Source organism: Pyrus communis, chromosome 14 (assembly GCF_041283825.1).
Source record: "Pyrus communis isolate YQ-2024b chromosome 14, ASM4128382v1, whole genome shotgun sequence".
In the NCBI taxonomy this organism is placed as follows: Eukaryota; Viridiplantae; Streptophyta; class Magnoliopsida; order Rosales; family Rosaceae; genus Pyrus; species Pyrus communis.
Window position 1 is genome coordinate 7,013,778 of NC_142578.1, and position 144,179 is coordinate 7,157,956.

Below are 144,179 nucleotides of genomic sequence, written 5' to 3' on the forward strand. Positions count from 1 at the left end.
ATGAAGGACATTGTTTTTACTTAAGCCTGTCTAGACTTATGATCTATTTGGATCAAGTTGAAATTGGATATGGTTCAATAAAGAATGATTTTGTTTGCTTGGATTTGATTGTTTCTTGTTCTTCTACTTCTTTAATAATTGTTATTAAACATGTTAATTCTGAAACATGGCATAGTAGACTAGGGCATATAGGGCAAGAAGAATGACAAGATTAGTTGGAGAATGGCTGTTGGGGTCACTCATTAATGTCAATCTGCTTGCTTGTAAGCCTTGTTTAGCTGGCAAAGCAGTTAGAAAGCCTTTTGGAAAGGTTGTTCGAGCTACTTAACCATTAGAGTTAATCCACTCTAACATCTGTGGACCAATGAGTGTGAAGGCCCATCATGGCGCCTCTTATTTTCTGACTTTGATTGACGATTACATGTGATATGGCTATGTGTACTTGATTGCTCATCGCTACAAAGCTTTAGATTGTTTCAAATGCTTCATAGCTGAGGTTGAGAATCCAAAAGGGAAGACTGTAAAGCTCATTGCATTGATCATGGACGCGAGTATTTGTCTGACCAATTCAAGGTTTTTTGTGAAAGTAAGGGGATACACAAACAATTTTCTGTTCCTTACACGCCACAACAAAATAGGTCTATGATGGCGCAAGCAAATCGCTCCATATCTTTCTGAGGTGGTGCATTATTGATTATGACATGTATACTTAACCATGTACCTTCAAAGACGGTTCCCTCAACCCCATATGAACTTTGGAATGATGTAAAACCTAATATGGGTAATTTACGTCCTTAGGGCTGTGCTGGATTTGTTCATAATCAATCACATAAGTTTGGAAAGTTGGGTCCTAGAGCAAATAAACATATCTTTATAAGATATTGTGAAAACTCGAAAGGTTATGTGATGTAAGGTGAACATTCAGATGGAGGGAGAACCGAGATTGATTGTTGGACGGCCTAGGAGCTTGAAGTGGTTGCGGCAAAGGTTGCTCCACCCTTTCCGTGGCTTTGCCCTTGCTCTCTTCCTCTTGCAGCAACCTTTCATCCTTTTCTTGGCTTGATTTTGGTGGTTGTGAGGTGGTTCTAACTTCCTTGCCACTTCTTAAGGTGATTGCATTGTGTCCACTTCTTAAGGTGAGCGTTGTGTGCTCGGTTGGCAATTAGAGCTTTGGCATCCACTAGAGTTTTGTCCACTAATGCACCAGCCGCCAAAGCATCTAGCATTTGACGTTCCATGGGAAGGAGTCCCTCGTAGAAATATTGAATGAGCAGCTCCTCCTTCATTTGGTGATGTGGACATGAAGCAACAAGTGATTTAAAACGTTCATAATAAGATGGAAACGACTCACCTTGATTTTGTTGGATGCCACTAATTCGTTTCCTCAAGAGAATGATCTTTGCAGTGGGAAAGAATTTCTCTAAGAATGCACGTTTCATACTTTCCCAAGAATTGACAGTTTCAGGGGACAATTCAAACAACCAATCTTTGGCCTTGTCCATAAGTGAGAATGGAAAGGCCTTCATCTTCAAAATACTCCCATCAACGTTGATGGGTGTCATACTTAAGCAAACTACTTCAAATTCCTTAAGATGTTTGTTAGGATCTTCCATGGACAACCCATGGTATTTAGGAATATGATGTAATAAACTAGACTTAAGTTCAAACTCATCGGTCTTCTCAGGGGCTGCATTGGGGTATTGGATGCAAAGAGGGGCTGCATTGGCCAAACCCGAGGCAGAAAGCTCCTTGATGGTCCGATTGTCCACTGCCATGGTTGGTACTTCCTCTTTAAATTCAAGTTCGGGACTAGAAGGAGTAGACGCTTGCGATTTCTTTTTCCTTCTCAAAGTCCTCTCGAAATCACCGTCAAAGTCGGAGATATGCTCACAAACAGGTTGTGAGCTACGGGTCATAAACTAGTATCTACACACAAGAGTAAACAAGATAAGTAACCAACTTAATAGACTCGGCACAAGTAAGAAAACAAGTTGCCACACACGGCACAAAAACAAAACACATACACACGGTGCAAAAATTAAAACAAAACAGAAAGTAAACAATTTAAACAAGACTTAAGACAAGGGATTAGCAACTTTGCCAATCCCCGGCAACTGCGCCAAAATTTGATGCGATAATTAAACGCACACAAATTAAACCCTATTTGTGACAATTGTAGTAATGATGTAAGTAGGGATCGTTCTAACCAGGGATTAACTAGGGGTGCTAATCTAATTTGAATTGACTCAAAAACACAAAAATAAACGTAAAGACTCTTAACAAGACTACTATGACTCAGAACAGCTTTGAAACACTCAAACTGCCTAAAACAATCAAATTGACTCAAACAGAAACTAGAACTTGAATTGGACGAATTTGAAAGTGTTTGTGACTCCAAATACTTAAAAACCAAAATAAGACAGATTATAATGACTAAGACTTAACACAATATGGGGGGATTGTGTTTGGATGAGATTAAATTAAATGGACAGATTATAATTAAAACAGATTATAAAACAAATTGTGATGAATCAATGGATGATGGAATAGCTAAGGGGTTCTTCTCCACACATGTTACACTTGCATACAAGATGATTTTCATTTGGTCTTCCGATAAATTATGAAACTCAACACCCCGGGTTAATTAGGTCCGCTTAAATTAACCGTCAAGTTCTCCTTAAGTTAATGAATTGGATGGGTTTGCGCAACGCAATTCACAACATTCTCCAAAAGTCCTTTACGTGAAAAGCACAATAAAGATACAATCAAAGATCATTAAGCATCATGAAAACTATAAGTGTTGACGAGGCCTTCGTTACTATGATGAGCATGAAACTAGTGCCAAGAATTCATTTAACGCGATTGTTTATAAGCAACCTCCACTACTTGTGAATATAAGTTCATAACTATTAGGTGAAACTCACTTATATTCTAGCGTCATATTCATGCATGAAAATTAAGCGTGCACTCTCAATAAACATACATAAATAAGTTATCAATCAAACGGTTAAACAAATTGAATCCACAACTTATGAAATTCCAACCAAAGGTAATCAATTCATATTGCATGCATAAACATGGTTTCGAATCACCCCCTAGCTAAAGGGGGTTTAGTTCCTCATACGTACAAGACAAAGAGAATTGAAATTAAACATTGAAATCAAAGAAACACCTAAACATTCCAACAACTCAAACTTGAATTGTATGAACGTTTAGGCCCTCTTTTCTTCCTCTTTGTTGTGGCACAAGGTCTAAGGAAATGTTTAGGGCTTTAGGTGTATGTGGAATGGAGTGGGGAGTGGTTGGAGTGGCTGCAATGGAGGAGAAAAGGTGCAGAAAATGGAAGGGGATGCACGGCAAGAATGGGTGTTTTGTGTTGATGTGTTGTGTGATTGTTTTGTGGTGAATGGGAATGGTTTGTATGAATGCATTACATGGTTTTATAGGGAGAGAATGGATGGGAGAGCATGTGAATGGCAGCTAGGAATGATTAAAGAAGGGAATGCATGTGGAATGACAACTAGGTTGGTTGGTGGAAATCTGAAAATGCAAAGGTTATGCACGGCAAAGGGATGTTTTGTTGTGCATGTGGCTGATTTAAAGAATGGGAAAGCATGTGGCTGCAAGCTAGGGTGAATGATGATGAATGCATGTGGATTAAAGAGGGAATATGGAAGAGAATGTGCTGCAATGATGAAGGGTGAATGCTGGAAATGCATGGGAAGGCACGGCAAGGGTTCTTTGGGTGCATGTGGTTGAAATGTGGTGCAATGATGAAGTGGGAAATGCTGGAAATGCATGGGAAGGCCACGGCAAGAATGGGTTTTTGGGAAGAGAATGGGCTAGGCCCTTTGTTTTATGTCCTAAAGTGCATACAAGGCCTTCAATTTCATCCAACACTTTGGCTCCAAGCATAAGCTATCCATCCTTAGCCCAATAGTGCTCCAAAAGGCCCCAAAATGCACTTCTTTGCTCCTTTAGCCCTTAGAACCTGAAAACATACGAAAATAACTTAAAAGACTTAAAGAACTAAGAAATAACAACGTAAATGCACAAGAACAAGCCAACTAAGTTGCCTAAATATGCTCCTATCACAAGGAAGTTCATCTATGCTTAGGTTAAATGGGGGGGTAGGAAAAAAAAAAAAAAGCCCAAAATTTGTGTCCAATTCTTTTCCAAGAGTGTATTTTGGAGGTGGGAATTTTGGGTTTGTGGGTGGGAATTTGCATATGCTCTCCTTCCCTAGGATAGATAAGGTAAAAGGGGAGAGGAGCCCACCTAAAGACCAGCAGCAAAGGCCAACCCATGTGGGCCCAGTTAGCAGCCTAAGGTGGAGAGATTGGTTGCAGATGAGCGCATAAGCAGCAAGGTTTCTATGCCCTAGATTAGTGCGTCGTTGGCATCCAATGGTTGTTGTGCCTCCTAGGTTATGGTCTAGTGTGGTGTGTCTAGCTACATCCTTTTTAAATCCAACAACTCAAATTCAATTTAATCAATTTTAATGGTAATTTGACAAAAAAAAAAAAAAAAAGAATTTTAATCGTAATTAAAAAAAAGGCGCAAATTTAAATCCAACAATGAAAATAATGTTTTTAGTTAATACCAAAAGTCCCCCAAAACTTTATAAAGACACATCCATTTGTTCACTAATCCATAAAAAAAAAAAAAATATATATATATATATATATATATATATAAAACAATTTTCTCAACAATTTTTTTTTGAATTTTTTTACATCAAAATGTTCGAAAAAATAAAAAAAGATAAATTATACAAAAATTAATTACAAAATTATTAGCAACAAAAAATCATCCGAACACAAAAATTTAACAAATTATAAAGTTGGGAGTCAGAATTATAGGTCTCTTACCGTTGGCAGAAAAAACTATCTAACCTCATACGTACAAGTGAATAGTTGAAAATACGAGGCTAAGTTTTGGGATTTTAGCCCCTGAGATTAGAGATAGCCTTACAAACACCCTCAAACACATTTATAACTTGGGAGTGTTCTTTAGGTTCTTGAATTGGGAGAGCTCATTAGGACAAAGCATATTGTGGAGCAAAAAATAATCAAGAATATTATTGAGGTGACATGTGGACTTTTGGGTTAAAAAGATAAAATTACTCTTAAGGCACACTGCGATTCTTACGCGCATGCAGCAGACAATAACAGCTCAATCAAAGAAGAGTCAAAGGTGATCAAAATGGTATTTATTCAAATCCCTTTCGTCACTCCTCATCAAATCCTTATTCAAAATGTAACTCCCAATTTTCCTATGTAATTTAGGATTAATGGCCATGTTAAATGCAATATATTATTTCACATAATATCTTGCAATTATTCACCCGACTACACCATATATGGTCGGCCACTCCCCTATAAATAGCCCTATTATCCCACTAAAAAGCTAAGTCATTTGCTACCCTCAAACTCCAAAACAGTCTTTTCATAATTGTAACTTTGATATCGGAGATTCTTTTGCCAAAGCCCCCCATTCATCGTGGGCACGTGAGGCTTTTGACCATATTTTAGGTGTTATTATTTTGCAGGTACATTTTAGTCAAAAGAGAAAACGGTTGAAATTTGCATCCAAAAATTGGTGCTTTCATTGAGAGTTTAATTCACATGCTCGGAAAAGACTCTCACATTCAAAGTTTCTCATTTCTCGTTCATTTGTAGATTTTTTCGCACGTTCTTATTCCTAAATTTTTTTACAAAGTTCTTCAAATAAACGTAAAAGAGAAGTACAATGTCAGCAGAGTAGGTGGCAAAGGTAGCTACACCTTTGCCACCATAAACGACAAAGAGATCAAATAACAATGGAATGTCTACAATCTAAGGAAGTACAATGCGTGACATCCCGCTACATTAAAGCCTGAAAACTCAAGTAACTCAACGAGCACCAACTCACAAGCTAAAGACTATCCAATTGTTATGTAGCACCTACCTTATAGCTAAGTTTTCGTTCGTTTTACTTATTTTTCAATAAGGAATTCAGAAGTAATTCATAACTTAGCTCGGCTACATGCTTACAACAACTAATTACTCATGCATTTTAAAGGAAGATCGCGCCCTTTTTAGGAACTTACCGCAAAAATTGCACCCTCTAGGGACCAACCATGTTATCCAGTGCAAAAGGGTAAACTAATTCCCTGGCACCTGTAAGGGTATGCTCTTTGATCCGATAAGATAAACTATACATTCTGAATATCTAGACATGGATGAGTTGGGTTGCCTTGGTGTAACTAGATGTATAATGGCTTGCGCCGGGATTCCTAGAAGTAGCCATAATGGTCTTTTTCAAGTCTTAGCTAACTCAAGGATTTTTGGTCTTTGGCCTAATTCTCAAGGAACCGGGCCTCAGAGACAGATGAGGCATATTACGCAGTATGCCTTATGGGTGGCTACGCTGGAACCCTAGAGTTGCTATCGAGTGCACTAAGATAGCCTACGGTTTCCAGAAGACTGCCTACGGCTTGCCCTTCGAGTAGTAAGCTGCACTAAACTTATACAACCGCACATTTTTGTGAAAGGTTAAATAGTTAGCGTGCATATACGAAGCCATGCCCACTGTTGACATATTACGCAATCGATAAGCTTCATATCTTCCAAGCACTAAATGATCATTCAGATTTACACTAATTCCTAAAATGTTGTGATACTTGCTATATAGCCCATATAATTGGTTATATAAAGAGCAAGGAGTTCTCTCGAACCTTTGCCTACAAAATTCCATATAATTGCGTACTTTTGATACGACAGGTTAACGAATTTCATGCCCCATAAATCTTTAGTATGTTGTGATGCAGGCCATACAGCTCGAAGGATTGAAGAAAGCCAAAGTTAATAGCCAAGTTGTCATGCGGACTCGTCTACTTCTGTAAGTAAGGCGTTCGGCTACCAACTATATGGCTAACAACTTTACAAATGTTTTACACCAAAACTTAAGGCTATATAGGCTACGTGGGCATGTCTGCTTCTAGAAAAGCAGCACGTCTGCCGTTGGTCTAAAGGTCAAAGGTTGGGTGTAAACAAAAATAAGTGAAGATGAAGAATAGCGAAGGAAGCAAGTTTATTAATTTTTCTAGCAAAATTGATAAACAAATAACTAAGGTTGATAGAGTTCAAGCAAAACAAAAAAGCAACAAGGAAAACAAAGAAAATCCTAAAGGCTACCTAAAACACTACTCTTCATCAGCTTGGACACCCCATGACTACTCAGTCACCACACCTTCAGCAGCCGCCACAGTCTCAGCAGCGGCATCATCTAGCGCTTCACCCTTGGCTACCCCAACCTGGGCACCAACTTCTTTGACTACTTCACCAATGAAAGCCTCAAAAGTAAAGGCAAGTAAGTCTTTTGGAGAAATAGAGAAGGTTTCAAAGTTCTTCCCAGCAAACTCAAAGTCAGACGACCTACCAAAAAGGTGATCTACATAGCTCAACTTGTAGAAATTGGCCTGACACTGGACAAGCGAAGCCTCAAGCATGCCTTCTCACCTTTTAGCTGCTCGTTTTCCTTGAGCAAACCAACACAGACGTACTGCAACCTATCCACTTCTTTCTTCAGATTTTCATTGGTCTTCAACACACCTTGGAGTTCTAACACTTGGGTTTAAGCCTATTGACAATCTTTTGGAAGTGGATCACTTGATTATAAGTAGCAATGAAGTCTTCATCCTTTGCGTAAGAAGCAGAACGAAGCTCAAAAATGGCACGCTCAAGATCTTGAATCTGAGGTATGTAACGACCAATCTCATTCTCTACACTTTCATACTTAACATGGATCACGTCAAGCCTAGTCTTCAAGTCAACAATCTCCTGGTAAGCAGTCTCAAGTTGCAGATAAGTGGGGGTAGAGATATTAGACCCCTTCGAAGCGACGCGTTTAGACTCTAACTCTTTTATCTTCTCGGCAAAAGAATAAGCCTCATCTACCATAGTCGTTGCCACCTCCTTGGCAGCCTTGGTATCCCTTTGGCACACAGATCTCAACAGACTCTCTAGAAATAGGCTTGGTGGAATTCTCACAACTGCCTACACAAACAATCTCATCTTTCTCAGTAGGTGAACCAGTCTCAACAACATGAGGAGTAGGCATTGGCACCACTTTAGCAGCAGAGTCCACCTTATCACTTTTCATAGTAGCAAGCTTCTCTAAAGGTGAACCGAACTTAACTCCTAACAGATGTCTTGGTATAAATTTCGGCACTAGGGGTAGGATGAAACCTCTATGCTGAGCAATCCTATCAGTGATCGTATTAGCCATTTTTGGCATGGCAAGTGTCACAGGCTCAAATCTAGTAGCCTCATCTTTCTTTTTCTTAGAAGAAGTCAAGTCAATCATAAGTTTTTTGGCAGCAAGCAGACCCTCACGAGTAGTGGAGGAAGCCTTCATCATTTTCTCAACTGATATCTCTTGAGCAAGCAAAGAAGATCTCTTCTTTCCACCTTCATTCATAGCAGGCTCTATAACAACAATCAAACTAGTCAATGCATCTGCCTTAATCCTCTTTATCTCCTCCCTTAAGGGCAGTACACATTTCTCCCGGCAAAGAGTACTAAGCAGCCAATGCCATTCACGGTGCTCAACAGGGATACCTAAAGCAACGTGTACCTTCTTCATATCTGGAGAAGTCTTAGGAGTATAGCCAAATTCTGAATCTACATAAATAGAGAAGGATAATCAATAAATCAAAAAGCAGCTTAGCGAAAGCACAAAGTAGCCTAGAGACTAAGCAGTTTACTTACCAGTGATGAAAGTCATCGGAATACATAACTCAGGGAAAGAATCAGACTCTTAATCTTCACTTATCTCCAAAGTCTTATTGGCCCAATCATGATCTCCCTTGCTCGAATGATCAAAAAGCCTATAGCGGGATCGTAGTTGCCTAACTCCATCAATGCAGCATATGTTAAAGAAGTACCAGAACTTATTAACAGTTAGATCCAAGTCAAAAATTGGCTCAAATTGAGGAATCTCATCATCACAAGGACCGTATTTGGAGAACATTGTGCGGGGGCACACTTCATAGAGCAAAACACTTCTTGAAAGAAACATGATATAGGAAAAGTAAATGTCAGCACGACGTAGTAGGGGTGAAACTTGATAGCTTTCCGAGACCCACTACAATAGCTCATGGTTGTTACCCTTCTTGACACGCTTCACACACATCCCAGACGAAATGGCGTGCCTATATGCTTTCTAAACGAGTCGTAGGAATTAATTTTGAAGTGAGTAGCCTTGAAGCAGCCCACTTTACTCAAAGACCCTCATTGACGATACAACGGCGGTACACCATCGTTACTATGATGGCTTGAAGAAGACGTGTTCGAAGAAATTCTACAAAAACGCAAGGAAGAATTGTTAGACAGCTGCAAAAAAAAAATGTGCATCAGGCCCCACGACCAAAGGATAACATCCAAGGGAGCCCAACCCGCGGTGGCTCCTATTTCCCTTTCTGCTCTCTGCCCAATGGCTCACAGCCCAAAACCAATAGGAGGTGGGGCAGTGGCCCCTGCACCTCATTCCTCTATATTTGCACAGGCCCAAGCCCAACAACCCAGACCTTGTGCCCTAAAGCCCACCAGCCTTAGCCCAAGCCAAGTGGGCCCTGGCACATGCAATCTGAACCTAGCTCACCTCGCTGATAACCCAAGCCGAGCCCCAGCTCACCACCGCGGCCCACGGTGTTGCAACCAACCCTCGGCCCATGCCGAGCCCCCACCACACTAAGCCACCCACGACAGCAACACCGTGGCCTTTGCAGTCACATTTTCACACATCCTCGACCCCTGTCTAGCCAAATTTCAAGCCCTGAGGCACCAAAAAATTAAGAAGACAAGGAATTTTTTTTTAATTTTTTTATTTGGTCTTTGGTGAGTTGTGATGATGAAGAAAACAATGAAAGACGGTCCTTTGCACGGGCAAGTGAAGAAGATTGGTAGGGGAGGGGAACAAATATCCTCTAGCTTTCTCTCTCCTGTATGGTAGAATAAATTGGTCTCTAAAGTTGATTTAATCATTTGCTTAAGGTAGACTTAAATAGACTTTGGAAGTGATTTATTTTCTTTTCCTAGAAGGATCTAATTTCCAATTAAAGTGGGAATCTACATCAAAATAGGAAGCAATCTTATGTTTCCTAAAGCAAAGAAAGATCTCTACACTTGCTGCCTTTCTTGGGAGCAGCCCAACAGATGTGGGGATATTTGTGAAGCCAAAAAATAATCAAGAAAATTATTGAGGTGACACATGGACTTTTGGGTTAAAATGACAAAATTACCCTTCAGGCAAATTGGGATTCCCACGCGCATACAAAGGACAATAACGACTCAATCAAAGAAGAGTCAAAGGTGATCAAAATGGTATTTATTCAAATCATTCTCATCACTTTTCATCAAATCCTTATTCAAAAGATAACTCCCAAATTTTCTATGTAATTTAGGATTAATTGCCATGTTAATTGTAAGATATTATTTCACATAATCTCTTACAATTATTCACCCAATTGCACTATATATGGCCAGCCACTATTCTCCAAATAGGGGTAGCCACTTCCTTATAAATAGTCATATTATCCCACTAAATAGTTAAGTCATTTGCTACCCACAAACTCCAAAACACATTCTTTTCATAATTCTAACTTTATCATTGGAGATTCTTTGGCCAAGCCCCCCATTCATCATGAACGCATGAGGCTTTTGATCATAATCTTAGGTGTTATTATTTTGCAGGTGCATTTTCATCAAATGAGAAGATGGCTAAAATTTGCATCCACACATATTACAAAATAGAGTGGGATCTAAAAACACTTGCTTGGCTTTGTCACACATCACGTGCTTGTGCAGTGACTTGATACTGAAACATTAGGGTGCATTTTTGCTCACCACCTTAAGAGCAAGTCCAACGTATCAAGGCCCCCCTAGGGCAACTTCCTATTGAATAGCCTCTAGTGAGCAGTAACTGCCTTTAATGAACAGTAATTGTCTTTTGCATCAACACCCCTAAACTGAATAGTCATGGCAATAGGTAATAAAATATTAGTATTTTTTATTTTATAAAATAATAAAAATTAATTTTATTTGTAATTTCGGATAGGATTTTTAATTTGTCTCGTTAGATCACGTGTCATTAAATAAGAAATTGCAACCCAAAGTATTTGAGAAAATATAAAATTGTGGTGTAAGTTGGAAGACAATGATAACATATTTATAGAAAAATTAAATCTTTTTATTTTATTTTATTTTTTTGGATTTTTTATTAATTTTTTGGATTTTTAATTAATTAGTTATTAATTTTATATAGTGACTGACATCAGCCGCCCCTCAGGCTCTCGGGCCACAGATTTGAGTCGGGCCTCTGATTCGGGGCCCGCCTCAGCCCAATCGCCCGCATGGGCTGGAGTAAGGAGCTGGGGCTATTGGGTATGAAATGTCGCCGGTCCATCGGGCTAGAGCTCCCTCTAGAGCTGCTCTAAACTATAATGCATGCTCACCATACATCTAAAATTATGTCATGTGATAATTTACTTAATTTTAGTTAATTTTTATTTAAAAATTATATTTTACTTTTAAAAAAGTATCTGAAAAGAAAGTCTGATAGTCACAAAACCTCAGTTCCATAACCACCCATCCCAATGGCCTGAACTTGCTGGCGTCAGCTAGAAATCTTCGGTATAGACGACGGGAACGTGACTAGTAAAGAGCCAAGATAGCTAACGGTGCTAAGGTCGTGGCCGCCACTGAAAAGAAAGGAGTTTGAAGTTTTTGACGATTAATCGTCCCAATACCGCCTCTATTTTGTGAAGAAGATGACTGGAAAAATCATCAGCACTACTACGACTACTTGGGCTAGCGATGGCCATGGTTAGAGAGAAAAGAAAAGTTTAACTCTTCGTCTAGTATGTGCCTTCTTGATTTTATGGCAATTTTTTTTGCTGCATATGGTCAAATGGAGAAGAAGATGAGTTGAATGCAAGGATTTATTAGATGTGTTGAGTTTTACAGATTAGGTAGGGTGGGGGAAAAGAGAGAGATACAGATAGAAAGGTGAGAAGCGTGGAGAAAAGATAAGGAGTATTTTAGTTTTTTTAATCTTTACTAGCATTTGCCTACATACTCTGTGTGTATGAACATAATTTTTTAGAAAATGAGAAAGAGGGAGGGAGAGAACGTATAGAGAGTGAGAGGTTTTTGTTTTTGGTTTATTTTTATTTTTAAATATTAGAAGTATTTTAACATCACATGTAGGTGAGGTTTCAATAAAAAATAGTAAAATTTGGACATGTGAAATTACATTATTGCCCATCATTTTTTATGTGCGATAGAAATTTAATTTGTTTGTCTTTTTACCCTTTTTTTATTGACAAAAAAAGTTTTATTAATTAATAAAGATTATAATTAAAAAAGAATATTTAATATGAATGTTAATCAAAATTAGTTAAAATGACACGTGAAATATGTAAGATGTACGGTAAACATCCGTAATTTATAATGTTGAGCGAAAATTCACCGTGTATAAAAGAGGAAAAAGAATGTGAAACAATTGTTTCATTTAAAATGAAAAAATGGAGGGAGAAAAATCCGAAATGGCTGCGGGAAAACTTTACCGGTCGGAACTACCCCTGACAATCCCGCTACGTGGCGTAGGTTTTAGCAGGGCTTTTTCCCCGTCGCCGCACGCCGCACACGTGTCTTGATTCCCAACGCACGGCACACACGTACCGCCACGATATTCCGCCTTTGCACTCCACCCACGACAACGTCTCTTTTTTTTCCAAATATTTTGCGCTTTGCATTTTGCTGCGTTTCCATTGGCACAATTTATTTTAAAAATAAATTAATTAAAACCAATAAATCCTAAAACCCCACACTCTCACTCTTCGCACTTCGAAATCCCCAAATGTCCCAAATCCGAAATCCCAATCCGAATTCGAAATCCCGGATTGTTGTTTAGGGGTTTTGATTCGGTGGCGGTCGGCGCACGGAAATGAACATTGGGGGCGATGACGACGTCGTCAACAATAAACCCCAACAACGCCAATCCCAGATCGCCCAAAGCTCCGCGTTACCGTCAGAGCCACGTGGGCAACGCCGTCATCGCCGTTGCGGCCCTCTTGATCTCCACCACCGCTTGGCTTTCCCTCGTCTTTTCCGCCACCCCGCACTCCCTCCCCGCCCCACAGTCCTTCACTCGCTCCCGAAACCGCACCATTTCGCGACGGGTTGGACACTCTGAGGAGCTCACTCTAAACGACATCGTTTTCGGAATTGCCGGGTCGGCCCAACTCTGGAAGCAGCGGAAGGAGTACGTCCGGCTCTGGTGGCGCCCGAACGACATGCGCGGCCACGTATGGCTGGAAGAGAAGCTACCGGAAAACGACGTCGATCGGTTGTTGCCGCCGATCATGGTCTCCGAGGACATCTCGCGGTTTCGGTACACGAACCCGACGGGTCACCCGTCGGGGCTTCGAATCTCCCGGATAATCTCCGAGTGCTTCCGCCTTGGCCTCCCCAATGTCCGGTGGTTCGTCCTAGCCGACGACGACACCATCATCAACGTCGATAACCTCGTCGCCGTGCTGGGCAAGTACGACTCGTCGGAGATGGTTTATGTGGGAAGCCCGTCGGAGAGTCACTCTGCCAACACTTATTTTAGCCACTCTATGGCGTTTGGCGGCGGCGGCATTGCAATTAGCCACCCTTTGGCGGAAGCCCTATCCGGAATGCAGGACAAGTGTCTCGAGAGGTACCCGAAGCTCTATGGAAGCGACGATCGTCTCCATGCCTGCATTACTGAGCTTGGGATTCCATTAAGCAGAGAACCTGGCTTCCATCAGGTAATCTCAGATATAAATCCATATATCTTTCTATTTTAAAGAGCAATGCTTACTTGCACATGTGTGTTAGGCTAGTTGGTCTGGGGGCAGTGTGCCCGCCATGTTGCACCTTAGTTCGAATCCCCCTTGCTGTAGATTAGAGTAGTCTAGATTATCCCTTGCTGTAGATTATAGTAGTTTAGATTATCGCATTATCAAAAACAGAATATTGTTAATTGGTGAGATGGGTTTGGTGTGGCAGTGTGATATTAGCTACTAGTTCTACAAACAAACACCTATATGTATGAATGGATGGATCATTTTGTTTCCGTGACCATTGCTTGATTGGTGAAACGTGTTTTGTTCTTGTACTGTTTCACAAGAGTGTTTCGTATATATCTTTCTTTTTATTAGAGCATTGCTTAACTAGTGAAATGGATTTGTGTATGGCAGTGTGACATTAGGGGTAATGCGCATGGTCTTTTATCTTCGCATCCTATAGCACCGTTTGTGTCCATTCACCATGTTGAAGCTGTTGACCCTTTTTATCCCGGCTTCACCTCTCTGCAAAGTTTGAAGCTTTTCACACAGGCAATGAGACTCCAACCTACCAGCTTTTTGCAGCGGTCCATTTGCTATGATCATCGACACCGTCTCACATTTTCTGTCTCACTTGGTTATGTGGTTGAAGTCTTCCCAAACATTGTGCTCCCTCGTGACCTCGAGCGCTCAGAGCAGACTTATTCTGCTTGGAATGGGATAAGTCACAGGAATGAATTTGATTTTGATACCAAAGACCCTTATAGGTCTGTTTGTAAGAAGCCTATTTTATTCTTCTTGAAAGATATTAGGAAACAGGGGGATGCTACATTGGGATCATATATGCGGAGCAAAGCAAAAGATGATTTCAAGAGAAAGGTTTTCTGCTTTTCCCGATTTCGACTTTTGCGCAGTCTGCGAAAAGTTAAAGTTTTGGGCTATCCGCCCACCGAGAAATGGCATTTGGTGAGTTTCTTCACTCAGCTACTTTTGCCATATGCAATGAAACTGATTTCTGACTTGCCTGTTCCAGTTTTTATGATATAATGAACATCTCTTAATTACAGGTACCGCGGCGGTTATGTTGCAAACTGAACCAAACAAGTGAGGAAGTTGTCAGTTTAACAGTGGGACAGTGTGGTAAGGGACCTTTCAGCTCGATTACTGATACTAAATAACTGGTTTCTTGGATGGTGTTAGCGGGGTAGACTCTGAATCGATCTGGATTTCGCAAATGAGCATCACTTGCTGTTATCAGTTCGGCTGACCTCTAGAAAATCGAAAGTATGTGCTTGCAGATTGAGAGTGCTTCATTGTAAAATAACAGTTGAAGACGAGCATGCAAACCTTTGGCTCGGGGAGTACATTCTTTGCCTTCGATTTTGTTCAGAAGGTAATCTAATCATAAATTAAGATTCAACGATCAAGCAGCTGATTAGGTGAGATTTTAGCTGTAGTTAGTCGTTCAAAACTAGTACAAGTTTATTGAATCAGTGTTCTGAAATGATGTAATGAATTTGAGGTGGGTTGGGATCGTTGGGCCCAAATTGGGGTGTGTTAGGGTGATGGGCTCAGGCTGAGCTAATTTTGGATAGTAGGCCCAAAACGGGGCCCAAATTGTTGCTGAATCTTTCACTGAGTCGCGCAGAGAGCCCAGACCTTCACAGCCGCAGCGGAGGAAACAAAAACCAATAAACTTAGGCCCTTAAGTAAAATTTGGAAGGTTAGTGTCGTACCAACCTAACGATGTGTATTGGCCCTCAGCTATGGCACGTAATCGGGTGTTTTACTGTTTTGGGTACCTCCCACGTATCACTTTCGAAGTTTGCCCCTCCCGCTTAGGGCCGCCAACCCTACCTTTAGTCTCCTTTGTGAGCCGGAAACAAAAAAAAGGATGATCGTCTTAAAAGGGAAAAATCTTCGGTTAAGCTGTTTTGTGCGTAAACACACTCGTAAACGGGTGTGACACGCGTTTAAACAAGAAATATGAGTTCAATCGGTCCTTATGTTGAGCAAGAAAAAAATCCCTAGGGATATTAGAGTTTTTTTTGTTTTTTTAGTACTTCGATATTTTTACACAAAGAGGGAAAGTTCGGCTAAGCCATACAATGGGTAGTTTAATTTAGTATTGAATTTGCCATCCACGAGATTCGAATCTAAGACCTCTCATTTTCAAGTGAAAATGAATATTACCAAACCGTAGTACTAAGTGACCCTAGGGATATTAGAGTTTGTTTGGTATCCTATTAAAAAATATTCATTATTTCTCTAAACATTTCTTGAAAATAATTTTCTTTAAAACTCAAAAACTTGTTTGGTATGAAATTTAATATTTTTTGTAAATCTCAAAACTTAAACTAAACAAAAAGATATAAAGAGAGGGAGTTGCAAAAGAGGGAGAACGAGGAAAGAGTAGGAAAAAAAGAAAGAAATGATCAAAGGAGAGAGAAAGAAGAGAGATGATCAAATGAGATAGAGAGGAGGAGAGAGAATGAAGAGGCTGGATTTTTTTTGGGGGGGGGGGGGGGGTGGCCGGGGAGAGAGAGGAAAAAAAAATGAGTGACCTTTGAGTTTAAAAATTCATTTTTGGTGTTTCTGGAGAATAAACTAGTTTTTTTTTAAGTTAGTCTTAAGTTCACTTTTTGAAAATAGTCCTACTAAAAAAGTTTTTAAGGCCTAAAATTTGAAAATGACTTTTGAGTTGAAAAAGTTGGATTAAAATAGAATACCAAACAGACCTATAGTGATTTCCATATCTATTTTCCTTTTCTAAATGCATTTTTTTTTCTTGATTTCCAGCATTTACTAAGGAGTTTCCTTTACTAGAACATGGGCATTTGAATTATTTCAATTTACTCCCTCAAGTTTACTAATCAAAAGAAGTAGGGCTTCCATCTTCAAATTCGTAATTCAATACCTAAAAGAATCATATAGATCATATCAACAAGAAGCGTAGAGTTGATTTCATTCTCGTCCATTCTTCATTCGAAATACGTAAACATAGACAAACACTTGCCACGCATAGTTGCTTTGGTCAATATCATACAGTTTTCTTTATGATCAAAGAATAAAGCAAAACACAAGACACTACTGTTTGTCTGAGGGTAGGTCAGTGTAAAAACAAGAAGAAGATGGGATGCGAGGAGGAGGAGAGCATGTTAGGGTCCAGCTCACAGGTGAGAAGTAAAATCGATCAATATGGAAATAAAAAAAACCTAGAGAGAGAGAGAGAGAGAAAGAGAATGGGGGTTTATTAAAAAAAACAAAGGAAAACCATAAGTGGTTAAAAATAAAAAGTGGGGGAGAAAAAAGAAAGAAGGAAAGAAACAAAGGGAAGGAGGAGGAGAAGCAAGTGGCATGTGCAGTGATCGGCAGTTAGGGGTTTCAGAAATCCGGGAGAAACGCCACGCACGTTCCTCCCCTTCCCCTCACGTAATGGGCCCCTTTCTACAGCTGTGCCAATCTGTTCTGGTCTCCCCCTCCCCTCCCTCTCATAACCTAATTGCTAAATGCCTCTCTCTCTCTCTCTCTCTCTCTCTCTCTCTCTCTCCCCAACCCAAACTCCTTTCCTTTCTCATCATCATGCCTTCACTCACTTGGCCACCCCATTTTCTACTTTTTCCCATTTATAAATTTCACATTTTTTGTATATTTTATTTGGATGATCGGTGATGATGCCAATTGACAGTTTAATAGCGTAACATATTAAACTGAACAGTAAATCAGTAACTTACAATTTCTCTCATTGTCAACTCCAAAACCCTACATGGTTTATCTTTTTCATTCTCCCACATTGTCTTTTTCTGTTAACAGTTCCATCTCATAATTAACATACTAGTATGATGTTGACTTATGACCTCTATAATTGATAGTATGATCACATAACATGTTAGGTTAAATGGTAACTTACGACCTTTTTCATTGTTAGTGTCGGCTTCAAAACCCTAACATAGTCTTTTATCCACATAATTTCTTTCATGGGCCACATTTTATTTTGTCTGTTGACAGTTTGAAAGCATAACATATTAGAATAGATGAGAAGTTACGACCTCTCACTCGTTGTCGGCTCTAAAACCCTAACTCCCTCTTTTATCCACATGGGTTTCTCTCATGCACCCACATTGTGTTTTTCTATTGCACAATTTAATTGGTGATTGTATGGTGTCGAACAAAGAATGCTAATACTACATTTTAATAGTGCGACTTCCCTTTTCTTGCATGGGCATCCTCCATGTTCGAATCCGGCCATCTAACAACATATTCATGTTAGCAACATGATGGTTACCATGTGATAGCAACCGAGTTAATTCCTTACCTATTCATTAGGGAAAAAACACAGAAAAAAAGGGGAAAAAGGTTCCCTTCTAAACTTGTGCAAATTATTTACCAAAAAGAATCGCATACAACGAAGCAAAAACTTGTTGGACAAATAGTATCACAGAATAAGATCCCTTAGGGTTAACAAATTAATGTATTCACATTGGCATTATACATATATAGAGAGAGAGAGAATCGGATCTTCATTTTATTTTATTTTTTTGTAAAAATATGGATTAGTTATGAGCTCACTTTACATTGAACTTCAATGATGCAAATCGTCTATTTTTTTTTTAATTTCATTCTTATATTAATTTTACAAAAAATCAATTCAATTCAAAACCATTTATCTATTTAATTGTCATGATGAAATTCCAATATGTTTTAGAATGTACTGTATGTCAATTTCTGTAAACTCAATTAGATGACTCAAACATTTCCAAAATTTCTTTGGCTGATATTTTGTAAGAATAATCTGTGGAGTGAAACTTGAAAAATAAACAGTTCAGATCGTTGAAGTTTATATGGAATATGCCCCATAACTAGTCTTCATTTGTATTAAAAAGAATTGGGATTTCTTTGGATAAAGAGCCTATATGTATGTGTGTGTGTGTGTGTGTATACATATATATTCTCTTCCTTAATTAAGTGCTATGCATATCTGTGCGTTAGGCAGTCTTAATTATTTCCTGGCTGGCTCCTTAAACCTAGTAGTATCTGCGATTTGTTGTAATTAACATATAATTATAGTAAATACATAATGCATGCATGCATATATATGTACCTGTGTATAATTATATTATGGTGACTTAGAAAAAGCATGATTGCCACAATGATATACATTAGGCTTGAGGAGCATCATGACAGTTTGAGAGCGCGTAACGTGCCCCCCACAATGTGTTAATGCGATCAAAAGTTGGATATTCAAACGCAATGGTTACTAGTCCAATAAGAAATTATTGCATCATACTGTGGTATAACAAATTTACATGTTATAATTTATATATACTTATTAATATTTATTTCCTAAACTATATAGATGTTCATTTACTCATATCATAATACATACAGACATGTTTGATAGATGATTAATTTGGGTAAGACTATTCACTATATTGATGGCGTTTTAAAGGAAGAAATGGATGATAAATTCGTCATTTTGTCTAAGTTGAAGGTTACAAATGAAGAAAAGATATCCATACTAATCCCCACAACAAAGGTAGGATTAAAAGCGCCAACTATTCTTCATGAGTAACCTTTAACTTGGACAAGTAAGGAATTTGTCATTCGTTTCTTCCTTTAAAATACCTTAATATAGTGAATAGTTCTATCCAAATCAATCATCTCTATCAAACGAAGCCCAACTGATTAACAATAACTTACAACTCAAGTGATTAATAGCTTTTACAGAAGCACTTAGAATCCTAAGTTTGATTTCCGTCCTTCCACCATCGCTTGCATAGAAAGAAAAAGCAAGCATACTGATTATATCACGCGACGCTGTTTCAGTATTATCCCACTATAATTTTTCTTGAGGTGAGGGCATTGTTTGTGTGAATGGGAAAAGTATAAAGAAGGAAAGAATAAGCTTACAACAGGAGTTGTTTGCTGTCAATTAGTGTTAGTTTTAAGCAAATCATCAATGGCCGCTGGCATTGTTGGTGTAAAATAGATCTCTCTCTCTCTCTCTCTATCTCTTTCTAGCTTTAATATCTATATATATATATATATATATATATATATATAAAATAAATATGCAGGTTTATATGATAAATTCCATGAGCCTCCATAGGGCTCCAATCACATGGGACTTACAAGCATGTCAGATGGGAGATGGGACCGACAACAACTTTGTTTAAACTAAAGGAATTGGAAACTAAAGTCATCATCTGACAGCATCACAGGTCGTCCTCCCTCCAGGTTAATTCAAAGTTTCGATGTGGGATTAAAATATCCAATTTTTCCCTCTTTATATCATTAATCACCAAATAGTCCCTTTAATTAATTAATAATTGGATAATTAATTATCTATATAATATTGGTTTTGAGCAAGAAGAGGAGGAGCGTGGAGTATCATTTAAATTGCTAGCTACAAATAAATGTTAAAAAAGCCACAGATCGATCTCAGAGTACGTATAATTAGGTTGAGTTTAAAGTTTAAACCATGGTTAAGTGTGATGACTGATGAGTGAGTGCAGATCATATTCTGATTCCCGTCCTAATTGGTGTGCTTCAACAATTTTAGTTTGTTCCAGCTCAAAATTAGGGTGTCAATTTTGGATGTGAAGAAACAAATACGAAAAAAAAAAAGGGTTATATCTATCTTAGATAGACGGTTGAATTATAGAATGCTATCTTTAGAGGGACCCGGGTGGTCTGGGGATCATCCGAAAACCGGTAGAAGATCCTTTGAAGTACCTCTCGATTCTCTGAAGGTGGTGGTGGAGACGTGACCAGGACCTCTTCGGTCCCATAGATGTGCGGAGGCTGATCTGCAAAGAAGCTACGACGATGGTGGTGATGCCTTGCAACCATGGTTTGTTTGTTGTAGATTTGCTTAAGTAAAGAAGCTGGGAAGAAGATGAGACAAGCTGCTCTAATTTTTCTAACAAAAATATGACTGTTTTTTGCTTTAGTAAAACGTTGCGTTTTATTCAACAGACTCATTAAAATGTAAAAAGAAATAAAGGGAGAACCCATATACTACAATATTTCAAGAAAGGAGCCCACTCCTTTGGTTTTCGATTCTCTTTCCACCACAAACTCTCCCTCTCCCTTTCACATACACACAGCTAAGTTTCAGACGGAAAGTAAAATTTGGCTGCCCACCTATTCGGTTTTGGTTCTATTTCGTCTTAAATAATCTTGAATTGACGTACTAAGACCACCCAAAGTTAAAATTCTGGATCCATCATAGGCTACCGTCAATTGTCCCTGCGCGAGGTTTAGCTATTGGTTTCTTATGAGTTTCGTGGGTGTGTGGACGTGAAACTGTATGGATTAGAGAGAGTGAGAGCACAACTTGAGGGGAAGGAGAGCAAAGTTTCTGGTGCTCCCAAGCTACATAGTAAAGTAAAAGCAAAGTCCAATTTTGCAAGGGCATTGCCCACAGAGAGGGATTGTTGGGTCAATTCAGTAGGAAATTATTGTGATGGCAAAGCAAAGATGGCCTTGATTTTTATTCCTAAAGATGGATGTGAGAGTTGCCTAGCTTATGCTCCATTGCTCTTTGGTCCATTCACTTTGAATTTTCTTTCCTTTCTTCTCTTTTATTCAATCTGTATTATAAATTTATAATAGAAAATTGTTATTTGCATTTCAAAATAATTATTATATGCTATTAGTTTGATGGAAAAAGTTTAGGGAGAAATTAGTTACTCTCTCTCACCACCAACGTTAGGGTTTATCCACAAATTCGAGCCGGAAGACTTACGTGTAGCACCTTAATAATTATAAAATAATACAACATAATTCTTATATTTTTATATTTGGAATCAAAATATTGATGCCTTTTTTTCTTCTTCTTCCACAATACACATACCCAAATATTACACTTAAATCTGAGTTTTAACATTTGATTACGTGCATCATACAGTAAAATAGTGAAATAAGAACTCATATTTGAATTTTAACATTTAATTTTGTGCATTGGAGATGGTTGGTGTCAAAACTTTACTAGTTGAAATACTATTTTTTCTTATTACCGTGAGGTCCGTCTTAGACTCAAATCTTATAACTAAACCTAATTATAAATTTTAATACAAATCAAAATTCATATATGAATTTTAACTTTCTAGTGCAGTAGAAAAAAAGTTATATTTGGACTCAAATACAACATTTGAGTCTAAATTTCTAGAGCATTGGAGAAATTATATATGCTAAGGTGCACCTCAATTAGGGAATGTATCAACAAAATCATTTTAGTGTATAGAATAAATTTATGGTGTAAATTGTCTTTAAATGGCTTATATTCATTTGTTAAATTCTCTCAATTCTTTAACGGACTTTCAACTGTTAAACTCAATAAAACATATCTTACATTGATGGGCTATAATTTTTAGCGTCACGAATGTTGTCTATGTTGTGTGTCTTAAATATATTCTTTACACAACAATATTAGAGAGAGATTTAAACAAAGTCATACAATCAATCAACTATAATTATATTTCAAACTCGTTATTATTTATGAAAATCAAATTTGATATTTCAACTTACATGTAAAAATAATAACGATCAACCATAATTTGTATTGAACTATCCATCCATTAAAGTTAAACTTACTTGAAACTTACAAATACAGAAGAATACCGTTAGACTTTAATGGTAGTGTGATAATTCATTCTTAAAGTTTAAGAAAATGGAGAGTAAAATATAGTGGTAAATGGTTTTGACAATTATTAGCAGCAAAGTGAGAGCCGCTGACAACACAGCATCTCTTATAATTTTCTCTCTCCTCTCTCACGCACTCTCTATCTCTCTCTTAATCATCATCAGCACCCTCATAATCGCCATCTCTCCATTCATTCACTTCTCTCTCTCGGTCTTCTGTTTCTCTTTCTTCGCTTATCTATCGCCCCCCACAACCCATCCAGTCTTTCTGTCTTTTCTTTTCTCTGTCTGTTATCTCTTGCAGGCAGCAGAAGCAGCAGCAGTATTGCAGTTGGGATGGGGATGATGATGATGATGATGATTATACCCTCCTCCTCCTCTTCCTCCTCTTTCTGCTCTTTTTTTCCTTAATTATTATTCCTTTTTTCTTTAATATTCTTTTCTGTTGTTGGGTTTTTAAGTAAACAAGGGAATAAAAATCAAATCTCTAGTGTGTGTGAAGTCCTGCACTAACTCATAGGAAAATTCACTTTCTGCCTTCCATCTTTCTAGTTGTCTAATCTAATCCCCCCACCCTCCTTCCTTTCGCCCCTCCTCCTTAACTCCTCCTCCCCCTCCTCTCTCTCTCTCTCTCTCTCTCTCTCTCTCTCTCTCTCTTTCACACCCAAGAGGAAGATCGGCCTCCCCCGCTGCTTAATGTACCCAATCAATTTCCCTGGGTACAGAATCGGCGGTGAAGAATTGGAAGAAAGACGACATCTTTGAGGTGCGTTGAGGAATTGAGAAGTACCCATTTTCTCAATTCGCGAGATTATGCAGCAACCAGCAGCTGGAGGAGCTGGAGCGTCCCAATCCCATTACGGAGGAGCTGGAGAGATGAGTGCTGCTGAACCTGCGGCGGCGGAGCAAGGCCAGCTGGTGGTGGAAGCGGCGTCCCCAATCAGCAGCAGGCCGCCAGCTTCCGCGGCGGTGAATTTGGACGAGCTCATGACTCTGTCCGGCGCGGCGGCTGCAGCTGAAGATGCTCTCGCGGATCGAGGTGGCGGTGGTGGGTCCAGCGGGAACAGATGGCCGCGTCAGGAGACCCTGGCGCTTCTCAAAATCAGGTCCGATATGGATGTGGCCTTCCGTGACGCCACCCTCAAAGGCCCCTTGTGGGAAGATGTCTCCAGGTAATTAACAAAAACAAAAACAATCAAATCAAATCAAAATTCATGCTAATTTTTATTCTTTTTCACTTTATTGAATTTTAGGTTTCGAAATTCATTCATTTTTCGATTTGCCAAGTCATCTTCTTCACCATTTTGGCATTCCCAATATTGATTATTGATGGATATTTTCACAAATTTTTTTTTTTCCTTGATAAAAAAAAGAAAGAGAGGAAGAAATTAATGAATTAATTATTTTTCTGCATATATATATATATATATATATATAAATACATAGATACAGAGGGAGCCAGGCAGCCAGCCGCACATGGTAGATGGGGCTTCTTTCTCTTTCTATCACGATTCACGAGTCGAGCATCTTTCCTTTCTTTCTCTCTTTCTTTTCTTTTTCTTCTTGTTGGTATTTAGAGCGGCTCAGATCCACTGCATCACTTGTACCCAATCCCTCCCTCCTTCCTTTATTTTTGTCCCTCCCCCTTTAAATTCAATTTTTATCACACCAATTTTTTAAAATCCCAATAAGATTTCCTTTATTTCCCCCCAAAATATAAAAAATTAGCAACATTTTCCTCTTTTTCTCTTCATTTTTTCCTTTTTAATTAATAAAATGCTAATGCTTCTAAATTTCGACTATATACAGCTAATCTTATATAATTAATTAATTGCATAGGAGATAGAGACCACCCTCTCCCCTCCATTTTTTTCCTCCATTAACCCTCCCTCGAGTCCTAGTTTGGAAGATGATGATTTATTCTATTTTATTGGGTTTAATTCAAATTTTTAAATTTAAAAAATTGGTTAATTATTTATAACAAAAATATGGATTTGTTACATTGTGCAGGAAACTAGCGGAATTGGGGTACCAAAGAAATGCCAAGAAATGCAAGGAGAAATTCGAAAACGTTCACAAATATTACAAGCGGACAAAAGAAGGCCGCGCGGGGCGCCAAGACGGCAAAAGCTACAAGTTTTTCAGCGAGCTGGAGGCTCTGCATGGCACCGCCGCCACCGCCGCAGCTACGACAGCTAACGTGTTGGCCTCTCCGGCAGTGCACGTCGCGTCTCCGAATCCGGTTTCTGTCGGGTTCGGATCTGTCAGTAACCCCATGCCCATCTCATCGTTCAGAATGCCACAGCAACAGCAACCACCTCCCGCCACTGCAATTCCAATAATACCCTCGTCCCAGCCTACAGCCACTCCGATGGACTTTAACTTCTCCTCCAACAGCTCGTCGACTTCCCCGGGAACTGACGACGAGGACGACGATGATGACGTGGAAGGAGAGCGCTCGAGTCGGAAGCGAAAAAGGGGGAGTGCTAGTACTAGTACCGGAATTAGTGGCGGCGGTAGTACCCGAAAAATGATGAACTTTTTCGAGGTTCTGATGAAGCAAGTGATGCAAAAGCAAGAGAGCATGCAGCAGAGGTTTCTAGAAGTGATAGAGAAGAGGGAGCAGGACAGGACTATCAGGGAGGAGGCGTGGAAACGTCAGGAGATGGCCCGGTTAACTCGCGAGCAGGAGCTCATGAGTCAAGAGCGGGCCATCTCTGCTTCAAGAGATGCCGCCATTATCTCTTTCCTGCAGAAAATTACTGGTCAGACTATTCAGTTGCCTCCGCCGGTCAATGTCCAAGCCGCTCCCCCACCACCTGTGCCTCCGTCGGTGTCGGTTGTCACGCCTTTACCACAGACAATGCCACAGCCGAGGACACAGACATATCAAACACCGCAACAGCAACAACCTCAGCCACCGCAACAAATGCAACAAGTTCGTCATGTTCAGCAGCCTCAAAATGTTCAACCGGTGATGGCTGTACCGGAACAGCAGGTGCCTCCGACAGCGCAGGAGAATATTGCTAGCGGTGGAGGAGGAGGGAGCTCCGAGCCTGCATCATCTTCGAGATGGCCCAAGGCAGAAGTACTGGCGCTGATAAAGTTGAGGAGTGGGCTTGAGTCGAGGTACCAAGATGCAGGGCCGAAAGGCCCACTTTGGGAGGAAATCTCCGCCGGCATGGGGCGGATGGGGTACAATAGGAGTTCCAAGAGGTGCAAGGAGAAATGGGAGAACATCAACAAGTACTTCAAGAAGGTGAAGGAGAGCAACAAGAAGCGGCCCGAGGATGCGAAAACGTGTCCGTATTTTCACGAACTAGATGCCCTTTACCGGAAAAGGGTGCTTGGCGGTGGGTCTACGGGCGGCAGCAGCAGCTCGATGGGAAATATGCTAGAACAACAACCTCAACAGGAGCAAGTAGTGGCCGGATCAGAAAACAAGAATGCAGATGATAGCACGAATGTGGAAACAAATTTGAGAGCTAACCTCTTTGGAGAGGGAACAGCAGAGGCTGCCAAGAAGGTAAAGTTTTTCCATATATTTCTAGTCAATAATATTTGCTAATGCTAGGGTCTTGAGATACTAGAGTCATCAAATTTGTTGACAAAATTCGTTACGCGTCTGTCAGTATCTTACTTGTTCAAAACAAATATCATCCAAAATTTTATCTCCGCATTATTTGGCGTACAAATTTTTGGGGAATAAATTGGTAATGAATGCATAGATACATACTGATTATTGGTTTTGCATTTGAAGCCAGAAGACATTGTGAAGGAGTTGATGGAGGTGCATGATCACCAACAAGTCCTCCAACAAGGGCACCCACAACATTTTGGAGTAGATGACTGCAATAGGATGGAGGAAGCGGATAGCGATAATCTTATGGATCAAGAGGAGGAGGACATGGAAGACGAGGACATGGACGAGGAAGACGATGAAGAAACGGAGCAAGAGCGGAAGATGGCTTACAAGATAGAGTTTCAGAAGCAGAATACAGGCCCTTCGTCCAACGGCGGAGGCAATGGTGCACCTTCTTTCCTCGCCATGGTTCAGTGAGAAATGTGCATGGCCAAATCTCTGTACAATATGTACGTATCTCAATCTAGCTCAAGTAAGATTATACCTCACATGAGCAAAAGTTGAAACCCTCAAAAAATTAGTTCTTCCATTTTCCTTTCTTTTTTCTTTTTTTTTTCCTTTTCTTTTTTTTCCTAGATTAATTTCTTTCATTCTCCTTTGTTCATCACCACCCCATTTCATCATCTTCTGATTTTTGTTGTCCTCTTGATCTTCTTCTTCTTCTACTGCTTCTCGGGTAGTCGTCGCCGTCGTCATCATCAGTTTTTTTCCAATTTATTGATTTATTGGTGAATAAAAAAACCGTTTGAAAAACGGGGAGGGGGATTGGATTAAGACACAAGAAATAAGCTTGCTCTAAATTTACGTAGCAGCAGTCATATATCGTTACAGAGAAAAACAAAACTGAGCCCTGGAAATATAGAGAGGGAGAGAAAAAGTGGACAGTTGCACAAGGCAGATCAGCAGAGATGATTCACCATTATTCTTTTTTTTTTTTTTTCACTTTTATTTTATTTATATTGTTCTTGTTAATTGATTAATTAAACTTTTGTGTTTCTTTTGTAAACTTTGCTTGGTTTGAATGAATGAACAAGCTGGGCTCTCTCTAAAATTCATATTCCCTATTCAAATTGTGCAATAAATCCTTTTCCTTTTCTTTTTCCCTTTTGTTTAAGGAGCAACTTGCATGTTCCAGAGTCACCACGCCGTTTTGTGTTATGAATATAGTATTATGTGGACTTAAATTGCATATATTATTGTATGATTGACATAAAACGTTGGATAAAATTGTCAATATTTATGTGGATGGTATTGATAGCTTGACAGACAAGTGCATACGAAGATCAACTAATGATAGTAACTTTACTATGAAGTCTCTGTTTATGTGTTAGACCTAAACGCTAATATGAATACCAAATAGCGATGAAAGTTTATTTGGGAGTTGCGTCTTCCTCCTCAGGTGCTCTCTTTTCTTTGACTTGTGTTGCTGGACAAATTACTGACCAATGCTCAACGAGTTAGACGGGGGTTGGCTATACGGCAGATATGATGGTGATTTTGACTCAATTATTCACGTCTTTAGAGACTGCTCCTTTGCTGCTAAGGTTCGGAGAAGTTTCCCTGTTCTTGATCAATTTTTTACTGGTTCATGAACTACTAATTGGTTCCAAAATAATATCTCTCCCAAAATATTAGTTTTGATGATTTGCAATGGAGACATTTTTTTGCATCGCTCGCTGGTTCTTGTGACACTGGCGAAGCAAAAGTATTTTGAGCATGATTTTGCTCTCCTTAATGATTCCAAATTTGTTATTATTTACTTGGAAATTGGCTTCGGGTGAAGATGGTTTCCCCTGCTACTTGCATGAAATAATAAAATTAAGAAGATTATGGTAGAATCGGATTCTGCACTTGCCTTTCGGACTTATGCTCGGTTGTTAACCCAAAAAATAAAAAAATAATCCTCCTCCTTATTTATGTTTTTCATTTCAATTTTGGTCAACTTTGTGATTTTCCATAAATGTATAACTGGATCCAAAAATGAAAAAGTTATGGATAAACACCAGCACAGTGATGAAGGCAAGTGGATAATTCATTTATCGTAGTAATCTGCAGCTACAACTCTGCGCGCGTCACTGGTGCCAGCTGGCTTTCACTTTTATTTAGAGACTTTCTCTGAGAAATATAGGGCTTTCAGAGCTTTGCCCTACCGTGTGGTGGTGGTGAGTTAGGCATTTGCCTTGCTTTTCACCACGTCAATATATATATATATATATATATATATATATATATATATATATATATATATAACTGTTATTAGCATTTTTTAAATTTTATTTTACACTTTTTATAAATGTATTTTTATTTTTAATTATAAAAAATTTAGAGCACAAAATTAGATTTTTTAAAAGATAATAACAATTCTTTATGTGTGTGTGTGTGTGTATATATAAGAAGCCTTTAAGGAAAGAGATTCTTTGTTTTTTTATAAAAATAGGAATTAGTTGTAGGTTCCACATCACATCGAACTTTAACAATCCGAACCATCTATTTCTTAAGTTGCACCTCATAGATCATCTTTGCAAAATATTAATCAAATCGAAAATATTTAAGACATCTAATTGTGTTCAAAGAAATGAACGAATACTTTGTTATATAAGAAACAATGAAATTTGATCTTGATAATTAAATAAGCAAATGGTTTCGGATTGAATTGAATTTTTGCAAGGATGATCTATGAATCGAAACTTACAAAATAGACGGTTCGGATCGTTGAAATTCGATGTAGAGTGGGCCTCACACCTAATCCCCATTTTTTCAAAAAATTATGATCCCTTTGCTTAAAGGGGGTGTGTGTGTGTGTGTGTGTGTATATAAAAGATAACAGACAAGGCTTGTTACAATATTTCAAGTTAATTATGCATATAATTATATATTTTAATTTAATTATGTAACAATGTCTGATTAGTTTGATAAATACAATCACATATCGAATATAAACATATAAACATATAACTGTGATAATATTTTAAGTAAATTTACGCACTATCATGTATTTTAATTTTTATCACAAAACAAATGCATGATTGAATATTTGTAGGTAAATACATCCAAGTCTCTTATTATTGCCAGTTATTATTGTGCTGTATGAATATATAATAATGTGTTCCAAAAAGGGTTGACTTGCTTATATAATTATTTTGGGTTGGTTAGAACTTATCAATCTTTGATTTGCTTGTTTCCATCTGTAGTCAATAACATGTTTTCACCAAAAATTATAAGGTAAGGATCCGGAGACATACGTTTTTGACACACGTTTTTTAACTATCTAACCGTTTAATTTTTTTTTTATCTCGCCTCAAAAATCATGTCTACCAAAATCACTCAAATCCAAAACCAAATGATCATTAGATTGAAGTTAGTGTTTCTTTGTAGATCGTATTCATTAATTTTATTCACTACAAATGGATGTCTTAAGGGTTTTGGATTTGCCTAATTTTTTGCAAAGATAATCTATAAATGATGTACTAAAATATAGATGGTATTGTTGAAATACATTACACAGTGGTCCACACAAAATAAATATCAAAATGTATGTCAAAAGTGTGTCTTGGAATCTGACCCAAAATTTTAAACTTATTAGACCATTTTCTTTTTGGTGCCAAATATATGTCAAAAAATCCAAAACTACACAAATTTGTCTTAAGCCCCTAGATATGTTTTCAAACAAAAATTTACCTTCAGTAGTGACAACCCAACATCCAGGTTAATTCGATAACAAGCAAACTTGCAGTTTCTATCTGAATATTAATTTACCTTCTCTCCTCTAATGCAAAGCAGTTCTTAATTGTATCTCGTGATTAGGTTTTTCAATTTTAATGTAGTTTATAAAGATCATAACAAGTTTATACATTGTTGAATTTAATGGTTAAATGTGCGTTGAAGAATTCCAAGAAGTTTTTCAGGTTTGAGTCACTCAATAGACAATGTACACTTCTCAAATTAATCTCACGATTAATGATTAGCGCTTTTTTTTTTTTCTTTTTTTTTTTTTCTGTTTCAAATCTTGCCCAATATTCTTCTGCATGTTACTGTATTTATTTCGTATCTCAAAATGCCACATAGTTTTGCTTACAAGCCTTCGAATCTTTTCACCCACTTTAGGTGTTTGTATGAGTTGGAAAAAAAAAACTTATATATATAACACAGGTCTCTAATAGTTAATTACAAATAATTAGGTTTTTAAAATACAGCACATGGAACAAAGAGGAATGTACTTGATTGGTGTTAGTGGAAAGATTAATTAAACATCTAATTTAACCACGAGCTGGTGGCCCAGTGGTAAATGATGGATTGCGATGCTTCCTTCAAACTAAAAACTAGAGGTCTCGAGTTCGAAACCCGTTGCTGGTGTGGAAGCCAGACTTGTGGCCAAGGATAGGTTGAAATGCATCTGTGAGTCTTTTCGGCCCCTGAAAATTGTGGATAACCATGGCTTTATTGGAAAAAGTAAATATTTAGGAGAAAATGAATGTAAATATTTTTGTAATTACTAGAGTCATTGTTTAGGGAAGGTATTATGTCCTTTATTTGTTTCCTTTTATAACAAGGATTGTATGTACCTTTTATTTAGAATTATGGAATATAGAAAAGTTATCCCATAAAATTCTATTTGGCACTAGAGCCAACTGTAACCCTAATCCCACCACCGTGCTGCTTGTGTCGTGAGAAGGAAAGCTGCTTGGTTATTTTTGCTGCATCTTTGCCGTAGAAAAACTAACTGAAATGCAGTGGGCCGTGTACTGCTACGGCTTGTGTGTGTGTTCTTTGTGGTGTACCGTGACGTGATCAATGATGGGGGACAAAGGTGAGTTAAGGCTGAAGTTGGAGGGCGGAGCATATGGCTCTATCCATGGCTCAGTTGTGAATCTGGTTGTTATTCAGAGTGATGCTTTGGTCATACCAAGTACAGTAAAGCTGAATGGGTCAAACTATCCTTTGTGGTCCAAGGCATTGGAGATGTATATCGCTGGACGTGGCAAGAAAGGGTTCGTGACAGGGAGCGTCAAGGAGACCAAGGAGAATAGTGCTGAGTATGAAGCTTGGGAGACAGGGAACGCGATTGTGAAAGGGTGGTTGATTAATTCCATGGATCCTACCATCATGGGATTTTTCATTCATCTTCGTACAACTAAGAAGTATGGGAAGAGGTTGCTCGAACGTATTATGATGGGTCTGATATTTCTCAGATTTATGATTTGAAGGTGAAGTCATTTCGACTTTGCTAGGAAGGAAGACCTATCGGTGTATACTATGCCAATCTCAAAGCGGTTTGGCAAGAATTGGATCAAAGAAGACCAATCAAGATAGAGTGTGTTGTTGGCTTGAAGACATTCCGAGAAGAAATTCAATTGGATCGTGTGTATGCCTTCCTAGCAGGGCTTGATGATATTTTTGACAAAGTGCGTAGTGATATTTTGAGAACTCAACCATTACCATCTGTGGAGGAGGTGTTCTCCGTTGTTAGGCGAGAAGCACAACGCCATGCAACTACGATGGGAAGTAGTGGCGTGGGGAACCAAGGAGGAGCTCCTCCAGTAGTTATGATATCACGGCCACCTTCTGGTACCCGGTTTTTAAACCCATCTCCAACGGCCAATTCTCAGCCATTCACTTGGGAAAACAAAGATGATCTGAAGTGCACTTTTTTGTGGTCAAACCCGTCATACAGAGGACACATGTTTTCAGAAACATGGAGTACCCGAATGGTTCCCTGAATTGAAGAATAAATTACGTACCAAGGAACGAGCCGCTAATGGAGCAAGTGGAAGCCGAGCATCCGTTGCCACTACCACCAAGGATGTCGTGCCCTCCTCAAGTGATTCAAGTCAAAGCTTGTTGACCAGGACCACCCCTAGTGAAACCCCGGCCACTCCAGGTAGTATGGGGTGTGTTCTTTTAGCGTCTGATATAAAACATCATACAGGATAGATTCTAGACTCGGGTGCAACTGATCATATGACTTTTGATAAGCATTTATTTTCTAGTATGACAACAAGTCCACAGAAGTGTATAGCAACTGCTAACGGAACAACAACACCAGTTTTGGGGGCCGGCACAGTGCACCTCACGTCGGCCCTTCCCCTTCATCACTGCTTGCTTGTTCCCTCGTTATCTCATAATTTGTTATCTATTCCTCAAGTTACTAAGCAATTAGATTGTGTTGTACTTATGCATCCACTGTTTTGTTTGCTTCAGGATATTCAGGCTAAGGAGATAATTGGGCATGGCACTAAGAGAAAGGGGTTATATTAAGTGGATGACGTCGTTCCTGGCAGAGCCAATACGGTTCGAGCATCCCGTACTAATAATTTACAAGAAGTGTGGTTATTGCATCATCGCTTAGGACATGCTTCCTTTGGTTATTTAAGGCGTATGTTGCCTAGTTTATTTCATGAAATAAAAGAATCAGACTTACATTGTGAAGTATGTATTTTCGCGAAGAGTCATCGCACTTCGTTTCCTCCTAGTATGAATAAAAGATTGTTTCCTTTTGATCTTGTGTCATTCAGATGTTTGGGGTCCCTCTCCTGTTAGTACTACGTCTGGGGTTAAATGGTTTATTACTTTTGTTGATGATTGCACTCGTATGATGTGGATTTATGTGATGAAAAATAAAAGTGATGTGAGTATGGTGTTTCGATCTTTTTCTCAAATGGTAGTAACACAATATTCCTCTGTTATTAAAGTTCTCCGCTCTGATAATGAAGGAGAGTATATTGGTTCCGAGTTGTCCTATTTCCTTCAGGATCAAGGAACTCTACATAAGACTACTTGTCCTCATACCCCACAACAAAATAGGGTTGCTGAGAGAAATAACCGTCATATCCTGGAGACTGTCTGTGCTTTGCTCATTGGTGCATCCATACCTAAACGGTTCTGGCCTGATGTCGTCACCTATGATGTGTATGTTATTAATCGTCTGCCTTCCCGGGTTGTGGACTTTAGAACACCTCTTCAAGTATTAACCAATTTTGTACCCATCGTATCAAGTAATCATCTTACTCCTCGTGTATTCAAGTGTGTAGCTTATATCCATATCCACAAGGTTCATCAAGTAAGTTAGATCCGTGTGCTCACCGGTGCGTTTTTCTGGGATTTGCTCCTCAACAAAAAGGGTACAAGTGCTACTATCCTGAAACTCGCCATATGTATGTGACCATGGATGTTACTTTTTCCAAATCCGAGTTCTTTTATGCTTCGTTTTCAACACTTTTTGATCACCACGGGGAGACTACTAGTGATCTTGGGTGGTTGGAAATATGTAGCTTAGGGAGAGCATTTGGTGATAAAAATATTAATGGAGACTCTCAGCAAGGAAGTGCCGAGAATGTGGATAATGGGTCTCAGCAAGAAGCCAAGTGTGATGCAGGAAAGGGTGCTACCGAGTATGATGAAAGGGTTCCCCAGGAAATTGCCGAGTGTGATGCAGGGGCTCAACAGGAAAGTAATGAACCAGGTATGCCACTACAACAGCAAGTAGTGGCCAAATCCACAACCCCCTCTCTCTCGAACCACATAGTGCCACCCAATGTGTCTTCTCTAAATATTCCTGAGGTAAGTACTACTAATGCTCATGTAACTAATCAAGATAATATTATGAGTACATATCAGTTGCCGCCAAGGAAAAATCGTGGTGTTCCTCCTGACAGGTTTTCTCCTGAAGGGAAAATGAAGTACCCAATAGCTAACTATGTGTCATGCTCAAGCCTTGCGCCGTAACGTCAAGCCTGGTTTAACAATGTGGAAGCAATCCAAGTACCAACCCGAGTTGAGGAGGCATTGAGGGATTCTAAATGGGCTGTTGCAATGGATGAGGAAATGATGGCATTACATAAAAATGATACATGGGAGATAATGGAGCTACCCAAAGGAAAGAAGCCAGTTGGGTGTAGATGGGTCTTTACAGTTAAATACAAGGCGGATGGATCGGTAGATAGATATAAAACAAGGTTAGTAGCAAAGGGTTATACTCAAACTTATGGTATTGATTATCAGGAGACATTTTCTCCAATAGCAAAGATGAATACGGTACATGTTCTGATTTCTTTAGCTGCAAACTTAAATTGGCCACTAAAACAGTTTGATGTGAAAAATGTCTTTCTTCATGGGTACTTGGAAGAAGAGGTATATATGGATCTTCCTCCGGGGTACAATGCCAGAGGGAAGACCGAAGTGTGTAGATTGTGAAAGTCACTCTATGGACTTAAGCAATCACCTCGTGCATGGTTTGGTAGATTTACTCAGGTTATGAGGAGGATTGGGTATTATCAAAGCCATTCGGATCATACATTATTTGTAAAGCGGGGAAGTGGTAAAGTGACTGCTTTAATCATTTATGTAGATGACATGATAATAACTGGTGATGATTCAGAAGAGATGGTGAAACTTGAACAAAACCTAGCGGCAGAGTTCGAGATGAAGAGTTTGGGAGACTTAAAAATTTTTCTTGGCGTGGAAGTCGCTCGATCATCTAAAGGTATTTTCTTGTCTCAGCGTAAATATGTTCTAGATTTATTAAAGGAAACAGGCATGCTGGGGTGTAAGCCTGTGGACACTCCTATCGTAGAGAAACATTATTTGGGGATTTATCCAGATCAGGAACCGGTTGATAAAGGTAGATATCAAAGACTGGTGGGTAGATTGATTTATTTATCTCACACTTGTCTAGATATTACGTATGCGGTAAGTGTGGTCAGTCAATTCGTGCACTCACCAAGTGTGGATCATATGGCGGCAATAATGAGAATCTTAGCATACTTGAAGTCTGCTCCGGGTAAAGGAATTTTGTATGAATGTCATGGACATATGAGGATCGAGGGGTTTACAGATGCTGATTGGGCAGGTGATGTGACTGATAGAAGATCTACATCTGGGTATTTTACATTTGTTGGAGGTAATTTGGTTACTTGGCGAAGTAAGAAGCAAAATGTGGTATCAAGATCTTCTGCTAAAGCTGAATATCGGGGAATGGCACATGGTGTGTGCGAGATGCTTTGGTTGCGAACGTTACTTTGGAGTCTTGGTTTCAAACAAAAGGAGGCAATAAAGTTGTATTGTGATAATAAGTCCGCTAGAGAGATAGCCGAGAATCCGGTACAGCATGACGGGACTAAGCATGTTGAAGTTGATAGACATTTTATCAAAGAAAAGCTGGAGAAGAAGATTGTGTCAATACCATTTGTGAACTCAGATGAACAACTTGCAGATGTTCTTACCCATGCCGTATGTAGTAGAAGGTTTGGTGATTCACTTGTCAAGTTGGGCATGAATAATATTTATGCTCCAACTTGAGGGGGAGTATTGGAAAAAGTAAATATTTAGGAGAAAAGGAATGTAAATATTTTTGTAATTACTAGTCATTGTTTAGGAAAGGCATTATGTCCTTTATTTGTTTCCTTTTGTAACAAAGATGGTATGTACCTTTTATTCAGAATTATGGAATATATAAAAGTTATCCCGTAAAATTCTATTGGCTTACCACCAATTGTCCCATTTTTTAAGAAAAAAAAAAAATTAAACATCTAATTTGACGAAGGTCCCAGGCTGTACTATTTCTCTTTCTGCAACAAGTATTAAAGGTTCAACAAACCAGGGAAGAATTTGTAACAATTAAAATTGATAAATACATGCATCTTAATTTATTTGTTGCTTTTAGTAAAAAGAAGCAAAAGAAACAAAACATGTGTCAAAATGAACGTCTTAATGGTTTTTTTTCCGTAAAGATGATCTATGAATGATTAATTAAAATATAGACATGTTGCTATACTCATCTCCCCACCTACCAAAAAAAGTTAAAAAAATTAAAATGTTATTTTCTCACTCACTATTATTTCCAAAATAGCCTCTAATATATATCTAAATTCTTTTTGAAGTTTCCACAATAATAAATACTAGAGACCCAAACCTCCACTCAAGCTTCCCTTCTCAATTTTTATTCCGGTTAGAATTCCACACTATATTCATTTCCCAAATCTCCCCGATTGCAACTCTCCTTCCTTCCCTCTCTCCAAATCCCCAACGCAACACCCTTCCCAATTGCTAAACAAATGTACAGAAAAATCACTATAGAATATATATATATATATATATATATATATATATATATATATATATATATATAAAGACAGTTATAAATAGTAGACATGAACTTCCATTGAATTGATTCTTTTTATTCTTTCTTGGTTTTCAAGTTAATTACATGAGTGATGGGGCCCTTTGTTCATAAGACATGTACACATGATTATTAAAATTATCAAAGTATTCATATCCGGATGAAATTTGCATTGTTTGATCAATGTTGTATTATTACCGAGGACCGTAGCTCAAGTTGTTGAAAGTATTCTCTTTTATTTGAGATGTTGCCAGTTGAAAATGATGCGAAAATCTCAGATTTATCTAGGAAAGTTATTTCTGTATACCTTTTTTCACTTCATGCACGCCTCCTGTTTGTGTACATAATTCATTTGCCGTTATTTATACACATTGAGATATATTTAGAAAAGTAATTTCTACACACCTTTTTTTTTTTCTGCACACTTGTGTTTATTTCTAGAAAAGGATCCTCGCCGAATCTTTTTCCTGGGGATCCTAGGGATCTCGCAATCATGACATTTCATCGTACATCATACGATCAGTTTTCGTTACGTACTATTTATATTTAATTTTAAATTTTAAAATTTGAAATGATTTCTGATCGTACGATGTACGATAAAAGATTACAATCATGGAATTCCTAAGATCTCCAGAAAAAAGATCCGGCAAGGATCATTTTCCCTTATTTCCATGTAGGCGTGTACGGAAATCATTCCACATTGTTTACACTTTATTCCTTGTATTTCGTAATCAAAGCATTGGAGTGATGGTGTCTTTTCTAAGTTCCATTTCAAGATGAAAAGGCTGTGTGATGAGACTCCTTCCTTTTGTATCACGTGTACTCCCCAGCGTCTAGTACGTGGCTGAAAACCAAACCCTTTTTTTCATGCACTAGTTCTCACTTTTCTGCTTTCACTGTCTCTCCAATTATATGCCAATGCTAACGCCAACGACAATCGTCTCTCTAATTACATGTTAGCAATCTCTCTCTAATTATATGTCAATGCCAACGACAATTGTTCACGTGCATGCGACCAACAGAAGATGATATTGCACATACATGAAATGAGCACATTCGTGACTTGGCTTTCAACTGTAGATGCATATAAATCTCATATACCGAACATTTTTGTGTACAAAAAATTAACTCAAGACCAGACCAGACTCGTAAAGTAATCAATTCTACATTCATAAAAAGCTCAAAACGAAAGGCAATTTTCGCTACCAGTGTTGAAACAACTTTTAGTAAACAGAAAAAAATTACAAAAATGAGTTCCTATGATGCTCCAGGGAGATTAATCCTACCGATTGGGGTCGGCCCTTCCTTACTACAGATCCTGCTTGCTCTTACTTCTTTTCATCTTTGCCTTAAACCTCGACTTTACCATAAGCGTCTGTACTGTATTTACAAAGTTCCCAACTGCCATTAAAACTAACAGCACGCCGCAAAAACTCACCTGCCAAAAATATTTTTCCCGTCACATATGGTTCCACTTTTGAGTAAACTACACCAAGTTCTCTTGATGTTTCGTGAAGATGTAATGTTAGCCCTTCTGTTTTTGAAAATTACAGGGGGCTCATCAAACTGTCTAATTTCTGAAGACAACATGATGCTCTTTCAATTTTGTTCTTGTTCACATAAATCAGAGAAAGCTTTTGGTAAAATTTACCTGCCATTCCGAAACAACGCCAATAAAAGCAGTTGTGAGCAACTGTATTCCGACATATGCCTCAAAACCCTAAAACAACAAGCACAAACAATTATTCAGTTATTATTGCATTCAAGTCACTGGATAGAATTAAAAAATGGAGCAGACTTGGTCTGCATTGCATTTCATTGAAAGAACGAATCACTACTTACGCAACTTTTCCCACCCACCCATTTGCACATCATACATAACCTATTTCAGTTTATCTGTGGTGTACCAGTCCAATCTCTATCTTGCACGAAGGCAAGCATAAGTGATGCAACCTATCATTTTGTGCTGCAACTTAAAAGAAAACTACTCAATCGAAACTCTACAGACTATGATTTTTCTTCACCAATTCGTTCTGCTGCATATCATGCAAACTCCTAAGACGCATGATTAAGTCCATGCAGTCAGTTAACAAGGTTGTATTTAGCATGGTTAAATAATATATCTACCAACTGCCCATGAGCTTTAGCTCAAGTGGGATTGGGATAAGGTGGGGTAGCGGTAGATCCTTAGTTCAAATTCTGCCATATGTAAAAACTAATCAGGTTGTCCAATCACCTGTAAAACAAATAGTATTGGACATAGAATCCACAATTGACCATCTACGCCTGCTGTTTCTCCCCAGACCACATCCATTCTTTTGGCCTGAAATTGCAAAACAAATATATAAAACACCAGAATCAGGCTTAAATTTTGTAATCAAACAATTTATCTTTTTAATGGAACCTTTCCCAATGCAATTCGAGTATAGAGTCTCTGGCGTTGATATCTATTTTGTAAAAGCATAGCAACTCCTTGCATCATAGCCCATTGTAGGAAAAGTTGCACACCTCTCTGGACAAGATTTAACAAAATCATTAACGGTGCCAGAGCTATTAACACTAACACACAATAAAACAAAAAAGTTACCTGCTTTTGGGAACAATTTGGTTGTCCTTTAATCTCCCATGTGAGACTAACAAGGGCCATAAACACAGCACAATAGTGATGGTATATCCACCTGCACAAGCATATCAGTATAAGAAATTCGTTTGTTCAGTTACAATGCCAATTAACTAACCAAAATAGATGCATGAATGACCATTTTGACAACATATGGGTTTGTTGTGAATTAAGCTCCACCAGGAGAATCAATGCATGGGATGACAAAAGGAATCATATCCGAGTTAACGTGGTACGTTGTGAAAAATTATAGTACCAAGTCATAAGATTGACTATGAATTACAATTGCAAATAACGTTTCCTTGGTTTATGTACCTTCAACCCAAATCACAAAAGTGGGCACAAGAAATTTCTGTGATAAGTTATGAAAAATAATAGTACTAAGTCATCAGATTGACCATGAATAACAATTATAGACAAAGTTTCCTTGGTTTTATCCACCTTCTTCACACCTCAATAAATGATACCTCAAAAAAATGTGACTTTTACGTTACTTAGGAAAAGAGAACAGATATTACAATTACTCTGAAATTATATATGGATCCTAAACATTCCGTACGTGATTACAAGTACTAGTTGAACCAACACAATTTGGAACCAATATATATAAACAAACGCCTGCATGCGCACGCAGAACTTGACTTAATTCAGCTTCATTATTGTAAAGAAACTACAGATGTTATCGACCCAAGTTGAGCATAAGAGGTCACAAACTTGGTTATTTTATCTTGTAAACCAGTGTAGAGGATTAACAGCCAGGGAAAAGGAAAAAATGTCGGAGGAAAGATGCTATGCATTTACCATGGACGAATATCACTTCCATTTACTCTCAGTATGTTTTCTCGCAGGGCCAAACCAGTGTAGAGGAATAACAGCCATGCCTTGATAAGCATAAAATCAAGTCAAATCCATTATGAAATCATCCATATAGACACAAATATCAGCACATTCAAATCATACGATATGAAACACGTGATCTCAATGTACCTGGTAAGCCTGAACTGGAAACGCTGGCAAACATCCATCCCAAATCCAAGATCTTAGTATAAGTAGTGTTGCTGGAAAAATAAGGAATAGCAGGGCAGTTCTATCCTGCTCCAGAGTAATATCATTGTATGTAAGCTGCTCAAACTATTTTTGCTTGACACTCTTTGTAGTCAAGATGAAGAAAGTAGCTATATGAGATAAAGAGTAACGAAGCAGCATGAGGGAAAGCATACTATATGAGTCAATTCTACTCTCAGGGAGCAGATCTCAACGAAAACAAGAAGGCATAATTACAAAAAGGGGCCAAGTAAAACATTTATGACCTTGAGGTTAAGTTGATTAGCATAAATCACTAAGATGAATGATAAGAATTTCCAAGCACACTTATTTATCTCTGATGGAAGAATAAGTAGTCAATTTAACCTCAAGGGCCTTCTAGTTGTATTGAAACGTATACCTATTGCAATTCAAGATAGCTTGTTAGTGAGAGGAAATTAAAAAAAAAAAAAAAAGACAAAAAAGTCATGGAATGAAGGAATAAACCCCGGTTATCCTGAAATCATAGAGATCGTTTATGTCACTTGTGTCATTCAAAGGGTTATTAAAAAAGGGAAACAAAAACCATCCTTTGAAAAATAATTCAAGAAAGAGACAAAGTGGTCTTTTTTTGTACGTGAAACCACTTAAGCATGAATAAGTCTTAGGTTCTTCCTAGGCCCTATTGACTGTAATTAGTTGGCTCAGTTGGTAACCATGAACTAAAGGCATGATCCCAATAACTGATTCTTCACTTAGCATATTGAAAGTAAGGAATACTATTGTTACCTCCAATGCAAGATGAATATATTCCACCAGTTTTCAAAACATTGTGTACATTTAGCTCACGATATATGTTCTATACCAGAATAAAAAGCAAACTGGGAGAAAAGCGTAAAGCAATAAGACGTACTACGTACTCTGTAAGCGTTGTATTCCTCTTTAACCTTGAGTTGGATATCTTTGCTAGAGGAACGCACATTGATAGGACCGAGGAACATTCTTAGAAACCCTCCTCCTGCATAAATTTTAACCCTTTAGCATACATACAACGGCTCAATCCAATCAATTAATATAAAACTAAAGCAAAAACCTCAGATTAAATGATCAATGAGGCAGTTAATGAAAAGGGTACCCTGAGATTTCCCAGGAAGAAACGAAGCGGCCTCGCCATCCACCAACACACATGTGGCCCTCTGCAAATCTTCTTCCAGCTGCCAGTAACATATCCATCCAAAACACCCATAAATTCCAAACATTCCATTTCAATTTCATGAAAAATTACAATCCCAGAAAGCAAAATCACAAAATGGGCGATGAATGGATCCAGGAAATAAGCTAAATCAGCAATTTCAGCAGTTGGATTTACATGCACAGACATGCAGAAGCAGCAGAAGGATACAAAAACCAGAAAAGGGGTCGAAAGAACTTACCTTTTCTGCTAACTTGGGATCCAAGGCCTTGCTGGAAAGCAGTGAATAAAGCTGGGAGCGGAGGCGGCGGATGGAGGAATCGAGAGATTGGGCGCGCTGGCGGAGGGATTGCTCGTCGGTGGCGGCTCTGGATACAAAGGAAGCAGCTTTGTCCTGCAGCTCCTTCACCTCCTCCACCGCCTTGGCCACTTGTGCTCGTATCTCCTCGTCACTGCCGGAAGAAGAAGAAGAAGTGTTCCTCTTGGCATCCCCCATCGCCAAAATCTTCTTCCTTTTCTGCTTCAATCGACTGCGTTCGATGTAATTTGATCCTTTCAATCGAAACAATCAATCTCCTCCTCCAGCTTCCGCGGTCCACCCAAAATGTTTATATAATTTTTATGGAGTTTTTTGGTTTGGGGAACATGACCGTCACAATTACACACGCACGAACCCACACCGGTGGTAGCCAACAAACTAGATACAAACACTGTAGATGCAAACACTGTTTTTTTATTTTTTTTATTATTATTATTATTCTTCTTTTTTGTTCTTTATTTTAACCATTTTGTTTTTATTCTTTTTTTTCACTCTCTTCCTCTCTTATTCCATCCAGTAAAAAAAAAAAAAAAAAAAAAAACTCAACTCCCTTCGTGGATATGCACAAAGGTTTTAAGAATAATTTTAGATTGTTTTTGAACTTTTTGGTTTGAGAGATATTTTTGTCCTAAATTTTTTGGTGACGTCGGTGACCCAAAAAGGCTTCCTGGCTTTATATGTAGAGAGATTTTACGATTTCAATCCGTATGTGTTATTTGACATGATTTATGAGATGAAACATCATTTAGTGCTCTTATCTTAAACATACAACAGGTTATTGATCATAAGTCACATGTATCATATGACTTGTATGCTTTAAACAGTTTTATTACACTACAATGTATGATATATTTGGCAAATTAAATGATAAAATGTCTTTATATACTTTAAAAAAGATAAACTGAACTCATCTCATCTAATGATTAAAAAACAAATGTGTAATATACATTGTTTGGTGCATGAATTTCTAATTTTCAATGTATTTTCACTTTAATAAATGGGGGAAATTTTGGGATTTAAATAAGGCATCGGATTCACATCATTTTGTGATTGGAGCTATTTGTTTGATTTCTTCCTCCTGCATAAGTTGTGTTATTTATTAAATTATTAGATCTATGTTTGCTTGAATCTTGATCCTAGTGACATCTAAGGGCTGGTTTGGTATTGCTGTGCTTTGAAAAAAAGCTGCTTCTGCTGTGCTATGAGAATAAGCAGCTGTGAAATAAAGCAGCAGAGTGTTTGGTAAACTTTTTTGTAAAAGTGCTTTTGAAAAAAAAAAAAACAGTATTAGAGTGTTTGGTAAACTTTTATGTAAAACAAATGTGAAAAAAAGCCGGTTTTTCAAAGCTAGGTTTTGCAGCTTCTTGTTTTTGGCTTTTTTCATCCAAAACTGTGAAAAAAAGCTGAAGCTGAGTGTTTACCAAACACAAAAACAGCTCTCAGCTTTTTTTTATAGCAGCTTTTTTCAGAATCACCTCAGTACCAAACCAGGTCTAAGTCAAGTGTCACTCTCACACCAGGCTAAGCAAAACCCTCTCACCATGTGGGCCTCCACCACTATACGTGATTGTTTGGGTTCATCATCTACTAATAAAGCTTGAAGACTTGACCACGGGAAGTCGAACGGAATCTTGAATAAATGAATAAATATTACTTCAACTACAAGTCTTGTAAGTTACATATTTAAAGGGAGAAATTAGAATCCCTTGCATTTTGCAATACATTTTAGATCAAACATTGATTTCTTTCTACGATTTGATTATGAGGTTTTAACCAATTACCACATCAACAATTTTCTATTTTTTAAACTACATATAATTTGTTTTAAAAGCATTTGTGGAGTAAAAAATAATCAAGAAAAATATGGAGGCAACACATTAATTCTTGGATAAAAAGACAAAATTACCCTCAAGGCACACCGGAACTCCCACGCACAAGAAGTAGACAATAACAGCTCAATCAAGGTCAAAGATGATCAAAATAGGTATTTATTCAAAACATATTTCATCAATCCTCATCAAATCCTCCCCACAAGGTAACCTCTATTTATTCTTTTCAAATTAGGATTAATTACCAAAATTAATTGGTTAATTTTCTAATTAATTTCTTAATTGATTGCAAGATATTATTTAGCAAAAAACACCATAAATGGCCGGACCCTTTTTCTCCAAATAGGGGGCCAGCCACACCCCCTATAAATAGCCCTCATTTCTCCCAAAAACCTAAGTTCAATTCTCTTCTAAAATTCTCCAAAATTTCTCTAAACACATTCTCTCTCAAATTCTAAATTTGGCATCGGAGGTTCTTCGGCCACAGCTCCCTCATTCATCGTGGGTGCGTGAGGCTCTTGGCCTTGACCTAAGTTGTTAATTATTTTGCAGGTGCATTTTTGTCCAAGAAGAAGCAGGCGGAAATTTGCTTCCACAAATTGGTGCTTTTATTGAGAGCTTGAGTCACAAGTTCGTAGAAGACTCTCGCATTCAAGATTTTTTGTTTTCTTATTCATTTGTAGATTTTTCATACGTTCTTACTCTTGGAATTTTTATTTATAAAAATTCTTAGATAAAACGTATGTGTTGCAGCTCATCCTCTTTTTTCTTCAAATTTTCATTAATCTTCAGCGTACTTTGGAGTTCCAACACTTGGGGGCATGACAGAACTTCTCAGTAGCAATCAACTTTTGGTTATAAGCAACAATCAATTCTTCATGCTGTGCATAAGCTTGGGAATGAAGCTCAGAAATAGCACGCTTAAGATCTTGAATCTGAGGTATGTGACATCTAATCTCATTCTTTGCACTTTCATACTTAACTTAGATCATGTCAAGCCTAGTCTTCAAGTTAACAATCTCTTGGCGAGTGGTCTCAAGCTACAGAAAAATGGGGGCAAATACCCCTTCAAAGCGACGAACTCAGATTCCAACCTCTTGATCTTCTCGGTAGAAGAATAAGCTTCAGCTGCCACAGCCTTTACCACCTCTTTGGCAACCTTGGTATCCTCTTGGTTAAGGGACATAGACTCGGCTGCCAGAATAGCCATATTCTCCATCATTGCAAGTAGATCAGTCTTCATATACTCAGCAGTATGCTTCACAAATGAACTTGGGCAAACAATTTTTCTAACGTCATCGACAAACTTGGCACAAGCGTTCATGTCTTCAAGCAGATTTGGTTTAAAAAGTGCAAAGATCTCAGTTGCCTCCCTAGAAGCAGGCTTAGTGGATTTCTCACAGCTACCCACGCGAGCAGTTTCAGCAGCAAGGGGAGTAGGCCTTGGCGCCACTTTAGTAGCAGAGTCCACCTTATCACTCTTCATAGTAGCAAGTCTCTCCAAAAGTGAACCACACTTAGCCCTCGACGGACGTTTTGGCACAAATTTTAGCATTAGGGGCATAACAATACTTCTACGCTAAGCAATCCTGTCAGTAATCGTACTAGCCACCTTTGTCACTACAAGCGCCACTAGCTCAAATATAACAACCTCATCTTTCTTCCCCTTGGAAGAAGTTAAGTCAATCACAAACTTATCAGCAGCAGTTGGACCCTCACGAGCAACGAAGGAAGTCTTTAACCGTCGATTATCATTTACGCTTTATTCTTCTTACTGAATTTCATTTTTTAAATTTCCTTTTTTGAAAACATGATCATCTGGCGGATGTAAGAAGATGAATGGTTCAGATCTTTGATATCACATTTTGATATTCACGATTAATTGAAATATGAGTCGATGTCATATAATTTGTATAAACTTTATAAACATCAAGCAATATTTTCACTAACTGTAAAACTCTGAATATAATATCAACGATCCAAACCGTTCATGTTTTCAAAAAAGAAAATCTGAAAAAATAAAAATTTGATGACAATGAAGCGTAAATGTAAACAACAATCAATAGTTAAATTTTGATCTATGATTTATATGATTATAGTGGCGAATTTCGAAATTAAGCTCTTCGTGAAAGTTGTAAAGCTTGTCATTATGAGCGTTTATATATTTTTTTCTATATTTTTTACACTTCTACATTAGTTAAAAACTATTAAAGACTTTACTTAATTAATTAAGCTATTAATTAATTTATACCCATTTTGTTTCAAAAACAATAGATGCTAGAGATTCAAATTCAGTAAACCTTAGTGATGAGGAATCCTTGGAGATTATAATGGGAACAGAACGAGATCTTGAAAACGAAAGTATAGACAATACAAATACGAGTCTTGCAAAGAAAAAGGTTAGAGCAATCAATTTAGGTAGCGAAAATATACTTAAAAGAAAATTGCGTTTTTATGTTTTAGATGTGACAATATGGTATTTATATACTTATTTAGTATTATGTTTTTCATTTGATTATTTATTGGTTTAAAATATATTTTCCTTAACGGGTAATGGGTCGGGTCATATTACATGTTAATATTACCGGGTCGATTTCGGGTTTGATCATTTTACCCATTTATTTTAATGGGTGTTTCACGACACGACCCGTTAAAATATCGGGTATGACACGAAAATGACATGAACACGGAAAACATAACACGAATGTCAGGTCTATCTCCAATGGAATAGACAAATAAGTAGCCAACCTCGTTTTTATGGTCTGTATAGGCAAAATCAAGCTCCAATTAAGTAGACAAACTTTGACTACTCTCAAAGCAGGCAACATTACCTACAGACGACAATATCGTATGTAAGAAAATTGGAACCCACATCCCTTTTTATAATAAAGTACTTTTACGTGGAGAACGATAACAAAACTCAAAGATAAAAGTAAAGGAAGATTATTCAAATTAATTTTAATACATGAAGCTTCAACAGGATGGATTACCTAACTCCTAAACCAGTATAACTTAATCACTAACCATAACACTTGTTGCTAAATATCTTCACAACTAAAAACTGACTTAGGTGTCAGTTTAGCGACACTTTTTCTCCCAATGTTGAAAGAGATCTCACGTTCAAAACCTCCTCCAAATTGATCAAAGAAGAAACTATCCAATTTCCCACTTGGAAGCAAATTATACTGTTTTTACAAAATCCCACAGCAAAACATTGATGATGCACCAAGAGAAGAGAGGTTACAAAAAAAGTTCAAAAAAAAAAAGAAGAAGAAAAAAGTAGAATTGCAAGCAAAAGGGAAAGAAGAATACACTACTACATCTCTACTAGCTTTCCTTTTTTTCTTCACCAGTCCAGTAAGTTTTCGTTGCAAGAAGAATTTTCTCTGGGTTAAAAGGCTCTCGTGATCCATAATTTGGCTCTTCCACCTCATTCCGTTGGTAATTGCCTTTATTTTCACTAGGATCTCTACTGTATCCCTAAACACAACTGTTCCTTCCAGCCTCAGAATCCTATCCATCTCCAGCAAAATGAGTGTTCTGTCACACCTGCAATGTACAAGCTACATTAGGCCTCAAAGTTGCGAAATTTGAGTACCAAGTGCAAATTATCGCGGAATGAGTTTTTACCTGTCCTGATATATGCTGAAGACTCCACCAGCGTGGATGAGATCGTATGTTCTAGGATACGTTGAGAAAGCCTCACACCAGTCCTGGTATGTTCCAATAAAACCACGTTCGTAAATCATACCAAGAGTGTCCTGGTTTAAGTTGGCAAGGACGGTGTTCATAACCCACACTGGATATTTTGACAATGCTGCAGCAAATCCACTGAGGTAAGCATTCATGTCCATCACATTCCGATATCTTCCTTTGGAAATTGGTACGATCCTCTTGTAATGATACACCATTTCCTTCCACGGTTGATTATCCTCGCGGAGTTTCTCAGCCGTGATTCCTGGTATTGAACCACTGTTGATTCTAGGAGGGACAGCAAATGCACGTTCAGGCCAGTTCTCCAACGCCAGCAACGTCATACGGATCGCTTGTCTCCGGTAGAGGAGTAATGCAACTCTCCATGTCTCCTTCCCTTTTAAGCACAAAACATGCCACATTAAGCAGAGTTAAGTACTGAAGAATTCGCATTCTAAATCAAATAAATGAAATCACGAATGAAGCTCAAGGAGTAGTACCAAGCCATATCTGGATTGTCTGATTTGCATATATATGGTGTTTTATACACCTTCCTGCTCTTAATGTATTCGACGTGATTGATAGGTTTTTGCCAGATTGCAAGATCATTCTTCTCGATCACCTTCTTCCAGCACAGGCGCTTTGGAACAGACTCAATAGAATCTTGCTCTTGTTTCAAATCCTCTTGAGTTCTCTCCCATCCCCTCCAGTATTTTTTCCAGTTAATAGGTGGTCCGGAAAGAATCCAATAACCACCAGGCCTTAGAACTCTGTCCACTTCAATTACATACATACCATCTGCAAAAATAGTCAAAAAATAAAATCCACATGCTTTCAAAACCACATCATATGAAATTAGTGGTGAATTTTACTTCAACATTTTAAGCCTAAGCGTAGAAGATCCTCACTAATTAGTATCTAATCCAATATTTAGATGAAGTTGTTAGGTGAAGAAGTTTGGTACATAAATACATACATATATACACACACACATGCCTATTTTGAAGTATGCAGCTCCAAAAACTTCAAATCAAGTAATGAGAGATAGTTTAATATGTTGAAGCAAACTAGAAAGAAAGACAGAGACACTTTACCATAGTTCATCCAAGGGATCAAGCAGCCGGAACAGTGAGCTATATCGAAAGCCCTTGCAGGGTAGGGAAGCCTCTTCGAAGCCATAACACCAATCATAGCAGGAACTCCGCGCTCCAATGCAAACTGAACCTGCGCTGCATGCGAATCTCTCGGTGCAAAAGACATTGTCATGATGTCATGATGTCCCTCTTCAACAGGTACGCACCCCAACCGGCTACCTAAATACCGAAACAGGAAAGTGCATCAGAATTTACGAGCAATATAGGAGTGTGAATCAATTATACATATATACACATCTACGCACATATATGTGCTACTTACACCACAGCCGGTATCAATTGTGGTTCTGATGTTGCCCTTAGTGAGAGGAATGAGCGCGTTAATGTCATCTATGTACTCATCAGCTCCTCTCGGAAACATGGTATCTCGATGTGCTTTGATCCTTTCAATCGAAACAATCAATCCCCTCCTCCAACTCCCGCGGTCCACCCAAAATGTTTATATAATTTTTACGGAGTTTATTGGTTTTTTGGTTTGGGGAACATGACCCAACTGGGGTGCCATTCCAGTACAATCAGGTCCAGGCTAAGCAAAGCCCTCTCATCATGTGGGCCTCCACCACTATATGTGATTGTTTGGGTCCATCATCTACTAATGAAGCTTGAAGCCTTGAAACAGAATCTTGAATAAATGAATAAATATTACTTCAACCACAAGTCTTGTAAGTTACATATTTAAAGTCTTAATATCTACTTAGGCTAATGGCTCCTAAAGTCAAATCTCGGATATTATAAGTTAACACTATTAACCATTAACCACATGATTCGGACGTGAATTAAGAGTTTGTTGAGAATGAATTTTACATTTATAGGATAATGGACCGTATGTAAACTTATAAAGGGAGTTTGTTTGCCTTCTTTAGGTCATCTCTAACCAAATGAGAGCCAAATCGCTCCTTTTAGCCATGTAGCCCTCCAAGAAATTAATATTTTAATGAACAATATCAGACTATATTTCTCACCATCTCCAACCAAGGGGCCAAAATATAGCCCTGTCACAAAAAACCATCTCCAACCGAGAAGGCTAAGGGGTCATAGGCCAAACATAATTTATTATTTAAATTTAAAGACTACACCAACTAAAATTTGAAAACTATAACTTAAATTTAAAAACTACAACAACTTAAATTTAAAGTCTATAATCATCATTATCATCATCTGCCATTGTAGGATTATAGTCGGATGTAAACAACTCTTGCCGGGCCATAATTTCCCTCTTTTTCTTATCAAAATATGTCTTACTCATTGGAGTGTAATCCAAAGTGTTCCTTTGCATGTTCCTATCATCCATCCCATCTTGAATTTGTTTTGCCCGTTCTTCGTGCCTACGATTCCTTTCTTCCACAACAAAGGAATTTTGGTCCGTCATTAATTACAATGAGGACGCCATTTCCTATTGAAAGGCGTAATCATCCTTTGCCTTGCCATTTTCCTTCAATTTTTAGGCCTTGTTTCATCTCATAACCCTAGGTATAGAACCTTCACCCGAAGACGGATTTTATACCCTTGTTTCTTGAATGGTAGGAGATCCATGTTCATCTCCAACTGCATTTGAGGATGCATTTCCGAACATCGGTATAGGACCAACTCTTTCTTTAGGTGGATCTTCAAATAGCACTCATCCTTTACAAATTTCCCAACAACTGTGATGATTAAAGGGTTTCAAGTTGTCCTCCATATACAATTCCTCCGCTTGGCGTACCTAGAAAATATAATTACAAAAATTAAATGAAAATAATTTATGAAATTAAATGTAATATAATTAAATATTTAAAATAACTTGTGAAAACACTTACTTCATCGTAATAATTGGATCCACTTTTATGTCTGCTTTCGGCCTTTAACACTGCTTGATGTCATTTATTCAAACTTGGATGAAGATTTTTTTTCCGTCTTGAAGTACAACTCTTGTGGTTTCGGGAATTCGGTGGAGTGGTGCCTTCGTAGAACTCATAGTACTTTTTGGACATACTAGTCCAAACACCTTCACTTGTTTGCGAACTCCTCCTCACACTATCTTCCAAGATCCATCTATAATCCCTGCAAAGAGCTTCATCTTCTTTTCGGGTCTAAGCCCTAAATTTCAACGCATATCCGACCATTTGAAAATTATTGAAAAAACTGAAGGAAAGATTATTGGAAGAGGTAAGAGAATAGAATATGAAGAATTGAAATAAATGAAGTAAGATAGTATAGAATGACGAAAATTATGTGAGAAATGGTGTAGGAATGACTTAGATATTTATAGGAAAAAAATAGGAATTTTTTAATATATATATATATATTTTTTAATTTTGTCTGAAAAAAAAAATTTCAAATCCAACGGTCACCTGGCATCATGTTGACGCTAGGTAGCCGTTGGATTCAAAAAATGGGCCGACCCGGGGCAAGCTGGCTGGCTCCTTTAGGCCAGTCAGTGGGCTAGATTTGGTATTTTTTTTGCCCAGTGGGGCCTACAAGCCCTTCGGCCTAATCCCCGATTAAAAACGGTTTTCAACTCATTTTTGGCTTTTTTTTACCTTATTGCCCTATATCTGGCTCAGTTGGAGATGGCCTTTAGCTCTCATTGAATTGGATTGGGTTAAGGATTTAGTGCAATCCATGTTTGTTTGTTTGTGGGACTAACTTTTTGTTTTTTTGAACCGATATTATCTACATTAAGAGCAAGGAAGCGTGCTTAACCTCACAATAGACTATCAATAAAATACTTTTATTATAATAAAGTACTTTTACGTGGAGAAAATTGGATCCCACATCTCTTTTTATAATAAAGTACTTTTACGTGGAGAAAGATAATAAAACTAAAAGATAAAAGTAAAGAGGAAGATTATTCAAATTAATTTTAACATTATGAAGCTTCAACAGACGGATTCCCCAACTCCTAAGCCAGTAAGGCTAATTACTAACCATAACACTTGTTGCTAAATATCTTCACAAGTAAAAACTGACTAGCTCTAAATTTAACAACACTTTTCCTCTCAATATTGAAAGAAATCTCAAGTTCAAATCCTCCACCGATTGATCAAAAGAAGAAACTATCCAATTTCCCACTTGGAAGCAGATTATACTGTTTTTACAAAATCCCAGAGCAAAACATTGATCATGCACCAAGAGAAGAGAGGTTAAGAACAAAAGTTAAAAAAAAATAAAAAGGAAGAAAAAATAGAATTGCAAGCAAAAGGGAAAGAAGAATACACTGCTACATCTCTACTATCTTTCCTTCTTTTCTTCACCAGTCCAGTAAGTTTTCACTGCAAGAAGAATTTTCTCTGGGTTGAAAGGTCCGCTCTCGTGATCCATAATCTGGCTCTTCCACCTCATTCCGTCTGTAATTGCCTTTATCTTCACCAGGATCTCTACTGTATCCCTAAACACAACTGTTCCTTCCGGCCTCAGAATCCTATCCATCTCCAGCAAAATGAGTGTTATGTCACACCTGCAATGTACAAACCACATTAGGCCTCAAAGTCGCGAAATTCGAACACCAAGTGCAAATTATTGCAGAGTGAGTTTTTACCTGTCCTGATATATGCTGAAGATCCCACCAGCGTGGATGAGATCGTATGTTCTAGGGTACGTTGAGAAAGCCTCACACCAGTCCTGGTATGTTCCAATAAAACCACGTTCGTAAATTACACCAAGGGTGTCCTGGTTTGAGTTGGCAGGGACGGTGTTCATAACCCACACTGGATATTTTGACAATGCTGCAGCAAATCCACCGAGGTAAGCATTCATGTCCATCACATTCCGATATCTTCCTTTGGAAATTGGTACAATCCTCTTGTAATGTACCACCCTTTCCTTCCACAGTTGATTATCCTCACGGAGTTTCTCAGCTGTGATTCCTGGTATTGAACCACTGCTGATTCTAGGAGGGACAGCAAATGCACGTTCAGGCCACTTCTCTAACGCCCCACCAGCAACGTCATTAGGATCGCTTGTCTCCGGTAGAGGAGTAATGCAACTCTCCATGTCTCTTTCCCTTTTAAGCACAAAACATGCCACATTAAGCAGAGTTAAGTACAGGAGAATTCGCATTCCAAATCAAATGAACAAAAACACGAATGAAGCACAGGGAGTAGTACCAAGCCATATCTGGATTGTCAGATTTGCATATATGTGGTGTTTTATACACGTTCCTGCTCTTAACGCATTCGACGTGATTGATAGGTTTTTGCCAGATTGCAAGATCATTCTTCTCGATCACCTTCTTCCAGCACAGGCGCTTTGCAACAGACTCAATAGAATCTTGCTCTTGCTTCAAATCCTCTTGAGTTCTCTCCCATCCCCTCCAGTGTTTTTTCCAGTTAATAGGCGGCCCGGAGAGAATCCAATAACCACCAGGCCTTAGAACTCTGTCCACTTCAATGAGATACATACCATCTGCAAAAATAGTCCAAAATAAAATCTACATGCATTCAAAACCACATCATATGAAATTAGTGGTGAATTTTACTTCAACATTTTAAGCCTAAGCGTAGTAGATCCTCACTAATTATTATCTAATCCAATATTTAGATGAAGTTGTTAGGTGAAGAGGTTTGAACAGATACATACATACATATATATACACACATACATGCATATTTTGAAGTATGAAGCTCCAAAAACTTCAACTCAAAGTAATGTGAGATAGTCTAATATGTTGAAGCAAACTAGAAAGAGAGACAGAGACACTTTACCATAGTTCATCCAAGGGATCAAGCAGCGGGAACAGTGAGCCATATCGAAAGCCCTTGCAGGGTAGGGAAGCCTCTTCGAAGCCATGACACCAATCATAGCGGGAACTCCACGCTCCAATGCAAACTGAACCTGCGCTGCATGCGAATCTCTCGGTGCAAAAGACATTGTCACGATGTCCCTCTTCAACAGGTAAGCACCCCAACTGGCTACCTAAATACGCAAAACAAGTGTATCAAAATTTACTAGCAATATAGGAGTGTAAATCAATTATACATATATACACATCTATGCACATATATGTGCTACTTACACCACAGCCGGTATCAATTGCAGTTCTGATGTTGCCCTTAGTTAAAGGAATGAGTGCGTTAATGTCATCTATGTACGCATCAGCGCCCCTCGGAAACATGGTACCTCCCCCGGGGAATCTAAACCTGTCACCCTCGACTTGAATCCAGTTCTGGACAGCTTTCTCAATGCTGAGTTCTCTATGGGGAATGTTGTCATACCAAGCAAAATCACGACTCTGAGGCCACTTGAAAGGAGTCTTATACTTTGGCGGAGCAGGAATAAGGCAAAGAAGTTGTTCTTCTTTGGTAGGGCAGTGCCTCTCTCTGTATTTCAACATTTTCCTGTCAAATTTCCTCCCCCTTCTTGGATCCTGGCATGGAGTGTACTCGCTGTAGGACATGTCACACGGTGAGAACCTTTGAACGGCCTCGGTTTTGTTGACGTCCACTTGATGATGGCTTTCGAAGTCCAAGCGAAGCGGTGATGATGATACGGGTGAGGAGGTTTTGTTCCCGGATTGAGATGACGTTTCATCACAACCAACCCTTTGGTAGAGCTCAGATCGATTGACAGGGGCAGAAGTGGTTTGCCAAGCTCCTAACATGTAACATGCTATGCAGAGCGCAAAAATCCCGAAGATCCAAGGGAGCCTCTTCTTCTTGGATTCTACGTGGTGGTGCTTTGGCGATCCACCACTAAAATCCCTGGCCATTTTATTCTTTCTGCAAAAAGTTTCAATTCGAACGAAAACATCAAGAAATCAGAGTCCACCCAATGAAAATCTCAAGAATTTCACGCCTTTTTCACAAATCACAAGTCCCAACTTAATAACCATTTATAACTCATCAAGAGATTCAATCTTTATTCATAAATTATAAACACCACATAAAAATAAAAATAAAACATACATAAATCAGAAAATTAAGATCACATGCTGTAACTATCAACCAAATAGGTAAGGACTCAATCTTTATTCATAAATCAGAAACCCCACACCGATAAAAACTTATATATCAACTTGGAAACACAAATTAAGCAAAAATTGAAAATTTCCGCAAAGCAAGAACAAGATCCAATTACTTGGAAGGCTAAGAGATCCCATTAAACAAAACATGAACATAAATATTATGGAAATGGAAGGACAAAGAAAAGAAAAGCAATGAGAAACGTACCTATTTCCAGCAACAGAAGTTTGAAGCTACAAATAAAACAAGGTACTCAGTACCCCACAGTTCTCTCAAAATCTTTAAAGAAACTCCACTGAAGTCTGAATCTTTCTTTTTTCCATTTTTTATTTATTCTTTGCTTGTTTCTTTTTCCCAAATTTTGTTAGCCAAAAAAACACCACAAGCCCATCAAATCCACGGGAAGCAGCCAAAGGTTTGTACTCAGAAGCAGTATCTGCAAATGGGTAACTTGTACTTCTCCACAGAAAGAAAAAGCTTCTAAAGTAGAAAGTGCTTTTTTTTTACCAGATGTGATAACAATATCAGCCGGTTATCGCTGTGGACCTTTCTGACCTCCCCCAGTACAAATAATACCTCCAAAAGAACTTCACAACTGCAGAAACCAAAAGGGTAATTTCAAGTGGTATTTGTTTAATCAGAAAGATTAAAAATTGGAAAGAGGAGGCAGAAAAGGTTATATAGTAAAGAGTATGAAACATGGAAGGAAAGAGGGCAACTTTAGAAGGGACCTCCACGAATACAGGAAGAGGGTAAGTGGTGAATGGGGAGTGCAGGCAATAATCTTTGTTTGTTAATCATCTTTTGTTTATTTTTAATGAAATGGGGAAAGTGAAATAACAAGGAATTGCAGTGAGTGCAGAGAGATTTAGAGAGAGAAAGGGAGGATAGAGAGAGAGAGAGAGAGAGAGATGGAGGAGTTGTGATTGGGTGTTTGGTTGTTTGACCTAAAAATAGAGAGGAGGAGTAGAGGAAACTGAGACTAGTGCGGCCTTCTCAGATGAGAGGGAGACTAACCAGCCTCAAATTGCTCCTCACCATCTCACTAAACCTGCATTTTTTTTTCAAATAATTTGTTAAGAAAAACAAAAGTAAAATATTTATATTTTTTTTGCAAGTGGTCATTTACAGGTGGAAAAATGTTAAGCCTTTACATAATAGGGTAGGTCGAAACTGTATCGATACTTAATCTAACATCTAATCTAACAAAATTAATAGTTTGACAAAAAAAAAAAAAACTTTATATTTTCCATTTTTGTTTAATTTAATTACCAACTTTCTAAGTTACTATTTATAATAATCCAAACAACACTTAAAAACCAGTTTTCCAAAAAAGAACCACCACCTAAAAACCACTGACAGACTGACATAGGTGTTGCTTGTTTAAATTAATTCTGTGGTCCTATGAAAGTGCAAACATTTTTTTATGTTATTTTATGATTTCATTTGGTACATGGTTTATGATTTTTTCACATCCTTCCGTGCAATATGAACACAGTTTAATTTAATCTGGGGTTACATCAAATTTCTAAACACTCCAACCATTTCACATCCCAAATTCCCATTTGGGTCCTGAAAGAGAGATTCATTTGGCATCCCAATATGGTATTATATTTTTCATTTTCTTTGACAAGAAAAAAAAATCCAATCTCGAAGCACCTAAACAATTTTTGAATAAGTAAAAACTTATAACCCAAGTGATTAAAAATATATATTTGCATCAGAAGAAGTTTAACTCCCGCATCTCCAATTGTCGTTTAATTCTAGCATCTCCAATTGTCGTTGTAGAGTAGCAGTCACGAGAGTTGCAAGGGTAGATAATGTTAAGAAAACTAAATTTGTAAACAAAAATTTGATAATTAAAGGATATGAAAGTTGATGATTTATTTATTACTTACGCGTTGATAAACGTCTTTTATTTCTATTGGTGATACATCATTTAGTTTGCAAATTTAGTCTCCCTAGCATTACCATTTCTCAATGGTTGGAGATTTGCACTCAAAATCGTCACACAATACAAAAAAACATGGACGTGCAAAAAACATAACACAATAAATAAGTAGGTGCAAATTGCAAAGAAATGATGGATTGATGATGTTGAGAGCATCTCCAAAGAAGATATCAAATATGGTATGTCGAAATTTTATTTGATGGCCGATGTGACAAATTGAATACAAGTGCTAAATTATCTTTTTTTCCAATAGAGGTGTCAAATATTTATTTTATTATTTTATTAGGCCTAGAGTTACATTAACTATTAAAAAAATAATCAAAATTAGTTTTAGTTTTTATTCTATTGGTTGTAAATGGGATTCATGCATTAAAAATTAAATTTAATACATTTGACTCCTTCTTTGTTTGCTGTCAAAAAAGGCGGTTAGAAAACAAGGGAATTGGATCCTCTCCGAGGCAATACCTCGGATCCTCCTGACCGGACAATATGGGTTGTTGGATTTTGATCCAACGACTACAATTATTATAACTTTTAGAGGGATCACTGTTTGTAGCCGTTAGATCAAAATCCAATGGCACATGTTGCCTAGTCAGTAGGATCCAGAGGCATTGCCTTGAAGATGATCCAATTCTGAAAACAAGGAGTCAAATGACTCGCATGCCACATCATATATGGCATATCCATTCAAGAACACTTAAATATCTTTTAATTCTATTTGACATATTTGATATCTCATTTAAAGATGATCTGAGAGCGACAAACAGTGAGCCAAATTTGCAAAAAGAAATCACGTGACACTGAGGTGGGGCAAGTATTTATGTTTGTGCAGTGACCTCACTAAAAGGAAGCCAAACCGTGACATTATTCGTGAAACGACGTGAAAGAGTTCCGACAACACACATTTAAATGTATTTATCATTGGTGTTGTCGAAAGCTTTCGACAATATTCATCAAACATTGTGGTACATATTGAGGAAACGTTAGCAAAATACGTTAAAAAAATGTCATGTACAATATTTACAACGGCTTAAGAACGTTGTAGATGTATATTTTTTTAGAAGTGGTTGACTCTAAAAATTACAAAACCTACGTGGCGTGCAGGCCGAGTAACTAATAAGTTAATTATGTCATTCGGTTGAATGCGGGGCATGCCAACTCGTCGGCCGAGGAGTAAAAGTCGTTGATGTCGCGTTGAGCGCATTGCTGACTTCTTTATCTTACGACTGTGATCGAGGAAGGAACACCCTCGGTCTTTGGGTTCTAGAGCCTGAAGACAAGGCTGCTGGTTTTGCGATGTTCACAAATCGTCGGCGCCCGATTCAGTCATCGTGATTATATTCGGAAGAGTATAAGCACGTCGAATCGACACTAGACTATACGGACACAAATATTCAAAGGTAATGTATGTCTTGATGGTGAACGTGGTTCGACCATCTGAATGTCGAACTCTAAAACTCGTGGATAATCATAAAATCACTCGGCGTCCAGTACGTCGAATGTCGTAACTCGTAACACCTTACTTCGCCGAGAGGGCTGATAAGATGACCCCTGCTAATAAGGATTCGAAAACCCTTCTTGACCGAGACTTGGATAGGTCATCAGTCGCCCTCGACGTAGTGCTGTTTATCCAAACTGAAGGTGCTCCTTGGTCGGCTGATTCTACGGCAACATTACTGTTTATCTAAACTGAAGGTGTTCGCCGGTTGCCTCCACAATGCTGTTTATCCAAACTGAAGGTGTGTCGGCGGAAAAAGAAAAAGAAAAAATCTCAAGGCGTTTGAGAGGTTTTGCGCAGGGCAATTGTATGTTGAATTGAAGGTCCTTAATTGTTGCATGATTTCTTGTATTTATAGCAACAACTCCTTGAGATCGAATTAAACCCCTATCTGGATTGGGAGTCCTTGCCCCGTTCCAGCTTTGCTTCAAACAACCCTACTCCCATTAGGACTTTGAACTCACACCCCCCCCCCCTTCGGGGCTTTATTCATTGCTGGTTGAGAGTCCTAGTTGCACCAAGACTTTCTCGACCCTCTTTGTTTATCTGGACTACTCATTCTTGCGATAGGACTCGATCATCCCTGCTAAATGGTCCGAAATCATCCGGCAGCCCATAGCATTTTGACACAACTTTGGGCTGAGCACAAACCTACACTCGATCCAGCAATATTATTTTGGGCCCAAACAGAAGTTTATCTGAACATTGTCATTTTGGGTTAAGCTTGTAATATTAATTTGAGAGGTGGAGAGCACTACGTAGTACATAATTACCACATATATTCAAGTTGAGGTCCACTTTTTCACTATCCCATGATTTCGATTGCATTAATATTATCGAAAAAGTAGGAATAAAAATATATGCATGCAAGGCGGTGAGCCTACTTACGTATAGGAGAAAAATTAACGTAGGGTAGAAGTTCGTAAATAAGGATGTTGTGATTTAGGATAACTCTTAAATTATATGAGATCAGTATGAAGTCAAATGAAACTTAAATATAAGGGGTTTTGATGATATTAATTTTTTATCTTTGAAAAAGGGAACAATTTGTGACAAATTAAGATTATTCATTCTTTTTGGATCGAAGGAAGCTAGTTAGGAGTTTCACTCTACGTGGGGCCACAATCAAATAGATTCATAACTTACAAAGTATCGAACCTAAAATCTCTTACTTTTTTCATTAGGCTACTTATCGTGGTTGAGTTGCGATTATATTTGAACATTTAGAGAGAGAAGAGGCATACATTTCATTTGTATGATTATAGAGCTGAGAAGTAGTCAAAGTGGAAAAGTATTCCTATTCTCTATCTTAAATTTACGTGCTCCACGAACCAACATGTTGGATACTGGAAATATGTAGAAGATCTTCGCAATTAAGCAAACGAGTGTAATTTGCATGGTTGCATGTCGCACTCGAATGCATGGAACTACAACAAATATTATATTATTATTCCTTGTTAAAATGTTTGGCCACGTACGTCACGTTCCTTCTAATTTCTTCCTTTCTTGTTTTTTTGGTCAAAAAGCAAATTGATACTTTTGGAGTTTGGTTTACTTTTGCAATCAATAATTTCGGGATAAGGTAGTTATCGTGAAAATCTGCCTCATATTTTATTTCAGTCCTTTTGGATTTACTTATCCTCACAACAACGCCATCTAAATCCTTGATTTCTAAGTTATTTATCCTCACACATCACATCCACACAACTATTTCTCCAAGCCAAACAAATTAGGAAAATGCTCTTAAATCACATAACGATGACAAATAGTCTCGTCATGTCAGTATCATCTTTCTGTCATTTTGGTATGTTGTCATATCGTCCTATTACTGATGGAAACGGTTTCCCTCCGATTCCTTCCACCTAATAACTTTAACAGTTAAATTTTAAGAATTCGAATTAATTGGTAGAATAGATCTGATGGAAGAGATCCTGAGAAAATCTTTTTCCATTACTGATGGCTGAAAGTCTCGATAGGCTTGACATGATATTAATTAATAGATAGTATATATGGTGAATTGTGTTTTTGTTTTTGTTTTTTTTTTTTAAAGAGGGATAATTGGTAACAAATCATGATTATCTATCATTTTCAGAGGTCAGAAAGACTCAAAGAGGCATTTCAGCCTCCCCTGCCCACAAGTCTGGCTTCCACACCAACAATGGGTTTCAAATCCGAGACCTCTAATTTTTAGTTTTAAAAAAGTATCGTAATCCATCATTTACCACTGACTTACCATATTGTGGTTATATCGTGAATCTTGAACTTTTGCTACAATAATAGAGAGATTTGAAAAGACGTTGCTATAATAAAGTGGACAGCATTTTGCTCACTTCTATAAACTATGATGTATGCTCATCCTACAATCATCTGTCACATGTCATTTTAGTTAATTTTAGTTTTTTTTTTAAATTAAAAAATAGCATTTAATGTAAAAATTGATTAGAATTAAATAAAAAGATACATGGTAAATAATTAAATGTATGACGAACATACATTATAATTGTCGTAGTGAGTAAAAATACCCCCAATGAAGTATCAATAATACCTATTGTCGATTGGTTAGAGGTTCATAATAAATTATCAACGAAAAGCCCTCAAGATTAGTCCAAATAGCGAAAGGAGGCAAGAAAATGAATTATAATTCAGAAAAGTCATAAGCTCGATTGCAACGCATCTTCCATACGCAGAAAAGAAAAGGAAAAGGAAAAGCATAAATTACATTTTACATCCTTGAGTTTAAATGCAATTGTAACCTCTTGCATCTTTAAAATATTTTAATTTTATACATAAACTTATATTTTGTTGCAATTTCATACATTCGTTAGTACATAAAATAATTTATCATATTTCATTAAACAAATAATAAAATATATATGTTAAAAAATTAATAATTTAAAAAGTAAAATTTTTTTACCATTCCTACGTGTTTTGTACCATTTGGATTTCATCACAACTCAACATTTCTCCATCTTCAACGCAACCAGCCATCCCATTCTTTCTGCATCACCAACCCCCATCCCATACAACCAGCCTTTTTATTTTTTTTTCCTACATCACCATCATCAAAGTTGAAATTTACACAACCAATAATTTGAAAACAAATATGATTCCCAAATCTTGGCACACGGCATGGCGTGGATTGACGCCTTAGACACCGGTGGCTGACCATCCTTGCCACCCAGCCCTGCAGCAACGATTCCAAATCCGAATATCCTTCATTCAACGGCATGCGTTAATGAGGACGATTCCTTGCCCCGGGGTTCGGCTTTCCGGGTTTTCTCCATCTGGATCTTCCGGTCGAGTGTCGCAGCGGAGGCGGCTGCACCTAAGATTAAGGGCATGAGCACAGAGAGCTCTCGATCTCGACCCCTTCTCATGAGCCAGTCGAAAAAATGAAGCTATCTCAGACGCAAACCCACCTTCGGGTCCAGGAAATTTTCTGGGTTTTTTTTTTTTCGGATTGACAGCGAAAACTGAGAAAAAAATTTAGGACATCTGGGGAAAACGAAGAATCAGAAGAAATTTAGAAGATTTGGGAATGGATTTTAGGGATTGGGAGGGGGAGGATTGACATGGAGGTTGTATGGGTTGGGTGGTGGCGGTGGAGAATGAAGGAGATGGAAATGGAGGTCATTTGCTCGGGTGGGAGAAAATGGGTGGACCCATTTTTATTTTCTTTTAATTTAATTATTTGTTTAAATTGTTTTTTGATAATCAATTATTTTTATACGCCACGTCATTAAGTATGCGGATCATACATTTGTTACATTATTATTTAACGATTAAATTAATAATTTAATTAACAGATGCATGAAATTGCAACAATCAGTTTGCGTATGAGTTTAAAATATTTTAAAAATATTATATAAGATTGCAATTGTACCTAAATTCAAAGAGATAAAATATAATTTAACTTACTTCAATAATCTCAAATAACACTTGCTCCAATGCAATCACAAATCACCATCCAAAGGTCACCCAACGCCGTAGATTTGTTGACACTAAAAACTTGTTGACACTAAAAACATTAAAACATGGCTTTACTTTGTATGAACTTTCATAATTTAGGGCCGAAAGTAGCTTTCCATACATACGTGTATATATATAAATATATATATATTTTTTTTTTTTTGCTTGAGGAGCTTTCTATATTTTAATCCAGATAAACCATATAAATAATGTTGTATAGCAAATTTAGATCATTGAAATTTGGAGTGTTATGAGTTCTGCAACTAATCTCCATTTAAAAAAAAAATAGAGATCCATTCCATTAAAATCCTAGCGTGTGTGTGTATATATATATATGCACAGATACAACAATTCTCACCTATTTAGGAATTAGGTCCTAATCTAACCCCTTCCATTCCATGCCAAGAAACAAGCACAACAAAAATCAATCTCATATGATCCTCTTAAGAGTCCTCCGTATGCTGCCAGTGCATCTCCGAGATCCCGTGTCACCGTGAAAATGTTGCCTTCAAATGGCAGCATTTTTCCGGTACATCATGTGGCTGTGCAAGGAACTTGATCACAGGGTTGGTATGTACAGCATGAATATGAAAGTCAACTGAGAACTCACTGGAAGCTATTTGCTAACTTCTCGAATTTCTGCGCAATTGCATGATGCTTCCTGCTATTGTACAATTGGATTAGTGACCCAATTGCGCTGCATATCATCTCTTTCTTCGGATTCCTGATGGATTTATTATCTTCAAGTTCAGCTTGACTACTTGTTGTCTCTCCTAGTGACAAGCAAGGGGCCTTGAACCAGTCTTCAAGGAATGAGGCTTTCTGTATCTGCAGGAAGAAAAATAAGTCCGAGAACGAAAACACATATTACGCCTTAATGTTTCAAATTATCGATGTTCGCAGTTTGCACAAACACAGACACCAGATAAAAACCCCAATTGGAAGCAGGTAGTCCGCAAATTCTTTTAAAGAGTATGGACATCTATTCAGCAAACATGAACTACGAACACATGACCATTTTCTTTATCTCCAAGGTAAAAATTGTTATTACGGTTCACTTGGTCACTTTGTGAAAATGATCTAAGGTAACAAATATGTATGCCATGATAAAACCCTGGATGACATCTGAGAAGGATTCTCCATAATCTACAGCAAATCAATAGGCTTCTCTTTTAGTTTCCAGATTATTTGAAGGAATGGTTAAAAAAATCTCATACAAAACACAACGAGCAATATATTCTTCATTTGAGAGTACAATCAAAAGATGCAGTCAACCAATTGAACTGATAATAGTAAAAAATCGAACTTTGGTGAAGACTGATAGCTGATATAGCATTGTGGAGTTACCAAGGCAACCATGACACAGAAAGAGTAAATCCAACTACATACCAAGTATTGATGCTGGCACGGCCAAAGCAGAAGCAGCTTGAATCCTGATCTTAAAGTTGGAAGAATCGCATAATAGCAGTAGAAGAATACTAAACACAGATGAAGCCCTGTCAGAAAACAATGCATAGTTAGCTGTTTTTTTTTTTTTTTTTTGGGTAATGATTTATAGAGCTTACTTTCATACTTTAGAACCACGCAGAGAAAAACACTAGTAAGTTATTGAGCGGCATTTCAACCTCATAGATAAATAAATTGATTTCAAACAGGGAAAAGAAACATTGTATCCATGCCAACACAAGATTCAAAACTATACCAATCCATATCTTGCAGTCTTAATGTCTCATTCAGAAATAGGTTGCTCAAAGCATGACAAACATTCCATTGGATCTGTTAGGTGCACAGTAAATTTGGGTCGATAAATATGAGGATACAGTCTCATCCATGCCATTCAAATTAGAAAATAAAATTCCAGCAAGTTAGGACTGTAAGCATGATACCTTAACATTACCAGTCGTAACACAAGAAATCAATGCCTGAACCACTTGCTCAAGCCAACGTGAATCTCCCAAAGAAGCTGGATGGCATGATATTAACACATCTCTTTGACTTCCTTCCCTGTAATTGCTTGATGGTATTTTGTCAGGTTTAGTGCTCTTTATTGTCGATCCATTATTGTCTAGTGTCCTGTCATTACTGCTTCTATATTTGAATATTTGATAGATCTTGAAAGATTCCCCAGAGCCCTTACAGCATTTGATTTAACCTGATAGAAAGAAGAAAATATTCAGAGCTGTAAGATATACATATATTATTGATGACTAGAAATGAGCAGACAGTCAGTGAAATAAAGCAAAAATAGTTTCGCACAAAACTAGAAGAACCATAATCATTTCCTATCTATGAATTCTTTACATCCAACCGATATTGATAACTTGGCTTATTAATATACTATTCAATCAACTTATAGAAAGGAAATGACTTGGTTATTAACATATCTACCTTGTCTCCATCCTTGGTCAGACGCAAAGCACACTCGGTTAATAATATGAATAATTTAGAGATTTCGGGATAGCCTATATAGCAGGTGAATAAAAAAGAACAAAAGAAAGAAGATTAGTAGTTTGCAAAGACAATGATACAGTGGAAATACAATTGATATCGCTCTTCTAAATTGTTTCAAGATTGTTTCAAGGAAAAATCAACAATACAATGACGGATAGAATCACAAATGTTCGCCACAGCCCAAGACGAAGTTATTCGCACCTGAAATGAGAACTATATGGACGGTTTTGACTGATTATGAAATAAAATGAAACCAACCTAAAACTAGATAAATAGAAAAATACTGAGACCAGGGGATCGCGTGTGTTAATCTCCACAGCATGAACATACTCATCAAGGATCTCTGCACTAAATAATTTGAGTTCTTAATGAATTTCTGTCCTCGATTCTTGAACAAAGCATAAAATTTACAGAGGATCAAGTCGATGACAGATAATAAGAACTCTTGAGAAATCATTAAATTCCATTCAAAAACATGTCAGGATCACCTTTAAGAAACTTGAGGAAACATTGATATGACTCCAAGGGCTCGACGAGCAGCTGACCTAACTGAAGGCACATCATTTACGGCAGCACGAACCTAAAAAGATTTTATAGATATAGCTGATAAGAAAAAAGCTTTCTAATTTCTATTCCATTTACATATACAAAGAGGTTATGGTATAACACCAGTGATTAGTTACAAGAAAACATACACAAGAAGAAAGAATGAAGTCTTGTTTTTCCTTTGAGAATGAGAAGCATACAGAAGAGGTTATGCCAGCAAAACATGTAACCCATGCTGCTCTCACCTTCAAGGAAAAATAAAAGGTTCAGAACAGTACATAAAAAACACAAAAAGATAAATCTCTACATTTGGTATATGTACCCAACTTGGGAAAAGTCAATTGTTTATATCATTATTAATTAACCACTGCAGAAGTATGGTGCAGAATCAGAGGCATATGCTTCTCAATTGCCTCACACCACTGCCCCGTTCCAGATTGACAGAAGTGGGTTCATCTAGTGTATTTTCTGAGTTCTCTGGTTCATACAATGCCACCGATGAAACTTTCTTCATCCTTATGCAGTCCGAAATAAATGGAGCATCAAGTAATTTATCATCTGAAGGGTCTTCAGTTCCTTTAAATCCTGATATTGCACGTAGACATTCGTCCAAAACCTGATAATTGACATCAACAATCATTATAGATATATATATATATATGTCCGTAAAGGGAAAAAAAATCAATTACATGAATATGGCCTAAAAATACTGCTCTGTAAGAAGGTCTCGCTCATTTCTAATGTAAAACAAACTCAAGGAAGAACAAAGTATTTATTTACTATTTTGGAGAGGAAAAATAGCAGATATTAAAGGATACTTACTTTAATAGTAGCTGTAATGACTTTTTCCCCAATAAATCCGACAAAATTTCCAGTATTTCCCTTCCAAGATCCTGTAGGAACTTCATGAATAGCTGCCCTCAAAACGCCATAAACAATGATGGAAATTTGTTCCCAACAGGAGAACATTATGCTTGGGTAATTGTGGGACACAGCCCTAAGCGCCTACAAGAAATAATATAAGCCTTAGATATAATTACCACATGCTTTTAAGAAAAGAAAAAAGCGCACAGAAGAAAAGGCACTAATAGTAAAACCACAAGCATTTCATAACAGTTGATGGCATGCTACATGCTTGTCCAGAAAAGAATCAGCACTGCTGTAAAACCTGATTATCAGAAATCAATTACCTGAAGAGCCTCAACGCATATCGTTGGGTTGCTAACTTTTTCTGAAAATCGAAATAGCGAGAGAACACCTGACTTCTTTGTAGCCTCAACAAAATCTGGAGAAAGTAACAAAAATAGTACAAGATAAAACAGTGAAGAAAAGCAGGCAATGCAGATATTACTCTTTACCTGCAAATTAAAAGGAGAAAAGGACAACTAACCAGCAGACCAGTGTGATCACTTTTGAATGTAAACCCATTTTTCATCCTTTCTTGTAGAGATGTAAAAACTGTAACAACTCTCCAGGCATTCTTGAATATCTGTAAAATGATCATTGATAGGATCATAGGAAATATAATTATACAAGATTTTCCTTAAAAATGAGTAGGGAGTAACATCATGCATCGTTCTGTTGTGTATACAAAGTGTTAAAAAAAAATGCTATTAAAAAAAGCACGCCACTTTTCCTATCCTCATTGCAATAAATAAAAGAATATTCTTTGGAATCAAGGTTTTACGAATCTCCTACACGAAAGTAAGGGAAGTTGGTAAGGGAAAGATTCAAACTCAAAAAGGCCAATAAAGGCAAATTAAAATGCTAATAAAGCTGTGAGCCAAATTGCCCAATTTCAGAATTGAATTATGAAAAGTACACACTGAATAGTTCTAACTTGAGGTTTTGGAATCTGAATACATCTTAAGAGAAACATACAACGAACAAGTGGTTTAAACACTAAATCACATTTAAACGAAACCAAACAAAAGAAGCAAATCATTAACAATTTCAAAAGTTTGGGGGAGAACACATACGGTGTAGATGATATCAAAAGCATGAGAATCTTGAGCAGGGATGCCATCAATCTACTATGAGTTTCATGTTAAATTAAGTATAAAATACCTACACCATATACATCATAAATATTGTAACATCAGGAGAATAAAAGTTACTTGAACATGTAAAAGTAATAAATAATTGCAGCAAAAGTTTGAATTTGTGCAGCGTAGTGGCTTTCACATAGATGGGAGGTGAGATCCTAGGACGGGGCACATCCTATTCTGTAGCCTGTTATTGACATTGAGACGAAAAGGAGAGAATACTAAAAGACAACAAACAACAATGGCAGCTACTCCGACTTTAATAACTTTGACATTAGGAAAAGGATACGAACCAAAAAATTGCAAAACTTACCTGTATACAAACAATGGCAGCTACTCGGACTTTTGATTTCTGAATGTTGTCAGTGTCTTTAATTGATCCATCACTGTCACTGTAATCTGAATCTGACAATGCAAACTCATTCGCGGAAGATTCATGATCTGATAAACTTTGAGAACCCCAAGCTTCACTCTGCTTCATATTTGAATTGTCCTTTTGGCGCAGGTGTGGAGGCCTATATGGAGTACTATTGGTCTTTTTAGAATCTTCCAAACCCAGCTTAAGGCTTGCTAAACAAGGTTCCTTTTCTTTTTGACCAATTACTGAACAGGTATGCTGGGGTCTACTATTAATGCCATAGGAAAAGAACATTTGTAGAGCAGCCACAAAACTTGATGCCTGAAAAGAATCCAGAAGGTGTGAAATATGATGGTTGAAGATACAACTCTATAAGAAATTCAGAATCAGACTATCAGTTGATTATTTATAATTGCAATATACAAAAGCATCAACTTACATGATCAGAAAGGTAACACTTACGATCTGCGAGAGTCAAATGCAGACAATGCAGAAGAGATAAATTAAACCTGCAAAAGCACAAGTCACGTACCATTGGCAATAATATATAAAGGTGACAAATTCATTTATAATATGCCAAAGCAAGCATAGTAGAGATTGTTGGAATACCTGGACATAAAAGCGTCTTCCATAAGCTGGCTTTTAGCTACCAAGCCATCCATCACCTTCCTAAAAACCTAGTTCATAGCAAAACCTTATCAGCATCACATATATATACACACAGAGAGAGAACTACAAGCTAAAAATAAAGTATCGTGACCTCAATCGTTGATCTCCAGATGTCCAATGGAAAGGATGAGCCAACTCGGGAGATTGCCTCTCCAACCATAGTAAATGCAAGTGTCTGAATTTCCCATAAGCTTCCATATCGAGGCAGTGGCATTCTCTTCCCAACTTCAAGAACCGAGCTTTGGTTGAGAATCAAGTTCGAAAAGCTGCTCAACTCTGCGTGAGATCTCTCAATGATTCGCAGCAGGAACTTCACCAGCAGAACCTCCTCCGCCATCGAGCATTTCCTCTGATACGTGCTCATAACACGCCTAAAGATAACGAATTTTACAAATTACAATCGAATTCGCAAGCAGAACGCGTTTTCCGAAAATCGAACCGAAAACCAGATGAGCTTGAGCTTACCCTAGAGTCTGTAGAGCTTCCATAACCGGCGTGAACGACGAAGAGCCGATGAAATAGCGCAGCATTTTGTTGAAGAAGTCAATGAGGAGAGTCCACGAAGCCGAATTGATAACGAGAGAAATGCGATGGGAGATGTCATGGATCTGAATCAAACGACTAAAATTTTCAAAATTTTCAGAGAAAACGAAGAAGCAGAGGAGCAAAGGCAAATTCTCAGTCGTATACATACCAAGTGAGTTATGTGAGTGAAGGTCGGAGTTAGGTCTTTGTAGACATCGAAATTTCAGTAAAACAAATGTTCACCAATGCATTAAAGTTTTGACGTGTCAAGGCATACATGGCATACGCCACGTGTTGTACAAATTGTACACATGGCGTGTGACTCAACAAAATAGGAAGAAATACCCTTGAAGGATTAAACAAGTTTTTCTTCTCATTTTGGGCAATGACAAGGCAAGTACATTTCAATCCATTGAGGATCAAAACAAGTTTTTCTTCTCATGTTGGGCAATGACAAGGCAAACACACTTCAATCCATTACGGATCAAAGCAAGTTTTTCTCATTTGGGCAATGACAAAGCATACACATTTCAAGTTTAAAATGGTGTTAAGTGGGAAATTAGGCCATAAGTTACACCACTTCAATTTCAATATTGCATTAAGTGGGAAATTAGGCCATAAGATTAGACCACTTCAAGTTTAAAATGGTATTAAGTGGGAAATTAGGCCATAAGATTAGACCACTTCAAGTTTAAAATGGTATTAAGTGGGAAATTAGGCCATAAGTTACACCACTTCAATTTCAATATTGCATTAAGTGGGAAAATTAGGCAATGGTGCTTGGAAAGGAAAAAAATATTTTGTGGTGGTGATTCATTCTCAAAGCCTATAAATAGGCTTCTCCATCAAGGTATCAAGCATCAACCAATTCACAAATACATTTCTCTACTCCCAAAATTAGAAGAGAATTCCTCAAATCCTTGAAGCTTTGAAACTCCAAAGCTTCTAACCATCCAAATTCCCAAGAATTCCGAAGGATCAAGAAAGCTCTCTTCGTTCTTCGTTAAATCCTCTTTCAAGATCAAGCCCCGACGGCCCTTGAAGAAAGTGTTCATCCGTTCATCCTAAGCATAAGCCCCCAACGGCCCTTTGGATCAACAACCTCAACAAATCCACACATCCAATCGTTCTTCAAGATTAAGCCCAAAAAGCCCTTGAAGATCCGCTCATCCATCAACCTTCAAGATCAAGCCCAAAAGCCCTTGAAGAAATCCACACAACCATTATTCAAGATCAAGCCCCGACGGCCCTTGAAGAAAGTGTTCATCGTTCATCCTAAGATCAAGCCCCAACGGACCCTTGGATCAACAGCACAAACAAATCCACACATCCAATCGTTCTTCAAGATTAAGCCCAAAAGCCCTTGAAGATCCGCTCATCCATCAACCTTCAAGATCAAGTCCAAAAGCCCTTGAAGAAATCCACACAACCATTATTCAAGATCAAGCCCCGACGGCCCTTGAAGAAAGTGTTCATCGTTCATCCTAAGATCAAGCCCCAACGGCCCCTTGGATCAACAGCACAAACAAATCCACACATCCAATCGTTATTCAAGATTAAGCCCAAAAGCCCTTGAAGATCCGCTCATCCATCAACCTTCAAGATCAAGCCCAAAAGCCCTTGAAGAAATCCACACAACCATTATTCAAGATCAAGCCCCGACGGCCCTTGAAGAAAGTGTTCATCGTTCATCCTAAGATCAAGCCCCAACGGCCCCTTGGATCAACAGCACAAACAAATCCACACATCCAATCGTTCTTCAAGACTAAGCCCAAAAGCCCTTGAAGATCTGCTCATCCATCAACCTTCAAGATCAAGCCCAAAAGCCCTTGAAGAAATCCATACACCCATTCTTCAAGATCAAGTCCAACGCCCCTTGAAGATCCGTTCATCAACTGTTCATCCTTAGATCAAGCCCCGACGGCCCTTTGGATCAACAACTCATCCACAAACCTACACCCTACGAAGATAGAATCAGAGGACCAAATTTGAGAGAGATCGTAACCCCAAAATCATAAACACAAAAATATTATTTTGTACACGTTATTCTACCCTTGAAGGATTAAACAAGTTTTTCTTCTCATTTTGGGCAATGACAAGGCAAGTACATTTCAATCCATTGAGGATCAAAACAAGTTTTTCTTCTCATGTTGGGCAATGACAAGGCAAACACACTTCAATCCATTACGGATCAAAGCAAGTTTTTCTCATTTGGGCAATGACAAAGCATACACATTTCAAGTTTAAAATGGTGTTAAGTGGGAAATTAGGCCATAAGTTACACCACTTCAATTTCAATATTGCATTAAGTGGGAAATTAGGCCATAAGATTAGACCACTTCAAGTTTAAAATGGTATTAAGTGGGAAATTAGGCCATAAGTTACACCACTTCAATTTCAATATTGCATTAAGTGGGAAAATTAGGCAATGGTGCTTGGAAAGGAAAAAAATATTTTGTGGTGGTGATTCATTCTCAAAGCCTATAAATAGGCTTCTCCATCAAGGTATCAAGCATCAACCAATTCACAAATACATTTCTCTACTCCCAAAATTAGAAGAGAATTCCCCAAATCCTTGAAGCTTTGAAACTCCAAAGCTTCTAACCATCCAAATTCCCAAGAATTCCGAAGGATCAAGAAAGCTCTCTTCGTTCTTCGTTAAATCCTCTTTCAAGATCAAGCCCCGACGGCCCTTGAAGAAAGTGTTCATCCGTTCATCCTAAGCATAAGCCCCCAACGGCCCTTTGGATCAACAACCTCAACAAATCCACACATCCAATCGTTCTTCAAGATTAAGCCCAAAAAGCCCTTGAAGATCCGCTCATCCATCAACCTTCAAGATCAAGCCCAAAAGCCCTTGAAGAAATCCACACAACCATTATTCAAGATCAAGCCCCGACGGCCCTTGAAGAAAGTGTTCATCGTTCATCCTAAGATCAAGCCCCAACGGACCCTTGGATCAACAGCACAAACAAATCCACACATCCAATCGTTCTTCAAGATTAAGCCCAAAAGCCCTTGAAGATCCGCTCATCCATCAACCTTCAAGATCAAGTCCAAAAGCCCTTGAAGAAATCCACACAACCATTATTCAAGATCAAGCCCCGACGGCCCTTGAAGAAAGTGTTCATCGTTCATCCTAAGATCAAGCCCCAACGGCCCCTTGGATCAACAGCACAAACAAATCCACACATCCAATCGTTATTCAAGATTAAGCCCAAAAGCCCTTGAAGATCCGCTCATCCATCAACCTTCAAGATCAAGCCCAAAAGCCCTTGAAGAAATCCACACAACCATTATTCAAGATCAAGCCCCGACGGCCCTTGAAGAAAGTGTTCATCGTTCATCCTAAGATCAAGCCCCAACGGCCCCTTGGATCAACAGCACAAACAAATCCACACATCCAATCGTTCTTCAAGACTAAGCCCAAAAGCCCTTGAAGATCTGCTCATCCATCAACCTTCAAGATCAAGCCCAAAAGCCCTTGAAGAAATCCATACACCCATTCTTCAAGATCAAGTCCAACGCCCCTTGAAGATCCGTTCATCAACTGTTCATCCTTAGATCAAGCCCCGACGGCCCTTTGGATCAACAACTCATCCACAAACCTACACCCTACGAAGATAGAATCAGAGGACCAAATTTGAGAGAGATCGTAACCCCAAAATCATAAACACAAAAATATTATTTTGTACACGTTATTCTGGTTTCTTGTTTCAAGGAATCTTTCGTGTTCACAAATTTGGCACGCTCGGTGGGACCATCTCTACCTCTCATCTCTGTCTCCGTTCAAGATATTTAAGCACAGTCCATGGCTTCAAACAAAGAACAAGTCATGACTATCGGCACTACCTCCATTGAAAAACAGTTGGTTCAGATGAAGGAAACAATTGCAAGGCTGCTAAAGACTGCAGAGAAGAAAAACTTGCAAACCGCCGGACTCATCAACCGTCTGGAGGCGCAACATGGCGTCAAAGTGAAACCAAGCTCTCTTCCAACTAAGAAGACCGAAGAAGGCTTTAACCCAAATGCCTACGAACTCATGTCAAAGGCTAGGCATGACTTTGCTTCCTCTTCAAATCTTGGAAAGAAGGTTTCAAACACCGTCAACGACAAAGATCGTGACCTCACCAAAACTCAAAAGAAGTTGAAGGAGCATGGTTACGGAGTTGACAACAACCAAAGCACACCTCCAAAATCAATGGCATCAAGCAAGGGACAAGCCGTTCTTGCAACCACCAAGGGAAGAAGCATAAGCACTTCCGCCGCAAATGGAGCATCTATTGGTGCCACAACCACTTCTCAACATGCCGCTGCAAAGTTGGTACTGCTAAGCAAGCAAGAGCAGCATCAAAGGCGCGAGTCGGTCATCCACCTGACCTTGATGGGGGCACCAAAGCATGCTATTGAGGCACACAAGATGACACCCCAAAATGGCCAATGGGGTTCTTCATCAGCACTATGGATGTCTGAAGGAAAGTCATGTCTATTGGTTGCACAAGTCATGACCATCGGCGTCACCTCTGTTGAAGAACAACTGGCTCAAATGAGCGAAGCAATTGCAAAGCTTACACAGACTGTGGAAGAGAAGGACTTGCAGATTGCCGCACTTGTCAACCAACTAGATGCGCTGCCCGACGTGAAAGTCGACCCAAATGTTGGCCTATTAAAGAAAGAAGTCGACGAAGAAGAGGAGCCTCCAGTGGAGAAAGTCGAAGAGAAGCTGAAGCTAGACCAAGCAACGGCGTTCATGGAATCTCTCTCTATCCAGCAGCTACAGGAGATGATCGCAAGCACTGTCAAGACACAGTACGAAGGAAGCTCGCATGACTCCGTACTGTACTCAAAGCCTTACTCCAAGAAGATTGATGCTTTGAAGATGCCAAGGGGTTATCAGCCCCCAAAATTCATGCAGTTCGATGGAAAAGGCAACCCGAAACAACATGTCGCCCATTTCATTGAAACTTGCAACAATGCTGGGACAGAGGGAGACTACCTTGTCAAACAGTTCGTACGTTCGCTGAAAAGTAACGCTTTTGACTGGTACACCGACCTCGAACCTGAGTCTATCAACAGTTGGGACCAGCTAGAAAGGGAATTCCTCAACCGTTTCTACAGCACTCGTCGTACTGTAAGCATGCTAGAGCTGACCAGTACGAAACAGTGGAGAGATGAACCTGTCATCAACTACATAAATAGATGGCGCTCCTTAAGTCTGGATTGTAAAGATCGGGCGTGCCAAATTTGTGAACACGAAAGATTCCTTGAAACAGTCTTCTCCGCCGTGAGGCTTCGCGGTGACGAGCTCTATGACGAAGAGCAAATCGGAGGTGACTTCCTGAGGAGGGAGGTCGGGCGCGGCGGAGAGGAGAGTATGGGAATGGGAGAAGATGGAATAATGGAGGAGTTCGGGGATTGGAGTGCGTAGAGGAGTTGTTAGGGTTTCCTCCCTCACTGTTAGAAACGCCGTCCTCCACCACCTTACTGGCGATGACGACGGTGATGATGCCGCCGCCGCCATTTCGAGGTTGGCTTCTCAGTCCCTCCAATTCCAACCTTCTTCAGTTGTTGTATTGGGCATTGTGCAAACTGATTCATTTGAACAAGAGAGGCCGGTGCATTGGGCTTAAAAATTGGGTCACAGGCCCAATTGAGATTTTTATGTGTGGGCTTAAAATAGGCCTATTCTCATAAAGAAGGTTAGCAGTTTCCTTTCGTTTCCACTCAAAAAGAAGAGAAATTCTTGAGTTCGGACATTTTGACCATGCCAGTCGTTTGGTACTTTTCATAAAAGCAAGAGGATCTCTTGTATTTGGTCCTGCTGAAACTCATATTTTTCCTCATTACTTTAAGTCTATTGTCATATAACAGCATTGTACACAAGAATTTCTATCATAAGTCCTTCATTTTTCACCTAAGAGTTCCCTATTTCACAACACGAAAACCATTTTTCTATCCTAATATTATCTTATCGGACTCACTATATATTGTATGAGAATTATCTCAATTAATGACTTATAATTTCTCGGTCTAACAATATAACATGCTAGAGTATCTAACGATAAACTAATACCCATCGTGATCTTAGGTCATAACCCTCTAACTACCTGGTGGGCACGGCATTGTAACTAAAGATCTATGATTGCATTTGCACGGTTGATGAGTCCCTTTCGTATCAAAATCTGAGCACCGTGTTCATCTTGGTTCAAAAGCCAAATCCCAACACATACATAAATACAGAAAAAGACACAAAAATATATGCAAATGGAAGGCAGCTGAGTCATACTTTGGCCAGCCAAATAATTACGAGGAATTCTTGGGTAGGATTTGCCCGCCTCACACTGGTGGGATAATCATCGAAATATGTATATTATAATCAGGGGCAGACCGACTTAGGACTAAGGGGGTCAGCTGAGCCTTTGAACTCTGGTGAATTTTCATGGATGATTTGGATGCCACCCCTTTGAAGGTTGGAGTTGCCCTTCATATATGCCCCTCCAACTGCTTGATAAAATGCGTTAGAGAGGTGCTGCTCTTTTACAGCCTAGTCCTAATATTATTTACCTTTGGCTTGTTTGTTGGTTGTGATTACAATTGTAGAAAAATAAAAATAAAAATAAAAATAAAAAAATAAAAATAAAAACTAAGTAAAAGACTATCCAAAAATGCAAAGTAAATGAAATGGTAATCTCAAACAAATGAACAAAACATCGACATTTTTGGACAAACATATTAATGAGATGCAATGATATCAATCAATTTGTGTATTCCCTTATCAAGTATTCATATAGGAGTAGTCTTGGAACATGTTAGTTACCCAAGCAAATGAGGTATGAACATGTGTGTAGTATGCATTTTCAAATGACTTCAAGCCTATCAAGACTAGATGAAATGGCGATATTTATGTTAAAAAAAAATTTGCGATCTATGTGCACTATTTTGCTAACCCTCCTAATAATATTTCTTGGATCCGCCACTGTATATAATATACATATATTTTACGTACATGTGTGTGTGTGTATATATGTACACACTACATAATATTTTCATTTTTTGTACACTTTATTTCAAAATGGTACGCGTGTTATACACTTGTGTATATACTTTTCAAGTTTTTGAGGTGACTTGAAAAATATGTACACGAGTGTATAATATGCAATTATCTTCAAGTTGAATGCATGTATTTTCGCATATTGATTAATATTACATATAAAATTCATGTATTATACAAATATTACAGCATGTCATTGTTTTTTTTTGGAACAATATAGCATGTCATTTAAGCACGAAGAAAATAAATTTTTTTTTTGTAAAAAGAACTTTTATCATTTTAAATAATGGGCAAACTCCGTACTTGTTTAAGCAAACTGTATAATAATATAGGAACGTACTTTTACGTGCTTTACACGCATCGTCTTGTGCTAACTATGAACCATCATTTTCGCCAATTAGGATAGAGTATTTGGTGCAACTGCCACACTACAGTAATAGACACCGTGTGAAGATCATAGGTCAGTGGACGGGGTAAACGAATTATATGAAATGGGTGGTTTTTTAATATGTGCGGCAAACGGATCATGTGACCTGGACACTCGCCAGCCAGATAGGCTGTGTCACACATGAGCACTATCTGCATGTCTATTTCCTGCCATCACATAAAAAAACGAAAAATTGATGCCCTAGCATGTACAGAAATGGGCTAAGCTGAAACTGAAAGCAGCCTCAACCAAACACATTGAATGTTGTCCCAATCTCCTTATTAATTCTGTTCTGAAGTTACCTTCGAAGCAGGCAACCTCGCTAAAATAATTCTCAGTTGGCCTTGTTTTCTTTTGTTTTGTGTGTTTTATTAGTTGGTTTTGCAGGTTGGCGATGAAGAAAGTTCAGAGTGTGTGGCCTACTTGGAAAGCTACCCGACTGTGTGGGTCCAAATAAGCCGCCGTCCTTCCAAGCCCATACATAAACTCATTTACTCTTTGTCGCCCTAGTGTACACTTGATTTCGAATTACCTTCCTATAAACTAGAGTAATTCAGATTATCATCTTGACAAAAACCTCCTGCTACAATAAAATAGTTTTTACTCTTTTTGGGTATGTTGGATCTTCGTCGTATGTCTAATGCATCCTAGTGTTGGCTTGCTAACAAATGATGAGGTATGTTACAGTTAGTCATTTGCGTGCGTGTGACTGATTTTAGAGAGCATTAATGACTGATTTTAGAGAGCTAATGCATGAGAACATTACATTTCTCCTGTACTTAGCAAGGCAACTCATGCATTACTTGTCCATCATGACTAGAAAAAATGATCATTTATATCAACAGTTAGAAATTATCTATGCACGTAGCAAACACTAATAAAATTTACGCAGGCTTAGACTGTCGTGACTAGTGTACATCAATGTTTGTAAAGCTCTTATTTTGGTGCTACATTAAAGCATTTTATGGATGTAATATAACAAAATAATTCTAGTTAGACCAATTTTTTAGACAATATTTACAAATCATGCGATGTGTCACATCACCAATAAGAAATACGTAAGTTAATCAAAACTTAACTAGTAATTCAATAATCCACAACCACGTCGTATGATTTACAAAATATGCTTTAAAAATATAATCTCTCTCCCATTGCCCATTATAAAATAATAGATGTTGCCTTCAGAAATAAAGTGACTCGACATCTAATCTTTTGAATAACAAGCATCCAAGGAATCAAAGATGAGATGGGGTTACAGAAATGTCGACGTCTCTTGAAATTATATGGAGGCATTTCTCTGTGCCCTAATAGCACCAAAACAAACACTCAGTTGTTTCTGTTTGTTGACAAGCTGAAGCTCCGCCTTTATCAGCTTATCCACTGCTTTTGCTTTTCATTTTTCATAACAAGAAAGCCACATGGGGTCCGGTAGTACTCGACCACTGCTGCAACCGAAAAAGGCTAAAAGCACACAGATTAGTTTACTGAAGCGCAGTAACTTTTAGGCAATGGATATTACTGTGATATGATTGTCTTATGCATAATACACCCACCATGATCTCCACCTTATCATAATCATTACTCTTAGTTATTTTTCTTAATCTCTCGTCGTATGATTTCACGTGATTAATATGATAAGGTTTGCAGACACACGAAGAAATATGTACATGAAGCTCAATGGGAAAATTGCATCATCTTTTTTTTGTCAAACGATACAAATGTTGGATTATGTATTAGATTAGGGCGCCAAAGGTGTTTGAACATACGTTGTGGTGTAAGAGAAACATTTTTCTCCACAACTATAGTAGATGACTAGTTGAAGGAAATTGCATCATCACCATGGTCATATCATCATGTACAGAGCAGGCCCTGAGGGTGTGCAAAATGTACCACCACACAGGACCCCTGATTCGGAAGGGCTTCCAAATTTTCTTTACATGTAAAGATACATATTATATACTTAATTGTGCAAGATAATAATAATTACCATACCGGCGCTAGTGGTATAGGCCTTCAATTTTCTTGTACATGGCTTGGGTTTGAGTCCTTGTGGAAATATTTTGCTATTTTTAAGTTTTGCAAATTTATTAACTTAAAAAGTTGATAAGTTTTACACAAAAATCATGCAACATATTTCAAACTGAAGACCTTGTGGAACTATTTTGCTATTTTTAAGTAAATTTATTAACTTAAAAAGTTGATAAGTTTTACACAAAAATCATGCAACATATTTCGAACTGAAGACCTTTCAAGACAAGAAAGGCTCTTGTCCATTCAAAGTTGTGCTCTAATTTATAGTATTTAAATTTCATAGATACAAATTGGAAAAAAAAAAAAAACAAAGAAAATACAATATTAAAAAAAATAAAAGGCCTCTATCTAAATTTAGCACAGAGCCCCTAAATTCCCAAGGCCACCCCTGATCATATACAAAAGCAAACCCTAAAATTGATGACTTGAATTAGAAGGATATGGATTTGAGATATACATGAAAGCTCAATGGGGTTAGTTGGGAATTAATTAGTTCAAATATTCATTTGTAGATAACTTCCAAAGGTCCATGTAATTTGAATCATTTGATTTATTCAACTTTTGTTTAGTTTATATAAATAGAAAAAGGTTAGCTTTATTATAATTTAAAAAGTATCCAAATAGGAGAAAGAAGTGGGTGACAAAATTGGATAATTTGCGAGGTCATGAAACTCATTATTTTGTGATGAGAAATCAGATCTTAAATAACACTCACCCTACCCCTACCCGCCACTCCAACGCCACTATTCCCCTCAAGTATATCCACTTATCTTAGTGGACAATGTTATATTTTTACGCGCGAATATGTTTTAAATTCAAAACTCTCCTATTATTGCATATGTTTTAAGTTCGAAACTCTCTTATTATTGCATATGTTTTAAGTTTGAAACTCTCCTATTATTTTTTTTTAAAATGATATTATCTACACTAAAGGGAAAACGAATGGTCTAGCAATAATTTGTTTCAAATTCTCTTTTGATGAGAATCTAACTTAAGACCTCTCATTTACAAGTGAAGAGAAATACGACTAGACCGTAGTACTAAATGACCAAAACTCTCCTTACTTTAAATTGTAATAATTTCGAACCCTCTCTTTTCCTCTCCTTAATTAATAATAAACTAATAAAAAAATTCAAAACATTTTAAGAATCAACTATAAACCGATTATTTGCAGTGTTGTTACTAAAACTAATTAAAGTCTAAAATCTATTTCATTTTGGGTGGTGCTATTTACACACTATTTTTATACTTCTCATATTTTCAATCGTTCAATTGAATGAATTGAAATATATCAAAAACAAAAAATTAATAAGAAGTAAAAAAGGTGTGTGAATAGCATCACCCTTTACTTTTTTGGAAATGTTGTCTCTTTGTAAATATAAGGGCATAACCTTTAATTCTCATGCTTTATTATAGGAAACTCTTATTGATGCTTTAAAATTTTAATTGTGCACTCTTTATAAAAATATTTTTATCTATAAATATACAAAATTTGGAGTGCACAATTCAATTTTTAGAATGTTAGTAACAATTCCTTTATTATAAAGTTAAAACTATGTCTATGTTCACCCAATATAACACAGTAATATGAATAGTTTCCAAAAGTATCACCTCCATTTTATGATATAGCTAAACATTAAAAGGTGGAAGTGATTTTTGTACATCATTTCTCCCTCAACTCCTCTCTTTATTTCTCAATTTTGATTATTCTTTAATTTATTTAATTCAAATGTAAAATATAAAATAAGTGTAGAATTCGACCCCTTTTCTTTACACAAGCGAAATCGTGTTTTCATATAAAATCAAATATTTTATGCGATCAAAAGTCAATTCTCTTCTTCCACAATAATGGGTCGAATTCTAAACATATATGTAAGTGTAGCTACGTTGGTTAAAATAGTATTCTTCCTCTCCGCATTCAAGTGATAATTCTCCTTTCAATAGTTTAAATTAGATTAAAAATTTAGAATACCACTTGAATCAATAATAGAAGTCTAATTCCAAAACCCTTTCCTTCTTTCATTCAAGAATATATTTCATTCCTTTCAACCATCAACTATTATTCATCAAGACTTCAACCACATTTACTAGCTACAAGTGGCCCTCTACCACAATGGTAGAGAGAAGTGTTGCACTTGTATCATAGCATGAGTTCGAATCTCACTAGCGCTCTAATCTAACAAATCTATCGTTTGGCCAAAAAAAAAAAAAAAAAAAAAACATATTTACCAGCTAAATAATAAATTCTCCTTCCACGAGTTTATCATTTTTCTTAATTTTCTATTGGTTTTATAGTGGAATATATCATTCAACTTCAACCATCTGCAACTCGTAAACCAAATGCGTGCAGGAACTAAGGAACCAAAGAGTTGGCCAATATTTTCCTTCTAACGCACTCGCAAATTGTAATTAAATCAAAGAATTATGCAACACCAAGCATATTGGTAGTTTAATTTGTGTAATATTCTCACAAGTAAAATGTCAACAACCAAGTAAAGATAAACACAAGTATATCCGATAATCCAAAGATACTAACAACTGTCTCAGTTGAGAAATGGTAATTTAGAAATCACCAAAAAATTAAAAAAAAAAAAGTTTAGACTTTTGTTCTTCATTGGATATAAGAAGGCTTAAAAAATAAATTTTGAATACGCATAATCACTTAAACCTCTTAAATAATGACCTAGTTTTGTGCATGTGAAAAAGCTCAGAACTAAAACATAAGAATTTACAACTTTTGAATGAAGCTTGATGGACAAATTAGTGTGACCGCCTCCTTACATCTGTTACAGCCTATTTCAATTTGTGTAGGTTAATAGTGTGTGGAGTCTCTGAAGCTCCGAGAAGAAGGTAGTGAGAATCGTATGCCCCACACATGTGAGGTTTTCTAAATAATGACAAATATTTATCTCACAAAATTCCACCCATACCATTATTGTAAAAACCCACACTACACGTGTGCATTTCCTGCTTCCCTTCCCTGCCTTAACACTCTTTAGAACCTATAAATCTTCCTAATCCCCACCCTCACGCAATCCCTCTCTCTCTCTCTCTCTCTCTCTCTCTCCGCTGAAAGACCATCAGCAGCAGCGGAGGAATTACTAATTAAAAGGGCATATATAAATGAGACCACCGCCAACAGTGAGGCTGTCGGCGGGGGAGGTGGTCGAGTTTGGCCTTATCCACTTCTCTCCACCGCTGCCTTCCCCTCCAACAGGGCCAACGACATGCGTTTCCCACACCTGCCGCTGGTGGCCTTACTCAGGCTCAAAAGAATTCGAGGCCAACGCCGCCATGATCATCATCGTCCTCCTCTCTGCTCTCATTTCCGCGTTGGGTCTCAACGCCGCCATCCGCTGCTTCCTCCGCGGCGGTAGAGGCAACCCTTCTGATCGTGAGAACAACAGTGTTCCTCAGAGTCGGCAGGAGTTGGTTGATGTTCAGCAGAAGAGCAATGTGGCAACGGCTTCGTGCTTAGAGGCGGCACCTACGGTGATTTACACGGCGGAGATGAAAGCGAAGTTGGCAGGGGTGGAGGCGGAGTGCGCCATTTGCTTGTCGGAGTTCGTGGAGGGGGAAAGGATTAGAGTTTTGCGGAGGTGTAAACATGGGTTTCATGCTCAGTGTATTCAAAAATGGTTGTCTTCTCACTCCTCTTGTCCCACATGCCGCCGCACGTGCCTTCCTCAGTCTCCATCCCAGTCCCCAGCACCACCACAACCCTCGGCGGACCATAATCCCGTGACGGAGAGCAGTCCGTAGCGGCCCTGCTGTTACCGAGTTCGCCGTTGTACACATGTATGTAAAATGCAACTAGTTTGAAGTTTTTTCCGGTTCTTTAAATGGTGCCATAAACTTAATTAGTTAATTTAATGTGGTGTTGGGCAAAAGTTACCAATCGTGATCCCATAACTACCATCTTAAACGCGTACAAATGACACCAAATAAGTTTTGGTCCTTTGAATATTACTTTTTAAAGGTCTGTAGCGTATCAGATGTGTTCATTTGCCAAATGGGAAAATTTCAGGTTACGAACTTTAGCTTGATCGAAAATTGCTCCCGTTTTCAACACATACGCTCCTCCCATTCTTTCTTGTCTCTTTATTTTCGTTTAATTTATTTAATCAATGCGAGTAAAAAGAAATGAAAGTGCGAAAGTTACTTTTGACAAATCAATTCAAAATTTTAAACCAGCATATATGGAAACCCCTGCGTTTTTTCCACCTTTTGGTCTGCAGCTGTAAAAATAACCGTCCAAATTCGTACGACTTCACCGAAAATGCATCTGGCTTTTCGTATACTAGCCGACTGCTTAATGCCAATGCAAAATATGACAACAGATGGAAAGTCCAGAGTATGTGACTATAGCTTATCTGATCGATTGATAACGTTTCTCCTACCAGCCGTTTCGAACCGGAAAGCGGAAAGTCACTTTCCGGAAACGTACTTCGATTCCCAAGGAAGGTCCCAAGCTCGTGTTCCCCCTCCTCCGTCGAGAAAATCATGTTCCCCCTCCTCCGTCGACAGAATCGTGTTCCCCCCCTCCGTCGAAAGAATCGGAAAGTGAACAGAGACTTGCAACGTATGTGGGGGTGGTTTTGGTATGGTTACTGTACCAAAACCCCTCGCACCAAATACTATACCAAACTTTTAGTATGACAAAATCTATTACTATTATCATACCAAACTTTTGGTATTCCGAATTTTGACATGCCAAATAATTAGTTGTCTTGGTATGATAATGGGCCAAAATTAAATTTTTTTTTTTCAACCGAAGTCAAGGCCCAAACGTCTATTTTTTCTATTTTTATGACTTTTATCTCTCATATTGTGACCTAAATTAGAAAACCCAAATAGAATTCCTGCAATAAGAAACCCCATGCAGCAAGCGCAGGCAAGCACACAACACCAACACCAACACCAACACCAACACCAATCCTTGTAGAGAATGTGAGAGAGTGTCGAAGAGAAACCGAGAAAGTGTCGGAAGAATGAGAGGCAATGACGAGGTTTTTCCTAAATATTATTAAAATATTATATAGTTATTTATACATATATAAATTATGTAATATGTAATTTATATTTTTTGGTATGGTATGGTAATATCATTGGCAATGGTGGCAAAAATCAATACTGTACAAAAAAATCTTGGTTTTATACAATACTATATCATTACCACTTGGTACAAAATTAGTACGATACAATTGACAATTCAGTTGACATGGTAATTTGAAAATAAATTCCACCCCTAAACGTATGTCTGCTAAATCCGAACTTTTGGACCGCCTTATGCTGCACAATACAAGTGCTAGGGGAGGCAAGCCACGGCGGTTATGCCGCAACCATGCAGGTGTTAAGGGAGAACAAAACGGAATTTAAGCAGTTTTTTGTTGCTCTTCCCGGCAAACAAAAGGAAGATAGTATTGTAAATTAACAAGCCAAAAACAACGTCATTAACAATTTAATTAATATGTAATATTCTATTTCAACAAGCTCAGAAAGCCACACAAACAATGTGCACAAAAACAGCACAACAGCATATACTGATCCGATTTAAGAACTATTGCTTTTGCTATATCATAGGTAACGCAAACTAAGAGCGGTGACAAAAGAGATGACAAACTGACCAAGCTCACACCATTAACACTATCTGACAATCCGAAAACACACAATTCCACGGGGGAAGAAGACGACGATATTATCACATGATTCGCGTGTCTAGAAGCACTTCCTGTGGACGATGGAGGGACCTGATTCGTCGTACTCCGACTTAGAAATCCACATCTGCATTTAAGAAAAACGAGACCCCGAGATTACAATCACAGAACCATACTTCCTAAACAAATAAGTTATACGAAAAGAAATTGTGGGAAATGTCGAGTCAGTCATATGATTCCAAGTTCCAAAGCATAGTAAACAAACGACGATAGTAAACCTATGTTATACATCTACAATCAGAAGGTACTAAACTTTTGTGTTGGTTTTAAAAGGGTGCAACTCATATGTTGATATCGTACTTGATAAAATCATAGCCAATTTTTAATTCCTTCACCTACAAATTCGTTCCTCAAGAATATCACAAGGGATTTTGCATGTTTTTAGTTTTTTTAGTTTAACTCCTTAAAATTTTAATGGTAAATATGAAGTCAATATGCATATCTCTTCTATGATCAGTAAATACGAAGTGAAATCAAATACAAGCTACCACCGTAGGACAAGCAGTATAAACCATACCTGCTGGAAGGTGCTCAGTGAAGCTAATATGGATCCTCCAATCCAAACACTATACTTTCTCTCTGGAGGTGCAACCACCTTAATTTTCATGCTACTTGGTGCGAGGGCTGTGATCTCCTTGCTCATTCGATCAGCAATTCCTGGGAACATAGTGGACCCTCCACTGAGGACGATGTTGCCATACAAGTCCTTTCTGATGTCAACATCACACTTCATAATAGAGTTATAGGTGGTCTCGTGAATCCCAGGCGATTCCATTCCAATGAATGATGGTTGAAATAGGACCTCAGGGCAACGGAAACGCTCTGCCCCAATGGTAATTACCTGGCCATCAGGTAGCTCATAACTCTTCTCAATTGATGAGCTACTTTTAGCAGTTTCAAGTTCCTGTTCATAATCAAGTGCCACATAGGCAAGCTTCTCCTTAATGTCACGCACAATTTCCCGTTCAGCAGTTGTAGTAAAAGTATACCCTCTCTCAGTCAGGATCTTCATTAAGGAATCTGTTAAGTCTCGTCCAGCAAGGTCAAGCCGGAGGATGGCATGTGGAAGTGCATAGCCCTCGTAGATGGGAACAGTGTGACTGACTCCATCACCAGAGTCCAGCACAATACCTGTAAAACATTTGTTGTTAAAGAGGTAACGAACTTTCAAGATTTTGAAACTTAATTCCAACTTTCTTTGTTTGTTTGCACACGGTAAAGAAATATAACAAAATAAATAGATAGATCACCCTCAATTTTTCGTATTGGTACAAACCTGTAGTACGCCCACTAGCATAGAGTGAGAGAACTGCTTGAATGGCAACATACATAGCAGGGACATTGAAGGTCTCAAACATGATCTGAGTCATCTTTTCCCTGTTGGCCTTAGGATTCAGAGGCGCTTCAGTAAGAAGCACAGGGTGTTCTTCAGGAGCGACACGAAGCTCATTGTAGAAAGTATGATGCCAAATCTTTTCCATGTCATCCCAATTGCTAACAATCCCGTGTTCAATGGGGTATTTTAATGTGAGAATACCTCTTTTCGACTGGGCCTCATCCCCAACATAGGCATCCTTCTGTCCCATCCCCACCATAACACCTGTGTGTCTAGGACGACCAACAATGCTGGGGAAAACAGCCCTCGGAGCATCATCTCCAGCAAATCCAGCCTGTTGAATGAAGTCATGAAAATAGTTATATACCAAGGGAATACGTGTACATCAAGACAGCTCCTCATACACTACCGGGCAAAATGAAACAAATCCCTTACCTTAACCATTCCAGTACCATTATCACAGACAAGAGGTTGAATGTCTTCTGTATCCGCCATTCTTTATGTTGATGCTGCAAAGAAATCACGGCAATCCATTAGTAACCTAAGAATCATAACAGAACTCAATAGTCACAAATGAATCTCTATAGCTAAGGTAACCACATTGGCTTCCTGATGACAGAAACAGCTAGATCGTTAGATAGTTAGTAGCATTGAAAGCGGTTGTAACTCGTATTCACATTCAGTTTAGGATTAAGTAATTGAGGGAGTAACTATGATGGGAGAGTTCATCTATATAATACGCGTAACATATTCATTGAATGAACGAAATAATCAGTTCTTGGTTTTTACATCAGAACACTCTGTTTTGGTCTTGTAAGTTGGATTGTGTACCTTATGACATAATTAACAAGCTTGGATTAACGGGGATAGCGATATTCCACAAACTTGAACAAAATAAAGGTCATATCAGCGACCCATTACAATCCTGGATTAAGTACTAAGCATTGGACAACCGATGATTGAAAACACACGAGAAAAGTGAAAACGCACCGCTTATAAAACGTAATCCTCTATTTCACATTAAGATCAACAAAACAGGCAAAAACCAATTAAGCATAATCTCTAGTTCTTTGTAGGAATTACATCCAAAACCGAAGGCAACCTAAGTACTTTGTACCCAAATATGATATTTGTCATGCTTGACGCTAGTGATAGGTTGATCCCATCAAAATTCAGATGCAAATCAGATTAAATCACTAATAAATACATATCAAAATTTAGTCATACTCTCAACCAGTGACTCACTAATCAACACTATCAGCAACCATAACAACAAGTCAAATAAACTAAATTCACAACAGCAAATCGAAAGCAGGGAACGAAGAAGAAATCACTTCCAACTTACAAAAACTTAGCAATCAATTCACAGAGGAAAAAATAGCAGATAAATTCAAGAGAAATGAAAAAAAGAGAGAAGGTTTCTTGGTAGGTGGTAGCAGCAGAGAGGCAAAGAGCTTAAGAAGCACGCACACCTCTGTGGAAATGAAGGAAGGTCGGTTGATTCTGCTTAAAGATCGGACAATTAAAAGCTTGTAATAATAATAAAAGGGAGGAATATTTCTGCCAACCTCTGTGGAAAGTGCGGACTGTGGAAATTTCCAGAATGTATTTCTACATAAATTTTGAGATAAAATTGAAAAATAAATATTTAAAAAGGAAAAAGGAAAGAAAAGAAAAGGAAACAGCTGGAATTTTGATTAATGTCTCTCTTTGTGATAAAGGGCGGGGTGACACCAATGCAAAAGGTAACATTATTATTGGCACCGAAATTCAGAAAATACGAAAGAAAAAAGCAAGGGATTAATTGAAAGTACTTTTATAATGTTTAAAAGTATTTTTAGGGAAAATGTTTTGAATCTAAAAGCATTTGGAGTTCTTCTTGGTATTTGTAGTAAGGCGGGATGACACCAATGTGACAACCCGTTTCAAATTTTACGTTTTTATTTTATTTTAGAAACGTGAATTTACGAAATTGCCCTAGAGGCAAGGACTTTGACTTCCATTGACCATTGACTTGAGAGATGTGTGACTTATTCTTTTAGCATATCCTTATAGTACTCATTGATACGAATGTATAGGCGAAAGCTGTTTGCGAGTCCGGATTATAACGGTATAGTTACGGACGTTCGAAATTGGGTATTCAATGTTTAGTGTTTATTTAAATTAAATACCCACTTTGTGGGGGAAGCCCAATCAGAAATGGAGGAAAAAAAAAAAAAAAAAGAGGAAGTGGTTCCCGTCCACCCGCACCCACCGCGGGTCCATTTTCCAAGGTCGATTCCGGCCAACTCCGGTGGAGTTTTTCGATGCCACCATTGAAGCTCTCATTCCCCTCTACAAAACCCACCCAAGAACCACCTTGATTAACCATGGTATGTGGCGGTTTGAGGCTACGAAAGTTGACGAAAATCAATGGTGCTCCGGCCACCCTTTTCGATTTTTCGGCAAAGCGGCAAAGTGATGGCCAATGCCACCACTTGGGCTTTGTAGCCCATCATCCCAGGAGCAAAACCCATCCAACCTTGACCCCGTTGGACCACCGTAGACGATGAAGCGACGTCGAGAAGTTTTAGGCACCTGTCGGCTTTGTGGGCAAAATTGACCATCTTCCGTCCACTTTTGGACTTCGTGGCAGGTATGAAAGTTGCTCCACTCACTGAGATCTTCATTTCTGTGAAGTTTGAGAATTTTTGGAAATAGTTGAATTTTCCGACGAGTCGGGGCGGCCGACCGCCACCCGCTGCGGCGCGTGGCCAGTGGACCGCCAATGCTATTTTTAGGTTATGTCGAATGTCTTGAATTCAGTTTTGTTATTTGAATGACATAGGTTGATCGTTGGAATCTAAATTCATTACGATACATTACTTGATGAAAATGTGAATCGACGATCCGACCGTTGGATCGTCACCAAACTTGGGTACATTATAATACGTAATATTTAAAGATCATAGGAATTTGTAAGTTAGTAAAATAAATGTTTACGTCCACTTGGTTTTGGGCAAATGGCGGAGATCCAACCGTTGGATCGTAATGAAATTTTAATATGTTATTCTAGAAACATATTGTGGATCGTTGGGAGTTGCGGATTGGAAATCTGATATGCGGATCTTCCGGGTCAAGTTATACAGGGTTGTAAAACCTACCGTCCATCTTTGATCAACTGTTGACTTGTGGTCAATGGGTTTCAAATTATTTTAGAATGTCGTTGAGGTTGTGTTTTATGTGAATTACATATTCTACGGATAAAAGTTCTGAGATGTGATTTGATAATTGGTCACAGGGACCAATCATTAAGGACGCCTCGATTCGTGCGCTAGAGAATCATAGCATGGACTCCAGGTGAGTGAATATTTTCCTTTTTATCGTACATATTGTTGAGAGTTCTATCGACACTTTTAAATTGATTAGGTATATTACCTTCGTATAATTATTGTGAATGCTTGAAGTACCCATACGAACTATGAATGGCTTGATCCCTGTCTAGTGTACGTAGGCAGTCTAACGAGACGTTAGATGCAGCCATAAAATATTTGAGACAAAAGCCTTGTTTGAGAAATTGAGTAATGCGAAGGAAATTGGTAAAGGCAAGTTTTAGTTTTATGAATTAGTTAGTTAAATTAGTGTTAATTGGGTTGTCATGGATAATTATCCCTGAAAATAAGTAGTTTGGGAGTAGGGCGTTATTGATTGTACACTTCTCACCGTATTGTTTATAATTGAAAATGCTACGACATGGTTGAGTATTAGATTGCATCATGGTATATCCATATGTATATTACTTGCATATAATTATTAGGAATGCTTTCAAGTGTAAAGGTGAACTCAGGACACCCAAGTAAGTTCAGGTGAGTTTATGGTATTAGTTGAATCGATTGAGTTATGGCATGACTACAGTTATGTGTTAGGCAACTTCGATACTGTCGTACTGGTTGCCATAATTTCCACATGTTATATTGAGATGCATTGAGAGCTCATGAACCTGCACCCCGGTGTTAGTGCTCCCGCCTGTGGCCAGGGCACAGTCCTTCACGTGATGTTCACCTCCCGCACCTTACGCTCACCTTGGATCCAAGGTAGGTGCACAGTCTTGTCGTACAGACCACTTTAGGTGGTTCCGACTCGTAGGTGACCCGCGATTATTCGCACAGTCTTCACGTGATCGTAGCACTTGAGCATATTTATTTACACCCAGTCCTGTCGTACAGACCACTTTAGGTGGTTTCGACTCGTGTGCAGGTATACTTATTGAGTTATTTGCTAGCCATGATTGATGAGATATGGATAAGTCGTACAAGTTACTGTAGGTGACTCCGACTTATATGCTAGCCAGGATTGATGAGATATGGATAAGTCGTACAGGTCACTACAGGTGACTCCGACTTATATGCTAGCCATGATTGATGAGATATGGATAAGTTGTACATGTCATTTTAGATGACTCTGACTGATATATCACTTTGTATTGATTAAATTCATTTGACCTACTTATTAATGTATGATAGAGTTGATGGCAAACCGTGGTTTTGGTCATTTCTGAGTATGGTTTGGATATATGTATATATGTTGTATTGTACTATAGAAAACGATAAGGGAATTACAGTGAGGGGTTATTACAGTTAGAAAGGTAATAGTTTTGGGAAGCTTGGTTTTACTGCTTACTCACACTTTCTGTTTTGTACCCCTTCAAGTTTTAACTGCTGAGTTCGTATCGACGAGGATATATAGCTAATCTTAGTATTGGTGGCTACTTTTAAGGGTATGATTCTTACCCACACTACTGCACCTTACTTATGCTCTGACATCGCGTGTGAAATGGGTTCGCTCCCACTCATAGCGCACTCTGGTACTTAGACACTTTTAGATTCAAATTTATTCACTTTTTATACACTATCACATTTTATGGCTTCGTCACTTTCCAGGTGTCGGCTAGCACAGCTCGATTCAGGGTCCAAGTGGACTTTCTGGGTCGGGGTGTGTCACCAATGCAAAGGTGATATGGATGAAAATTTAGAGACGGAAACAAAAAAACTAACATTATTATTGGCATCGAAATTCAGAAATATGAAAAAAGTCTACAAGAGTTCGGTTGGAAATACTTTTAAAATAATTGAAAGTGATTTTAGAAAAAATGTTTTGAATCTAATAGAACTTGAAGTGCTTCCTTGTACTTGTTGTAGGAAATACTTCAAGTGTTTTTTTTAATATTTATTTGCATTTCTACTAAATATTTGTTTAAAAATATTTTTATAAAAAACACTTTCAGTCATTTCAAAAATACTTTCAAAGAAGTCTGGCTTCTGTCAAACTACAAGTTAAAGAAAATGTTATGAATGTCTTTTACAAATCCAAAGATTCCTGCAAAAACAGTCTTTCTTTTTTATGCAATTTTGCCTAATGTTGTTTTGCTATAGAACGATAATGTTATAGTCTTGTGAAATTAGTTTTAGGATGAAGTGTCTATTTAGTCCTTAAACTATCACTTCAATAAAAATTTGGTCTCTGAATTATTTTTTCGGTAAAATAAGTTCCTAAATTCATTAAAAATTGCTAATTTCATCTCTACTATTATATTTAAAACTATTTTATCCAATTTGTTTTGTCAATTTAAGTCACTTGATACACTTTAGACTGTAATACAATCTTTTTCTCGCCTATAAGCCTTAGCATTTCATATAGGTTGCAAATCTAGATCTAATGTATAATTTACCCTCTAAAGTTAACTCTATACGTTATTTATTTACGAAAAATTGCCAATCTATCCTTTAATGTGTATCACATGCAACTCACATTTCTATAAAAGAAAATCAATTATCACCTGTAGTGATGTTTAGTTTTGACAAATAAGAACTGGTTTTTAATTGCGCCTGTAATAACGCTTTCTAACGACTAAAAATGTTTTTTTGCTTGTGTTTAATAAAACAAGTATTTAAAAAAAATTGGCTCATATAAGCACATTATGAAGAATCACATCTCAAATGCTTCTTAAAAAAGAAATTGGATATTTAATATATGGAAGTTTCAAGGTGTTCATATTAAAAATGGATGGAGAACTAATAAAAAGTTTCTCGCAAAACATTTTATTATTGAAAAACACTTAGACAACTTTACTTATTATTAAGAACATTTTTTAGATCACAAGGACAGAAAACTAAAAGAGAGTCACATTGCATGAGGTTTTGAATTAAAAAAAATGTATTCTTAATATTAAGGAAATTATCCCTAATAATAAAAAATGTGCCCTTAATAATAAGGGTATTTGAATAAAAAGTTAGTTTTACGAAGGGTTTTATTAATTTTTTATGTTAAAAACAGTTTCATTAAAAACGCTTATGAACATAAATTTTTTCTAAATATTAAGGAAATTATCCCTAATAATAAAAAATGTGCCCTTAATAATAAGGGTATTTGAATAAAAGATAGTTTTACGAAGGGTTTTATTAATTTTTTATGTTAAAAACACTTTCATTAAAAACGCTTATGAACATAAATTTTTTCTAAATATACAATCTCAAGCATGCTCTAAAGCTCATTCCATTCTTGCAAGTCACTAGAGCTTTAGACTTTGAACCCTATTCCAAGCATCAAAAGTTAATAAATTGAAGAAAACTTTTGTTTATTGCATGTTGAAGAAATTACAATGAAGAAAATGTTGGAATGGTACAAACGTTTTAAGAAAATGAAATTGAATTACATCAGTTGGTAACAAAAGAAAAATGAATGGTATGTTCATATTGAATATGCCACTTCGTAATCATACCGTTGATTCATTTCATACACTTGAATGCATAAACGATCTCCATCGAATGATTTTTTGTAGGAATGTGCGTATTCCCTCATGGGAGGATGCAAGTGTTGGAAACTTATGGTTTATCGTGTGCCAAAGAAATTACATTGAAGAAAATGCTGGAATGGTACAAATGTTGTAAGAAAATTAAATCTAATTACCTTTACTTTCTTTTTGAACAAACGATATCATCTATGCTAAAGGGAGGGGTAGATGACACACCCCGATCGAGATCAGGGCATGCTGGCCGTCACGTGGAAGTGACGTAACCATGTGCACAGTGCGGAAGCTAATAAAATAATAATATAAATAGTACGAATAAATAAAAATTAGCTTTACACAAAGTAATAACAAACAAGTGCAAGCGTAAGTGCGACACTAAATTCAGAGCATGAAAGCCTAATGCAGTCCAGGAGAAAACGACGCAACAAAAGCACACTCGAATGTGGTTCTACACTGGTGATCGTCTGTCAAATATGCCGGGGAAATCCTCAGGGAAACCACCAAACGTGCTAGCCAACTAGAACCTGGAGGGGCGCAAAACAAAAGCGTGAGTGGGCAAAAACAAAGCTTTTCGAAAACCATTTAATAAATAAGTTCTAACCCCTCGCCGTAAAACCTGTATACTTCCCAGAAAATAGAATATACATATATATATATATATATATATATATATATATATATAAGTCATGTTCAGGAATATGCTATGCCAAAACCTCAAAGTAAAATGCAAGTGCTCAGGTACCATCACATCAATGCCATATAATCTGTCAGCCAGAGTCACCTAACGTGATCTGTACGGCTGAGTCTAGAGCTCAAATCTCCATCTCACTAACTATACCTGCACACGAGTCAGAACCACCTAAAGTGGTCTGTACGACAAGCCTGGGTGTAATATAGGTACGCTCAAGTGCTACGATCACGTGAAGGCTGGGCGAATAATCGCGGGTCACCTACGAGTCGGAACCACCTAAAGTGGTCTGTACGACAGGACTGTGCACCTAACTTGGATCCAAGATGAGCGTGTGGTGCGGGAGGTGAACATCACGTGAAGGACTGTGCCCAACTCTGGGTTGAAGCACTAACACCGGGGGTGCAGGTTATGAGCTCTCTAAGCATCTCAAATCACTACTGAAAGTAAACATAAATCACAACTCACCTAGCACTTACCTTTGCGTCCGCAGCACCAAACATACATATATATAAACAATTAACAATGCATAAACAACGGCAAAACTATAGGCATGACATATAACAAATAAACGTTCTAAATCAATTTCTGGGAAAAGTATAAGTATATAGGTATATACGGAAAACCAAAAGTCCACTCACTGATAAGTGGAAGGGTCGTAACCCCCCTGCCTCGAGTGACCACGCTCGTCCCCGGGATAGGATTCACCTATATGCGAAACAACTATAAAAACGTTAATTTTAAAGCACATAACCAAACTTAAGAAACAACTTCTCATACAATGCTCAAATGGGGTGTATGAATACACCAACGTGATCTACTCAATCTCAGGAACATCCCCATATTTTTAAAATAATTTTTCACCGTCGCACGCGCCCCCACGCGCTGGCCAAGGCACGGCCACACGCGCCGACCACGCGCAGGCACGTGCCTGGCACACTGACAGCGTCAGTTAACGCCGTCAGGAATATTCCGTTAACTTTAACGGATTCCATCAATGGCGTTAGAAATATTCCGTCCAAACTGATGGAATATTCCGTCGTCTTCTCCGGCGCCTGAAAATCGGGAAAAATTCAAATCATGATATCTTCTTCGTTTTTCAACCAAATTTCACAAAATTGGTACCAAAATGAAGCTTACAACGAGAGGAACAAGATCATACCACTTTCAAGTGCTAAAATCCACGAAATCTCCCCGAGAAAATACCCCCAACTTCGGCCAACCTCGAAACTCGTGATCCCGACGTCCAAAACCTTCAAACGAACCACCCCGAGCCTCCTAAGGACCTCACCAAGCTTCCTACAAGCTTGAAATTCCCAAAAAACATAAGGATTTACGTGTGCATGAACAGTACCAAAAATCGGGTATCCCGAGTTCGACGTGAAAACAAAGGTATCCTTACCTGAAATGGGTATGGTTAGACTCCAATGGACCTCACGAGCATGGATATGTACTTTGTTTCTTCGATCTGTGAAGATTACATGGGTTTTGGGGGTGTGTCCGTACAAGGGATATGAAAATGGGAAGGAAAATGAGCACGGGATAGGTGTAGGAATAGGGGGGAAAGGGTGAGGGAAATTATGGGAGTGTGTGTGTGGTCCACAACCAGCCACACCAACTCAAACAACCACACAACGAAAAAAAATAACACTAGGGGCAAAATCGTCTTTTCACGTGTACGTTTTAAAATTTTGGGAACGGGCTGTCACAGTAGGCTTAGCCTCACAATGCGTTAACAATAATGTGGTTCAAACTTGCCTTTGGCGAGAAGTGAACATAAGACCTCTCATTTATAAGTGAAGAGAAATACCACTACATTGTAATACTAAGTGGCCTAATTAACTTTTGATTAAAACAACCCTCAAAATACAAATAGCACATGACACTGACTCCATACAAATTACTTACAAGTTTTGTAGTCGACAATAATAATAATAATAATAAGGGGGAACTAATAAAAAAAGTCTCTCACAATTTTTTTTTCTCAAAAAATACTTAGATAACTTTACTTATTATTAAACCAACGTAAGTGATCTAATGGTAAGGACACAGATTGTGACTCCCCAATAAACAAAAAAATGTGGGAGGTATCGGGTTTGATGTTCCAAGCTAGTGAGTATGCTTTGTGGCCATAGGTAGGGTGAAATTCCTTATAGCCACTCCGGGCCCGAAATGGATAGATAATCGTAGTTTGCCACCATTTGTCCTCCTTTTAGAAAAAAGAAGAAAAAAACTTTACTTAGTATTAAATTTTCTTTTTATATTACAAGGACAAAAAAAAATAAAAAGGGAGTCACACTTTCATGAGGGTTTTGAATTAAATGAAAATGTCCTTAATAATAAAAAAATTTGTCCTTCATGAAGGTTTTGAATTCAAAGAAAATGCCCTTAAAAAAGAAAGTTGTTTAAGAGTTTTTGAATGAAAGAATTATGTGAGGCTTTTTAATTACTTAAAGGGATTTTATCACAAATGATCATTGAAATTGACCAACCATATGAAGATAGTTTATGAAATTGAAAATCAATCAATGTAGTCTCTGAAAATTGGCATCGCAAATCAATTTGGTCATTCCGTCACAATTCTGTTATAAATTCTATTATGTGCTAATGTGACACATAACTAGGTTCCACAAGTTCAATTAAATATTATTATATGATTTAAAATATTTAAATAATAAAAAAATAATTTTGTATTATTAAATATGAGTAAACTGCTGATATACCCCTGAACTATCATTTAACTTTTGATTTCCCTCCTAAATTTTTTAATCGAAAAATTAAGAACTTCAACTAATTTTTTTGGCCGATTTACCTCGGCTGTTAATTTTTCATTCATTCCATCCAAATTTCTGTTAAATGGAAGCATGTGCATAACAAGTGTGGGTAGTTCGGTCACTTCATTCTTTAAAATAATTGAAAACCTTAGATTTCTAAAATATAAACCTATGCAAATATGTGTGATTCTATAGTTTTTGTGTCTAAAGGTCTAGTGAAGTGACGTTTTTGTCCATAAAAAAGAGTTACGTAATGTGCACATGATAAAAGTTAACGTTAATTTGGATGAAATCTATAAAAAAAAAAACTAACGGTAGACGGAAAATCAGCCAAAAAAAATTAGTTTAAGTCCTTAATTTTCCGATGAAAAAGTTCAAGAGAAAAATCGAAAGTTGAGTGGGCAGCAAATTAGCAGTTTAGCTTATTAAGGACTGGTTTGGTATTTCTGTACTTTGAAAAAAAGCTGCTTCTGCTGTACCGTGAGAATAAGCAGCTGTAAAATAAAGCAGCAGAGTGTTTGGTAAATTTTTTTGTAAAAGTGCTTTTGAAAAAAAAAAAAAAGCAGTATTAGAGTGTTTGGTAAACTTTTATGTAAAACAGATGTGAAAAAAAGTCGGTTTTTCAAAACTGGGTTTTGCAGCTTTTTGTTTTTGGCTTTTTTTTCATCCAAAACTGTGAAAAAAAGCTAAAGCAGTGTTTACCAAACACAAAAACAGCTTCCAGCTTTTTTTGATAGCAGCTTTTTTTAGAATCACTTCAGTACCAAACCAGGTCTAAATATCAATGTTCTTCTTCTTCCCCTCGCCTTCAATTACACCGACGCCGACGACCCAAACAGAGGAAGCTGAAGACAACGAGTCAAACGACAGCTAACCACGGCAATTGGAACTGCGTGGCGGTGAATCGACGTCGGATTCACTTGCAGTTTTCGATTTGTCGTTCAAGACCTCGCCCAAATCGAGAAGAGAGAGAAGAAAAATGAGAGATGGGGAAAATCAGAGAAGTGGAAAGGAGGACTAGGTGGTGGGCGATGTCGCCGCCGACATAGGAGAAAGGGGAAGAGATCAGAAATATTTTGGTATAAAACTAAATCTCCCAGTTTAGTTTCTAGCTGCGGATGTGGCCGCGACATCGTTGTTGGTTTCTTACCTCAATCTCCCAGTTTTGTATGGTGAATTTGGGAGATAAGAGAGTTGGGTCGGGAATGGGTTGTACTGGCGTCGAGGAGAGAGGGCAGGAGAACAGTGAGAATTTTTTTTTTCTCAAATTTTAATTATTAAAAATTTATTTAATTAACTTTAATATTTATTTAATTAGTTAATCCACGTTACAATATTTAATTAAATTTGTAAGATCCATTTATATGCCGAATCAGCACATAACAAAATTTTTAATGGAATTTTAACTAAATGACCACATTAATTTACGATACCAATTTTTAGATCGATTTTCAATTTCAAAATTATCTTGATGTGAAGGGTCAATTTTAAGGACTATTTATGACAAAAATTCTTACTTAAACAACAATCTATGAAAACGACGCAAGAACGGAAATCGGCACAGCGGACACGACGAGTCATGCTAGTCTACTGCCAGCCACTTATCAATGCACTTGACATGAAAAAGATGCGTGCATGGCAAGTGAACAATCCGACCTTCCCGACCGTCAATCCTGCCACTCTCAAATTCCTCCCTACAAATCGTGCATGACGTTGTGAGCCGCCTTGCCATTGCAAGTTCAATTTATACGAGCAGTTCCACCTCTAACACAAATGCGCCAACATCCAGCGCATTTATTCACTCAGTGAACAGGGATGGACCCCAAATAAACAGTAATAGGTCAAATGCATCTCCATCCCTAAAGCTAAATAGCTTAGTCAATTTTATTAAAATATTATTAATTTTTATTATAGAATAATAATTTGACTTTTATTTTTTGACTTTTTAATAAAATAAAATAATAATATTATTATTATTATTAAAATACACACGACGAGCGAACCAATTTCTTATCCTCATCATCCTCCTCCAATAAAACTAGAAGAGAGAGAGAGAGAGAGTGTGAGTGAGTGAGAGTGAACTGAGAGTTTGTGTTGCAAGCTGAGCGGTTGAGCAGCTGAGCTTTGGGATTTAATTTCTGCATCTCCACCCCTGCACTTCCCTTCCATTCCCACCGCCACCTCCAAACCTCCACACTTCCTATCCTTCAAATATTTTTAATTTCTGCATCTCCACACCACTTCATCGTCCGCTTCGTCCTTCCGTCCTTCTTCCTCTGTGGCTCCTTCCCTCTTGACACCCTCTCCCACCTCAACCAACTCCGCTCCTCAGCCTCCACAACAACTCCCTCTTTGGTGCAAAAAAAAAAAAAAAAAAAAAAAAAAGGTGGTCGACGTCATGTTGGCGTCAGCGTGGCGTCAGATGGGTCGGTTCCAAGGTCTGTTAATTTTGGGTTGGCCTGAAGATCAGCTTGGGTTGGGTGCCAGACAATCTGCTAGGTTGGAGAGAGTTCCTTAGGTGCTAGAACCTTTTTTTGGCTGTGTGTCGGCCTATCCCACAACCAGTGGAAGTGCTTTAATGCTTTAGTCATAACGCACACATAAAGTGGCCTTTTCGTCTCGGCACAACGTTGTTTCCTTGTCTTGTTCATCGCCAGGTCCTCCGTACCACCCGACGGCCCGCCATCGGTAATTGAGTCTTCTTAAAATTCATCAAAATCGATCTGATGATTACCGAGTATCTTTTCGTGGAGATGTCCCTGGTACAAAAAGCTTCAGTGATCAAGCACCTTGAATTTTAACTTTCTTTGGCTAAGAGGTCAGCGCGTGAGAGTGTGACGTCGAGCTCTGATGTGAGGTGTGGTGGCTTGCGAGTTACTTCGGCTGGAGCATCGGGATCTTTGTCTAGCCAAACGATGACGGTTTCAATGAAGAGCCTCAGTTTCAGTCTTTCAGATGGTATTAATGTGATTAAAATTGTAGAAATTGAGAAAATCGAAGAAATTGAGAAGCTTGGAGAATGCGGGGAGGATGCTAAATTTGTGAATACTGAGCTAGTGGAGAGGCTATTATATTATATAGATCACTTCTAATTGATTTGGGGAAAAGCTATCTTAATTTTTTTTTCTTTTTTATGTCAAACGATATATTTTGTTAGATTGGATGTTAATTTAAGATACATTTTTTTTTTGAACAAACGAGATTATCTACGTTAAGGGGTTGGAAGAGTGGGCTAAAACTCACAATAGCTAGCAATAATGAGGTTCAAATTCGCTTTTTATAAGAATCGAATCTAAGACATCTCACTTGTAAGTGAAGATACAAACATTAGTTATCTTTAAAAAAAAAAAAATATACAAAAGATATAAGTACTTTATTAAGATATAATTTGACAGATGAGTACTTTAATCAGGGCCGACCCAGGCCTAGTGCAGGCAGGGCGACCGTCCGGGGCCCAAAATAATTGGGGGCACCAAAATTATTACGGTGGTATATTTGTATATGTTTTTATAAGAGTATAAATTTATAAAATTTGGTTCAATGACAAAGAAGTTTAATTAGAAATAGTGGTTTTGTTGTTTGAAATTAATGAGGAGGTCTTGGGTTCAAAACACCATGTGTGCTTATTTACTTTTTAATTTTTACAAATTTCTTTTCATAAGGGTATAAATATATAAAATTTGGCTAAATGATCAAGAAGTTTAATTAGAATCAATTGTTTTTGTTGTTTAAAATTAACGAGATGTCCTAGGTTCGAAATGCTAAGTGCATGTTTATTCTTTTCAATTTTTACGAATTTTTGTTTGGTTGTTAATTTATTTTTAATTAATAGCTAGTAGCTATGTGGGTTGTTATTTTTAAACATTTGCTCCAATTCAAGTCTAATCTTCCACAAAGAGTAATGCGTTGACCAAAATTTTAGACCAAATTTGCAAATTATATAACGTGTCACCAAAAAGTTTAATTGTGACATCCCACATCACCCAGGGGAGTGATCCTTATATGTATATTCCCATCCCTACCTAGCACGAGACCTTTTGGGAGCTCACTGGCTTCGGGTTCCGTAGGAACTCCGAAGTTAAGCGAGAAGGGGGCTAGAGAACATCTTCTCAAGGTTTTGAATTAAAGGATCACTATTGGATTCATCATTTTCGGTGTAATGGGTGCTTTTACAAGACCAAATAGGGTCTAAGTTTGAAACTGAACTAAGAATTAGACACTATTTATAAAACTTGACCAATAAGTAGACACTATTTATGAAACTGGGGCAATAAATAGAGACTATTTATGAAACTAGACCAATAAGTAGACACTATTTATGAACCGAAACCAAGAATTAGACATTATTTCTAAAACTAAACCAATAGGTAAAAACTATTTATGAAACCAGATTATACAGTATTTATGAAACTAGACCAAGAACTAGACATTATTTATAAAACATGACCAAGAACTAGGCACTATTTATGAAAGTGGACCAATAACTAGGCACTATTTATGAAAGTGAACCAAGAACTAGGAACTATTTGTGAAAGTAGACAAAAAACTAGACACTATTTATGAAACTTGACCAATAAATAGTGTAGTACCGTTTTCATAAATAGTGTTCAGTTTCATAAATAGTGTCTAGTTTCATAAACAATGTCTGTGATAAACGTGCGAAACCCTACGCGTCAGGTCTTTTTTTTAATTTTTTTAAAATTAAAATTGTGTCGTTTTCATTAAAATTTAAGTTCTTTTGTCATTTTTATTAAAATTTAAGGGTTTTTCATTAATATTTAATTTTTTTCATTAAATAAAGTTATAACATGGTTTTGGTTACAATAAACTTAGCCCAAGCATTTTTCATGAAAGTTCCCTTAATTTAAAGATATAATTTGACAGATGAGTAATGACATTATAACGCACAAAATTGAAAGACACCATTCAATGCAGATAGACTTACATATGACTATAGGGTCTAACTCTACTACGGTCATATAAACAATTTTTTTTTTGACGAATGATAAGATTATTTATAAGGAAAACTAACAAAAATGACTTCAAATCTTTGCATTTTAATTAAAAATCATCTAATAATTTTATCTAATGATAAAGACAAAAGAATAAAAAATATATAAAAAAACATAAAAAACACAAACCTACGCTGGGCTCGCATACACTCACCCTCTCACACTCCTCTTTTTTTCTCTCATTGTCAGCTATCGTTAAGAGATTTTTAGTTTTTTGCTTAGAATAAGAAAAAGACTTTAAATCGAATTACATACCCTAGTTTTATTTTTGTTGTGTTGTTTCCCAATAGTAGTCAAGATGACACCTAAGCTCAAGAAAATTGGACGAAGAGCTACATTTAATTATTGTAGGTATTTAAAATATGTGAGGGAATTTTAAATTGGTAATTGAAATTTTTTTTTTAGATATAATTATTGAGAACATAATCTTCTCAAGGTTTTGATTTAAAGGATCGCTTCTGGATTCATCATTTTCGGCGTAATGGGTGCTTTTACAGGACCAAACAGGGTCTAAGTTTCAAACCTTATGAAACTGAACCAAGAATTAGACACTATTTATAAAACTTGACCAATAAGTAGACACTATTTATGAAACTGGACCAATAAGTAAACACTATTTATGAAATTAGACCAATAAGTAGACACTATTTATTAAACGAAACCAAGAATTAGGCACTATTTCTAAAACTAAACAAATAGGGAAACTATTTATGAAACTGGATTATATAGTATTTATGAAACTGTACAAAAAACTAGACACTATTTATGAAACATGACCTAGAATTAGGCATTATTTTTGAAAGTAGACCAATAACTAGGTACTATTTATGAAACTGGAACAAGAAAGAGACACTATTTATGAAACTGGACCCAATAACTAAGCACTATTTATGAAACATGACCAAGAACTACACACTACTTATGAAAGTGAACCAAGGATTAGGCACTATTTATGAAACTGGACCAATAAATAGTGTAGTACTGTTTGGTTTCATAAATAGTGTTCAATTTCATAAATAGTATAACACCGTTTAGTTTCATAAATAGTGTAGTACCGTTAAATTTCATAAATAGTGTAGTACTGTTCAGTTTCAAAAACAGTATTTGTGATGGATGCAAGGGTCCTACACGTCAGGTTTTTTCTTTTTTTTTTTAAAATTTTTTTTATATTAAAACTGTGTCATTTTCGTTAAAATTTAAGTTCTTTTGTCATTTTTATTAAAATTTAAGGGTTTTTCATTAAATAAAGTTATAACATGTTTTTTTTGTTAAAATAAATTTAGTCTAAGCCCTTATCGTAACAGCTCCCTTATTTATACTAACCATGTGTTTTTTTTTTTTTTGTCAATTTTTATTAGATTAGCTACTGATGGGGTTCAAACTTACACCATCATGCAAAGTCTCAACTCATTTTCACCAATAAGAGGCTACTTATACTAACCATGTGTTTGGATGAGAAAGGAAAAGTCGGGAAACGGAGCGTGGAAAAGTTGAAGTCCATCTTTTGGCAAAGTGAGGGAAGAAATTGGGATTTTACATGCGGGAAATATTGCAGGATTTATAGATTGAAATTTTCGAGTTCAGCTTTGGATGAAAATGTTAATTCCTACCGCCCTTCCCCTTCGTTTTCTTTCTCTCGTCGCCCATTCCCCTTTGTTTTCTTTTTTCATCTGTTTTTAATCATTTCCTACACCTCTTTCCCTTGTCATGCCATCCCCCCTATATTATGGATCACTCTATAAAGATCGTATATGCAAAAAATGAATTAAAACTAAGGTTGTTTAGTCATCTAACTTTACACATTTGATGAACAAATTGGTAAAACTAAGGTTCGTAATGCTTTACCGATATGTTCATCAGGTGTTGTACAGTTAGATGACCAACGACCTTAGTTATAATTGGTTATATACACAGGCGATCTTTATAAAGTGATTTATAATATGAACGGTTTTGATCATAAACACGAAGTTCTATAAATCGGCACGAACAATTCTGAGTAGGACCTCCTCTGTTAGACAAGTATAAACTTAGTTGAAGTCTACATATGTTTGTAATCCTAGTTGTAGTTTTATTCCTAACTTGTAGGGATAATATCCTTGCTGACCAAGTTATGTAACTGTATATATTCATGTTTCACATATTAATGAAATATACTTCAAGCCAATATATTTTTTCTACATGGTATGGTATACAGAGCAGGTTTCAAGACCTTAGCTTTTTTTTAATTTTTTTTCTTGACAGCCTTCTTCTGCCGTTCTTGTTCTTCCATCATGGGAGACAATGATAACAGTATCTTTTTTTTCCTTCATCATTCTGATCATCCTACTCTTGTTCTTGTCTCCAAAAAATTGAATGGAGATAATTATACCACCTGGGCACGTGGAATGCAGATTTCTTTCAGTGCCAAGAACAAACTTGGCTTTATTAATGGCGACGTTGAGGAGCCATCAGCCTCTGAGGATCCTAATACGCACGCTGCTTGGCACCGCTGCAACGATATGATTCTTTCTTGGCTTCTTCACTCTTTGGAGCCTGAGCTTGCCGAGTCCGTTCTTTTCTCCACAACTGCCAAAGCCGTTTGGGACGACCTTTACGAATGGTTTTCTCAAAGCAATGCCCCTCGCATATTCCAACTTAACCGTGAACTCGGCACCATCTCCCAAGGTACTTCCTCAGTCTCCGCTTATTTCACTCGTCTCAAAGGTCTTTGGGACGAACTCGCCTCATACAGCGAACTTTGCACCTATTCTTGTGGCACTAAGAATGACCGACAGCAGCTTATGCAATTTCTCATGGGGCTCAATGAGTCATTCTTTACTGTTCGAGATCAAATCCTTTTGATAACCCTCTGCCCATTGTCCGCCAGGCTTGTTCCTCAGTTTCTTAGGCAGAAAAACAACATTCATTGGGCTCTCTTCCCTCTGCAGACTAACCGGCAGCCATGGTGGTTCGTGGCTCTTCCTCCCGTGTATCCTTTGACCATCTTCCTCTCCACTACACCTACTGCAACTATGATTTTCACACCTGGGATAATTGTCATAAACTCCATGGTTATCTTGTTGGTCATCCTCTCTATGGGCAACCGTGGAGGCCACCCTGTCACTCTTCCACATCCACTGTGACAACCGGATCCTCACGCAGCCATATTGCTGTCTCTCATGCGCGCAACAGCCCTACTAATCGCAGCACTCGGCCCGTCAACAGTCTCCAGGCCCACAATGCAACCGAACCTCCCTTAGCCCATCAAGTGCAGCCCCTCATTCGTTTCCTCAGGCCCATGCCGTTTTTAATAATGACTTTGCCAAAGGTTTGTTACCTGTAGCCTCTTCTCATGGTCAATGGATCCTTGACAGCAGCGTACCGATTATATTACTTCTTCCGCTTCATGTTTGGTTAATACTTCTGCTTCGCATTTGTCACCTGTTTCTTTGCCTAGTGGTGTTACCGCTCCAATTACTTTAACTGGCACTCTGTGTTTAAATTCCTCTGTTAATTTGAAAGATGTTTTATGTGTCCCTAATTTTAAAGTGGACTTTTTATCGGTTGGTAAACTTATAGATGGATTATCGTGTTCCGTAACCTTTATTCCTTCTTGGTGTGTTTTGTAAGACTTGGTTTCGAAGGCGGTGATTGGTGTGGGTAAGCGACGTGGTGACCTATATTACCTTGTGGCCTTTGCCTCCTCTATCCCCACCCGTCACCCTCTCTGCAACGCCATCAATATCCCGTCCTCCTTTTAGCATAGGCGCCTTGGTCACCCTTCATCTACTCGTTTGCAAGTTTTAGCTTCTAGTTTTCTTAATTGTTCTTTTGATTCTAGTCATGTTTGTGATGTTTGCCCTTTGGCGAAACAAACTCGTCAACCTTTTGGATTAAGCTCAATTTCAACAACTTTTCCTTTTGCTTTAATTCATTGTGATATTTAGGGCCCGAATCATCAATCTTCCCTTTTTGGAGCTCATTATTTTTTAACCATTGTGGATGATTTTCTCGCTCTACGTGGGTCTTTCTTATGAAACATAAATCCGATACTCAACAACACATTAAGGATTTTTTTGCTTATGTTAATACTCAATTCCATACTAAAATCCAATGCATTTGTAATGATAATGGCGGTGAATTTTTTTCTCTACGCACTTTTTTCTCTACTAATGGGGTCCTCTTTCAAACTTCTTGTGTTTCTACCCCTCAACAAAATGACGTTGTTGAACGTAAACATCGTCACCTTTTAGAAACCGCTCGCGCCCTTCGTTTCCAATCACATCTTCCTCTCAAATTTTGGGGTGAATGTGTTCTTACCGCTGCTCATCTAATCAATAGTCTTCCCACCTGTCTTCTCCATAATAAATCTCCCTTTAAGATTCTTCACAACAAACCCCCCACCTATGACCACTTCCGCGTCTTTGGTTGTCTAGCCTATGCTACCTCTATCTTCACCCTCACTAAATTTTCCCCTCGGGCCCATTGTTGCATTTTCCTTGGATACCCTCATGGACAGAAAGCCTATAAACTATATGACCTTGAAACCCATCGCACTTTGACCAGTAGGGATGTCATCTTTATGAAGATTCCTTCCCTTATGCCGTTCCCCACACCCATTCCCTATCCTCTACGCCTACACTGCCCCTCCCTGTTCTTCTGGACCTTTCCTACCTACCCCTTCCTGACACCATCTCGTCTTCCCCAATTGCCACCTCATACGCTCACCATCTCTCCCCTACCATCTCGGCCCCACATGCTCCCTTCTTCACCTCCACTTCCCCGCCCCCTTCCCATGCTGTTACCTCCCATATCAACCCTCCACCTACTTCCCACTAATCCCCACTTGTTTCCTTCACTGACATCACCCCATATTCTTTTCCCCTACTCACGGACCCCCTAATCTCCCAGCCCACGCAACCCCCTGATGCTCCCCAACCTCAACGCACTTCTTCCCGTACCCATAAACCCCCATCCTATTTAAAAGACTATGTTTGCTTGCAGGTGATTCTGCCACCACACTAATCCTCAACTTCGCAGCCTGGTTCTGTCAATGGTACGTGATATCCACTTTGTAATTTTCTTTCCTACCACCGTTACTCTTCAAACATCTTTCATTTATTAACTTTGTTAGTCAGAGTGTGGAGCCCTCATCCTATGCCGAGGCTGCTAGGGACCTTAATCGGCGTCATGCCATGACTGAGGAACTTCAAGCTATACATGACAATGGTACTTGGACTTTGACTACCTTGCCCCCTGGCAAAATTCCCATTGATTGTAAATGGGTGTACAAGCTGAAGTATAATTCTGATGGTTGCATTGAGTGTTATAAAGCTCTCTTGGTTGCTAAAGGCTACACACAGGCTGAAGGTATTGATTATCATGACACTTTTTCTCTTACTGCTAAGATGATCATGGTACGTTGTCTTCTCGTTCTTGCAGCTAGTCAGTCTTGGTCTCTTCACCAGCTTGATGTTACTATGCTTTTTTGCATGGTGACTTGCATGAGGAAATTTATATGACTGTCCCTCCTGGTCTTCGGCGACAGGGAGAGAATCTTGTGTGTCTCATTCACAAGTCCTTTTATGGTCTCAAGCAGGCTTCTCGCTAATGGTTTGCCAAATTCACTACTGCCATTCTTTCCACTGGCTTTCAATAATCTAAAGATGAGTATTCACTGTTCACCAGAAAGTCTGGTACCTCTTTCACAATCTTGCTCATTTATGTGGATGATATTATGATTACCGACAACGACGTCAGTGCCATTGATTATCTGAAGTCTTTTCTCCGTGACCATTTTCGGATAAAAGACCTTGGTGATTTAAAATATTTTTTGGGTATTGAGGTTTCTCGATCTCAGCGTGGGATTTATATTTCACAGCGTAAGTATGCATTACAGATTCTCAAAGATTATGGGTTTTTGGGAGCATGGCCCGTTGCTTTCCCAATGGATGATACAAAATTATCTGATAAAGGAGAACTCCTCAAGGATCCTAAAAAGTATTGACGCTTAATAGGAAGATTGATTTACCTCGCCATAACTCGGCCGAATATCACCTATTCTGTGCATGTCTTAAGCCGGTTTATGCACGAGTCACGTGTACCTCATATGGATGTTGCGCTTCATGTTGTTCATTATTTGAAGTCTACTCCAAGTCAAGGCTTATTATTCATTTCTGACAATTAGACTAAGTTAGCTGCATTTTGTGATTATGATTGGGCAAGTTGTCCTATCACTCGCCGTTCGACTACTGGGTATTGTGTATTCTTGGGAAATTCTTTGATTTCATGGCGGACGAAGCGACAGAAAACTGTTTCACTCTCTTCAGCTGAGGCTGAATATAAGGCTATGGCAGGTGCTTGTTGTGAGTTGATTTGGCTTCAGTTTATGTTGAAAGATTTGAACATTTCTTTCGATGGTCCTTCCATTTTATTTTGTGATAATCAAGCAGCGTTACATATAGTCGCCAATCCTGTTTTTCATGAGCAGACTCGTCACATTGAGATAGATTGCCACATTATATGAGATAAGATTGTAGATGGCACTATAGAAACCAAGTATGTTGGTACGGCACACCAGTTGGCGGATTTGTTTACCAAGCCTCTCGGGAAAGACAAGTTTTCAACTATGTTACACAAGTTGGGAGTTCTTGACATCCACTCTCCAACTTGAGGGGGAGTGTTAGACAAGTAGAAACTTAGTTGAAGTCTACATATGTTTGTAATCCTAGTTGTACTTTTATTCCTAACTTGTAGGGATAATATCCTTGCTGACCAAGTTATGTAATTGTATATATTCAAGTTTCACATATTAATGAAATATACTTCAAGCCAATATATTTTTTCTACATCCTCCTCATTTCTTTGAGCAGCCAAATATTATTCTACTCGGAATTATTAAAGTCATGAATGGAGAAGTTAAGAATAGGGCAAAATGGAATCGGAAGGGGATGAACTGCTCCCATAACCAATCGAATTCTTTTTTTTTTTTTTTTTTAGTTAGTGCATCAAGAATTGCAGTATGGGAGGTCCATGTTTTTCTATTCCGTATAAGTTGTAACAGTCTCATAAAAAGAATATTTCCACGATCGAAAAATGGCCTTTTTTTAGGTTGCACCATAAAAGTAAGGTTTGATTATTGGCATATTGGGAAACTGATTATGTTTTCCACTAGCTAAATATTCGATGAAGTATTAGATGGGCTTGTCATTTGTCAAGCATGAACCTATAAAAATCCTTCACAAATTATAAAAGAAAATCCACTAAAACTTGAAGCAAGTGAAAATTTAGCACAAGAAGGTTTGATATCCATGGAAGGAAGCACTAATTGTTACTTGGCAATGATACTGGTTCAGCTGATATACGGTGGATCAAACGTCCTCATGAAACTATCCCTTCAGGAAGGACTCAATCAGATTGTCTTCGTGGTTTACAGGCATGTTCTTGCCATGGTTTTGGTAGGACCATTTGCTTATATGCTTGAAAGGTAGGGATTCTTGCCTCTTTTCAGACTTTCTTCTTGTACAAGAAACAGCGAAAACTAATTCGGTGATGGATGTGGCTGAACAGGAAGCAGAGGCCTTCGCTCTCATTTTCGATAGCTGCAAAGATTTTTGCTCTTGCATCACTAGGGACTACCATCCATCTTAATATGTTCTATGCTGGTTTAGCATACACTTCTGCAACAGTTGGATGTGCCTTGAGTAATGTTATCCCTGCTTTCACGTTTCTAGTGGCAGTTCTTCTCAGGTATGTTGTCTTCTCACATCCACTGTAGTTGTTGAGTAATGTTATTTTTTCTGTTCTGCAATTTGCTTGGTTTTATTCAGGATGGAGAAACTGAACATTAGAAGCACTCGAGGTCAAGCTAAGGTGGTCGGAACCCTTCTTTGCCTTGGCGGTTCTCTTATTTTCACCTTCTGGAAAGGAGGATACCTATATAAAGGTTTTCTTGAGAAGCCACTGATAGATGGTTTCAACGCTGAGTCTGTTGGCAAGATTCAGCATGTCAAAGAAAACTGGATCAAGGGTTCTGTGCTGATTCTGACGAGTTACACTGCATGGAGTGCATGGCTAATCCTCCAGGTAATTGTATACTCCATTCAAGATGGTGCTCTCCAAACAAATATAATGTAAAAATTAAGTTTTATCTGCCCAACCCTGGTTTTCTGGCTACACAGGCTGTGATCTCCAAAGTCTACCCTGCTCCATTGTCACTAACCACCATGGTATGCTTTTCTGCATCGCTGCAATCTTCTTTCCTTGCCCTGTTTTTTGCTAGGAATCCAAGCTCATGGAAACTGGAGTGGAACCTTGAGCTGTTAACCATCGTCTACTTTGTGAGCGTTTTCTTCCATATATCTTACTTATAAGATCTGTTCAATGACAGAAATTGTGAATAGGACATGACGATGTATTTGCTGTTGTGAGACATATTTTTCTATAATCTTTACCAACATATCTGTTTTATGCATATTTTTAAAACATAATTCCGTAATTTACTTTTGTCCTTCTTGTTGGGAAATGAAATGCTTGAATCTGTAAAAACTTCGAGTCTTCATCCGATCATTTTGCAATAGGGAGTTCTGACCACAGCATTAGTCTATTGCCTGCAAACATGGTGCATCAGTCATAGGGGACCAGTTTTTTCAGCAATGTTTAGTCCACTTCAAGCCGTTACAGTGGCAGTGTTTTCGGCAATTGCTTTCGCGGAGCGACTTCACTTTGGCAGGTAAACCGAAGCACACGAACACTTTCATCCCTTTTCCATCTAACTACTTTCACATAGGACTATTTCCTTCGTCATTGTCCTAAAAAATCTGAAGTAGGTTTTGTGTGCAGCTTGATTGGAGCACTTCTCATTATTGCCGGCCTTTACTGCGTTCTGTGGGGAAGGAGGAAAGACAGTCTGGTTGCTGAACACGCAGAGATTGGAAAAATGACGATCGACGATAACAAAGTTGTAGAGAGTTCCATGAATGAAATTTCAGTAACCAATCCGGTCAGTGGAGAAAAGACGAGACCATGAAGACACATTTCTTTTTTTTTCGTCGTTGGATCGTAAAAAACGGTTGATGTACGAAAAGTTGAGTTTTATCATGATCCAAAAAATTAATCACAGAAATTTCTTTCTTATTCATAATAATCACTAGTTCCATCTTATCAACAAGAGAATCCTTCTTTGCTTTCATGCTCTCATGCTTTCATATGAATTATTTTGATCGTCTAGTCGATTCCATGAGCATATGTTTTGCAATAAACTTGTATTTTTGAATTGGTGATCTATACCAGCAATATTTTACTTTAAACTGGTCCTGATTGCGAGGACTTAGAATAATCAAAGTAGCGTGTCCACTTGGATTCTCAATGGAGCACGCTATGCTCACTTAACAAAGGGATACGATATTATATTTCTTAATTGTAGATTACCACTTTCTCCATTATGAAAAGGAAATTGAACTACGTTAGGATATGTTCCTTTCAAAACACAAATTTTTTGTTTCAATACTTTGTTTAAAGTGAGAATTGTGAATTTAATTGGCACAATATTGAACTGTCGTGTAATGAGAAAGATTAAGATATATCTCCTATTTGTGGTTATATCGCCCGGTTACATGATATCTCCAATTCGGGGGTATATGACATGTTAGAGTCACCCCAAAATTTGGAGAAAACAAGCTCACTAAAAGTAATTTCCACTAATTAATTAAAATAAGGTGTGTCATGGTTCTTTTAGCATATTGTGAAGTGATGGGGTTGATCCTTCACAATTAAAAGGGTTTTTGTCATGATTCCACTAGCTAAAACTATTAAAAGGGTTTTTGTCATGTATTAACTCAGAAGAAGTGGATGGGGTGATCCTTCACAATTATATAAACCCCATTATAACTTTAAGCACAAGAAAGTTTGATATTGATGGAAGGATGTACTCATTACTTGGCAACGGAACTGGTTGAGCTGGTATATGGCGGATCAAACGTCCACATAAAACTTTTCCTTCAGGAAGGACTTATTAGAAAAGTATTTCATTTCCTTGAATAATTAGAGTACATTTGTTATTTATACAGAGAGCTATAGTTTGACAGCTCATCAAAATCTAACCTATAACTGTCCAATAACAAACTAACTGTCCAATGACTAATTACAACAGAAAATGAAGATAAATTATCCTTAATATGCCCCCTCAAACTGAACGTAGGCAACCGTAGTGATAGTTTGTCTCTAAGGAACAAAAAACAAGACTTGGACAGAGATTTAGTGCAGATATCGGCAATTTGATCCTGTGAACACACAAACTGAACAGTTACAGCTTTAGAGAGGACTTTTCCCTGATAAAATGATAGTCAATCTCCACATGTTTAGTCCTTGCATGAAATAAAGGATTTTTGGCTAAGGAAATTGCAGAAATGTTATCACACCACAATTTTGGAGGATAAGGTAGAGACACACCAACATCAACAAGCAATTTACAAAGCCAAGAAATCTCAACAGCAGTGTTAGCAAGAGAGCGATACTCTGCTTCAGTGGATGAGCGAGCCACTGTTGGTTGCTTTTTAGCACTCCAACTAATAAGAGAGTTCCCCAGGAAAATACAAAACCCTCCAGTTGATCTTCTGTCCAAAGCATACCCTGCCCATTCAGCATCTGAAAAGGCATTAACAATGAGAGAACTTGAAGTTTTTGGAAACCAGAGACCTAAATCAAGAATGCCTTTCAAACATCTCAATATTCTTTTGACTGCCTGCAAGTGAGACTACTGGGGTTGATGCATAAACTGACAGAGCAAGTTGACAGCAAAGGAGAGATCTGGTCTAGACCAAGTAAGGTATTGTAACCCTCCTACAATTGATCTGTACTCCTCGGGATTAGAGAGCAATGGAGAAGAGTGATCCAGTTTTGATGTACTTAGAGGTGTAGCACAGGGTTTTGCACCAGCCATGTTGGTCTTGGTAAGTAAATCAAGGATATATTTGGTTTGTGAAATGAAAATACCAGATGATGATCTTTTTACCTCAATCCCAAGGAAAAAAATGAAGAGGACCCAAATCCTTGATTGGAAAGAGAGAACTCTATTGAGCTATTGTGTCATTGCAAGCTTGTGAAGATGGACCCATGACCAAGATGTCATCAACATAGACTAGGATAAAAACCAAAGAAGGATCCTTCTTGACAAAGAGAGAGTGATCATTTTGTGATCCATGAAAGCCCATTGATTTAAGTGCACCATGAAGCTTCTCATACCAGGCTCGAGGAGTCTGCTTTAGTCCATAAAGGCTCTTGTGTAGCTTGCAAACATAGTGTAGCTTTGTAGGGTCTTGAAAGCTAGATGGTTGCTGCATAAACACATTTTCACATAGATTACCATGTAAAAAGGCATTACTAACATCTAACTGGTTTAGAAACCAATCATACTGTGATGCAAGTGTGAGAAGAAGCCTGATGGTAACTGGTTTAGCCACAGGACTGAAAGTTTTTGTATAATCTAAACCCTCATGTTGATGAAAATCCTTGGCTACTAAACGAGCCTTGTATTTGTCAATAGTACCATCAGCTTTCATATTGATTCGGAACACCCATTTGCAGCCAACAGGATTCTAAGAAGGATGTGGGGGAACAAGAGACCAAGTTCCTGTGTTAATCAGTGCATTAAATTCCTCTTGCATAGCCTGTCTCTAGTGAGGGTGTTTGGAAGCTTGGAGATAAGTAGCAGGAAGCTAATATGTAGAAATGTGTGAATAAAGAGGGTGTTTGGTAGCTGAATAGGCTTTAGGTCTAAAACTGTTGGATTTGGATCTTGTTTGCATAGGGTGAGTGTTTAGAAGAGGGGTTAGTGAGATGTGTGGGGAAGGAGGAGAGATAGGGTAGAGGGAGGTAGTAATGTGAGGTGAAGAGGTTGAGTTAGGAAATGATGCAGGTTGGTTGAGAGTTGGAGAATGATAAGATGCTATAGGGAGCTTGGTGAAGGTAAAAGTGGAAGGTATGGGAGAAGAAAAGGTAGAAGCCGAGGATGAAGATGATGAAATTGGGGAACTTGATGAAATAGGAAGGTCAGTTCATCAAAGATGACATGCCTCGAAATATAAACCTTTTTGGAGTGGATATCAAGACATCTATAGCCCATGTGATTGAGACTATAGCCAAGAAAGACGCATGGCTTACTTTTGGGTTCAAGTTTAGAACCTAAATAGGGTTTTAGCCAAGGAAAACACCTGCACCCAAACACTTTAAGTGTTGTATAATCTAGTGACTTGCTAAAAAGTTGTTCCCAAGGACAGGATCTAGACATAGTAGGCAATCTGTTTATGAGATAAACTGTTGTGGAGAATGCTTCAACCCAATAAACATGAGGAACATGAGAAGCAGCTAAAAGTGTGCGAGCAACTTCTACTAAATGTCTATGCTTGCGCTCCACACAACCATTTTGTTCTAGTGTGTGAGGGCATGAGAGTTGATGATGAATACCATTGTTTTTAAGATATTGAGTAAACACTGAACTAAGGAATTCACCTATAGAATCAGATTGTAAAGTGACAACTTTATTATTTAACAAAGATTCAGCAAGAGCTTTGAATTCAAGAAAGGTTTTGAACACCTCAGATTTACATTTGATTTGAAAGAACCAGCTATATCGAGTGAAATCATCCACTATAAGAAGATAAAATCGGTAACCATATATAGAGAGAAGTAGAGCTAGACCCCAAACATCTGCTTGTAAAAGTTCCAAATGTCTAGTAGTAACACTAGAAGCTGATACAAATAGCAGTTTTGAACTTTTAGCCAATGCACAATCTGAACAAAAGGTTTTATTTATACTAGTAGTGAGAGAAATACTAGACTTAGAAACAAGTTTATGTAAAACTTTGAAAGAGGGATAACCCAATCTTTGATGCCAAATCTCTGGAGAAGCTTTGACAGTGGCTGCAAAAAGCTTATGCGATCCATCATTGACAGATGCAGTGAATGGATAAAACCCATTTTGTACAAGCCCTTTAAAAAACGTCATCTCTGAAGTAAGATCCTTCATAGTGAAGTGAAAAGGATATAGATGAATTGAACACCAATTATCAAGTGTAAATTTATTTGCAGAAAGTAAATCTTGCTTTAAAGCAGGCACATGTAACACATCATGCAAAACAAAACGATGATGAGGAGTAGATATAGAGGAAGAACCAGAATTAGATATAGGCAAACCTTTGCCATCACCAATGTTGACTTATTTAGGGCTGATGTATGGTTTTGGATGTTGAAGATTCGCCAGAGAACTTGTCATATGTGAGCTAGCTCTGGAATCAAGAAGCTAAGAAGGAGAAGCAGTTTGTGAAGGATTAGCACACATAGCCATCTGAGAATGTCGATTACGAAACTGAGGATTCATACGGTGAAGGCAATCAGATGCTTCATGATCATACTGATGATAGATTTGACAAGTGGCTTTTTTTTTTTCCACTGAAATTAGAACCCAAGCGACCTCCACGATTGTTCCTTTGAGTATAGCGATTGTAATTCTGACGCTGATTGTTACCACGATAGCCGGAGAAATTACCCTTATTTTGAAAATGCCTAGGGTTTGACTGATTGCAATCTTGAGAATGGCCCTGACACTGTTAAACTGAGATGAATTCTGAGCAAGAAAGGCGGGAGAGCCAGAATTGGAAGTCGGTGTAGGTAGAATGCCAAACGATGATGCAAGATTCGAATTAAAGGCCTGAAAAACTCTAGAGGATGTAGTAGCTTTGTTACGAGTTGCAAGCTGAATTTCTTTCAGAAGTAATCCATGTAGCTTATCAAATGTTGTAGAACTGAGACGGAATTGGATCACATCAATAAAGGAATCATACTCAAGCGGCAGGCCAAGAAGTGTTACAGAAATTAGATCAGAGTCTTCAACTGAAGCTCCAGAGTTGGCAAAAGCATCAGCGATCTCTTCAATTTGTTGCAGATAAGTAACAGTAATGGAATCGCCTTTTGAAATGTTGCGAAGACGAGATCGAAGTTCATGAATGTGAGACTGAGAGGTTGCTGCAAGGCGGGATTTAAGCTTCGACCATGGCTCTCGAGAGGAATTGACACTAACAGTATAGGGAATTAGGGATTCAGAAAGTGTGGAGTTGATCCAGATGAGAATATTTTGATCATTCTTATACCAAGAAACATAGGCAGGGTTCAGAGTGCGATTGCCGGAAGAATCAAGGAGAAATTGAGGCGGCACCGCCATTGATCCATCAATGAGACTAGTAATATTATAGTGACGAAAGATTGGTGTAAAGAGAGCAATCCAGGTCAAGTAATTTGTAGTGGTGAGCTTGATTGGCATCATAGATCCGATGTTTTGGATCGTGATGGAGGTAGAATTGGAAGAATTAGGGTTTCAAGAAGGAGTCGAAAGGGGATGAATTGGAGAAGCCGATTCCGACGAAGAAGACACCATAGCTGAATTGATGAGAGAAGCTCGAAGAGATCAAACATGATTGAGAAATCGATCAAAAAATCAGAGAAGAGAAAGATTGCAGTGGGAAGCGAGAAGGATTGGATCAAAGAGAGAGAAGTCGATAGACAAAGGCGGGTGATACCATATTAGAAAAGTATTTCATTTCCTTGAATAATTAGAGTACATTTGGTATTTATACAGAGAGCTATAGTTTGACAGCTCATCAAAATCTAACCTATAACTGTCCAATAATAAACCAACTGTCTAATGACTAATTATAATAGAAAATCAAGATAAACTATCTGTAATAGGATTCCATCCAATCGTCTCCATGGTTTACAGACATGTTCTACCTATGGTTTCGGTAGGACCATTTGCTTATGTACTTAAAAGGTAATCATTCTTGCTTGTTTTTGGACTTTCTTCTTGTACAGGAAACAGTGAAAGCTAATCTGGTAATGGATGTGCTGAGCAAAAAGCAGAGGCATTCACTCTCATTTTCGACAGCTACAAAGATTTTCGTGTTTGCATCACTTGGAACTACCATCCATCTGAATGTGTACTATGCTGGTTTAGCATACACTTCTCCAACTGTTGCATGTGCCTTGAGTAATGTTATCCCTGCTTTGACGTTTCTAATGGCGGTTCTTCTTGGGCATATTCCTCCTCTATCACTGCTTAATCATAGAGGGGAAAATAAAAGTTCTTTTTCCTATTATGTAATTTTCTTACTCTGTTTCAGGATGGAGAAATTGAAGATTAGAAGTGCTTGAGGTTAAGTTAAGATGGCCGGTACGCTTTTTTGCATTGGTGGTTTTCTTGTTTTCACGTTCTGGGAAGGATAGCTATTTAAAGGTTTCATTGAGAAGCCACTGATAAATGTTTTGAACATTGAGGGGATTGCCAGTGAGATGAGGCATGTTAAGGAAAATTGCATGAAGGTTCTGCCCTTATTCTAACGAGTCACATTGCGTGGAGTGCATGGCTAATTTTCCAGGTGAATATTTACACGATTCAAAATGACTGTTATACAAATATAATGTAAATTATTTGTCTGACTTTGGCTTTCTTGCTTCATAGGCTCTGTCTCCAACGTCCACATTGCTCCATTGTCACTAACCACCATGACAACGAAACACCGAATGACGTTCATGCTTCATCTATTCTAAGATTAAGCTATCCTCAAGTTCAATAGTTTCAAACTTCAATTCACCACGCAAGAATAACCACAAACATAGCCACATCATCAAAGATAATACCAATTCCATGACACAATTATTAACATCCACAGGTAAAGGTACTTAGACCTAATACCTAAGCTCTGATACCACTAAAAGTTGACACGCCTCGATCCCGACATTCGTCCAGGATTGACACATGACGTCACCAATTACCCGTATCTCTAACTTACCCCCCTTCGGGATATGGCAAAACACAACTTGAGAATTAAATTGCATGGTAATTTTTTGTATACTTTATGGCTGCATCTAACCTCTTCGTTAGACTGCCTACGTATCCTAAACAAGGATCAAGCCATTCGTAGTTCGTCTTTCACTACACTCGAACAATCATCACATAAATCACTATGCATAACATGCATGCAACATCACGAGGAACATTTGATGAAGTGCAACATAGATCTCTAGCCATATTGGTCAACGACTCTAATCATAATGACAACAATCACATCAATCAATAACACATATCATACACCAAAACGCAGGACTAGAGCGATGCAGTTTGGCCGAAGCCTACATCTCTGAAGCTTTCTCAAATAAATCAAATCTAAGGAACCAATGAGTCAAATGATGCGATTTCGAACCACTAAACGAAATCTATCAACATCGGGTTCCGGAAGGGGATTCCGAACCACTTAACCGAATCCAAAACTAGGATACGATTCCGGACCACTCAACGGAACCAAGACACCAAAGGGGATTCTGGACCACTCGACCGAATCCAAAACCAGGATACGATTCCGGACCACTCAACAAAATCGCGGAGTAGAAGGGATTCTAGACCTTTCAACGAATCCGAGTGGATACGATTCTGGACCACTCAACGGAATCAAGGAGTACAATGCGTATCGAACCACTCAATGAAATCCAAGCTGGATACGATTATGGACCACTCAACGGAAACCCGGATCATGAGGGATTCCGGACCACTCAATGAAATCTAGATGAAGCATGGAACCAGACCATTCAACGGAACCCTAGCGGAAACCCAGTTCCGGATCAGTCAACAGAATCGAGCGCAAGTCTAAGGAATATAGCAATGGCTTGAAGAAACAATACAAAAACCAAGTATTCAATTTAGAAAGCTGAACGAAATGAAACAAAATGCAAGTACTAAGTTTAGAACGGGTCAATAAAGCAAGATATGAAACGATATCGAAGCAACGAATCCCCATAACAGTGGGTTAACGGTCCACTACTAGCCTTCACATTTCATCACATCATACCAATCATACAAATCAAACCACATTCCACAAACATTTTCAATGCATAAATCAAAACATACATGATAAACAAGTATAATATAATACGATGCCACTAGTACGCAAATTGAGTCACACGTTAATCGAGGAGGCACGTCATCACGATGAGCCCATCAAGCTCCATGAAATCTCAACGACACTCTAAGATAACCAACACGCTAGAAGAACTCGGGCTAGTTGACTAGAAAGCCAATTGTCGATCAAGGTCGAAAGTAGGGTCCACAACCCTAGAAATCTAAACCAGAAGATCCGCCTTTTAGATTTCTAATCCGTAACTTCCCAAGAGTCTTATTAATCTTATAGATCAATATCCTAAAATTCTGGAACGATCTAACGGTCGGATATCCGCCAATCGCAAGTTCAAATGGTGGTCAACGTTTGATTTTAAAACTTAGAAATCAAATTCGGGAAGATCCGTACGTCGGATTCCCGATCTTTCAGTTCCTAATTCATCCAATATTACATACTATTATGTATTAAAGTTTGGTGCCGATCCAACGGTCGGATCGTCAATTCATATAATAAACAAGTAACGACTAAATAAGCGTTCAACTACAAAACTATACTAAAACATCAGACTTTCACTAAATGGATGTCAAATATGGAATCGAGGCATCAAAATTTAGCCTAGAAAGGTTAGGTGAGGTTTCGGCCACCCGCCGCCGCCTTAACTCGCCGACAAATTCAACTATTTCAAAAAATTACCAAAATTTACAAATTTGTAGATCTCAATGAAGGGAGCAATTTTCATACTTGGGCTGAAGTCCAACTCAACCGAGAAACGCCTGAAATCAGCCTTGGACCGCCAAAAACCCTAGAAAAGGGTATGCTTTGATTTGGCTTCCATATGAGCTCTGCGGCCTCCACCATTGCTTGGGCTTTGTTCTTAGGGTTGAGGGGAGTCTATTGGTGGTGGCAATCGACGGTAATCATTGTCGAAGTCATCGGAAAAATGAGAAAATCGTTAGAAAAACGTGGACTTTGTGGCTTCGGTTTGTAAAATTGGGTTAGAAGATATAATACCACAAAGATGTTGGGCTCGCCGATAGCTTTTCATAGACACCAAAATCACCTCAATCGGACATTAGACGGAAGAGATACAACCGGATCAAGAAATCGGGTTGGAGTTTGGAATCGGGTCAAGGAGATAAAGTCTTGGTTGGGTGTTTCCTCACCTCTCTCCTTTCCCTCCCTCTTCTCATTTTTGATTGGTTCCTTTTTTTCTCTCCCCCCTTTCTCATTGGCTAACCTCCCTCCTCTTTTATTTCTCCTTTACTTTCCATCCCAGCCGTCCATCTCTCTCATTTTTCTTCTTTCCTTTCCATCCCAACCACACACGTGGTACAATCTCAGTGCTCCAGAAAATCTGGAGCCTTGTAGAGAAGGTTAAACTTACAAAAATGTCCCTAACTTTAAATGTTAATAAATCATTCGTTATAACTCCGTTTTCACGAGCGGTTTGTGCCTACGTGTTCGTGAGATTGAGCTCTATTCAAAAATATAAATTGTGACCTCGAAAGGCCTACATATTTTAAATAACTAATTTCTAAACTTCAAACTTCGTAACTAGTTTAATTAAAATCTAAATTCAAATAAATTAATATAAATTCCCCAAAAATAATATAAAATCTCAATAATACAAATACGTAGATTATAATAGTGAAATCCAGGAACGGGATTTCACAATTTATTTTGTTCCCTTCCATAAATAATGTGGGTTATTTTAGCTCAGTTTCAGAAATAGTGTAGATTATTTTGGTTTAGTTTCAGAAATAGTGTGAGTTATTTTGCTGTAGTTCCAGAAATAATATAGGTTATTTTGGTTTAGTTTTATAAATAGTGTGAGTTATTTTGCTATAGTTCCACAAATAGTATGGGTTATTTTGGTTCAGTTCCAAAAATCATGTGAGTTATTTTGCTGTAGTTTCAGAAATAATATGAGTTATTTTGCAGTAGTTCCAAAAATAGTTAGAAATAGTGTGAGTTATTTTGGTTCAGTTCTAGAAATAGTATAAGTTGTTTTGCTATTGTTTCAGAAAAAGTATGTGTTATTTTGCAGTAGTTCCAAAAATAGTGTGAGTTGTTTTAGTTTAGTTTTGAGAAGTTCCATAAATAATACAAGATTATGTCCACTAAATCACGAACAAGAATATGTAATCACACTTTTTGGACTCATGTTCAACAAATACTTTATAAATATTCAAATTTTTTTTTTTAATTTTGTATTGGAGCAAAGACATGAGAACCGCACTTGAAATGGTGAATTCTCTCCGTGAGGATCGATTTGGAATGTCTTGGTCTAGAATCATTATTGAATAGTTTTGCTTGGGCTCTTGCTTTTAGCCCTTTTTTTTACTTCTCTCCTGCTCTCTCTCTCTCTCTCTCTCTCTCTCTCTCTCTCTCTCTCTCTCTCAACCTCTGTTGTCAAAATCTAAGTAAAATGCTTAATTAAATGCTACACATTATTTAGTTTGACAAGCTTCTAAATTCTACTACTAATTCTACATTTTAAAATGAAAAATGCTATACAGACTTGCCATCCAAGTGAGTCTCATGGAAATTGTTATACACGTCCTCTATCTTAATAATATAAGCAAAATAGGCCTACCACAAAATAAGGTATAATAAAATAAGTTCAATAATTGTACTTCCTTCACCTTCCCAACCACATTGTCCCCTTTTTTTCACATCTCTAGCTACAAACCATATATCCCCACACTGCATCACCATTAAAATCACCATGAACAACCAAAATTAAACATTGGATCCCAAAACTTGAAATTAAACTGGCTGGAATCACACCCAGATGTAATTTTGAAAAGTTAGAATTTTGATCCCAATAAAATCACTGCTACACGCAAAACTTAGATCCCACCATCTTCTCATGCTTCGTCCTTGTCGTCTTCTCATCGTCTTGGATTTTCCATCATCTCCTAAACTAAAGGCGCTCTAGTTTTCTTAGACAAGACTAAACTAACAGAAAACAAAACTAATAGAACCTAAAACGTCAGGGGAAAAATCAAGAAATCAGTATGTTATTATGGTTGGGCCATTTTAATTGGACTTGTTTAATATTGGGCTAACACACCCCGACCGGAATCGAGGCATGCTGGCCGTCACGTGAGGGTGACGTAGCCATGAATGCAGAGCGGAAATGATAGTGATATGAAAATGTGGGTAAATAAAAACCAAACTAGCTAATTTACACTAGGTAAGTATATAAGTGCGAGTGAAGATGTTTAAAGCACGGATACACATCATCAGAGCATAGATAACCTAAGTGCAGTCCATCAGGGCAAATGTTAATTATACAGGATATGAAAGAAACCCTACACTGTTTAGAGTTTGTTAGAACCACCGTAGAGTCCTCGTGAGCCACCAACACGAACGTCTAACTAGAACCTAGAGGGGCGCAAAACATAAAACGTGAGTGGGCGAAAAAAAAAACAAAGCTTTTAAAAACCATTTCACATTTCAAGAGTAATAACCCCTCACCGTAAAACCCGTATAATTTCCCAGAAAATATTAATACATATGTATATAGAAATCATGCCAAGAATGGCGAAAACCAAGTATATGCCATGTCAAATATCTCAGTAATGAAATAGGTAAGCCAGGTAAAATAAATCAATGTAAAATGATGTGCCTGCCGGAGTCACCTAACGTGACCTGTATGGCTGAACCTATAGCTCATCCACCAAATCCTGCACACGAGTCAGAACCATCTAATATGGTCTGTACGACAGGCTGAGTGTAAATAGGTACGCTCAAGTGCTACGATCACGTGAAGGCTGTGTGAAGTATCGTAAGTCACCTACGAGTCGAAACCACCTAATGTGGTCTGTACGACAGGCTGACACCTGTTTTGGATCCAAGGTGAGCGTGCGGTGCGGGAGGTGAAAGATCATGTGAAGGCTGGCCCTGGCCTAGGGCGAAGCTCTAACACCGGGGTGCAGGATAATAAGCACTAAATGTATCTCAACATAAGCAAACACACTACAATCATTATCATCAAAATGCACTCACTTAAAGCTTACCTGGGTGTTCACAGTGTCATGCAATAATATGCATATCTATACTAATGCATATACTAAAATGTAATGCAATTGACATGGCATTTAAAAACGTAAATCCATTTAAAACCATTTATGGGAAAATGAAAAACATATATACGTATTTATAGAAAACCAAAAGCCCACTCACTGGTATGTAGCAGGGTCGTAACCCCCAAGTCGCACCTGGCTGCGCTCGTCCTCCGAAAACATCTCATCTATATGTGAAACAACTAATCCAACGTTAAGTTTAAGCACATAACCAAAACCGTGTAATAACTTCTCATACGTTGCTCAATTGGGGTATTTGAATATACCTTCATGGCCTACTCAACACCACGAGCATCCCCATATTTTTAGAATAATTTTCTGATGTCCCACGCGCCTTCATGCCCCGGCCAAGGCACGTGCCTGGCACACAGACGGAATCCCTAACGACATTAGGGAATAGTTCGTTAAATAACAACATATTCCGTCTAAAAACTAACAGTGATACTTGACGCCGTTACTATATTCCATCAAAGTTGACCTTCTCCGATGGTCCTTGCTGGAGCTGCCGCCGGCCGCCGTCTGTTACGCCAGAAACTGGAAAAACTTCAAATTTCAATAACTTCTTCAAAATTCAACCAAATTCCATGAATTTTATATGGATTTAAAGCTCTCAAAGAGTAGAATTCAACCATACCTATTTGGGGGTCCTAAAATCGACGAGAAGTTGTCGAAAAATTCCTCAAAATTCTGGCTAAACCTGTAACCCACGGTCGAGCTTATTCCGAAGTCCAAAATACTCCAAAATTGTTCCAAAGTGCTAGGGAAGCTAGAAAAGTAACTTCTTAAGTAAAAACTAGGTAAATCCTTCGCGTTCATGTCGGAGAAAATTAAACACCTCGCCAGAGCTCAGGTATCTCGAGTTCTACACGCCTTCCCCTCAAACAAACGGTACGGCTAGACTCGTGAAGTCAAAGGGAGTCTGATGGTGTCATCCTTAAGCTCGATCTGTGTGTGAGTGATGGTGTTTAAAGGTTAGGGAGTTTGATCGTACAGACGAGAGGGAGAGTTCGAGAAAAAGGGAGAGGATAAGGGAGGTTGGCATGTGTATGTGTGTGTGTGTGTGTGTGTGTGTGTGTGTGTGTGTGTGTGTATGCGGATTGGGCAATTTTAAATTGGCTCAAGCCCTAATTGGGCTGCATGTTTAGGGCTAACAATTGACCCCAAAACAAACATAAAATTCCAATTGGACCCATGAAAGTAGGAGCTGTGGTGATTGGTCCGTTGCCTTAGCCCAATTATAGATTCATTTATTCGTAATATTTTCATTACGAACCCAACTCGGCTCTAACTCACGTCAACGCTCTCGTGACGTCGAGTACAATTTAATCACATTAGCAGGAAAAATAATTTAAAACTATATACATACATCCACGTCACTAAGCCTCTAGGGCATAATTGTCATCTTCACTCATTTGAGGATAAAATGTATATTAATTCGGGACGGGTCGTCACATGGGCTTTGAACTAACCATTAAATAAAATTATTACATGGCTTTTGATTAAAACTCAAAGTTTCCAAGCCATATTCATTAGTTTCCTTTCTTTTTTTTTTCTTTTTTTTTTTTTAAGAATTATTGGGATTTTTTTTTAACAAACGATATTATTTGGTTCAAATTCGCCTTTGATGAGAATTGAACCTAAGACCTACACAGATGGCAACGGTTTGGTTTGGGGACGGAAATGCTATATCCGTCCCCATAACCATGAAAATTAACCGTATCCATAACCATCAATTAACCATCGGGTATTATCCAGAACCATACCCACAGGTAACGGATTCCCCATCGGTTAATGACACACCCCGACCGAGATCAGGGCGTGCTGGCCGTCACATGGAAGTGATGTAGCCACGTGCACAGTGCGAAAGCTAATAGAATAGTAATACAAATAGTATGAATAAATAAAAACTAGCAAGATAAGGTGATAAAACAAGTGCTAGCGTAGGTGAGACGCTAAGTTCAGAGCAGCAAGCCTACAGCAGTCCAAAAGAAAAAATGATTCGACAACAGTACACCCGAAGGTGACCCTACGCTGGTGATCGTCTGTCAGAAATGCCGGGAAAGCCCTCTGGGAAACCACCGGACCCGCTAGACAACTAGAACCTGGAGGGGCGCAAAACAAAAGCGTGAGTGGGTAAAAATAAAGCTTTTCGAAAACCATTTAGTAAAATACATTCTAACCCCTCGCCGTAAAACCTGTATACTTCCCAGAAAATAAACATATATACGTATATAAAGATATGCCAAATATGCTCAAGAATATGCCATGTCGGAACCTCAGAATGAAATGCAAGTGCTCAGGTATAAATCATAACAATAACATGTAATCTGGCAGCCGGAGTCACCTAACGTGACCTGTACGGCTGCATGTAGAGCTCAAATCTCAAACTCAATAACTGAACCTGCCCACGAGTCGGAACCACCTAAAGTGGTATGTACGACAGGTCTGGGTGTAAAACATATAAACGCTCTAGTGCTACGATCACGTGAAGGCTGTGCGAATAATCGCGGGTCACCTACGAGTCGGAACCACCTAATGTGGTCTGTACGACAGGACTGTGCACCTAACTTGGATCCAAGCTGAGCGTGTGGTGCGGGAGGTGAACATCACGTGAAGGACTGGGCCCTACACTGGGCGGGAGCACTAACACCGGGGGTGCAGGTTATGAGCTCTCTAAGCATCTCAAACCACTACTAAAACATAAACATGAATAACACTCACCTGGCACTTACCTGTGCGTCCACAGCACCCAATATGCATATGTATATATATGTAGCTATTAATGTACTAACAATGCACAACCAACGATAATATAATGCATGGCATATGGCAAACAATAATTCAAATCCATTTCTAGGAAAAAATATAAGTATATAGGTATATACGGAAAACCAAAAGCCCACTCATTGGTATGTGGAAGGGTCGTAGCCCCCTGCCTCGAGTGACCACGCTCGTCCTCGGGATACGTATCACCTATATGCGAAACAACTATAAAAAACGTTAATTTTAAAGCACATAACCAACTGCTCGTAATAACTTCTCATACATTGCTCAAATTGGACAAATGAATATACCAACGTGCTCTACACAACCTCAGGATCACACCCAAATTTTTAGAAAAAATTTTCACCGCCGCACGCGCCCCCACGCGCCGGCCACGCGCAGGCACGTGCCTGGCACGCTGACGGCGTCAACTGACGCCGTAGGGAATATTCCGTTAGTTCTAACGGATTCCGTTAACGGCCTCAGGAATATTCCGTCAGACTTGACGGAATATTCCGTCTTCTTCCCCGGCGAACCTCCGGCACCGTTGCCGGCGCCGGAAAATCGCGAAAACTTTAAACTTCGATATCTCGCCCGTTTTTCAACCAAATTTCATAATTTTGGCACCAAAATGAAGCCTAGGACTAGGGGAACACAACCATACAACTTTTAAGGGTTAAAAACTATGGAATCTCACCTACAAAAATCGATCCAACTCCGGCCAACTTCGAACCCAACGATCCTGACGTCCAATTCCTTCAAACGAACTACTCCGAGCCTCCTTGGGACTCCACCAAGCTACCTACAAGCTTCATTTTCCTTAAAACGTGAGAAATCACGTTTGCATGAATAGTACCTAACTCGGACATCGTCGAATCGACGTGAAAACGATGGAGTTCTCACCTGAAAATGGTACGACTGGACTCCCACGAGCCTCACGAGCTCGAATGTGTACTCAGTTCCTTCGATATGTGGAGATTTAGTGTGCTTGTGTGTGTGTCCGTATTTTTTCGAAGAAAAAGGGAAGGAATGGGGCTAGGGACAATCACAGGGAAAGGGACAGAGGGTTAGGAAGAGTGAGAGTGTGAGTGTGTGGCCCAACACATGCCAACACAACACAAAACAACCAATAGACGTAAAGGAAACGAACTAGGGGCAAAATAGTCCTTTCACACGTGCGTGATAGGAGCATATTTAGGCGACTTACTTTGCTTGTTCTCGTGCATTTACGTTGTGCTTCTTTAGTTATTTTAGTCCTTTATGCTTCTTTTGTGTGTTTTCAGGATAATAAGACGTGTTTGACGAAAGGATGCATTGTGGAGTGTTTTGGAGCACTATTGGGCTAAGGATGGATAGCTTATACTTGGAGCCCAAGTGTTGGATGAAATTGAAGGCCTTGTATGCAGTTGAAGACACAAAACAATGGCCCTAACCCAATCACATAACACCTTGCCATGGGCTTAACACAAACACCATTCCTTGCCATGCAAGGATGAGCAATTTGGGTCCATTTCATGTACTTAAACTCTAGCCCAATCCACAATCACTTCAAAGCCATGCAAAACCTTTCAACACCCTTTAATCATCCCCCTTTAAGTTATGATTTTATTTCCTAACCCTACATGCATTATTTATTAGCATCTTCACATGCATTCACACACACTTTACACATTCAAACACTAGCCAAAACCGTGAGCTCCCATTCCCTTATGCCATTTTCAGATTTCCACCCACTAACCTAGTCATCAACACATGCATTCCCTTCACATTCACCCACATGCACTCCCACTCTTTAATCATATGCACTCCCATCATAAATCCATCCCATTTTCAGCCATTACACTTCATCATTGCAGCCACATTTCCAACCCACATGCACATTCAATCATTCACACTTGCACCCTTTATTCTTCATCATTTCAGCCATGTATAAGTAGTCTTGCATTTGCAGAAAATCCACTTCCTTTACACATGCATTCATCATCATCACTCTAGTTTTAATTCACATGCAAAACCATCAACACATGCACCCATCACCAAAACACTTATCTTTGCCGTGAGTTCCCTTGAAATTCCAGCTTTCCCATTCATCATTTCACCAACAATTCAGCCACATTCCACATGCATAACCAACCTAGTGTCACTCCCATTCATTCCCTTTAATCATTCAGCCACCATCATACATTTATTCTCTTCCCAAACACATACACAACCTGCCATCATTCCAGAAAACACACTCAATGCCGTGGGCTTTCAATGCAATTCCAGCATCTTCACATGCAATTCCAGTTTTCACATGCTTTCCTAGCTGTTTGTTCATCATTAATTAGCCACTTGCATGCTTAAACAAACAGCCATTTACACCTTCATTCTCCTATAAAAGCCCTTGCATTCACTCCCCATAACATCTCATTTTTCATACACAATACACAACACAAAATCCTCCATTCTTGCCGTGCATATCCCTTCATTTTCTGCATATTTTCTCTTCATTCCAACCACTCCAACCACTCCTCATCCCCCAAAAACTCACCTTAGACCTTGTGCTACAACAACGAAGAAGAGAAGAGTGCCTAAACGTTCATACAATTCAAGTTTGAGTTGTTGGAATGTTTAGGTGTTTCTTTGATTTCAATGTTTAAATTCAATTTTCTTTGTTTTGTAATGGAAGAGAAGAGTGCCTAAACGTTCATACAATTCAAGTTTGAGTTGTTGGAATGTTTCGGTGTTTCTTTGATTTCAAAGTTATGAGGAACTAAACCCCCCTTTAGCTAGGGGGTGATTCAAAATACATGTTTATGCTTGCAATATGAATTGATTACTTTTGGTTGGAATTTCATAAGTTGTGGATTCAATTTGTTTAACCGTTTGAATGAATATGACGCTAGAATATAAGTGAGTTTCACCTAATAGTTACGAACTTATATTCACAAGTAGTGGAGGTTGCTTATAAACAATCGCGTTAAACGAATTCTTGGCATAAGTTTCATGTGTATTCCATAGTAACGAATGCCTCGTCAATGTTTATGATTTCCGTTGAACTTAATGATCTTTGTTGAATGTCTCTATCATGCGTATTCCATAGTTAGGGACTTTGATTAAGAATAATTTGGTTGTGATGCGTATTCCATTCAATCCAACGAATCTAGGGAAATCTGAAAGTTAATTTAAGCGGACCTAATTAACTTGGAGCATTGAGTTTCATAATTTATCGAAAGACCAACCGAAAATCAATCTTGTATGCAAATGTAACATGTGTGGAGAAGAACCCCTTAGCTATTTCATCATCCATCTTTTCATCACATTCATCTTTACTATCTGTTTTAAATTATAATCTGTCCGTTTAATTTAATCTCGTCCAACCACAATCACCCCCCCTTATTTTGTTAAGTCTTAATCATTTGATTTGTCTTATTTTATGTTTTTGAGTATTTGGAGTCTTTTACACTTGTTTTGAGTCTTTTAGTTTGTCTTAGTGTTTTAAAAGTTAGTTTTATTTATTTGAGTCAAGTATTTAGCATCCCTAGTTAATCCCCGGTTAGAACGATCCCTACTTACATCATTACTACAATTGTCACAAATAGGGTTTAGTTTGTGTGCGTATAAATTATCGCATCAAATTTTGGCGCCGTTGCCGGGGATTGGCAAATTTGCTAATCCCTTATCTTGAGTCTTGTTTAAATTGTTTAGTTTCTGTTTTGTTTTAATTTTTTTTGCACCGTGTGTATGTGTTTTGTTTTTTTTGCCAAGTCTATTAAGTTGATTACTTATCTTGTTTACTCTTGTGTGTAGGTACTAGTTTATGACCCGTAGCTCACAACCTGTTCGTAAGCATATCTCCGACTTTGACGGTGATTTCGAGAGGACTTTGAGAAGGAAAAAGAAATCACAAGCATCTAATCCTCCTAGTCCCGAACCTGAATTTAAAGAAGAAGTACCAACCATGGCAGTGGACAATCGGACCATCAAGGAGCTCTCTGCCTCAGGTATGGGCAATGCCGTTCCTTTATGCATACAATACCCTACGGCAGTTGAAGGTAAGACAGAAGAATTTGAACTTAAGTCTAGTTTATTACATCATATTCCTAAATTCCATGGGTTGTCCATGGAAGATCCTAACAAACATCTTAAGGAATTTGAGGTAGTTTGCTCATGTATGACACCCATCAACGTTGATGGGAGTATTTTGAAGATGAAGGCCTTTCCATTCTCACTTATGGACAAGGCCAAAGATTGGTTGTTTGAATTGTCTCCTGGAACTGTCAATTCTTGGGAAAGTATGAAACGTGCATTCTTAGAGAAATTCTTTCCCACTGCAAAGATCATTCTCTTGAGGAAACGAATTAGTGGCATTCAACAAAATCAAGGTGAGTCGTTCCCATCTTATTATGAACGTTTTAAATCACTTGTTGCTTCATGTCCACAGCACCAAATGAAGGAGGAGCTGCTCATTCAATATTTCTACGAGGGACTCCTTCCCATGGAACGTCAAATGCTAGATGCTTCGGCGGGTGGTGCATTAGTGGACAAGAATCTAATGGATGCCAAAGCTCTAATTGCCAACCGAGCACACAACGCTCAACAATATGAAGGTGTTGGACAAAGAGAGGGGCCACGACAACAAAGTGTGAATGAGGTAAGTGCAATTTCTGATATTCAGTCACAATTGGCTAATCTTACTTCTCTCGTGTCTCAGGTTGTCAAGGGGTCAAAACCACAAGAAAACCAAGTGTGTGGCGTGTGTTCAATGCAAGGGCATCCATCGGAGACGTGCCCTCAATTAATAGAGAATGGAGGTTGGGAATCTGCCAATGCCGTGGGTTTTGGGAACCAAAATCAACCACGCCATGATCCATACTCTAATACCTACAATCCGGGTTGGAGGGACCATCCAAATTTCAAATGGTGGGATCCTCAACAACCCCAACAACAAGGAGGATTTAGGCAGCAACCACCGGGCTTTTATACAAAGCCATTCATCCCCAATCAAAACCAAGTGCAATCTACCCCAACAACCTCAGGTATGTCTTTGGATAATGATCAAGTTGTTAAGTTACTTACTACTTTGATGCAGGAAGTACAAACTCAAAATAAGGAGAGACAAATCCAAGACAAACGGGTGGATAATTTGGAGAAGCAAATGGGTCAAATTGCCGAGTTTATGGGGCAAATTAGAGAACAAGGCACATTGCCTAGTTCAACCGTTATGAACCCGAAGGGAGGATTTGAAACCGCTAAGGCCATCATGTTGAGAAGTGGTAAACAGGTTGGAACGGACTCAAATACATCCAAATCAAGTCAAGACGAGGAGGACAAGTTGCTGCAAGAAGAAGCACGGGGAGCAAAGCCCACGGCCAAGGATGACCAAACCTTGCCGAATTCATCTAGTCCTCCTAAACCATTCCAAACCACCAAGGTAAGTCCCAATTCAACTTTTTCTAGTTCTATTCCACTAAATGTGCCCTTTCCTGGCAGGTTTAGGCAATCAAAGAAGTAAGAAGCTGAGAAGGACATTCTAGAGACCTTTCGGAAAGTTCAAGTTAATATTCCGCTCCTTGATGCGATTAAGCAAGTCCCGAGGTATGCTAAGTTTTTAAAAGAACTTTGTACAACAAGGAGAAGGATTTCAAACAAAGAGGTGGTTCAAGTAAGTGAAAATGTCTCTGCTGTGTTACAAAGGAAATTACCCCCTAAATGCAAAGATCCGGGTAGTTTTACAATTCCGTGTGTTATAGGTAATACTAAGTTTGAACAATGCATGTTAGACTTAGGGGCTTCGATTAATGTTATGCCATACTCTATTTATGCATCTATGAACTTAGGTGAGCTTAAAAATGATGGAGTGATAATTCAATTAGCCGATCGTTCTAATGCATATCCAAAGGGTGTTTTGGAAGATGTTTTGGTACAGGTTGGTAACTTGATTTTTCCAGCGGATTTCTACGTGCTTGACATGGAGGATTCACCCCATTCCACCCCATTGCCGATTCTATTAGGGAGGCCCTTCATGAAAACAGCCCGCACCAAGATAGATGTGTTTAAAGGAACTTTAACGATGGAATTTGATGGGGAAGTCATTGATTTCAATCTTTCTGAAAGTATTAAATTTCCTAAGGACGATCATTCTTGCTTTTCTATTGATATAATTGATGATTTGGCGCAGGATTTTCTCGATTGTTTGGAGAGGGATACACTTGAAACAACAATTTCACAAGGAATTGGGCAAAATCTGGTTTTGCCGTGCCTAGAAGTGTGGAGGAGGCCGAGATAGTGGTTGGCCTTGAGTCACTACCTCAACACCATGGTAAGCCTTCTAACCCAATTTCAATTTCAGTTTCCACTAATAAGTTGTTACCCTCAGTGATTCAGGCACCCGTACTTGAGCTTAAACCGTTGCCCGATCATTTAAAGTACGTCTATCTGGGAGACAACGAGACATTGCCCGTCATTGTCTCCTCATCACTCACCGCCATAGAGGAGGAGAAGTTGATCCGAGTGTTGAAAGAGCACAAGACGGCCATTGGGTGGACTTTGGCCGATATTAGGGGAATTAGCCCGACTACGTGCATGCATCGCATACTTCTAGAGGAGGGGGCTAAACCAACTCGAGAGGCTCAGCGCCGTCTCAACCCTCCAATGATGGAAGTTGTAAAAAAGGAGATTATCAAACTTCTTGATTGTGGAGTGATTTATCCGATCTCTGATAGTCGTTGGGTGTCACCGGTGCAATGTGTTCCAAAGAAGTCCGGAGTGACAGTGGTGAAGAATGCCGAGAATGAGCTTGTGCCAACCCATATCCAAACAGGTTGGCGTGTGTGCATTGATTATAGGAAGCTCAACGCCACCACAAGGAAGAATCATTTCCCTTTGCCGTTCATTGATCAAATGCTTGAAAGGTTAGCCGGTCATTCTTTTTATTGTTTCCTTGATGGTTATTCTGGATATAATCAGATTGTCATAGCGCCGGATGACCAAGAAAAGACAACTTTCACGTGCCCCTTTGGTACTTTTGCTTATCGTCGCATGCCTTTTGGTTTATGCAATGCTCCGGCCACGTTTCAAAGGTGTATGGTAAGTATCTTTTCAGATTTTGTGGAAAAGATTATTGAGGTATTTATGGATGATTTCAGTGTGTTTGGTGATTCATTTGATGGTTGTTTGGAAAATCTCACAATAATTTTGAAACGATGTGTAGAAACTAACCTTGTGCTTAATTGGGAAAAATGTCACTTTATGGTTAGACAAGGCATAGTTCTAGGGCATATTGTTTCTGAAAGAGGAATTGAAGTGGATAAATCGAAAATAGATCTTGTGCGCTACTTACCCTCTCCTACTTCGGTTCGAGAGGTTCGTTCGTTTCTTGGTCATGCAGGATTTTATAGGCGATTTATCAAGGACTTCTCCAAGATCTCAAACCCTCTTTGCCGTCTCCTCCAGAAAGATGTGGCATTTGACTTCAACGAGGAGTGTGAGAAGGCGTTCAATCACCTCAAAGAAATGCTAACTTCGGCCCCTATCATAGTTCCACCGGATTGGAGCCTTCCTTTTGAGCTTATGTGCGATGTTTCTGATTACGCATTAGGAGCTGTTTTGGGGCAAAGGAAGGAAAAGAGGCCGCATGTTATCTATTATGCCTCTCGGACTTTAAATGATGCACAATTGAATTATTCTACCACTGAAAAAGAACTTCTTGCTGTTGTATTTGCTTTAGATAAATTCCGTTCTTATTTGCTTGGTACTAAAGTTATTATTTATACTGACCATGCAGCATTGAAGTATTTGTTCACCAAGAAAGAGGCCAAACCACGACTCATTCGTTGGATGCTTCTTCTCCAAGAATTCGATATCGAAATCCGGGACAAGAAAGGAAGTGAAAACGTGGTGGCTGACCACTTGAGCCGTATGGTGCATGAGGAGGATGCCGTGCCTATCATAGAGACATTCCCAGATGAGCAACTGATGTCCGTCAAGGTAAGTGAACCCTGGTATGCTGATTTGGTGAATTATTTAGTGTCTAAACATGTTCCTAGTGAATTACTTAAACACCAATGTGATAAATTGAAGAAAGAGGCACGGTTTTATGTGTGGGATGACCCGTATTTATGGAAATATTGCCCTGACCAAGTTATACGTAGGTGTGTGCACGATTCTGAGTTTAATGCTATTCTAACCTTTTGTCACACTTATGCTTGTGGGGGACACTTTGGCACTCAAAGAACAGCACTTAAGGTGTTAGAATGTGGTTTCTATTGGCCTACCATTTTTAGGGATGCTAGAACATTTTGCATGTCTTGTGATAGATGCCAAAGAACGGGCAATATTGGTCCTAAACAACAAATGCCGCAAACCCCCATTTTTAGTGTTGAAATCTTTGACGTTTGGGGTATTGATTTTATGGGTCCCTTTCCTTCTTCACATGGGTTTCTGTATATATTGCTTGCTGTGGACTATGTGTCGAAATGGGTGGAAGCAAAAGCCACCCGAACTAATGATTCTCGAGTGGTTGCAGATTTTGTGAAAACTAACATTTTTGCAAGGTTTGGAATGCCACGAGTGCTAATTAGTGATGGAGGTTCCCATTTTTGCAATCGAACCATCGAGGCATTGCTCAAGAAATACAATGTCATGCATAAGGTGGCCACACCTTATCATCCTCAAACGAGCGGGCAAGCCGAGGTTTCGAATAGGGAAATCAAGCAGATTCTTGAGAAGACCGTGGGGTCTACAAGGAAGGATTGGAGTTTGCGCTTAAACGATGCATTGTGGGCGTATCACACTGCCTACAAAACCCCCATTGGGATGTCACCTTTTCGGCTCATCTATGGGAAACCATGCCATCTTCCCGTCGAATTAGAGCATCGTGCACATTGGGCCGTCAAAACATTCAATATGGACCTTGATGCTGCAGGTTTACATAGGAAACTTCAATTGTGTGAGCTTGATGAAATCCGAAATGAAGCATATGAGAATGCCCGGATTTACAAGGAGGAAACGAAGGCATTCCATGACAAGATGATTCGTGCCAAGACGTTCTCTATTGGGCAGAAAGTGTTGTTGTTCAATTCTCGCCTTCGGTTGTTTCCGGGTAAGTTGCGTTCCAAATGGGTTGGTCCTTTTATTGTCACTAATGTTTTCCCTCATGGTGCAGTACAAATCAAAAGTTCAAGGACGCAGCAAGAATTCAAAGTGAATGGGCATCGATTGAAGCCCTATTACGAGACGTTTGAGGAGCATGTCGTGGAGGAGGTACCCCTCCATGCCGTGGAACCTAGTCAAGCTTAAGCGGAGGTACCGTCCGGCTGCAAGACGTAAAAGAAAGCGCTACTTGGGAGGCAACCCATGCATTCAACAAAGGAAGACTTAGAAAGCACTCCAATTCCAGATTCCTAAAAACTCTTCTCTTTGTTGCTATTTCGTTTCTGCCTTGTTAGGTTGTTTAGTTGTTATTGTTTGTTTGTTTATTAATTGTGTGAGTTTATGATTGTAACTTTGAGAAAATGTTTGATTTATTGATAGGCACTGCTAAACAAAGAAAGATGGTGATTCACAAAGGTTGTTTGCTTGAGGCCCCACTACGTGGCTTTACTCTTGAAGCGGAAGGCGTAGGAACAGAAGGCATAGGAGCGGAAGGCATCGGAGCGGAAGGCATCGGAGCGGGAGGCATCGGAGCTAGAGCATTCCAGGCCTCAATACTTGGCCAAACGCTGGATGAGCCAGGAAAAAGATGCCTCTGGAGATAAGCAGAAATCCTTTGACGGTCGCTTTGAATCCGACCCTCAGATTCTTGCAGCTCATCAAGCTTCCTCTTCATGCCCGATGAATAGTTATTTGCAAGCACATGCAAACTTCTATTCTCGTACTTAAGCTGCTGGATCTCCTGCTTGAGACTTTCCACCTCTGCCATCAATGATTCCACCTGACGGGAGCGGGCAAGCAGGCGTTGGCCCATGTTGGACACAGAACTCGCACACTGAACACTAAGTGCGAGGGATTCTTGAACGGCCAACTCATCGGACCGTCCTGACAGCAGCCTACTATCTTTTGGAGTGAGGAGGTTCCTAGCTACTATTGTAGCTGTTGTGGCGTCTTGCATCACGGAGTCTTCACCTGAAAGATGACCGTTAGAAGATAAGAAAGAAGGGCGCCATACGTTACCTTGACGCGGCGCGCCCGTTTCACTGCTGAGACTCAATTCTAAGCTAAGGTTCGATGGGTTTGCCATTTTTCAAAAGTGTTCAAAGAGATGGGATGGATGGAGTTAATTCTCAAAGGGCCGGAGTCAATTTTCAAGAATGGGAAATCTTCAGAATGTGTTTGTTGGCGGTGATCGATACATCTATAAGAAGCCAAGGCGACGCGTCCACCGATTCAAAAAGCCGGAATTTTCGGCGTAATTTTGGCGACGCTTTCTCGGCTTTTCAGAAGACGCGTTCAACCTTGTCAAAAGATTTCTTCTTTTCAGACAACACGTGGAAGCCATCATCCCAACTACACATCTTTAGCCGACAAGCGCAAAGTTCGGCGACGCTTTCTCTGCTTTTCAGAAAACGCGTACAGCTTTGTCAAAAGGAGCCGCATCCGCACTACTACGTGTCGTTCAGAAAGCAAAGGGGCGTCGTTCAGAAATCGAAGAGGCGCCACTATTTCAAAATGCCGGATTTGCGGGATCAAAACGTTTGTCGACAAGGGTAAAAGAACAATACCACCACTTGATATTATCTCTATATATGTCGACCTTCGTTTTTTTTTGGCAAGGCAAACCTGAAGAAAAATGCCCAACTCTCTCTCACCTCTGAGGGTGCACTCCCAGCAAAGCCTCTTGAAACACTCAATTTTTTCTCCCCCAAAGAAGATACCAGGAACCTGGAGTACAAATGAGGCAGAAGGTAACGGTCGATCGAAGCATGTGGAGACAACCACAACAAATACATATGCTGCTGATGCGAGAATTATACGCACACAAATTAAACCCTCTTTTCGTCAAATTGTAGTATATGTATAAGTAGGGATCGTTCTGGACCGGGGATTAGGAGGGATTGTTAATCACTTGGATTTGACTCAAAAACGTAAAATAACAATATGAATGTATTTCTAACTAATCTAACACTTTTAAAATAAATGGGGGATTGGTTTTGGATGAATTTAAACTAAATGCACAGATTCTAATTAAAACAGATTATAAAAACGAAATTGATAAAATAGAATGATGAAAAACTAGTTAGAGGGTTCCTTATCCACACATGAACATAAGCATATAATTTGACTCCCAGTTATGACTTCAACAAACGATGAATGACAATGCTCCAAGTTAATTAGGTCCGCTTAAATTAACCTTCAGATTTCCCTAGATTCATTGGATTGAATGGGATACGCATTACAACCAAATTATTCCTAATCAAAGTCTCTCACATGGAATACGCATGATAGAGACATTCAACAAAGATCATTAAGTTCAACGGAAATCATAAACATCGACTAGGCATTCATAACTATGGGATACGCATGTTAATCCAGCCTAGGGTTTACTAAACACAATCGTGACTAGCGATTTTTACTACTCATGAATATAAGTTCATAACGATTAGGTGAAATTCCCTTATATCCTAGCATCAAGTTTTAGGCATGCAAATTAAGTGTCGACCCTCAACCCACATACATAAACAAGTTCTTAATCAAAACAGGAAAGTAACCCACATCTAAAGTTCATGAATTCATAACTGGAGTAAATCAAATCATAACCAACATATGTCCATGGCTTCAAATTCGCTTCTAACTAAAAAGAAATTAGTTTCACATGTTTAACATAATTGAATAACAAGTTAAATTAAACATGAAAACAGAAACAAGAAAAGAAAGAACAAATGGATGGAATTGAATGGATGGAAAGTTAGCTACGGGGTTCATCTCCTCATATGTTATACTTGCATAATAAAACGATTTCCAATTGCATTTCAACAAATCATTAATTCTCAACGCCCCGGGTCAATTAGGTCCGCTTAAATTAACTGTCAAGTTTTCCTTAAGTTAATGAATTGGATGGGTTAGCGCAACGCAATTCACAACATTCTCCAAAAGTCCTTTACGTGAAAAGCACAATAAAGATACAATCAAAAATCATTAAGCATCATGAAAACTTTAAGTGTTGACGAGGCATTCGTTACTATGGAATACGCATGAAACTTATGCCAAGAATTCATTTAACGCGATTGTTTATAAGCAACCTCCACTACTTGTGAATATAAGTTCGTAACTATTAGGTGAAACTCACTTATATTCTAGCGTCATATTCATGCATGAAAATTAAGTGTACACTCTCAATAAACATACATAAATAAGTTATCAATCAAACGGTTAAACAAATTGAACCACAACTTATGAAACGCAATTAGAAGAAATCAAATCAAAATGCAAGCATAAACATATATTTCGAATCACCCCCTAGCTAAAGGGGGTTTAGTTTATTATAACTTTGAAATCAAAGAAACACCTAAACATTCCAACAACTCAAACTTGAATTGTATGAACGTTTAGGCACTCTTCTCTTCCATTCCTCATACGTACAAACAAAGAGAATTGAATTTAAACATTGAAATCAAAGAAACACCTAAACATTCCAACAACTCAAACTTGAATTGTATGAACGTTTAGGCCCTCTTCTCTTCCTCTTTATTGTAGCATAAGGTCTAAGGATAGTTGGTTTGGGGGAATGGAAGTGTGGAATGGAGTAAGGAGTGATGGAAATGGAAAGATGGTTTTGGATTCTAAGGGGACTCACGGCAAAGAGAAGGAATGGAAGTGTTTGTGGTGTGTTGTGTATGAAATGAGATGATCCTTGAATGAATGAATGCAAGGGTATTTATAGGGGGAATGGGAGAATATGTGGGTGATTGTTTAAGAGTGAATGTGGTTGTTATGATTGAGAGTGCATGTGGATGAAATAATGATGGAAAAAGAGCTAGGTTGTTGGTGTGTGAATGCATGTGTTGAATTGGTGGTGCAATGATGAAAGAGTAAGTGCATGTGTGTGTGAATGGTGGTGCAATGATGAAAGAGTAAGTGCATGTGTGTGTGAATGGTGGTGCAATGGTGCAATGATGAAAGAGTAAGTGCATGTGTGTGTGAAAGAGTAAGTGCATGTGTGTGTGAATGGTGGTGTAATGATGAAAGAATAAGTGCATGTGTGTGTGAATGGTGGTGCAATGATGAAAGAGTATGTGCATGTGTGTGTGAATGGTGTTTCTTGATGGTTTTGGGGTTGTGATGCATGTGAATGCATGTGGCTAAGGGTTGTTGATTGGGCTAGAGGTTTTGCATGGCTCAAAGGATTGTTTGATTGGGCTAGGCCCTTTGTTTTATGTCCAAAGTGCATACAAGGCTTTCAAATTCGTCCAACACTTTGGCTCCAAGCATATGCTATCCATTCCAAGCCCAATTTTGCTCCAAAATGCTCCAAAATGCATCTTTTTGCTTCCTTAGCCATATGAACCTAAAAACACACGAAAATGGCTTAAACTACTAAAACAACTATGAATTAACAACATAGATGCACGAAAACAAGTTAAGTAAGTCGCCTAAATATGCTCCTATCAGCTGCTTCATTCGCCGTTTCTTCAAAAGCAAAGGTATCTCATATCATCAAGGTCTAAAGCAAAAGTATCTCATATCATGCTCTTTCCCTGTCTTTTTCTTTGTCCTTATTCTTACTCGCATGGCAAAGTAAAAGAAGCAATCAGCCGGCACTTGGAGTCAGTCTTCCGATCTGGAGCCAACTGCCTGGAATCTATTCCTGATTGCTTACCTAGCGTTGCTCTCGAGTAGTCATCTTCAACGGTTGATACACTTCCAGAGAAGGGACCACTCCTGCAAAGATTGAACAAAGAAACAAATAAAAGGGGTAAGCTCAGACCTTCGGGGGAAACCAAAAGAACCATCCTGCTGCCCAGTTCAAGAAGTAGCATAAAGGAAAATCAACAATGGGTGGAAACCAGTTCAAGAGTAAGCCTGTGGAATCACCAAGATCAAGCCTCAGTGCAATCACCAAAGAGAAGATGGAATTTACACTCCATAACCAGATTTGCGTCTCTAAACTCTTCTCTTTGTTAGTTACATTCTGCCATGTTTAGTATGTTTAGTGCTGTTTGTGTGTTTACTTATGTTTTGTGTGAATCTATGCTTAAAACATTGAGGACAATGTTTGATTTAAGTGTGGGGGGGGGGGGGGGGGGTAACTAAGTATATTTAATGCAAATTCGTTGGATTTTATCACCCATTACTTCAAATGCTGTTCCTTGCTGTTTTAAGGTGTTTTTAAGTTGTTTTAGAGTGTTTTTAGTGTGTTTTGTTTTATAACTCCGAAAATCACATAAAAATTTGAAAAACATGTTTTGAAAAGCCTAAAAAGAGTGTTTTGAGTCGTTTTTGTGTGTTTGTGTCTTAGGGTACCTTCCAACAAAATGACAAGGATTTGGTTTGTAATTACATGACTGTTAAAGAGAGTTATAAACATGGATGAAAGTTTGATTTACTCTTGGTATATGCTTGGTTATGGTTATAATGTATGACTTCACATGCAATCATAAAAGAAAAATTCGTTTTTGTAACATGCTTGAAGGAAGGAACTCATAATAACGCTACATCCCTGTGAGACTCGAGCCATTACCTTCTTTGGAGAGTTATTTTCTGTGATTCTTTGTTTTCTAAAGTTGTTGCATGATCTCATTATTCCTTGCTTGGTTGCTACTTAGAATGCAATTGTATCATGATAGAACTAAATGCTAGAACTTATATCCGTTTCATTCAAAGCATGACATTGAATTGCATAACATATATCAAGATGAAGTTGTGTAGTTGCCACCATAGCCAAATAGCCTTACTTCCCATATTTCGTATATATTAGTTTTAACCCCGTTGAGCCTCGTTTAGCCTATTTTCTTTGCTAACCACATCACCCCTTACCTAGCCTAGTGTAGGACAGTCCACACCCTTGTTCTTAAATGATAGTGAGCATAACTTAAATGAATTCCTTTTTAGTACATTATGAAAGAAAATGAGTGTGGGGGAGAATGTTTTGTTCTTAAGCGTTTATGTATGTTTTGAGAGTCAAAAGAAAAGAAAAAAATTGTGAAAAACATATGAAAAAAGAAAAACAGAAAAGAAAAGAAAGAAAGAAAGAAAAAAGAGCTTGTTCTCCCTTTTTGTTCAAAAGTTGAGTTTTCATTCAAAAGTGAATTCTAAGTTAATTCAAATTCTTTGCTCGCTATTTCTTTAAGAACCTTTGTTTTCCATATCCCTTCTTTGTTAGCCAAACACTTTTTAGCCCCGTTACACCCCTTTGACTTCTATCTTGATCGTTATGTGTTTAATAATGTGGAGTTTGGAATTGATATGAGCATATGGTGTCACTGGTTCTTGCATCTAAGTAGTAGCATTCCATTCATGAGATCATACCTAAACATGCTTATTAACTCCAGAAATTGCTTCCTTTGAAATACATATATGTGAGTGTTCATTTTTATGTTTACATCAATCTTCTCACATATACCTAGTGTAGGGTGTGTAGTCAGAAAATCTGTGTGAAAAACGAGAGTATATCTTGTAAGGATTTGAGCAAATTCTCTAAGGCATGTTACTACATTCGAAATGTGTTTTAAATGCTTAATTGTGAACTAGTATGTGGTGACTATGATTAAAAATGTACTTAAGTGTAGAGATGGCTAAAATCTGTGGGAATAATGATTTTTAACTTGTTATGTGCATTGGAAATCCGTGAGACGATTGTTGGAAGGTGTAGGTGGTGTTTTGTTCGTTTTGTCTAGTTTCGTGTTCTTTTGTTGTTTTGTTTTGCTCGAGGACTAGCAAAAGATAAGTGTGGGGGTATTTGATAGGAGCATATTTAGGCGACTTACTTTGCTTGTTCTCGTGCATTTACGTTGTGCTTCTTTAGTTATTTTAGTCCTTTATGCTTCTTTTGTGTGTTTTCAGGATAATAAGACGTGTTTGACGAAAGGATGCATTGTGGAGTGTTTTGGAGCACTATTGGGCTAAGGATGGATAGCTTATACTTGGAGCCCAAGTGTTGGATGAAATTGAAGGCCTTGTATGCAGTTGAAGACACAAAACAATGGCCCTAACCCAATCACATAACACCTTGCCATGGGCTTAACACAAACACCATTCCTTGCCATGCAAGGATGAGCAATTTGGGTCCATTTCATGTACTTAAACTCTAGCCCAATCCACAATCACTTCAAAGCCATGCAAAACCTTTCAACACCCTTTAATCATCCCCCTTTAAGTTATGATTTTATTTCCTAACCCTACATGCATTATTTATTAGCATCTTCACATGCATTCACACACACTTTACACATTCAAACACTAGCCAAAACCGTGAGCTCCCATTCCCTTATGCCATTTTCAGATTTCCACCCACTAACCTAGTCATCAACACATGCATTCCCTTCACATTCACCCACATGCACTCCCACTCTTTAATCATATGCACTCCCATCATAAATCCATCCCATTTTCAGCCATTACACTTCATCATTGCAGCCACATTTCCAACCCACATGCACATTCAATCATTCACACTTGCACCCTTTATTCTTCATCATTTCAGCCATGTATAAGTAGTCTTGCATTTGCAGAAAATCCACTTCCTTTACACATGCATTCATCATCATCACTCTAGTTTTAATTCACATGAAAAACCATCAACACATGCACCCATCACCAAAACACTTATCTTTGCCGTGAGTTCCCTTGAAATTCCAGCTTTCCCATTCATCATTTCACCAACAATTCAGCCACATTCCACATGCATAACCAACCTAGTGTCACTCCCATTCATTCCCTTTAATCATTCAGCCACCATCATACATTTATTCTCTTCCCAAACAAATACACAACCTGCCATCATTCCAGAAAACACACTCAATGCCGTGGGCTTTCAATGCAATTTCAGCATCTTCACATGCAATTCCAGCTTTCACATGCTTTCCTAGCTGTTTGTTCATCATTAATTAGCCACTTGCATGCTTAAACAAACAGCCATTTACACCTTCATTCTCCTATAAAAGCCCTTGCATTCACTCCCCATAACATCTCATTTTTCATACACAATACACAACACAAAATCCTCCATTCTTGCCGTGCATATCCCTTCATTTTCTGCATATTTTCTCTTCATTCCAACCACTCCAACCACTCCTCATCCCCCAAAAACTCACCTTAGACCTTGTGCTACAACAACGAAGAAGAGAAGAGTGCCTAAACGTTCATACAATTCAAGTTTGAGTTGTTGGAATGTTTAGGTGTTTCTTTGATTTCAATGTTTAAATTCAATTTTCTTTGTTTTGTAATGGAAGAGAAGAGTGCCTAAACGTTCATACAATTCAAGTTTGAGTTGTTGGAATGTTTAGGTGTTTCTTTGATTTCAAAGTTATGAGGAACTAAACCCCCGTTTAGCTAGGGGGTGATTCAAAATACATGTTTATGCTTGCAATATGAATTGATTACTTTTGGTTGGAATTTCATAAGTTGTGGATTCAATTTGTTTAACCGTTTGAATGAATATGACGCTAGAATATAAGTGAGTTTCACCTAATAGTTACGAACTTATATTCACAAGTAGTGGAGGTTGCTTATAAACAATCGCGTTAAACGAATTCTTGGCATAAGTTTCATGCGTATTCCATAGTAACGAATGCCTCGTCAATGTTTATGATTTCCGTTGAACTTAATGATCTTTGTTGAATGTCTCTATCATGCGTATTCCATAGTTAGGGACTTTGATTAAGAATAATTTGGTTGTGATGCGTATTCCATTCAATCCAACGAATCTAGGGAAATCTGAAAGTTAATTTAAGCGGACCTAATTAACTTGGAGCATTGAGTTTCATAATTTATCGAAAGACCAACCGAAAATCAATCTTGTATGCAAATGTAACATGTGTGGAGAAGAACCCCTTAGCTATTTCATCATCTATCTTTTCATCACATTCATCTTTACTATCTGTTTTAAATTATAATCTGTCCGTTTAATTTAATCTCGTCCAACCACAATCACCCCCCCTTATTTTGTTAAGTCTTAATCATTTGATTTGTCTTATTTTATGTTTTTGAGTATTTGGAGTCTTTTAAACTTGTTTTGAGTCTTTTAGTTTGTCTTAGTGTTTTAAAAGTTAATTTTATTTATTTGAGTCAAGTATTTAGCATCCCTAGTTAATCCCCGGTTAGAACGATCCCTACTTACATCATTACTACAATTGTCACAAATAGGGTTTAGTTTGTGTGCGTATAAATTATCGCATCAGTGCGTTAAAACGTTTTTGGAACGGGCTGTCACAGTTAACGGTTATACCCATCTTCATCAATACAAAAAATATTTTCGTTCAATTGATGCATAATAATTTAGTAATATTAAATTCATCACTAAATATTTGATGTATAAAATGATTTAATGAATGGATCTTGTGGAGTATAAAAATTAAAGTTAAACATTGATAATGCTGGGTGATCTTTGATATCTCTCATAAGTACTATTGATCTGGATTCTCATAGATTTTGATTCATATCAAAAAAATTTAATTTGCCCACAAAATGCAACTCACACTGTGCAACTTTTGTATTCTCAAGGTAATGGATTCAGTGAATAATAAACATTTATATATGGAGAAATTAGGTTTCCATCCTTTTTTCAACTCCATTGATTGAAACCTTATTCCTTTTCAAATTTTACTCAAGGCCCCTTGGTTTTAATAAACATCATTAATTATTTCAATAATAAAATATTTTACATATCAAGATAATTAAATTTTATTTTTAAATTATTCATTTAGTGTTAGAAACATTACATTTGGTATATTTATATTTATGGCTAAATTTTGTATCATATATTTTTATTTTTAGTTTGTACCCATTTTAATTTGCAACTTTTTTTTTTTTTTTAAATTGTGCCAATTTTCTATTTAGTTTTAGTTTGTACCCATATATTAAATTCTTTTTGTGTCCATATTTTTCAAACTTTTATTTGTACTCATATTTTTTTTGAACTTTTATTTGTACCAATAATTTATTAATAATGTACCCATTTGTACCATATTTTTTTTTTTTTTTTTTTGTAAGTACCATCTCTTTTGTGTAAAATGTACCCATTGTTTTCTTTTTATATGAAATGTACCGACTATATAAAACGTATCACTTTTTTGTATAAAATGTACCAACTTTTTGTATGTAAAATGCATCGTATAAAAATTACCAATTTTTTGTATGTAAAATGTCATTAATATAAGTAATGACAAGTCATGGGTTTTATTTAAGTATAATTTCTTTTAATATTTTCAACAAATTATGGATTTTATTTATGATCTCATTAATATAAATAACTACAAATATCAAATTTTAATTTAAAAATTATAATAACCTACATAGAAATGCATTATTGCATTAATTTTAGGGACTTCAAAAAAAAAAAAAAAAAAAAATCGAAAACCAACATGGTTTCAATCAAAGAACGTTGATAAATAGGGATCGCATCCAAAGTTACCCTATACATATATATATATATAATACAATTATATCATCTATAATTATATATAAATACTATTATATTATATATAATTCGGTTCGAATTCAGGGACGGATATAAAGTGGGAATCCCTATAACCATATCCAAAAGCATAACTGAATATTATTCATAGTTTTTCCCCATATCCAAAATATACCCAAATTTTCATATTCAAATCCAATCTATTCGGGCAGTTATCCATGCTTATCGGTTTTAATGGTTAGAGTTGACATCCCTAAAGACCTAATTATCGGGATTAACTTATTATCAAACTCATTGCCTTTATTTTAGGAAATATCGAAACAAACTTTACACTTTTTATCTCTTTATGTTTGGCTTTTAATGTGGTTCTTGATTTCAAAATGTGATTTATTTATGTTCACACAATAGTTTTTGTGTAGTGCGTGGGTATGTGGATCGGATGAGTCGGATACAAATTGGCAATGAAATCAAATGGGATGCTGAAGCTATAACCATGCATCGACCTTTTTGGAAGATACGAAAACCATTCCGGCAGTGCAACAAGCTGAGTGAAGGATGCGCAAAGTAGTGGTAGATTTCTGTGCTGCTCATGGAATCCACCCGATGATCAAAATAATTCCAGTTCAGTATACAAATGAAGCCTGAATAAGTTCATATGGATTGTTGGAACTCAAACAATCAATGGAAATCGTTTAATAGCTGGGCGGTGAGCGATTACTCCTGTAAAAATTTAGGGATTGATTATCAGAAATGCAATTTATTTGTGATTGATTTTCTGTATCACGATGAAACACAATGAGTTGGAGTACACATGACCAACGGACGAATAAACATATATTTGTTTTTTGGGAAATTTTATTTGAACTCATCTAACCTATTTCTACACCAAACTTACTTTGTTCACTCATATTGTTTTTTATTAAAGAATTAATATCTCTTTAAACCCAAATTTATTACCTACACTACCCTCTCAAACCCAATTCAAAATG

The 144,179-nt window shown here is 38.1% G+C and overlaps 7 protein-coding genes, 1 long non-coding RNA gene, 1 other non-coding gene and 2 pseudogenes across 18 annotated transcripts; 5 read left to right on the plus strand and 6 right to left on the minus strand.

The window, feature by feature from the left end:
* The first annotated feature begins 12,761 nt into the window (after positions 1–12,761).
* Positions 12,762–95,438, plus strand: LOC137713793 (uncharacterized). Of its 4 annotated transcripts, none has more exons than XR_015956023.1 (4): positions 12,762–13,840; positions 14,273–14,824; positions 14,926–15,318; positions 95,284–95,438. XR_015956023.1 is itself a non-coding variant. In XM_068453147.2 (3 exons), the coding sequence occupies exons 1-3, from the start codon at positions 13,007–13,009 to the stop codon at positions 15,034–15,036; spliced, it is 1,497 nt and encodes a 498-aa protein (XP_068309248.2). In that variant the 5' UTR covers positions 12,762–13,006; the 3' UTR covers positions 15,037–15,439. The 4 variants fall into 4 exon arrangements, 1 of the variants encoding a protein (XP_068309248.2); XR_015956022.1 differs by lacking the exon at positions 95,284–95,438 and adding an exon at positions 42,567–42,761; XR_015956021.1 differs by lacking the exon at positions 95,284–95,438 and having other exon boundaries at positions 12,791–13,840; positions 14,926–15,251; positions 15,298–15,486.
* LOC137712821 (trihelix transcription factor GTL1) lies at positions 22,685–27,211 on the plus strand. Of its 2 annotated transcripts, none has more exons than XM_068451992.2 (3): positions 22,685–23,676; positions 24,515–26,030; positions 26,265–27,211. In XM_068451992.2, exons 1-3 carry the CDS (start codon positions 23,318–23,320, stop codon positions 26,562–26,564), a joined length of 2,175 nt encoding a protein of 724 aa, XP_068308093.2. In that variant the 5' UTR covers positions 22,685–23,317; the 3' UTR covers positions 26,565–27,211. The 2 variants fall into 2 exon arrangements, with proteins under 2 accessions (XP_068308093.2, XP_068308094.2); XM_068451993.2 differs by having other exon boundaries at positions 23,170–23,676; positions 26,269–27,211.
* Positions 37,325–41,856, minus strand: LOC137712869 (uncharacterized). The gene is made up of 10 exons (XM_068452047.2): positions 41,338–41,856; positions 41,040–41,118; positions 40,825–40,922; positions 39,869–39,973; positions 39,683–39,762; positions 38,849–38,939; positions 38,666–38,773; positions 38,498–38,584; positions 37,913–37,981; positions 37,325–37,699 (listed from the first exon to the last, which is right to left on the minus strand). Exons 1-10 carry the CDS (start codon positions 41,590–41,592, stop codon positions 37,571–37,573), a joined length of 1,101 nt encoding a protein of 366 aa, XP_068308148.2. The 5' UTR covers positions 41,593–41,856; the 3' UTR covers positions 37,325–37,570.
* Positions 46,364–48,452, minus strand: LOC137713257 (putative methyltransferase PMT18; annotated as a pseudogene).
* On the minus strand, positions 49,215–50,263 carry LOC148691154 (uncharacterized). The gene is made up of 2 exons (XR_015955422.1): positions 49,888–50,263; positions 49,215–49,793 (listed from the first exon to the last, which is right to left on the minus strand). It is a non-coding gene; the product is annotated as an uncharacterized LOC148691154 (long non-coding RNA).
* On the minus strand, positions 51,110–55,105 carry LOC137712532 (putative methyltransferase PMT18). Of its 4 annotated transcripts, none has more exons than XM_068451610.2 (7): positions 54,538–55,069; positions 54,238–54,466; positions 53,085–53,787; positions 52,774–52,984; positions 52,177–52,474; positions 51,609–52,073; positions 51,110–51,527 (listed from the first exon to the last, which is right to left on the minus strand). In XM_068451610.2, the coding sequence occupies exons 3-7, from the start codon at positions 53,775–53,777 to the stop codon at positions 51,302–51,304; spliced, it is 1,893 nt and encodes a 630-aa protein (XP_068307711.2). In that variant the 5' UTR covers positions 53,778–53,787; positions 54,238–54,466; positions 54,538–55,069; the 3' UTR covers positions 51,110–51,301. The 4 variants fall into 4 exon arrangements, with proteins under 4 accessions (XP_068307711.2, XP_068307712.2, XP_068307709.2 ...); XM_068451611.2 differs by having other exon boundaries at positions 51,110–51,158; positions 51,287–51,527; positions 54,238–54,979; XM_068451608.2 differs by having other exon boundaries at positions 54,238–55,105.
* LOC137712861 (uncharacterized) lies at positions 61,704–73,626 on the minus strand. The gene is made up of 20 exons (XR_015955641.1): positions 73,314–73,626; positions 68,212–68,246; positions 67,983–68,125; positions 67,609–67,888; positions 67,458–67,525; positions 67,288–67,357; positions 66,804–67,169; positions 65,829–65,934; positions 65,636–65,730; positions 65,268–65,450; positions 64,811–65,061; positions 64,595–64,690; positions 64,388–64,479; positions 64,184–64,247; positions 64,018–64,100; positions 63,837–63,915; positions 63,335–63,600; positions 63,151–63,224; positions 62,838–62,944; positions 61,704–62,276 (listed from the first exon to the last, which is right to left on the minus strand). It is a non-coding gene; the product is annotated as an uncharacterized LOC137712861 (transcript).
* LOC137713185 (RING-H2 finger protein ATL79) lies at positions 80,584–81,441 on the plus strand. Its single transcript, XM_068452452.2, has one exon. It carries the CDS (start codon positions 80,675–80,677, stop codon positions 81,311–81,313), a length of 639 nt encoding a protein of 212 aa, XP_068308553.1. The 5' UTR covers positions 80,584–80,674; the 3' UTR covers positions 81,314–81,441.
* Positions 82,982–86,333, minus strand: LOC137712778 (actin-7). 2 transcript variants are annotated; one of them, XM_068451939.2, is made up of 5 exons: positions 86,077–86,333; positions 85,040–85,113; positions 84,545–84,938; positions 83,786–84,399; positions 82,982–83,335 (listed from the first exon to the last, which is right to left on the minus strand). In XM_068451939.2, the coding sequence occupies exons 2-5, from the start codon at positions 85,097–85,099 to the stop codon at positions 83,270–83,272; spliced, it is 1,134 nt and encodes a 377-aa protein (XP_068308040.1). In that variant the 5' UTR covers positions 85,100–85,113; positions 86,077–86,333; the 3' UTR covers positions 82,982–83,269. The 2 variants fall into 2 exon arrangements, with proteins under 2 accessions (XP_068308040.1, XP_068308041.1); XM_068451940.2 differs by having other exon boundaries at positions 85,950–86,099.
* An 11,609-nt stretch (positions 95,439–107,047) lies between the features above and the next one.
* On the plus strand, positions 107,048–109,080 carry LOC137712475 (WAT1-related protein At1g43650-like). 2 transcript variants are annotated; one of them, XM_088684692.1, is made up of 6 exons: positions 107,048–107,330; positions 107,414–107,593; positions 107,674–107,929; positions 108,025–108,183; positions 108,424–108,575; positions 108,673–108,878. In XM_088684692.1, exons 1-6 carry the CDS (start codon positions 107,155–107,157, stop codon positions 108,761–108,763), a joined length of 1,014 nt encoding a protein of 337 aa, XP_088540818.1. In that variant the 5' UTR covers positions 107,048–107,154; the 3' UTR covers positions 108,764–108,878. The 2 variants fall into 2 exon arrangements, with proteins under 2 accessions (XP_088540818.1, XP_068307647.2); XM_068451546.2 differs by having other exon boundaries at positions 107,050–107,330; positions 108,686–109,080.
* A 679-nt stretch (positions 109,081–109,759) lies between these two features.
* On the plus strand, positions 109,760–115,317 carry LOC137712476 (WAT1-related protein At5g07050-like; annotated as a pseudogene).
* The last annotated feature ends 28,862 nt before the right edge of the window (positions 115,318–144,179 follow it).

Bases quoted from the DNA above. Each gene is read 5' to 3' on its own strand.
- LOC137712778 (XM_068451939.2), bottom strand. From the start codon at position 85,099: ATGGCGGATACAGAAGACATTCAACCTCTTGTCTGTGATAATGGTACT. The intron at 84,939-85,039 runs GTAAGGGATTTG...TTCATTCAACAG, and splicing joins ATGGTACTGGAATGGTTAAG to GCTGGATTTGCTGGAGATGA. The intron at 83,336-83,785 runs GTATGGTTTATA...TCTTAAATGCAG, and splicing joins CACTGAGCACCTTCCAGCAG to ATGTGGATTTCTAAGTCGGA.
- LOC137712869 (XM_068452047.2), bottom strand. From the start codon at position 41,592: ATGGGGGATGCCAAGAGGAACACTTCTTCTTCTTCTTCCGGCAGTGAC. The intron at 37,982-38,497 runs GTGATTGGACAA...TTGTTGTTTTAG, and splicing joins CAATACTATTTGTTTTACAG to GGTTTTGAGGCATATGTCGG. The intron at 37,700-37,912 runs GTAAATTTTACC...TATTTTTGGCAG, and splicing joins GCGTTGTTTCGGAATGGCAG to GTGAGTTTTTGCGGCGTGCT.
- LOC137712475 (XM_068451546.2), top strand. From the start codon at position 107,155: ATGGAAGGAAGCACTAATTGTTACTTGGCAATGATACTGGTTCAGCTG. The intron at 107,930-108,024 runs GTAATTGTATAC...CTGGCTACACAG, and splicing joins GTGCATGGCTAATCCTCCAG to GCTGTGATCTCCAAAGTCTA. The intron at 108,184-108,423 runs GTGAGCGTTTTC...ATTTTGCAATAG, and splicing joins TGTTAACCATCGTCTACTTT to GGAGTTCTGACCACAGCATT.
- LOC137713185 (XM_068452452.2), top strand. From the start codon at position 80,675: ATGAGACCACCGCCAACAGTGAGGCTGTCGGCGGGGGAGGTGGTCGAG.
- LOC137713793 (XM_068453147.2), top strand. From the start codon at position 13,007: ATGACGACGTCGTCAACAATAAACCCCAACAACGCCAATCCCAGATCG. The intron at 13,841-14,272 runs GTAATCTCAGAT...TGTGTATGGCAG, and splicing joins GAGAACCTGGCTTCCATCAG to TGTGACATTAGGGGTAATGC. The intron at 14,825-14,925 runs GTGAGTTTCTTC...TCTTAATTACAG, and splicing joins CCACCGAGAAATGGCATTTG to GTACCGCGGCGGTTATGTTG.
- LOC137712532 (XM_068451608.2), bottom strand. From the start codon at position 53,777: ATGGCCAGGGATTTTAGTGGTGGATCGCCAAAGCACCACCACGTAGAA. The intron at 52,475-52,773 runs GTAAAGTGTCTC...CTATTTTTGCAG, and splicing joins GATCCCTTGGATGAACTATG to ATGGTATGTATCTCATTGAA. The intron at 52,074-52,176 runs GTACTACTCCCT...TGTGCTTAAAAG, and splicing joins GACAATCCAGATATGGCTTG to GGAAAGAGACATGGAGAGTT.
- LOC137712821 (XM_068451992.2), top strand. From the start codon at position 23,318: ATGCAGCAACCAGCAGCTGGAGGAGCTGGAGCGTCCCAATCCCATTAC. The intron at 23,677-24,514 runs GTAATTAACAAA...TACATTGTGCAG, and splicing joins TTGTGGGAAGATGTCTCCAG to GAAACTAGCGGAATTGGGGT. The intron at 26,031-26,264 runs GTAAAGTTTTTC...TTGCATTTGAAG, and splicing joins CAGCAGAGGCTGCCAAGAAG to CCAGAAGACATTGTGAAGGA.